Genomic DNA, 144,179 nt, shown 5'->3' with positions numbered 1-144,179 from the left:
GGACACAATGATCTTAAGGGTCTTTTCCAACATAAATGACTCCATGATTCTGTGAATACAAGTACAGATGAGTCTTTGGGACAAATTCTGGTTTTAATTGCAGCTGCTTAAAACTGTTACTTACAGGCTCTGCCTGTAAGCTAACTGTATCAGAAGGTCATGTTTGGCCTGTGGGAACAGAAATTTAGAGCCATTATTGTTCCCCCTGGAATATTACTGTGAAGACTGCTACAAATTCTGTTGGTGCTTTTGCAGTCCCAAAGGGATTGCATTTTTTCTGGATTCTGGTAGACACTTGTCTCCCATCACCATTTTAATGAGCAGTCCTTTCCCATACATAGTGAGTGTCGGAGCAGCTAGAATAGAAACTTTTGTTTGTTAACTGCACTAAATAGCTTTATGAATGAACACAGTGAAAAGGATCTGTGGTACCATTTCTGTTCTGCAGTTTCTCAGAACAGTATTGCCCTTTACAAAAGGGGAAGGTTGGAGACAAAATGCAAGGTACAGATCAGGTTTGCAAGTTGTCACAGTATCTGGGATTGTTCAAAGATGAGGTTTTCTTTCAGGCGTCTCTAGATAAGGAATTATCTTGTTTACTTTCATCATGCCAGATGTCACCAAAGTAATTTTGATGTTCAGTGGCTAACATGAAAGATTTACAGTGTAAAGCTGTTCCAACAAAACATTTGAAGAGCACAAGGACTGCTTCAAAAATAGACATGGATCAGTAGCAGCAGAGTTCATTAAGACAACAATTTCTTTATTATGTTAGGAAAAGGCATGATAGTTTCATTAGTTATAAAAGGAAGACTCCCTAAGAGTTTAAAGCTTAGTGTATTAGTGTTTATATTACTCGTAAGGAATTGATATTTAGGCCTTTTTCTTGGCTTTATTCTAGTTGCTAGGTAACAGAGATGCCTGTGACATGCTAATCTTTAAGGATCGAGATGTAAGAAAATCATATCCAGCAAAGCTATGTGTGAATAATTGCTCTTTTTTCAATCCTACTCTAGGAAAAATAGGAGCTGGGAGAACACGCTTTTCACAGTTCTTGGAAGAATTCTGTCAAGGTTACGGAGACCTCTGCCTGCTCCCCCTGATGAAGTTTTATCATCACGTGACTGGAAGAATAAAGTTCTTTTCTCACATTCCCTGAAAGCAACTGAAACCAGCACAAAGGCAAATGCACACCCCATCTGCTCCTCCACGGTGGGCACGGAGCTTCTGGTGCCCTGCCGTTCTCTCAGCTGCCTTTCCAACCCCAAGCACCTTGTCCCACCTGCCCACAGCCGTTCCACAGGCTTGGTCCCTCCACCCCCTTGAGCATGGAGTAGAAGGGAGCACGAAAGTTAGGCGGCATGGCTGTAGTTTTGCTCCCTGGTATCTGGCTGCCAGAGTTCAGCTTTGAGATTTATGGGTGAGGCAGGCTGCAGTGGGTTTTTCTTTTCCCCCCATGCTCTGGTGGGCTGTCAGTCACTCATCAAAACAGACAAAACAGTGGCAGAAGCAAGTTTTAATGTCATCAAGCACAAGTCATTAGCCTTAACTAGACAAGAGGATCAGCCTTCAGGGATCCATTGTTATCTCTAAAGGAGACAGAGGAAATGAAAATGTGACATGTCTCTGTGGGGTCTGCAGAGCTCCAAGTTAATTTCTTTTAGTGCTTTAGGAAAGGAAAACAAAGATGGATTTCAACTTTTAGCACTTTGCTACTAAGATTAATGGTTTGTAGCACTCATAACAAGTATATTATTCTTGTAACAATAAGAACTATTATCTAATGGTTTTCTCATTGTGTTCCCCTTGTGCTTGCAGCTTTGGTGTATCTGTCACACACCTGCTTGGTTGGAACAAGGATAATGAATGGTTTACTTGACAGATTCCAACTTTCTGCTGGCAAAGAGCAAATGCCTTTCTCAGGGAAAGGGATCAGCACAGTATTTGAGGGCTAGCTCTTCTGTTGATTACTGGGACCTGATTCTGCCCCTTGTTCACGCTGTTTACAAAGGTTTCCACAAAGAAAGGCAAGCTGATTTCAGCAGAAATTTCACCACTTAACTTGCAAAGAGACATCAGTGAAGACACCAGAGTAAGGCCATCTCTGAACAGTTTCCTGAAAATACTGAAATGTGAACTCTGTTGTGTCCTTGTAATTGGTTACATAAGTCACGTATATATTTTTTTTTCCACAGAGCTTGCAGTGTAACCCTAAGAATTACACTACAGTTACAAAGATTTTTCTAATTCAGATAAAAATAATTTGAGCATTATTTTTTAGAACATCCTGTATGTGAGGATTCATGCCCATTTAGAAGTAAACAAAAGAATTTGAGCAGGGGGGACTGAAGCCAGATATTTTATATTTGTATTTATATATTTGCAGAGAACCTTAGCTAAATACCTAGAGGTTGTAACTCACAAAGTGCCAAGCACATTAAGTCAGGTATTGCAATTCTTGTTCTGTGTTTTACATGCCTAGTTCCCAGAGGGAAATCCCAAACCCAGTTAGGCATTTACCTCTCCTAAGCAGCTGACATTCATCAAGATAAATCCCATCTCTGATTAGGCAGTGACATAAATACAACCAATTAGAAATTGCACAGGGTCTCAACTCATTCCCTTTTCAGAAGTGGAGTTCCTATTTCAGAGGAAGCACCTCCAGCCCCTTGGGTTCTGGAGCCCACATCTTTTCTCCTACAGCTCTCTTAAAGAGGTGGGGAAAAAAAAATGTTCTTTTTATCTGTCTCCCTGAAGGAGTGTGAGGTCAAGAAAAAGGAAATTACTCTCTTTGTCTGTCTCCCTGAAGGAGCGTGATGTCAATATCCCTCATCCCACAAACTGTCGCCTAGGAAGTGGGAAGCTGGGACATTGGTCTCTTCTACTCTGCCACAGACAAATCCTTAACACTCTCCTCAGCTCCTTTTTCTCCTCTAGCCCCTCAAAGGTTCCCTGAAAATATGAAAACAGCTGTGCCACTTGTGCTCTCAGGGAGGTGTGATCAGTGCATTGCTGGGGCTGTATCTCCAAGGCTGGATGGTCCAGGTGCCTGGAGAAGAAAGTGGGAGTAGGGCTTCTCCTGCCAAGGCTGCTGGATACAGCCCCGTGGGGACCAAAAGACCTTTGAAGTCACAAAATCCAAGGGTTTTGCCCTATATCTTTAAGTGTTAACCCAGGTCACTTGACTTCCTGACAGCAGGATGACAATCTAGGTATTTTAATTAACATTCTCCTATACTCCAACTGGTCAGAGGGTAACCACTGAATTTGGCTCTTTGTTTTGCATCTAATAGGTACTACTGGCAGATTTGGGAGGATTTATTTGGGTTGTCATAAAATCTAAGTACTGCAAGAAATTAGGAATACATCTTTATTGCTTCCAGATCAGGCTAAAAATACATAAAATCTTCCCAGAAATAAAAAATTATTTCAGATTTTTCATTTCTTCCTAGCTTAACATAAAAGGAAACTCAGTATAAAAAATCTTATGTGCATCATTTTATACTGCATCATTTAAAAAAGACTGAGCAGATTCTGTTCTATCTGAATTATACTACATTTTTATGCACATATTGTCCAAGCAGATAGATGAATAAATATACACAGAGTGAATCACACATGCACAAGCTACTACTTTTTTCTAGTCAGAAATATATCTTCCTTCTGCAACTATTATTTTCTTTTATATAAATCTAGTCCCCCAAAATATACAAATTTTCTTTTGGTAATCAGAATGACATGGAGTGAAATCCTGAATGATTTAACAAACTGCATAGAGCCATTCAGTCTGATTCTCCATTGTACACTTCAAATGATGTAAAATGAAGGTAGGTGAAATCATAGCCTGAGTTCTTCACGCTTGACTTACGGAGAATGATTGTTCAAAGTTAAAAGTCAAAGATGTCGGGCTTTTGGCAGAATGAGAAACATGGAAAAGATTTTGCCTATTATGCCCATTATGATATTGGTAAACACACACAGTCTCCATGACTGTAGCTGTTGATTGGACAAGAGTTGCAATGAACAATAAAGATGTCATCTTGCATTATCTGGATGTGCAAGAAGTTGCCCTTTTAAGGGTCTGGGGTTTTTAAGTATACAGTAGGATAAGGTATACTCCTGTAACATGTTTCAAGAGATGACTTATACACTATATTTCTTTTGTTTCAGTGACAATTTCCCATTTAGATCTGCAAAATACTTGAGTAATACCAGCCACTGTAATCCTTCAAATTTATAAATACGTGAATTTATATATGTATCTTCCCAGATATATAAATATACCTGTCTGTCTATCTCACAGTATCTATCTGTGCGCAGATAGATAGACACAGCATTTACAGCATGGCAGGTACACATGTATCTATCACCAGGCAATCTTGAACCACACACACCTCAAACATTCAGAGTAAACATCAGAAAGCTTGTAGCCTGGAATCTATGGGAACACTTATAATTTCAAACTTACCTGTCACCAAAATTTACTTTTCATCTGAATGATGTATTTTCATCACACAATATTTGCCACTTTTTAACAATAGATGTAACACAGTGGCTTTATTGTTATTAATAATTATTCATACTATCTGGTGCAAATACACAACATGATACTAACCACAGACTGGTCTGCTTACATCTTACCTTCATCTTTCTGGAGACTGGGCACTTCTTACCCTAATGAAGCTGTAACACAATGCTGTATTTCTCACAGATTTGTAGAAGCCCGGTAGTACTAACTGATGGCATCATTCTGAGGTCCTGCTCAACCAAGTTATTCAAACTTCCATTCACAGTAGTTACTATCAAAAATGCAGTAACTAAGCTTCTTTTTGTAATAATTAGGAAACTTTCTACACTCTTTTTCCCAGGCCTAAATCTTGTTTTCCAATTTTTCAATTTGATGAGCATTCAACATTTGTCCTCATTTTTCCTCCGGGACAAAGGAAACAACAGTGATAGATTTTGTTCTTAAAATCTTACACCTCCTTTTCCTGGGCCTGGGAGAGTCCCAGTGTAGCTTAGGCTGTCATGGCAGAGTTACAACAGAGACCTGAGGGAAATAAAGTAATTTTATAGAAGGCAGTGTTTTTTGAAGCAGCACAGAATTTGGTTGGTGAGCATCATGCTGACCAACATGCTGAGTGATGTTCATCCCAGATGATGTCCCTTAGGCACAGTTAGTTCCTGCAACGTGGATGAGTGGATCATAGCAGAAATGGTAGGTTCTACACTCTAATCAGTGCCAATAAGTTACCATGAGTTGACAGGACTAGATTCTTTCTTGAATTAATTGGGAAAGGCTTTTGTTGTGACCTGGAATACTTTCATGCAACCATAATCCACCTTCTTCATGACCTGGAAATGGCCTCTATCATAGAGGCTTTTCAGAAGAGAGCATCATTCACAATGCACTCTATTGTCAAAGGCACCAAACGAGTCCTGAGCGCCCAGCTTCATGCCAAAACATGAGCTGCACAGTGCCTTGATTGTTGATCATCATGGAGATTTTTGTAGATTACCACTGAAGAAACTTCAGTCACCTACTCCACCACACTCAGTCAAGCTGCTCTGGCAGCACTCAGCTTGTTAGTTCAAGTGGGAAAGAAAGGAGCGGAAAAGCAGTTAAACTTTATTCATGGGGCTGCAGCCAGGAGGACTGAAAATATTATTATGTTTCAGGCACCACTTGTAAGTGCATGTTTTGGTGGCTCTTTGGTCTCAAAAGACAGGGCTGTAGTGGAGAGACATCAGACGACTGTGTACTGTTGCATTGGGAGCTCAGAGGAAACACACAATTACTATGCACCACCACCACCACCCCAAAAAAAAAAAAAAAATCCTCCCAAAAAGCCCTTTGCAAGCACAGTATTTAGAGCTGCAATAGAGACTGTCACAAGGCAAATCACACCCACCATTCAGTGCCACTAGAGCAAAGCCCGGTCTATCTATTCCTGAGAGACATCAACTTTAGAGATATCCCTTCTCTTTGTACAGCACTTCTATCCATCATGTCCCATCTCTGTACCCTCCAACTTCCCCCTTATCCCAGTCCAATTCTTGAGGGTTTTTCCACCAATCTCCCTCCTCAGTTTCAACTTCAATGCAATTTTCTGTAATACTTCAGGTCCTCTCTTGAGTCACCCGACAATAGCAAACACAGAGATACCAGACTTGTGAATCATTATGGAGACATGCGGAGTGCTATATACTGGCTCTGCTAATCTAGTTCTTTCTAAAAACATAGTGATTCTAATAGGATTTGAATATCTGAATCATTTGAAGATTAGAAGCTGTGCATAATTCAGTGTTCAGCTCTGAAGAAAGACAAAGGGAACTACAGGGTTATGTCCTGACAGGCACATTCACACCCACACATCACACATTTCATCGGTCTAATTTCAGATTTAAGAGATTAAAAGGGCAGTATTTAGCTTGAGAGATGCAAAATTGGCCTCTATTTCTAGTACCTGCATAAGGTATTGCAAAAATGAGTGAATGTAATTGGGATGGATGAGATTTTCCTCTAAAAGAATATGCTTGTGTTATTGTTTTTATATGATTAATGACAAATCTGTCAACGACTTCTTAAGCACCTAGTAAAAACAAGTCAGCATTCATATGTGATACTGGACAAAATAAAATTTAGCAAGGAACCAGAGGGTTTTTCATGTTCCTAAAGGGAAAATTATTTTAAACATTCTGGAAAGTACTTTTACATTTTCCTTTTCATTTGCTTTTACTGATTTTGAGGCTTTCATTCTCCTAATGATGACCAGAGGCAAAAGCAGATGACAGAAGATTCTCATGTCAGGCAGAGCAGGTTCTGCTGATCACAGAAGAAAGACTTAATTAAAGCCCTGTCACTAGAATGGTGCGGTTATTTGTCATACAGGAGAGATTCTTCAACACAGAAATATTTGTACGGTCCGTTGGTGGAACTTCAGGAACAAACACCCAGCTCTGCATCTGCAGGCAGCTTTCACAGTAAGTGTTGATGTCAGTTCATTGTGAAATCTGAATGCACCAGTCAATGAAGGAACAAATTTAAGTCAGACTATTGTTCCCAAAGGAGAGAAATTTCTGGCTTGAAGGAAGATAAATATTATAAATCCAAGATAATCTGACCCTGGAAATATTTTTGTAACGTGCCTGTGAGGCTTTTAACTCAGGTTATTATTTTCTGATGAAGAATGAGATAGTTTCCACTCTCTGAAGTGTGAATTTTAAATTGATTCTTGAACTGAACTAATCCTGCAACTAGTTTTAACTCTTCTTTGAATTTTAAAAGTTTATTCCCAGTAATGTATTTGATATTAAATTTGAATAGCCAGTTCAGAATCTGGAACAGCCAAAATTTCTGTTTTTGGAGCAGTGGAATACTACATTTATAAGAATTGCATATTAAGTCTGTGTAATACATTGTTCTAGTTACCATGACTACCTCAAATAAATGTTTGTATACCTCAGCAGTGTCTACATCCAGTTAAAAACCCTTTATTGACATTCACTTCCTGCTGCATTTGGCACAATAAACCGAAGCCAGGAACAATTATGATTTTAAAGGAAACAGATATCGCATGTTCACACTTTCAAACCTGTTTTTTCAAAATCCCAGGTGGTTAGAGTAACACATACACAATTAGACCATGCACAATGATTTCAGTCATTTATGGAGCAGCTAGTAGGAGGACTGATGCCTGATCTGTGCATACAAAGACATGCTCAGGCAAGCTTTAGTACCCAGCTCAGTAGTGTTAGTTGTCATAAAGTACAGATTCCTATGCAACCTGGAGCAGAAAAGATTTTATAAGTCCTACTTCATGTCTAATTATTTTGCCTGAAAATATCACAGACAATGGATACAAGTTGAGACTGGACTTTAGGAAAAACTTCTTCACTGAAAGAACAGTGCAGCACCGGAGCAAGGCTGCCCAGAGGAACTTGGGATCTTTAACCCTGTAGGTATTCAGGACTTGTCTAGACAAAGTCGTGGCTGACCTGGTCTGGTGGTGGCAACATACAACCATTTTGTATGGGAGGCAGTACACACTGACCACCTAAGTCTCTTCTAAGCAACTATTTTAATGACTTCTGTCTGTTTTTTAAACTTAAGACAGCCTGTTATATGAACTGGATGCTGTAAGATACTGTACATTCACATAGCTGTATACATGCAGACATATGCTTTCACATACAGAAATTGCAAGTAGATATACAATCTGTACTTTTAACAACACTAAATATGCATGTTTTCATTCATACCTCTGCAGACAAGTAAGTTCCAAAACAGGACTTCTAAATATCCACTTGACATATGCGTGTGTATTATTTTTGCTCAAATTGTGGTTGTGGCCTCCGTTGGGGTTTGCAAGATGATTCAGGGAAGGGAGGGTTGCAAAATGTAGAGTGCAGCTGTCAGCAACAGCTCAGGTCCTCCAGGGTGGAGGCATGAGCATAACCAGCTGCTGCAGACATTTTAGCTGGTTCTTACTCTCCTGCCCAGGAGGAACTGAACGTCTGCTGGCTCAGGAGATGGCACAAAGATAAGATAAAAGTATGTCACATTTTCGAGGGGTTGGAGAGGTTGCTGATGTTATCTGTCTTTTGTAGTTCAAAACTTCTGAGTTTTAAGGTTAGATACACTGGATAGGTTTATTAGCATTGGACTCCAAACCTCCATGAGGGTAGGCTGGTTTTGACAACTAGACCGGGCTGTGAGTAAGGCATGTTCAAAGAGGAGCAGCTCTTCTGAGTGACCTCAATAAATCTTTGGGTATGTGGAATGCAATGAGAAGGGGAGTATGCCTCTGTGGAACAAGGCCAATCTTCCATTAAGTGAATTTTGCTGTGCTGGACTGATGCTAATTTGCAGTGTACATTTTGATGGGAAGAAATCATTATTTTAATTGAAGAGTTGGTTTCACTCTAAGTCTCCCAGGCACTGCGATGTCACTTGCAGAGAAATTAAGCTTTGGGCCACAACTTACTGTTCTTTAGTCAGAAAACAATACTTCTAGAAGCTTGATAAAGTCTACTTTAAGAGGCACATAGAACAGGCCTTTTATCTGCTTTCAGAAATGTTTACTAGCCTCAAAGGACACTTAAATTGTAGATTTAATCACCTGTGTATAAAGTTTACAGAAAAAGAAACAAATCCTGCAGATCTGATATGTTTAGCACACTCACTACCCACAAGACTGGTGACCAATGTGTCTCTTTAAGGATCTGGTTTAGGGTTTCCTTATGTAGAAATCTTCCAGCAGCCAAAGTAAGCAGCCGTGTCAATGAAGCATAAAAATTGTTCAAACACTGTCTAGGATTTACTCTTATGACTAAACTGCAGCACTGGATAGAGATATTTTGTTAATATATTTATAAAATTCAAAATTTACTTAATACTAGTGTCACTGTTCTAAATGCTATTTTCTCCTGTCTCTAAATCCTTCCTTACAAGTCCTTCTATTTCCTGTCTTCTATTCTCACCCAAGACACCCCTTGCAAAAGTGAGCTTGGACTCTCTGGTGCACACCAAATCACACACCTTTTCATTCACCTCTCCCTGATCCCTGATATTTCTGTCTCAGTGCAGTTCTTCCTCTTTCCCACACCTCAGTTTTCCAATACATTCTACCTACCTCAGCTGGCTTTTGGCAGAAGAGGGACAGTGGGAACCAGCAGCTGGCAAGCAGCAGCTCCCAGCAGATGCGCAGCGCAGGGAAGGAAGGAAATTCTGCAGCAAATGGTGCAGATGGAGCCTGACCCTATTGTGTTCACTTGGCCCTGCCATTCAATGAACAAATCCTTTTCTTAGCCCTGAGCAGCTCTTTCTGTGGCTGCTGCAAACCCAAGGCTAGTCAACAACTCATTACGCAACTAGACACTGAGTTTGCTTTCTTAAATGTCAGACTTGCCACAGGTTTAGTCTGTCACAATGAACAATAGCTTCTGCACATACGAAGAAGTAACCCTTAGAAACAGTAAAATAATGGGAAATTGCTAAGAGTTACTTTAACAAGGTGTTAGGTAGGAGGCATTACAGATGAAAATGCCTGAACATCATTTTTCTTTTTTTTTTTTTGATAAACACAGTTATTTTATTGCCACAGATTCCTGGCAAGCAAGGCGCACAAGCATATATTACACATAATATGCAACAAGCTGTGCTAGGAAGCAAAAAACAAACCAAAAAGCCTAAAATCTATCTTCAAAAAACATCAGAAGAGAGCTTTTGTATTAAATTGTAGAGTTGCATCCTCATAAAATTCCATCTAATACAATTTATTAAATCATGTTTTCTATTCAGCCTTAATCTATAACTTCCTGTTTACTTGGAATTGTAGTATGTGGTTTATTTTCTCTCTTGTGTTTGCTTTCTTTTCTTTTTTTTTTTTTTTTTTTTTTTTTTTTCCAAATTATTTCAATGACTTGTAAAAGCTGATAGGAAAGTTCATTCCAAGAAAGAAGTTAATGAAGGCAGCAGATCCTGATTCTTTACAGAATTAGAAAACTGTGACCATGGAAACAAAAAGAGAAGTAAAACCTGAGATTCCCCTTTTCTTCTCTGCTGTATGATGTGATGAGAAATAATCAGTGTAGTGATATCTGAGGACAAATATTTTGTTGTAGCAACTCCAAGACATGAGGTTCCAGGAAACTAGAGTCAGACAAGCTCCAAATAATGACACATACTAAAAGGTAACACCTGCCATTTCCCCAACTACTGTGTCTTGGCATGCAGCTTTGCAATGAGTATCCCTAAGCTATTGGTCTGTAGGTTTGTATTGGTTTTGGAGCTGTTGATTCTGTATAAAAACAGAAATTAGTTTTGGTACCAGCTCGTGGAAATTTGTTGTGATAGCACTTTAAACCATGAGTTAACGTATTACCTTAACTTTAATGTTGCTAATGTCCCAAACATGGTTTGGGAGATTATCTCTCTCACACAACTACTTACATTTCATTTGTTGTTGTAATCTCAAAGGTTACAGCACATTTTGTGATGATATGTCATCAAGCAAGATCTGGGGCAGCTTTTTTCTCCAACTGCACTTTTTATCTTCCCAGATTTTTAAATTTTCTATTGAGAACTATGTGCACATACTAGTTCTCTCTCTCCAGAGAACGCTATATTTACAGTACATATTTTTAAAACCTTTGTTTAAAGAAACATCATCTTAAGAGCATAACTCCCCTCTCTTATTTCCCTCTGACATGACTCCCAACAGCCTTGTAACATCTTCCTTACCCTTCATTTAGAAACATTGGCCTCCCATCCTTTTACTTTTTCCAGGGAATACAGACCTGCTTTCCCTACTCTTTTTTAAATGGTTGTTTTTTCTGTATTACTCTTGAAGAAGTCTACTGAATATTCTTTGTTCCCACAGATGTAAGTTAACCACCTCTACTTTAGTAACTTGCGACAGCCCTTTCATTTTAAACCTATGAAGGTTTATATATATTTGGGAAATTTGGAGGAACAATTTAACAAACACAGTTGCAGCTATGAAACATGATTCACAGTGAGGTAAACTACACACACACACATACACACCCTACACACACATACACATGCATACTGGTCATGAACAGAGAAGTCTGATTTAATTTTAGTGACCAGAAGCTAAGCCTCATCACCCATTCCAAGTAGTGTTTTGCTTTCAAAACTTTCAGTTCTTACAAATTGGGACCACAGACACAAAAGGCCCAGGCTTAATTTTGACCAGTAGCAACAAACTAAATGCCAGATTCCCCAAGACAACTACACAGCTACTGGTTTTCTCTATACTTTTTCAGCAAGTCAACCCAGTCTAGCCATTCCCCCTTCCTTCAACTGTCTTGGTACCTCCTATAATAGCAACCTTATTCATTTAAAATGCAGAGCCCATTTAACCAGCTGTACTCCCTGGTTACCATACCAATAGTGATCTGAAGACTGACTCTATCTCAGAATAATCTGAATAACTAGATAAAGCACAAGTCCATCAAACAGTCAGCACAGGAATATAAGCAAGGTCTTCTCTGATTCAAAAATCAGTCTTTTCTTATTCATTTGACCAACTGACTAGAACTGAGTAGGAGATACTGAGCTATAGCAAAAGTTATGGTAAGTTTCCATTAAATTATGCTGTGTAGCTTGAGTTAACTTAATTGTAAAAATGCCCTGTTACTTCGTCCCAGTCTGAAAAAATCCCTAAACCTGAGTCTAGAATTGGCAAGGCTTCAGAAGTAGCTTCTAAGTGCACCAAAACACCCTGTCTACCCTATGGCAATGATTAATTTCCTTTTCATAGACTTCAACATACATCTTCTTCTGAAAGAAACGAGACAGATACTTAGGCTGTAGCAAGAGAATATCTGGCTAAAAATGTTCCATAATCATACCTTTTTCAACTCTGAGCAACTTAATCGTTTAGATATCTTTGAAATATCTTCTACAGGAAGGCTGATATTTGTCCTTTAATGCAGATTATTCAAACGGTTCTTCAAACTACTAGAACATATTTTGTCTCTAACCTCAGAGGTTCATTGACTCCATTGCAGTGTCAGAAGTGTCCAGAATGGAAGCTAAACAACGTATCTTCCAAACTAGAAGCAGCATTATGCTGTTATGCTACTGCAATGTTCCCCTCAGGCTAATTAACCCTGAGTCAGGGGCACAGCCCTGTGCTAACAGCTGTGCTGCTGCCAGGGTCCCCAGGTAACTCACATGCAGAGTTAGCTCATGTACCTGTGCTGTCTAGGCAAATCTGCAGTGTAATTTTTTCACTCATGCTCCACAGAAAACTTTTTAGAAGTCCAGGATTATGAAGTGCTTGGCTTCCCCTTAAAATTCTTTCTGGCAATTTCTCCAATTAGTCATGTGTGACTTCATATTTAATAGCTATAATTAAATCATAATTTATCCTATGAGTTAACTGCGATCTACATGAACAGTTTTGCTTTCACTAGATAGGATAGTTGCTCCAGTCAATAGTTTCCTGGCTATTCCATAGAAGCAACTGACATGGTAAAAACAGGATTAACTTCTAGAGAGTGCTGAAACATCCCTCTTTCCAAAGGATGTTTAAAGTATTTGAACTTTTATTTGCCTGGGGACAACAACAAGAAGTCTTCCTGGCACAAGAGCTTTATTATTTCTCCTAGCTTTTACTTTTTCCAGCTTGCTTCTGGTAACATCTCATTTTATTTGAGTAATTCTGCTTCCTATGGAGAAAAAAAAATAAAATCTTTCTTATATCTACTCCTTCTCTTTACCTTATATGGTGAAAATTACCATAACGTTTTAGCAATGTCTTTACAAACAAATTGCAACCTTTTGGAAGTCTGGTAGCCTCTTTCAGATGTTTCCTGGTTTTCCTATAATAAAAATGACTGATGTGTTACTGATTTCTGTGCAGTCTTGCTTTCTGTTAGTACCACCTGGTTTACAGCTATACCACTATGTCACTGCTAAAGTGACACTCTGCTTAGGCTGAGTGTTGGAAGGAAAGATTGGTCCTGCCCCAGGAAGTGCAAACAGACCACACATGTGTGATACCGAAGGTCAAATACACTACAAACTTGACTGTGGCTACTCAGGAAAGTCCACTCAAAGCATACACAATACCTTAACCCACAGATCATGTTTTCATTGCTCTATTGCTTTTTTTTAAAACATTTTTCTATCTTTAAGGTCATTCCAGACAGGTTCCAATGTTTTCCTCTATCCTTTGACGCTTTGGTCCTGGATCATGGTTACAGCAACCTGAGAAACAACTTTCAAATCTATCATTATTAATAATTTTTAGCAAAGGTACCATGCACATAGGACACAGAGTAAAAACAAGAAAAGATTAGTATTCTTGGGCTTTATTCTTGCATTTTTTTTTAAATCTTGCTACCTTTTTAAAATTAATCTCAAATTACTCATCCTTCTCTCCTCCAGCTGCTGGAAATGGGTCCTCTCCTAATTTTTTTTCCTTCCCTGGCCAGTTCCGGTGCTTTTAGAATTCTCTTTCATCTTTATTTCCCCATCCTTGAACAAAATATTTAACACTATTAAATTAGAGATTGTAATCTTGTTTTACTGGGGTATTCTTGATCAAGGTCCATATTTTAACTTTCTTGCTGACTTCCCTAATGTCCCTTTATCTATCTAACAGTTTAGCAAAAATTCACCATTATATCATTTGAAATTACACTTACTACCTAGTTCATCATAAGTTACTTCTTTATTTTGAGACCGTATATTTCACTTTTCAGTCTGCCATTTTTTCTACATTTTCCTTGCTAGCTGTAAAAACATTATCTGGCTGAAATTGTTTCTTTGGCAGACAAGGCGCGGAACATTACAGTATAAAAACTGATGTACTTTGGTTGATCAAAACTCTATCTAGCCCAATCTACCAATCTTGATAATGGCTAGCAAAAGTTGTTTAAGCAATAGCAGAAGCATATGCAATTAATTTAGTAATCTTTCCCTGAGGTATCCAACCTGCTTCTGACAGTCAGCTTAGACTTCCTGAGCCAGAGGTTCCATCAAAAATAGCTGGCAAGGGCTGATCTTGCAAGAATTTGTCTGATCCCTTTTTGAACACATGTAAACTTTTGGCTTCCAGAATATCCTGTGGCAATGAGTTCTGCTATGTATGTATGTGATGTGTGAAAACAGTTCTTTTTTTGTGTGTGTTTTAAACCCAAGAATTTAACTGAGTATGCTCTCACTTCCAAACTGCTACAAATAGTGATTCATGGTTCCAAATTTTTCTTCCCTTCATCATATATGATATTTGAACTTCCTCCATAGGCCCCAGCTACTTTTTAAACTCAAATCCTCATCTATTTAATCTTCCTTTATCTGGACAGAGGTGAATAATCATTTCCAAAAGGTATCCAGGAACACCTCAAGCAGATCCACAGAGTATTTGATTTGGGGACTGGCTCACTTTTGGACTTAGTACAATGTCTTTAAAGACTGAAAATTGTGGGGTCGCTCTGCAGCTTACCCTGTCAGAGGAGACTTACAACTGCAAGCTGTGCACCAGAATCATTTAGCAAAAATTTGTAAAGTGAGAGCACAGCATGGCAAGATCCTTCACATCCAGCACATCTGGAGCTGAACTGAGCTTTTGGGACACGCAGGTAAGCAGCCACGGAAGCACCTACTTAGTACTCAGCCATCTCTCTGTTACCACATTGCTTAAGAAAAATGTGTAATTACTCCAGCAAGCAGTTTTACATGCTATGTAGGCAGACTGTCTGTGCTACACTTTAACAGCCTCAAGCTATAAATAACGTTATTAGGAAAGCACATTGCCTTAGATGGAGAGAACAGAGATAATCACCTTTCTGACTGTCTAGAAACATATTTAGATTTCATGTTTAAAAATTAAAAATAGATTCAACAAATGCATTCAGTTTTAGACACTGGGTTAAGCTTCTTACCCCAATGATACAATTGACAAAATAATAGCAACAATTTATTAAAAGTTTTATAACTCATTAAAATGCTGGTCAAAAACCTGAAACCTTAAAAGGCTCTCTAATTAAAAGGTGAAACTTAGGGCCGTGACAGAGTTGTTCCAGGGGGTAAAACACACGTGGCTGATACAGCTACTCCCTAGCTGTGTACACATACCACCCTCCCGATGGATGCTACCGCCCTGAACCTGAGGCAGCTGAACAACACAGATTTCAGCCTGTGTTTCCATCCAATATTGGGACTGGTTTATGTAAAATGTCAGACTGCAAATTCTGGCTGATTTTGAGGGGGACATTCTGCATGACTCCCTGGTATGTCATGGATGTTACAGGCTAAAGCCGTGTCTCTGCTGTCCCTGTCCCACGGTCAGATGGTGGGGCTACTTGGCACGTAATAGCCCCACTGCCCTCTTCCTTGAGCAAAATATAAAAGCTGTGGCTGCAGCCTATCACTCACAATCTTTCTTGCTCTCATACCTTCAATTCTTCCTTCTTTACATGGTAGGAAGAAAGATCCTGAGCCTCTGCCTCTGCTTTTGTGCCACTGTGCCTATTCTCCTTTCAAGCATCATTGGCCCATGGACATAGTGGTCTGCTGAAAAGGCCAAATGTCCCACTTGGCAGGGCCTAACCTGGAGAACTTGAGAGCCATTTCCCCAGCAAGCACCACCCTAGGAAGCTGTGTAACCACACAGCATGTAGCTCCCTATGGGTAGCCACTTTAGCATACCTTCTGACCCAAGAAAGTGGATGTAGCTTTGTGGTCAGCTAAAGGAGCAAGTTTTTACTGGTCAGATTAACCCACCCACCTTCTTGCAGCATGTGGATGTTGATGCCACAGCTTTCACAAGCACTCTTAGGATGCACAGAAAGGTCTGCTCTGGGTGTCTGTGGCATATACCACTGGGACCATTACAGCCCTTTGTGCTGCTTCTTTCAGTTTGGTCCACTGAAGGTCCAAGCAGCCTCAGAAACAGCAGCAATGCTTCAAAGCCTGCCAGCCTGACCTGTGACCAGCTGCAACCAGCAGTGGAAGGTCAGGTGGAATTTTGCCAAGAGGATATGCATATCTCTGTGGAAAAAATTAATTGACCAGACTTATTGAACTAGTGAACTAACTATAAAACTAGGCCAACTAGGTTGGACTTCCACTTTCTGTTTGTAGAGATGCAAAACAAATACATGCATACATTGAACCACAGTGCCTTAGCAAACAATGAGCAGAGGACATAACTGGCCTGCAGTCCATACAGTGTATTCATTCATACAGGTTACATGCTATGAACACTCCTTGCTATAAATTTTGTTTTGGTTGTTTTCTTGACAGAAGGGCAATCTCACACCCAGGCACTCCCCATATGTTCTCAGCAAAGTTGTAAAACAAGCTCTCTGAGTCAGGAGTTACACATTGTGAGTAAATACACCTGATAACAAACCCCAGTCCCCCCAGAGGCTTACATTCTACAAGGATATCTGGTGTGGGACTTCATTGGCATGCATGGTCTTGTCTGAGTGCCAAATCCAGATGAGATCTCCCATGTGGGACAAATTATTTCTGTAGTTTATTAAGAGTATAAAGAAGGTTAAAAAAAATCTGTGTTTTTGTCTTCATTTTGCTCATGTGAAATCAAGTATTTGCACTTTCTGGTGATTATCACATACTTGCCTCTGCTCATCATCTGTTCACCTAGCCAGAACAACTGGTCTTTGACCTTCATGCTTTTCTAGACTTCATAGTAGCTGGCTTATTATAGTTGTTCAACTCAATTATTTCTCGAGAAGGAGAGAATGACCACAAATAGAGATGTGCCTAAACATAGAAACACTGAAGACATGAAAAACACCTTTATGTTAACAGTTATATCACATGTATACAATATTAACTGAGTATCTGAGAATACAAGTGACATCCAAGTTAAAAACAAACAGCTTCATTATAATACAGGCAGTAAACAGACAGCTGGTTTCTAAAGGATATTCTACTTCATGCTGGTTTCCACATACGTAATGTTTATTTTAAATTTCAGTGGGCTTATGCAAACTGGACAGCTCTACAAAATTCTGATTAGATTGTTTAGCTTTCTGGTGAATGAATGGTACAAATCTCTCTTTGTGACAAAACTCAGAAGTTAAGTGTATTATAGACTCTTGACATAGAGATTTGGCTTCTTAATTCTACCTGTAGCAGCCGAAGACCCTGGTGTGATGGTGAAGAATCATCATCCTTGCTTTCACATAACATTCAGTCGGTGGATAATATTTGATATGTGCAATATTTGTTTGTTTGATTCTCAAAACATCCACTTTGTGATTGATAAACCGGGAAATTAGAAGCTTCATAATAAGATGTCCTCGGTTTAAGTGAGTGATGAGGTTTCTGCTAGCAGGGGTTACAGACGTGGCCCCCTGTGAGAAGCTCCTTGAAGCTCCCCGGTTCCAAGTCAGACCCACCTCTGGCCAAGGCCAAACCAATCAGCTGTGCCTCTGTGATAACATTTTTAAAAAGGGGACCTAGGAGGAGGAGTTGGAGTTGTGAAGAGGAGTTGCAACATCTAGGTGAACATCGAGGTCAGTGGAAGAATGGAGGAAGAAAGGGGGGGAAATTGTGCCAGAGAAGAGACCCCCCTGTATCCTGTGATGAGACAACAGGGTGCCCCCCACCACCACCACCCATGGAGGTCTACAGTGGAGCAGATATCGACCTGCGGTCTGTGGGGGGACCCATGCTGTTTCAGATGACTGCACCCAAAGTAAGACAGGATCCTGTCAGAAGAAGCAGACCCCCTGATGTAGTTTGGTGCTGGGATGATTGTAACATGTGGGGTTGTCCCAAAATAGAGCAGCTCAGGAATGGCTGCATCCCATGGAGAGACTCCAGTTGGAGAAAGTTTGTGGAGGACTGTTTACTGTGAGAGTGGGACCATGATGGATCAGGGGGAAGAAGTTCCAGAAGTTTCTCCCCTCCCCAAGATGGAAGAAGTGGCAACGCTGACTGCACCCCCCATTCCCTGCCCCCTGCACCACTGGGGGAAGGAGGTAGAGACACTGGGAGCAAAGCTGAGCCCACAAAGAAGGGAAGGTTGGGGGGAAGGTGTTCTCAAGATATGGTAATGCTTCTCATTGACCTATTCTGTGTGTTAAGTGGTGCTCTTGTTAATGTCTGTAATAAATTTATATTCTTTTTTCTTCCCCCAGTGAGTCTGTCTTTTGCCCATGACTGTAATTGGTGATTTATCCCTCCCTGTCCTATCTCAAATCCCAAGCCTTTACTTATTTTCTCCTTCTCAGCACCTGGGAGGAAGGGGGAAGTGAGCAGCTGCATGGTGCTCAGTTGCCCTCTGAGCTCAAACCACTGAGCCTTTTACTTTATTTTCTCCTTCTCAGTGCTGGGGGGAAGAGAAGAGTGATTGACTGTGTGGTGCTTGGTTGCCCTCTGAGCTCAAACCATGACATAAGATCCTTCTTTGGTTAAACCAATCTCCTCCCAGATGATGAGGCTGTTACCACACACTTTGATCAAACACAGTGCCTCTAAAGCAAGGTGAGTTACACAGTCTTTTTGCATGAGAATTTCTTACAGAATTTTTTAGATTAATTTTAGTTGCTATTAATTCCCATGAACATTCTTGATCTAATCTCCCTTCTCACTAGGGGCATGACCCAGCTTTCAGCAAAATAGATGGGTACCTTTCCATTAATTTCAGTGGGACCTAAAGTGATCCCTAAAGATCAATTAGCAGATCATTGTTTAGTTATGTGCAAAGCTCTACTAGGGATGGATTTTACAACTATTATGTAAAGGAGCCATCCAGAAACTGCAAGTTTGTTTCCTGTAATTCATGGCCGCATCGGGTAATGAAGTAGAATGCATTATGAGTGCTAATGTGAGCACCAACATCTAGACAAACATCTCATTTATTCACTGACATCAGGGCTCTTGAAAAGAACACCCCATAAATTCTTAATGATAAGTACCTAAAATAAGTGTCACTGATACACACTGGATCAGAGCAGAAAACAAACAAGTTATCATATTCTGAGATCTTTTTAGTAGTGTTTAATTATTACACCTGAAGAGAGCACTGTCCTTTTCAGAGGTGACATTTTGCAAAGGAGAGGGACACTTTACAAAGGAGAAGTCCCTGGAGAGGGTCTTCTTACAAGGGCATGTTTTGATAGGACAAGGGGTAATGGCTTTAAACTGAAAGAGGGTAGATTTAAGTTGGACATAAGAAACAAATTCTTCACTGTGAGGGTGGTGAGACACTGGCACAGGTTGCCCAGAGAAGCTGTGGCTGCCCCCTCCCTGGCAGGGTTCAAGGCCAGGCTGGACGGGGATGGGAGCAACCTGGGCTGGGGGAAGGTGTCCCTGCTCATGGCAGGGTGATTGGAACTAGATGATCTTTAAGGTCCCTTCCAACCCAAACCATTCTATGATTCTATGACTTTCTAACATTTACATAGATCATAAAATAAAGTCTCCTAATTAGAGTAGATGTCAGGAACCCAATCCAGGAAAAAGATTGTCTCACTGTTTTGTACTACCTCCCATCTTAGAGAGTTAAAAACAGATTCCAATTTTCAGATAATCCACTTTTGTCCAGAACCAAATACCAACACTTCTTGTGTTTTTTTGTTAAATCAGTAATAGTATCTAAATAGCATTTTGAAGAAATATTAGTCAGAGATGTGGAAAAAAAATTAACTTCAAATGAAGTTCAGCACGTGTTTACCATGCTAGGCTATCCAGATATCTTTCCATGATAACTACCTTTCAGGACAGGTGGGTAAATCATTTGAGGACTGTCACTGGGAAATTATTAATTCAACAAAGTAACAATGGGTAGTGTTGAAAGGGGAACTTCTGGCTAGAGGAAGACTAGCAAAGGAGTTTCTAAAAGATCAGTCAGGGCCCATCTTGTTCAATACTGCTATCAGAGAGTTTGGCACAGAAATAGAAATGAGCTAATAAAAGCTGGTAACAATTCTTACTTGAAAGTATTTGTCATCACAGTGAGGGAGCAGGCTATTTTAAAGGAAGAACTGGATAACTTTGAGGTCTAGAGTAATAGAAATGGCATCAAATGCAACATTATGGTTGCAAAGTCTTTCAATTACTAATAAGATTTTTTGTTACAACACACTACTTGGAAATGAATGAGAGGGAAAAATAACTGAGAGCATCGGTTGCTCACAAGATGATTATGATCCATCAATGTGATCTGACTGGGAAGAAGCCAAGTGCAATCCCCATAAATTCTTTTTCCAGGAGAGATAAGAAACTATTAATGTCATTGTACTTGTGAAACTTCCTCTGTATATAGTCCTGATTGCTTGTGTTCAAGAAAGATGAATGCAAGCTGAAAGAAATATAGTGAACAAAGTAATGACAAGCAACTGAAAGCGCCTAACTTGTCTAGCAAAACAAGAACTGTGAGGTGATATGTTTGCTGCACCTCAAGGGTAAAACAGAGGAGAGAGAAAAAAATAGTAAAGCTAGAGGACAATGTCAGGATGATTAAGGCCAAGTATAAAGTGGCCATGGGTGAACATAGACTAGAAATTAGGAAAAAATTTGTAACCGTCAGAATGTTACAACCTGGAGCAGCTTTTCTCCTACAAGTGTGGGGCCATACTTTTGCAGTGCAGCTTCATAAATTTGTAAAGAGAATATAACATGACCACCTGAGATAGCAAAGATTTGAACTTCCATTCTAAAGTTTTATATACACTGACGGATGGTTTTGATGAGTAGATAGGTGAATCTGGGTCATTTAGGGCCCCAGCTGTACTTTTGCCACTAGCCCTTGTGGCTGGTAACTGGTTGCAGCAAGTTCAAGAACAGATTAGCAATCAGGCTGTGAGACAGAGGTAAGATGGATGTAATCTTTGCCAGAATATTTTCCCTTGCTGCGGCACCACACAGTATGAAGCGCATTGAAGAGACAGAAAAATGGTTTTTTCCTTCCTTTCCCCCTTGCCCCATATTTACCTTCATAAATGTAGCCAATTACATTGACTGATGTGTAAGTATTCCCAAAAGAGAGAAGCAGCATACTTTCTTGACTTAATACTGCTGACAGTTCAACCTAAGATTATTTTCTGTGAATGTTAAAAAATATTTCCACATATAGAAACTATAGTGGTAACTGTTTCTTCATACACTTCTTGGTACTGCCCAAGATTTCTGTTCAGATCTGTAGTTCTGCTAGGCATCTGTGTGGCTAATTGTAAAAGCAAGAACTGTTGCAGCTTGTTGGAAGGATTCAGATACCAGCAGTAATTTTTGTATGGTTTACTTTCATTAGCATTCTTCCTTTTTGCTGAAGGAATGTCATGTTCTAACCTTCACAGTGTTGTGTGATGTGCTGTTACCTTTGGTTTACACATGAGGACCTGAGAGACTATGTGACTTACTGAAAGAAAAAGTATAGAAATACTGTGAAGAGATCACAAGCGAGATCTCCCAAGGCCTGGAATAGCATTCCAGCCATTGAATAACCCTTCTCTTTCACCCTAGAAAACTTCAGCTGAGGTTACCAGGGGTTCCTGCATGTGAAAGGCCAATGGGATTCATGCCTGGAATAGAAAGTACACAGTGAAGCCACATATATTTCTAGTCTGTGCAGCTGAAATGACAAACAAAAAGCCATCAATACTTCCTACGACATAGAAGAGATGTGGCTACAGAAGGACTCTTGGCACTCAAGCCCGTTAATTTTGGCTCTCTGAATAAAGGGTTGTGTTGTCCTGGAAAAAAAGGCATTCTGTTTCTGTTGTAAAAGGAGCCATGTAAGAACGGAGACTGGCAAATACACAAGAGAGCTTAAAGAAGGAAACCACTGATGCACTATGTGTTTCAGATCTTTATCATTGATTTAACTTGTCTGTGGCAAGGAGCTGTTGTTTATAGACCTCATGTTCCTCTCTGATGAGTGATTTGGGCTGCGTTGATTTATAGAGTGAATGGTCTGACTATGCTTTTGACTTATCTGCTTTGTCTGCTTGCCCTGTAGAAGACACCAGAAGTTTTTCCAGTGAGGTAGTCTCTATGGCTTCTCAAACTTTGGCTTATGTCCTCTGTTCAGGCTTAAGCACCTATCAGAAACACAAGATAAATTTATATTCACACTGCTTTACTTTTAGGGACGAAAGTCTGTCAGACACCTGAACATCCAGTACCAGCTGCTAGAGTTACACCCCTCAGACAGGTAATCTAAACAGCCCACTTACCAATGAAGTCATTTAAATTTAGTCAATAAGAAGCACCAAGATTAGGGTTGTGTTTGAAATCACTTTTTCTTTGAGAGTTAAGGTCTCTGAGAGACATCTGCAAGGAAAGATCTTGCAATATCCTTGAGGTCCAAACCCCCAGATTCTCACTACTGGACAGTGTGAATTTGTACTTTTTCCTTATATGTTATCCCTAGAGAAGGAGCCAACCCTTTCTATTACAGCCTAGAGGTTGTAGTGTCTTTCTTTTGCCTGCAGAGTATTAGAGCCATATCTTCCCTGTACAGTGGGATCACATGGATAGACAGGTTGTTGATTAGTCTGGAACTGAGGAGACTCTTCTCTCCCTCTGCTAAAGTATGAAGCAAACGACTGGTGAGAAAGAGAAGGAATTACTCCATTGTCCTAGTAGTCAGCCTGTCAGTTATGGGAGAGCTCTGCAAAGAGACTGATACTAAAGAACTGCAATCCTGGCCCCTTGCTGAAGAGCAGCATCACTGACAAAATAGATGGGTCTTCCTGAAAGTTGGGTTTGAAATCTCTCATGCTGAGAAGGGCTCCACATCTTCTAGAGAAGAAATATAAGCCATTACAGAAAAGCTGTACTCCTAAATCTCTACCTTTTCAAAAGGAAGTGACCAGCACTGCTTTTCTGAGAGGCTTTTTGCTACCAGCATGTATTAAGGATACTCTGAGCATGAGGTGTCTCCCGAGGAACTTAGATGATGGAAGGGCTACTGCTGGTCTCAGATGAGACCTGTATGTCTATTTGCTCAAAAGAGATCTCTGTGACAAAGCACAGACATATAACTCTAGGCACAAGGAAAAGTTCAGGTTAAAGAGTTCAGCTCATACTGACGCTAGCAGCTTTCTCTATCAACTGGGTTTTCTATCATGATTTTAGGTTTAGGCACCTCAGATACATTTTGTTCCTGCTTTAGGATTAAAATCATCTAATCTGTGGTATATAGCCCTTGGTCCAGTCACATGCATTGGCTGTAAAATCCAAAATCAAAAATAAGCATGAATTGTCAGCTTTGTCCACACAAAAATACTCATCAAAAGTGCAAACGCAAAAGGTCTCTATAGAGACTCTGAATATGCACTGTTACTCTGGATATGCACTGTTACTCTGGATATGCACTGTGTCAGATTTTGGACCCTGCTGACTTCAGAAACACGTAACTGAGAACAGATCTTTACTGTGTGCATCTAAATGGTTTTGATTTATATGCATTATCAACAGATAACTCACCTTAGGTGACTTAAGTATTGAAGGTCTAAGTGAAGCTGAAGTAGTAAATAATGTGCAACACTGCATTGTTACATATCCAAAAAGCCTCTTGGCTTGATTGTTTGAACTCTGCCTGTTAGTACTGGTGATATGATGGTATCGGTGTCTCCCAAACACTGCAGTGACATTCCTTGTAAATACACCAACCTGGCAAGCAGGCATAAAGAAATCACATTTAGAGGAACTTCCTTTTTACCCCAGTCATACTACATTTTGAGAAAAACTGGCAGAAATCAGCTTTGAGGAACAGCTTTGCCCTGCTCAGCAGCTGTGTTCTCTGTGGCAACTGCCAGGGGAGCTCCAAGGTGAACTCACCATCACCTTCTCTTTAGCCTCATTTTCTAAGGAACTTAAGCTTCTCTATTCGTGCTCTCTTTCCATTTGTATTTCAGTTTGCTTGTCATTCATCTCCTACCCTGGTAGCTTTTAAATATGACAGCTGCTGACAATCACATCAGACAAAAAGGGAGAATTTCCAATGGGAGATGAGTTCCTACAAGCCTTGTAAAAATCAACAGGTGGGCAGAGGTAAATTACTAATGCAAATTAGAGAAAAGAGAAACAGAGAAAACTTTCAATATGAGCTCCACAAGACCTTCTGGCTGGACAATCACCATGCATGTGTCTGCTTTTGGATCAACATGCATACGGGCTACAGCATCTGCAGCACTGTGCTATTTCAGCCTATAGTTAAGGGATATGGGGGTGAAATGAGGTGAAGAAAACATAGAGAAACAGAGGAAATAGGAGTAAATTAGGATTAATGTAAGGATGTGTTGCAGACATGAGGGGACTGGGGAAGTCTTACGGACTTTTTAGAGAAATTCTGATTATCATGGGAAGGTCAGATGAAAATCCATAGGAAGTTGGGCTTCCTTGTTCTCATTCTCATGAAACAGGATATGTGACATATTTAGAACCAAATCAGCTCAAAGTATAGTGGCAAAAATGCAGACCTTTGGAGTACAACCAAACTATAATTTCATTAGATACTATCTTCATTCCAGATTAAGCCAAATTTGACAGCAGATGTAGCTGTGCCTATGCAGTAACCCTGTTCAGAGTGAAAAAGGACTTGCAGCTAAGCTTTCAATAAAGGCCCTTGCAGAGCAGCTCCACTGCTGAAAAATGAGTATCTGAGTTTAAACTAAGGAAACATTGGCTGCATCAAGTACTGAATGTGGGTTATTTTCAAGCATAAACGATACCCTTGCCATGGATGAAACAGGCCCCCATCAAAGATCAACAGACGTCTCCACTCTCACATACTTCAGCTCCCTGTTTGCTGCCAGCATCTGATCCTCTCATCATTCATGCTGCATATATGCTCGCTCACTCCCAGGCTCCCTTCTGAAGCAAAATGACTAGTTTCCTTGGAGAGGAAGCCTGGACTCAGTTGACAGAATAGTTTGCTCCAGGCTCTGCTCCAGACAGACAAAATGGACTTGGACTGAAGCAAGTTTAACTCCCTCAGCCCATGACAGTTGTCTGATGTTATTCCAATAGGCCTTGTGTCCTCAAATCCCCTACGTGCTGTCATGGCACACCACAAGTAGGCAATACATACTTTGAATCAGTAAATCACAAATGCTTCATAATAAGCTCTCAGGGCTATATGGGGCCAGAAGAGAACTGGGCTAAGGACTGTCCCAAATCCGGCCACACTGCCCTAAAGAGAGTAGTTACTCCTGAGTAGTGTGGACAGGAGTCATCTTGTACCAGTTGGCCTGGGGTCAGAGACTACCCTTGGGGCAGCTGCCCTGGTAGCACAGACACAGCCAGGAGAAGCCAGGGCAGACACCAGAGCTCCCAACAGAAGGACTTTGCTTCCAGGCTTATGGCTGGAATTTGAACTATTCACACCAATAGGTGCCACCCCTCAACATCAGTTTTCACTTGGGAGACTCGGGCAGTTCCTCCAGCCCTTCTCCTCAGAGTCCAGTTAAAGTATTCTCTCAAAATAGATAATGAGGTAATAATTTTATTTTCCTAGTTGCTTAAGGAGAGTGTTAGAAGAGTTAATCCAGGGATCAAAGGTCTTTGTTAGCAGAGAGTCTTTTGAATCCCGTGTGTGCTGGTCACAAAAATAACACAGAAAGTGTACAGATCTGAAAATGACATCCAGGATGGAAACCAAATCAGTCACTGACTTCTAATGGCACTTAGTGTCTTTTAAATGTTTGGGTCAAGTTTGATTTTGCTGGTTTATGTAATTTGTTGTGGGATTTAGACAGCTGCTGAATCTTTTCATGCAAGTAAAACTTTCCAAAAGGGTCTTAAACTCCAGTAAAGAGTACAGTTACTTGTATGTCAACTGCAGCTTCTATTTATAGAATTATGAAAATATCCCCCAATCAGTAACTCTAAGAGACAGGCATTTCATAAAAATAGATTATAAAAAACAAAGAAGCAGGCATGTTTCAGGTTAACAAAAATATTGATATTCCAAACTGTCCTTGTAACCCTTATGTTTAAGACATCAGTAAAGTCAGATATTAAACCCATTCAGACACAAACACACCAGCTTTACATAGGATAAGGAATTTGAGTATTCAGGGAAAATGAATATCGATATATCCTATGGTGAATGAACTCAAAAGTAAATGGACGCTTTTAATGACTCACATAAAATGAAATTAACCGTATTCTGTGATATCCAGTAGAGCTTGGATGAAGGCACTTAACAGAGGTGTATGTGCTTTTAAAGGGTGTTGATTTAAGACCTGATTTGTTTGAAGACTGACTTGAAAGAATTTCAAAGGATGTAGCTTAATTAAAAATATTCCAAACTTAGCATTCCTCACAAAACCTTTTGACCTCTCACGACATTTAATGCTTGAAGGTGAAGAGTTGACTGACTGCTTCTCACTTCACCAAAGGCACTCCTCATCCTTCCCCCCATGCAACAACCATCATTAATTGTTGATGGGTGCTCATTACACCAACCTAAACGGAGCGTCTAGAGAAGTGGCAGGTTAGCATGATGCAGGCACCTACTGCACCGGGGATACTTTCTCCAGCTGTACGTCAGGCATGGCTCATCCTTTCAGAGATCCCAGGGACAGAGTGTGCACATGAAGGTCTGCACGTTGCAGCCACCACAAAGTCAGGCATTCCCACCGACGGAGGAATCAGATGGAGCTATCCATTAACAGGCTGGCAAGAAGTCATTAGAGGGACTCCTCCGACCCCTGCTGCCTCCCGTGACGGATGGCCTGCTGTCACCCACTCCGAGGGGGCCTCTCACCATGCAGGCTGTTTGCATTCAGTCAACACTTTGCTTTTATAGGCCTTCGGAGCCAAAGATTGCTAGACTTTTGAACCCCAGGCTAACTTCTGTCTGGCTACAGCCTCATTTTCTGGAGCCAAAATCTTTTTTAACAACTACACAATAACAAGTAATTAGGGTAAAGTCTGCTAATCTTCTCCTTTGGGCCTGGAGGTTGTGTATTCAGAATCGGTTGGAGTGAAGGTAGAATTACTGCCATCAAAGCCTGAGGTTACTTTGTAAAAGAGGTTGAGCTCTAGGTCAAGGAAATGTTAACTGGACAAAGAGAGATCAGAGCAGATAGTGTTAAAATTAAAACTGTCCTACTGAGATAATGCAGAATTGACTGCTTTTGCTCTGGAAACTAGCTGAATGCAAGACATGAAGGGAAAGCTAGAGCATTTCTTTCAAAAGGTGAAAACGTACTTAGCAATAAAAGATCTATTGACTTACTTTCATCTGGGAATTTATTTTTAGTCTCTTTATTCAGTAAGACAAAGTAAAAGATCTTATTTTTTATGTCACCTTGTATTTGGGCCACCACTTTTCCTAAAGCTGTTTGATTTACTAAATTAAATAAGCTATTTCTTAAATATCTTCTCTCTCTCCCAAAAGCCCCAGCACAAAATTCATTAGAAATGGAGAGGTCCCTGCTCTTGTCTTGAGAGTCCTAAGGACAAATGGGACTTGCTGGGTGGCCGGAAGGATAAACAAGCCTAGACTCACACATATGTGGAGGAAATGTGCTCCAGAAGAGAGTGGTGTCTGTGCAGTGTCCTGGGTATAGCACAAGGATAGTTTTTGTGCCTCCACTGCTTGTATTTAGCACAGGTCAAAGAGAGATTCCAGTTTTTCAAGGGATTAGAGCCCAACCACTGAAAATCCTTAAACATTCAAAATAAGATCACAGATTTTGCCTGGAAATCCGTCACAGAGCAAGGCAACCCTCATTCCACAGTGTGGAGTCACTCCAAAATTAATTTCACTTGCTGCCATCAAGGATAACAAATACGCCGCTACCCCCTTGCAGGTATCAAGGCTGACAGACCTGACAGGATCCCCAGCACTTTGTTTTCCCCCATTGCTGCGAGCATGAGCAGGCCTTTGCCTGCTGCTGCCAGTGAATTTTGAGTCCCTATATGGGAGCGGAAGAGCAGAAATGTTGAGGCCATGTATTTCCCATGCCAGGTCCTGCTGGGCTCTGCCATGGCACCCCAGCCACCTCCCTCACTTTCAGGAAATAGACCGAAATGTTTCGGCTGACACAGACAGGAGGTATCTTTGGAAATCCTCGGTATGTGATGGCAATTAGCACTGCAGTGGAATTTACCTCGCAGTTCAATTCTCAGGGCAAAGAAGCATTTAGGGGTGCTGCAATTGACAGCTGGATTAAGCCAAGCACAGTAAAGCAGATACGGCTTCCTGCTTCCAAGCTGAGCTATCAAAAGAATCCTCTTGTGGGTCCTCTGAAAAGTTGAAGGCTCCCAGAGTAGCTGGTGCAGGTACCATCATGGCAGAAAAAGTGTTTTGTACAAGACCAATAGTAGCAAAAACAACTCTCAGCTCTGTGGCAGGACACTTGAGTACACTGGAAAAGATGTCACCAGCCCCACATCTTCCCCCCAAGGAGGTAGCATCCTACAGCTCTCCCCTGGGCTATGGACAGAAGGAGATTTTCCAGTGTCTCCAGAAAATAAAAAGCAACAGCCAGTCTTCTTTAAGTCCCCGTAATTTTGTTGGCATTTCCCAGGGGTTTTAGGAACTGAGGCTGGCATTACCTTCATAAAAATGTAAACTTTCTCCATACATGAGTTAAATGAAACAGGTTTCATCAGGAATAGATTTCTTTTCTGATGGGTCGGTTTTGCATATATTTTCTTCTAATTATATCAGAGTAAAGTAAATTAGTGGTGATGACTAATCATGGAAACAAAGAATTATTTTTCTTTTCTTTTGAAGCATTCTTCTGACATGGAGATAGAAAATGACAAGTGAATTTTTATGTTAATTGTGGCCATGTGAATTACCCCAGATAGATGGCACAACAACAGTGCTAAAATCCACCAAAGTGAAGGGTGGATTTTTTTCCTGAAACCTAGCCCAGGAGCAGTGTCCACGGTACAACAGAGACTGAGATACGTTTCTTCAAGGTTCAGATGAGAAGTAACTGTTCTCTGCTGCACAGAAGCAACACCAAAACTAATTAACTTTTGCCTGGTTCAAATGCCTCACAGATTAAACTAACCAGTACAACTGTACCATGAATCAACTATGGTTTTGTGTGAATATAACAAATTGGTCTGTAGTCAGATACCTCTCAGACTGAAATGCAAACCTGTCTCCTAATTCAAATGTCTCCATCCATACTCTCTTCTGGTTTAACTCTGCAAAATGGCATTTTGTGTCTACCAGCAAAAACTGCCCATCAAAACACCACACAATATTTCTTCAACTAGGACAGCTTTTGGTTTTAGAATACGATTTATAAGCACATTGTGGCTGTTACACAAAGGTCTGTTCAAAATGGGAAGAAAAAGTAGACAGAAAATGATGCTGCAGAATAAAAAACTGGCCACCTTCTGTGAGGAACTTGCAGTTTCACACATGGGTGTTGCCCTGTTGGGCAGCTAGCAAGCTGGTTCGGGGGTCTTGCACGGTTGTTTCCTTTAGGAAAGAAATCAAGTGTGTGAGTCTGGCAACCCCTCCGGTACCATCCCATTTTAATTCCTGAAGATTGTTTCTATGAACCCAACAGAAACAGATATCAAGAAGCAGTTTCCTTGCCCAGAAACCCCCCAGCCTGTCTTTATAATTAATTCTATGCCCAGACACTGGGGACATAGTTGGATTTTTAACTAAGACGATCTCAGCTCAAGCTAATGCCAAAAAATTCAGTTCTGACTGTCCCTCTATTGCCACTAACCGTATCCTCCTATTCCCAGCATTGCATTGTGTCTGATGCTTTTCTAACCTCATGGTGTGCTACATCAGGGATAGATCACCAGAAAAAAATATTGTGTTTTGCAGATAGGCAAGTGCTTATGACAGAAGGAGAAAGGAAATAGACTGCCTTTTCAGAGGCATCTGATCATCTGATTGCCTGGCCTAGCATCAGACAGTACCCTGCACCCCAACTGTCTGCTCCATCTCAATGTGATGACTATGACTTTTCCTTATAGTCTGTGACTTTTTTCTTTTCTGTATAAACAACAGCTTGACCATCATATTCTTGTTCTTGCACTCATAGACTAAGTATTTTAGTACTGCTCAAGCTTTGTCATGTACTCCTTGCCTTGGGCCATAACCCGTGTCTGTTTCCTACCATCTTTGTATAAAAGAGCATTTATTAAACTCTCCAGTACTGAGTCTGAAAGAAGCAAACCCACTGTCTTTAGCCAGGTCTGTGATTACCAACAGATCAAAGACCTGCCTGACAAAAATTGTGACTTCTAGGCAGACATCCAAGATACAAAAACAGCTAGAAACTTCTACAGGGAATTAATCAATCCTCATCATCACCGTAGGTAGAAGGCGCAAGGAACAGAATCATCTGACATTCACTTTGGAATAATACAGGTTCATTTCTATGTTTCCTGAATAACAGTAATTCACATTTACAAGAATACATTAGAAAGTCTATTCTTCCTTTTTTCCCCCAAGTAACAGCACTCACATGCACAGCTCCTGGGCCTGATTCATCACTGTATTACTTCAGGTTTATTTCAGGGACTGCATTTATAGTGCTGCAACAATATGAACTATGAGTCCTGTCTGTGATGCTCTCAAAAGCAAAAGAGTAAGATGGACTTTTAAGTGGCTCATGACTTAGGACTGAGTAGCCCAAGCTCCCTGTTTGATGCTCCTCTGTGGACCAGCTCCCCAGGGTGTGAGGCCTCTGCACCTCCCAAACAAACAGCTTCTTCCTCCCTTATGCTGAACAGCCAAAACACAAGGGCATTTAGCTCATTAGTTGATTCAGAAAATTCTAGTAAAGTAAGAAATTGCCCTGCCCAAGAATTCCTAGCTTCTTCAATCATTAGTCAATATTATCAATTATTATGCAGCTTGTAGTGTGCAGTGTTTTCACAGCCAAAGGAATGCCCCAGTGTCTGATTCTGCCAATAGTTAAGCATGTGAATAACATTACTGATAGGAATAAGCTCTTTGAATGCTGTAATAAGACTCAGCATCTAAGGACGTAGATAAGAACTGTCATTCTGGAATATAGCAACATCAGATCATTTAAGTTGAGCTACATGCCACATCTGGCTGTGCAGGGCTCAGGAAAAGTGGAAATTTTATTCTGACCTCAGATAATTGTTGTATTCATTATTAACATCACAATAATGTCCCATAGCTCTAACCAGCTCTCATTAGCCAAGGTACTGTATAAACATACCAGATGATTACATCCCTGCCAAAGGAAGCTTACATACACTTTGAAGCACAAAAAAATGAGAATCCTGTTAATTTTATTCCACCGTAATTGACAGGGTCTTTTAAAACCTTAATACTGTAATAACAAACTGAGGGCTTGAGTGTGATCTCTGCTACTCTTGTGTAAAGCCATAGGAATGCCATTCATTTAGACCTCAACAGAGAGGCTGAAATATGTATTGCTGGCGTGAAGTAAAAACATCATTAGAAGAATATTATTAAGGTTGCAACGTCAAGCACTTTGAAGCTTACAGAAGAACTTGTGCACCTAGCTGCTACCTGATACTCCTCAAAGCATACAAAGTTTAACTGCTGATGAACCCCAGAAACAGCTACATTTTCTCATCTCTTGCCTTTCCAGCAACATCACCAAGGTACCCTGTGTTCTGTCAGCTGATGTGCATTTTCTCCTCCGCCTAACACCAAAACTGTTCTTAGATGACTGGTCTCATCCATATTTTGCCCGGGGAAGACAGGGATGTAGAGAGTATTTATACTGCATAGTGAAGAGGCACTCGAGACAGCTGCAATTGGTACTGCTCAGGTACAAAAACAGTGTATCTGTGCAATCAAACTTACCAATTTTAGAGCAGTTTTACTACACAATCCTCTACCTCACTGATACAAGGTCACACATCCCCTCCCTCCTCCCAGTGTGCTGTGCTGTCGCTGCTCGGTGGGGCTGGCAGCTCAACGCTAGGAGCCAGCTCAGCTAAATTTTATCGCTGCTAACTTATAAAGAAAGTTCAAGATGCAGTTACTTGGCATATGCAAATCACTATCTTCCAACTGCTCAAATCTTGGGCAAAAGGAGCTTTTCAAGGAAGCAGCGCCAGGCGCATTCCTGACACACCCTGCCAGATTTCGTGTCCCTTCCTCTAGGCACAGAGTGCCGAAGATGTTCGAGGAAACAGTAACAGATTTTGTTACACAGACAAAAAACAAGGCATTTTCTTCAGAAAAAGAGGGCCAAGTCTTCGAGGATGACATTTTCAGAGGGATATTAATTTCTTTTCATCTTTACAGAACAGCCTGAGGCATTTATATTCAAGTCCAAACAAAGTCTAGCAAAACTGTAAACATCTAAAAAGAAAAGTCCTCTTTTAAGAGGAAGCAATGGTCTACCTGAATAATACACGTTGTCTGGTGTCTGCTCTGATGGTAATTTGCAAATATAAAAAAGCTTTTGTTCACATCCAGTAGCCTGCAAAATTTCTCTTAAAACAAAAAACCTGGGTGAGGGATTGTAAAGGTATGTGTGAAAGACTAATTTGTTGTTCTTGTTTTGTATTCACAGAAGTCAGCCACATTTTGTCTTTATTTACAACACAAACATCCTGCACAGAATCTGAGTGTTACTCAATTCCTAACACTTTCATCGAATATCAGCTCAGTGCTGGACTTCAGCAAGAGCTGACTTTCAGCCCAGATGAGAGGTGCTGCACTACACTTCTTCACAGAGATGCTGGGTTGGTCCAGAAACCCCTCAAACAAATAAATGTCACAGAAATACTGACACAGAAGATGCAATTTAGATCATTAATAGCACAGGAAATCCTAATCAATTGAGCAATAGCTGAAGTCTCGCTGATCCTGATTTTTTTTTTTTTTTTTAATGTGTGTGTTATTAGGTCCCCAGGACACTAAAATTACCAATTTTTAAAATAAGGAGAAATGTTCTCTCTCACCTCATTAAGACGTTTTGACTTTCTAGATTTATGTGTTGTTCAGAATGCTATAATATTACCGTATGCAGGGGAAAAGGATCTATAAACAACACTAATGTTCCTAATTGTCTCTACGTAGACGCAGATTATGTCTTCACTGGTTCAAGAGTGTTACGAGCACTGGTCTGTGTCAGAGTCTCCACTGACAGTCTCTGCTGCTATGCTGATTTACATCATTTGAGTATCCAACCTACCAGCTGAACAGCTAATGTGTTCTCAAAAATGCTAAATACTAGTGCTTCCAGTCTGTTTTTGTAAGGACATCATTTCCCAGCAAAGGGGGAAAAAAACTGCCACCTTTAAACTATAAAGAACTTTTGCCCTGAGTAAAGCAAGTGTCAGCCATCAAAATGTTTTTCATATGGCTTCACTTGCGGATGGGAATTTATTTCCTACAGAGTTGAGGTCAGCAGGAAAAAAAGATGAAAAAAGAAACGTCTGTAATGCCCTGAAACATGGCTCTAACAGAAAAACAGAGCAGTTCATTAAAATAAAAGTCCTGGAGTTGAGTAAGGACATTGCCCATTTGGGAAGGTGGAAGATCTCAGTAGCAGGACTTCCCAAAACACTTGTGCCTCTGGCAAAATGAGCAAAGTGCTTCACCATGGTCTCCACATTATGGTAAACAGACCTCCCACATAGTATCATTTTATGTTGCTGGTATCTGCAGTGCTGGAACAGCCTTGGGATGGGAGAGTGCCAGCATTTCTGCGTGCTTCCTGCGTCCTGGGGATCACAGCTGTGAAGTAGAACAGGGCGCACTTTCTGTTGCATCTCTCAAATATAGTCCTGAATGCAACTTCTGTCATTAAGAAATGTTTCCTAAACAGATTCCATACCCCCACTTTCCATCTGATAATCATCTCCTTGTGTTTGTGGTAAGTCAACATCCTTCATCTTTGCCTTATGAGGAAAAGCTATGGCTGTGAGCACTCCAAAATTCCCTCAGCGCTTGCAGATCCCTATGATAACAAACAACAGAAAGCATCTAACGCCCCTTTTTCCTTTCCTTACAGAGACAAGGACTTTACTCAAATGAGAGCAGCTTCCATACCAACTTTCTGCCTGTGTTATCTACTAAGTTACAGCTCATGCTTATCTCTCAAATTCGGCAATGAAAAAAGGAGATACATGATGCAGCACCATCCGTTTTCTGGCTGTCGCGAGCGGGAGGAAGGGTTAGAGTTCCTACACCCCAATGTCACCACACACCATGAGAAAACACGAGTGGGTAATCTTTATTCCCCTTCAGCTATGAGGTGTTTGGAGCAAACTCAGCCCCCTTCTTTGAACGCAGCATCTCACTGGAGTCCCAGGAGTCACCCATATGCGCTGCTGCGTGATGGAGGGCTCTGGCCCCACATTTGTGCTCCTGGAGAAACTGAACAATGCTGAACACGTACACTTCAGGTCTAGGGGTGCACTGAACTGAGCGTAGCAATTTGTTCCACCATCTTCACACAGGCAAAGCTTTTGGTGATTTATAGCAGTGTGGAGAGAAGACCTAAGCTGTAGCCTCGTTTTAATGTTCACATGCAATTGTTTTTCCTGGAGCTCTGAATAGTGTGTCATCATGCTTCTCAACAGGGAAAAATTTTGGGATAAACTTTTCAGAGAAGCTGGAGAAATGCTCTCCAGACACAACTGTTAAGCCCCGATTCAGTTTTGCTAGCAGAGACACCTTTGGCAGCCACGTTTTCAGTCTCTCCCCACTTTCCTCACCACTCCCTGCTCCTCAGAGAGGGGTCAGTGCACTGTTATGCTGGACGGGCCCCGAGGAAAGGCTGCTTCCCCAGGCCTACCTTCCCTGTTAGCAGCGGCAGAGTGCTGGGTGTTACAGAGAGAACACCCAGGGAAGCCATGTGGAGCCAAATCTACACAGCAACCAGGAACTTCTGCTAGGGAGTGGCAAGAGGACAGCAGTGGTATTTTCTTACTTCTTCCTCTCATATACAACCTTTCTTATAGCTCACTACAACTGACCAAGTCCATGAGACTCATCCTGGTTTTCCCTGTGAAAACAAAGATGAGCAGGGAGGCTTAAGGTTGGGAGAAAGTGGAGTTGATTTAGGAAACATGAGACAAACAGCAACAGAGTAACTGAGAAAAGAGAGAGGGTAAGAAAATGAGAGAAGATAGGACCATGGAGTTTAGCAAAAAGGTCTGTGAACAATAGAAGGCATAAAGGGAAGAGCAGCATTACAAAAGGACAAGAAAGGGGATGGGGAAAGAGAAAATTATGGCTACAACAACAACAAAAAAGAGTTGGAAGACAATTTGAAGGTGGCCGTATGGTGGTTTGAAAGGGTGTGAACGGGAAAGAGGAAATGCAAGAAGGGGAACCAGCACAATGAGCTACACGATGTTATTGCATGGAAAATGGAAAACAAAGTGCTAATGTGCACCCAAATCCTGAGGGGAACCTTAGCCTTACCAGAGCAAAGGGACATGGATGCCACGGGACACAGTTTTACTCTTTGTGTTAAAGGTACAGATGGGTCGTGTGAGAAAGCTCTGATCACTCCTGAGAGTACAGTTTTACCTTCCTAATATCTCCATAGCCGCTGGAGGAATTCAGTACTTCACACTCCTGCATTACAATACAAAGTGGGTTGTGATTTTTTTAGCTGCAAAGGGAAGGTATTCCTCCCCTTTCCCCAAACACATCAAGCCTGTCCCTCCAAGCACAAAGGATTTATTCTTCCCTTTACACATTACTTTACCAGCTGAGGAACTATAATAGCTGCCAAAGCCGCCAGAAGCCTGAGACCTCTGCCCCATCCCAGCAAGGAGTGAACGGAGGGAGGGGAAAAGTGGAAGCGAGTTATTTTGAAACAAGTGCTGGGGGCATGGGGGCCAGGACACTTGCAGGAGTAAGCAGAGCTGACAAGTGCTCGTGTAACATAAGCCATTCCCTTCACCGTGCCGGGGCAGAAGTACCCAGGAGCCTGTGTGGGAAGGGTGAACATTGCTGGTGAGAGCCCTCACGACTTTTCCCTCCAAACCATTTGTAATTAAGAGCCAGCACATGAGTAAGCATGAACACCCCCAGCAAAATCAGAGGTTGAACCAGGTTTTGGTTTGGCTCCAGTTCTGGTTTGGGTTTGCCTGTGACCAAAGTTGTTCTCACCCAGTCCTGGTTCAAGTTCAGCCAAGGTTTCTGACTAACAGCCCAGGCTCAGGCCTCGCTCGAGGAAAAATCTGGAACAAGTTTTCTGCCCAACTCTGCTGTGTGTGAGTGTGAGCAAAGCTCTTCTTTGCTTGCTTGTCCTGAAAAATGATGAATTGCAGAAGCACCCATTTGGTGTTAGTCATTCGGTGAAGCAGGAAGGAAGCAGGAAGCCCTTGTGAGCACTAACTTTTCAAAGCAGCTGACAGAGAAAGCCAAGGCCCTCCTCCCCTAGGCTACCTCTCTGCACCCAGCTCTTTACCGCCTCACCTTAATGAGCACCTAGTCACAATTAACATTTGCAACTCATTCAGCCGGAAATATTTGCCCAGTGCAAACAGCTGAGGCATTCTGCTTCAGCCCTCTCCCTGCGCACAAGGCATGTTAAACAGGAGGAGGAGGGAAGAGGAGCCCTACACTTGCTGAACGGGAGAGGCCCAATTGAGCTCAACAGGTTCAGTTCACGCTGTGACCCTGCCCAGCTTCCTGCTATTCAGATGTGTTACTTCCCCTTTGTGGTAATGGCCTGTGGCAGCCGGCCAGAAAACACTATTAATTTCAGAAGTGGCCCAACAACAAACCCACAGCGAAACGAGAGGAAGTGGCGGGGAGGCCATCTGTTGACTTCAGCAGAACAGTAGGGACACAACTATGCAGGTTCTACAAGGAAAGCAGATTAATAATCCACAAAGAGGAAACTGGCTAAAATTATCCACAGACCATATTAAAAAAAAAAAAAAAAAAAAAAGAAGAAAAAAAAAAAAAAAAAAAAAACAACCAAGGGAGTCACTTGAGCTGCAGCTGGACAGGAAATTGCTAGAGCTGCTTGCAAATCTCCACTTTGAACAGAGCAGCATAGGGAATGCCAAGAGCGGAAACCGTTCAAAACTGGATTAGCACAAGCCAAGTTTAACTGCAACCCACTTCTACTTTCACAGTTTATGCACTCAATCTAGGCCACTACTGCATGAGACACTGACTCACTTTTTTCCCATGTTTTGTTTGCTTTTCATTTCACACACTTGCAGTTTCTAAAATTACTTGAAATGTGCGCCGGCTGCCAGGAGTTCTGCAGAACCCCAGCCGACAGCCCCAGCTGCAGCATCAGCCCATCACCGTGGCACCGCACGCGGATTTTGGCACCACCCTACCTTTGGCTACTTCTCATCAGGAAGGATGTTAATGAAAATAAAGTGCAGCAGGAAGTTTTGCAACTGCTATAATCCCTCTTTTTCCTTCTGCAGAGACAGGACTACTTGAAGGGTCCAAAAGAGGAAATGAGGTGACTAAGGGTATACAGAGACTTTTCCTCCTCGCCTTCACCTGCTAAATTGCAACATGGCTGAACAGCAACAGAAAAATCATTTATAGGCTGCAGACTGCTGATAGATCTCTGTGAAATGAGTTCCTGTGAGAGAGATAAGGAGAGCATGAACCCATCCCCTGGCATCTGTAATAGAGTGCCCAAAACTTGTAAACAAACCCAGAAAACAGCAGCTCCTTACTTTAAAAAAAAAAAAAGAAAATAAAAAAATCCTTACAGCCCAGGGTCAGGTGCACCCCTGGGGTAGCGAAGGGATGCCAGAATATTTTGCAATTAACCTAAAGACCTTCAAAAGCATTCCCTTCACCAAAGCAAGACAAGAATCCAGCGCATGCACTGTTTATTCATTTGGGCAAGTGGACCAAAGGGGAAATCAAGGCTTTATTGTCTTAGGGGCTGTACAAAAGCTATTGAAAGCAATCATTACCTTTAAACATAACCATATGTGTATGTGCAATTAACCACACCCACACAGAGGGGAAAGGAGGAGTAAACCAGCCAGATTCTCAATAGCCAAAAATAGTTATTTATTTATTAATAATTTAAGGTTTTACATTCTTATAATAAATTCCATCTTAAAACTTTTACACTGTGAATTAGACTCTCCCTTATTGGCAACCATGTGCAGGTTCACTGTGTGTACACACAGGTACAAATTCTCGCTCATACTTCCAGTTTTATACAAAAAAAAAAAAAAAAAAGAAAAAGACACAAAATATTGCATTTGAGGTGAAGCTCCCTGAAGAATTTGTACAGAGGTAATGCACTGTTTAGCACATCTGAAAGTTTTAAAAAGTGATCAAAAATCTTTCGAATTCAAAGACAAACCTCCTCCCAGATGATCTATTTACAAAAGGTAAGGCAAAAAATTAATTTAATTTTAAAAATATATATATATATATATCATGTGGAAACTACATCAAAAGCGTGAGAAAAAAGAAAATCACCACAAGGAAAAGAAAGATACATGAAAGAAGAGACTGTACTTGTTCACAAAACATGATTTGCAAACTTCTCACCATTGCCATTTCTCCCTCATGGAAAGCTTGCTTCAGCTGAACAGTAGAATTAAGCAGGCTGCAAATATATTCTTTGCAATTAAAAAAACCAAAACAAAACAAATAAAGAAGAATTTATGAAGAGAACAAAAACACAGATGTCCCTTGGATTGATTTCTTGAATACATGTGAATTCAAAAAAAATTGCAAATCGATTTAAGATTAAATATTTACATTGATCAAGTAGGGTACTACCGAGCTCCCGGCAAACAAGTACTCCAAATACACTAAGCTGAAATCTCTTTCTTTGGCTCCTCTAAATTAAAACAAACAAAAATAACCAGTCTTCACTGAAGACAAGAGATGCGTGTCACAGATCCGAAAGCAGGGGGAAGCAGGACCATTCCAGTCTCCAGAGAACACATGTGCCCAGCCTCACCCCCTGCCCCCACGGAGTCCTCGGGCCCAAGCCACCGCGCAGGCCGGGATGGGCGCGCTGCCCACCTCCCGCCTGGTCACCGCGGGCCTCCCCAGAGAGCCCGCCACGTTCCCTCCCTTCGCAATAGCCGATTCCATCCCGCGTAACCTTTCCTAGCCTGCACTGGCGGCCGCCTGTTGATAGCAGAGGCCAGAAAAAAGAGAAAGCTGCGTTTTCCTTATCGCTGCCAAAGAGAAACTGTTGAGGAGTGATCCCATGAAACGGACAGAAGAAGGGAGGTGGTGGGAGCTCACGTGGACTGCAAGGAATCCACCTGGAAGACGTTCTGGTTGGAAGGGGTGGTGAAGTACAGCTGCTGGTTCGGCACTCGATTGTCACAGGGGCTGCTCAGCCCCAGGGTCCGCTCAAAGTCCAGCAGCTGACCCATGAAGTTGAAGTTGGGCGAAATGTTGGACTTCTTCATCTTGACGATATCGTAGGCATCGTTCATGGACAAGTTGAGCTTCTGCATGAGGTAGGCCACCGTCACTGTGACCGAGCGGCTGATCCCTGCTAAGCAATGCACTAGGACGCCGCAGTTCTTCCCCCGTGCTTCATCTGTACAGAGACAAAGAGGCAGAGGAGGACACATAAGACAGGGGGTTGGTAACTGATCTCTCAACACAAGTGAGATTGGTATCAAGTAGGAAGAAAGGACGATTCTGATCCCAGTGGCCAGCGGCGCAGCACAAGAGTTAACTTCACAGGCTTAAAACCAGGACAAGAGGAGAATCCACGCCCCTAGTATATGCACTCGGGTCCAAAAGCTCAGAAAACTAAGAACAAGACAAAGGGAGCAGGATACGCTGCATGACACTGTTTTAAGTCAGTTTTAAAAGACACACTTTCGCCTGGAGATTTGCCTTACATTCTTACAGTCCCTTGCCCTAGCATGGAAATCCTGCAATATGTCACTGAATGCCTTTTATACAGACCAGCAGACTGCAAAGGTCTATTAAATTATTCTCCAACTGTTGTGCAGCTAACAATGGAGGTATTCAGGCATTTTAAAAGAATGAGGGAAGTCACAGGGGACAGCCCATTAGGAGGAACAGGATGTCAACATTGGTTGAAAATGGGTTCCTTTGTAATAGGAAATGCATTACAATGCCTGGAGATTAGTTTCTTTGTGGCTTCCAGCCCACATTTCTTCCTGCTGGGCTCAGATTACCTACATTCTCCACTATTACCGGTATCATTCAACCGGATTACAGCACAGCTTCCCAACAGATAACGCGATGCCCACCCCAGCGCACCCCGATGGGGTGATTTTAGTCCTCCCCGAAACGAAGGGAAGTGCAAATTTTAACTAAAACTCCTTGAGCCCAAGGGGACGTTCTTCCAAAGCTGACGGATAATGTCTAAGGGCTGGCTAACCGAGGCACCGAGCCCGAGAGGTATATCATTATTACCACGAGATTTAATTAAAGCTCTGACTATACATTTGCCATGGATATCGCTTCTGAATAACTTGTATTTCAAAGCTAAACTTAGCTTCCCAGATAGTTTCTTTTTATTATACTGCTCTTCAGGAACCTCAAGAAGGAAAAAAACCAACAAAACAAAACAAAAAAAAATGATGAATAAGCCATCAACCCCGGGCTCATTTACACACACACACCCCCATCAGGAAGAGATTTAAAAATATCCCTCATTCTGCGCATTGCTCAGTCCCCAGCTCTGACACAAGCAGCTCTGGGAGGAATCCCATAGCCAGCCGAACCAAGTATGTGTTTGCAACCTGCAAATGTTGCTTACAGTTCACCGGGGCTCCTCAATAACCCCCTCGAACACTCCCCACCCGCCCCTCAACTTAAACCCGCTTGAAAACCAGAAAGGGGGTAGGCATCCCCCAGAGACTGCCAGAAACGCTGCTACAGCTTGTCACCCGAAATCTCCTGAATTCTGCAAAAGAAACTGAATTCTACCGCTAGACAAATAGCTGTTAGCAAATAACGGGGTCTCACCTATAAAGGAGATGGCCTCAGGAAAGAACTGAGACAGATTTTGGCTCCAGTGGTCAGAGATCGGGATCTGTTTGTACTTGAATTCGCCGGCGTTTTCAAAGAGATTAGGCAGGTTGGGGGTAACATTCAAGATGTATTTAATGCCAAACTCTTCTAAAACGTCCAGGTTTGTGGAGTCCTTGGCACAACCTAAGTAGAGGTAGGGTAAAATCTCCACCGGGAAGGAAGGCTGGTTGTTGGAGAGAGGGCTGCCATCGGAGTCGGTGGCACTATTGGGGTCTCTGTCAATGTCAGATTCAATATCTGATGAGGAATCGGAGCTGATTCGGAGGCCTCCCAAGCCCAGGACTGGCAAAGGAGGAGAGCTGCTGCTACACGAACTGTCTAGGTTAGTTTCGCAGTGCAGGGCGAACTCGGCCTGGAACTTGCTGAAACCACCTGGGGAGAAAAGCAAAGGCGGACGGGTGGGGGGGGTGGAAATGCAACCTGATATACGATGGCAAGCCAGCTTACTTCCCTGGTACAGCCCTGTCTGCAAACGGGGCATCTGTTTCCCACCCTCTCAAGCCCCGGCAAAAAAAAAAAAAAAAAAAAAAGGCAAAACAAAAAGTCACGCTCACGCAGCCGGACTAGCCTAGAAGAAGGTTTAAGAAAATCTCCCGCTGCGGCGGTGGGCTTGGCATATTCGAGATTAAAGCCCTGTGCCGCTTCGCCCTGGGGGGGCCCTCCGGAGAGGTGTCTCGGCGGCAATTCCTTGTGCCCTCCCCGGCTCACGCCGGGAGCCCCGTTAGCCCCATCCTCTCCACGCTGCTACAGCGATTCCAGTCCTCGAGGTCTCTTTAAACAAAGCGAGGACAGAGATGCTTGGGGGGAAAGAAGGCAAAGGGGGAAAGCCCCCTGCCCAGGTTGGTGTCCTCCCGGAGCGCTAGCGTGCGATGCCCTGGAGATGCTGCCCCACCACCACCCCCCCTTTCCCCGGGCACCAAACCGCGGGGCTCGCCTCCCCGTCCCCCCAATCCCCGAGCCCCCCAGGCAGGGGTCCGATCCCGGGCGGCCCTTCTCACCTTCCAGATAAAAAGCCTTGCAGCCTTCGTCTTTGAGGCGCTTGAGGAGCAGCCCCAGCACGGACTCGCCGCCCGTGTTCTCGTTCCAGTCGCGGCTGTGCTCGTCGTAGAGCACCACGGTGTCGGTGCCGCACCGGCGGGCGAAGCGCTCCCGGTCCTCCTCGCTGCTGGCGACGAGGGAGCGCAGGGGCAGGTTGCCCTTCTGCAGCCGCCGCAGCATGATGCCGGGGATGGCCACGTTGATGGCCGACTCGATGTGGGACGACTCGTACAACTCCTGCGGCCGACAGTCCATCAGCAGCAGCCGGTCGTTGCCCATCTCCAGCTGCTCGTTCAGCCACGCCACGGATTTACTAATCGCCATTTCCGACGCGAAAGGGACGGGTCTGAACGTATCTAGCATGAGGAAGGACGGGGGGAGCGCAGCGTGCTCTGGAAGCGCCCCTCTCTCTGTCTCTCACAGGGGCATGCGGCTGGCTCGGCGGGCGGGTTGCACCCCTCCAACTCCGCACAACTTATCTCCCTCCGCCCCAGGAAAATGAATCACGCAGCCCCCCCCCCCCCCCCCCCCCCCGCGCCGCCTCCCCCGCGCCGGGCGGCGGTGGAGTCACGGGGAGGGAGCAGCAGCCCCAGCCCCGGCGTGTAAGTGTGAGCGCGTGTAAGCCCGTGCGTGTAAATGTGTGCGAGAGCGTGTGCGTGCGTGTGTGTGTGTGCCTGCGTGCGCGCAGCCCGCTCTCCTCTTTTCTTTTTTTTTTTTTTTTTTTTTTTTTTTTTGTCAATGAATCCCTGAATGAACCTGCCTAATCGCCGCACCGAAGCCCGAGAGCCCTTGGGCTTTTCCTCCGCCCCGAGTGAATGAAATCCAATTAACGTGCCGCCGCACGAGCGGGGCTCCCCCCGCTCAGCGCGGAAACACTGCGCCGGTGCCGCGGTGCGCCCCCCCTCTCCTCTCCTCTCCTCTCCTCTCCCCTCCCCTGCGCGCCCGCTGCGCGCCTCGGCCGCGGCCCCGCGCAGCCCGACAGCTCCTCAATGGGTACAACCGCGGGACGCCTCAATGGGGACATTCTGCGGCGCAGCCAATGGGGGCGAGCGGAAGGGGCTGTTGCCGCGGCGACGGGCCGGCTGGAACAGGTTGTGTTGATGAATCGTTAATGAGTTTGTCATTCACAAAAAAAAAAAAAAAAAAAAAAAACGGAAAGGAATTTCCGCTCCGGATAAGCCGAGTGCAAACAAGCGGCAGCCGCGGCGCGGCGGGGGCAGGTGAGGGGGCGCGGCCCGGCCCTCCTCTCACCGCCGCCGGAACGAAAGGCACCTTTTCTCACCCTCCATGTTTTCTCTCCCCAAATCTGACCCCGGCGGGCGGCCGGCTGCATGTCCCCTGGACCGCCCCCCCACCCCCCACCCCCCCCGCAATTCTCCCCATTGCTGATCGCGGGGTCCGGTTTTGCCTGAGGGCGTTCCGGGAATCCCGTTTTTAGCGCGGCGGGTAGCCTCTGTCCTCAGCTGATCTCTACACGGGTGAAGGGTAAACCCCGAGCTAATCTCTTCCTACGCCGCCCGGCTTTAGTCGCTCCGCCAAGCGGGGCCGGCGCGGCCCCAGAGCACAGCCTGCGGGCACTGCTAAAACCCGGGCGGGGCACCCCAAAAACGCGACCGGGGAAGCCGGCCCGCTGGCCAATAAACACACCCACCCCACCTCACCCCCCTTCAGGTAGCCGGTGATTAAACCGCGCTCGCCCGCTTGCGGCGTGGGGCCGCCGCCAGCGCGGATCCCTCACCCGCGGCGTGGGGGGGGGGGCGCCCGGCGGGCACTTGGCAGCCCCCGCCCCGGTTCCTCCCGCGGGGCGACGGGCGGGTGGGACCCCCCCCTGCCGCCGCCGCCGCCGCTGCCGCCGCCGTCCAGCGCTTCCCGCCGGCCCCGGGAGGGCGGAAAAGGCGCTGCGGTCCCGCCGCACCGGGAGGCGGGGGGGGGGGGGTGTGTGCGGGGCCCGGCGGAGCGGCGCCGGGGTAGCTGGGGCCGGGGACAGCGGGTGGAGCGGGGCCGGAGGCTGAGCCGGGTGGGGTCGTTCCGAGGGGCGGGTTAGCACATGGGTAAAAAGCGAGGAGCGAAAATAAAACGGGAGAAGCCTGGCCTAAATCCTGCCGCCAACATCTGTTTGGGAGTAAAATTGTTCGGAAGCGGCTAATCTCGTTTACACTGCTGCTGTGCTTCAGGGCTCATTATTTTTAACGCCAGCTGAAGGAGGTTCCTTAGGTCGCGAGTGGCTGGAGAGCGCTGACCCTGGGAACAGTGTGGCAGGGACAGTCTTGCGTGTTCTGCGCAGAAAACATCCGTGATGTTAATTAAAGTTGGCACGTCAGCCGCTGCAGTTTCAAGCAAGGCTGACACCCAGATGGCATTAACGACATCCTCCCCAGCAGGGATTTTGAGGGGATCCTTGCTTTCTTACCTTTTTCAAAGGCTTGCAAGTGGGACGCAGGTGCTACTCAAACCTTGCCCTGCCCCTCAGCAGGGGGAATTGGCCAGGCCGGTGCGCACTGGACACACACCACATACCTTATCCCACCGTTCAAGGGGGGAAAATTGTCCAGCCCACTTTGCCCACCGTGGTCCTGCACTCCCTCGTGAAAGAGTTTCCAGGTTGTTTTTACCCGGTGCTTCACTTGCTCTTCATCTCTGTGTATTCAGGGTATGGTGTTTAAATGTTCAGAGCAGTGGCAGATCAAAGCAGGAGCCTTTGCTTTTTATTTATTTATTTGCTGATATCTTTTGCCCCCTTCTCTGCTATATTTAAGTCTTTTGTTTTCACCCGTGTCACTGCTCAGGCAGGGCAGCAAATTCTTTGGGGCTGGCACTGTTGGTCACTCTGCATTAGTATGACAAATACCACAGTCCTGGTAAAATTAATAATCAGGTCATAATTTAAGCACTGGGGTTTTTTTTTGTTGTTGTTGTTTTTTGTTGTTGTTGGTGGTGGGTTCTTTTCTCCTTAAAATTGCCACCATGTTTATTCTTTATGCTGCTTCTCAAGTGTATCAGATCAACTTTTGTTCACATTTTACAAACTAATATAACCCAAACCTCAACCTTACTAACCATGGATTTCAGGTTTAAAGAAATGAAAGTTCTGGAAGCGGAAGTACTGCAAAGCATGAGCAACTGAAATAGAGATTCTCAAACCACCTCAGCTACAGTTATCTCTTAAGGTACAGTATGATGTGATGCTTGTCTTACAACCATCTCAAACATTTCTTATTACCCATTTATTCTAATAATAAGCTGACTTTTCTCTGTTAACCTTCATCCCAACAGGAGCCATAGCCAGAAGAATTCTCAAATTATTAGTTGTCACATAAGGGGTCAATTTAGAAAACAAGCAGAAGGAGTCATATTAAACTAGAGTAAATGTGACCTGAAAGTTAAAGACAGGGACAATTTCAATACAACACTTTGACAGTTCCCAGCAAGTTTGACACAATGAGAAATAGAATTTGTTCCTTGTAATCCATGTTGTTATTAATTATCATGGTTCTTTGGGGTTACATTGTACTTTGATTACATTTTTTTTTTTTAATGAAGATGCACAGGAAAACATCACATTCCAGAGTTAGGATTCAAAGAAAACAGAACAAGCCCCAAATTACTTCCATCAAACACTTCCATATTCATATAAGGTAAACTTGCCACTCTGATGACTAAAATATTTTAGGAAGAAAATATGTTCTGATTATCATCTTCAGGGCATTTTCAGTGACGTTTTATGGCAGTGGTTTAAAATTAAAATCTTAGTCATTCAACATTTTAACTGAAAGCTACATATTATGCAAGCAGTTTATCAAACCCATTGAGGTACCTGCCTAGTAGTAATGCAACAATAAATAATGATAGCATTTAAAGAGATTTTTATCATTAGTACTGTCAAATCTGATTGAAATGTTATGAGCATTAAGGGTAAGTATATGAAGGCAATAAAATATTAAACAAAGCACACCCAGGAGAGTTGTATTTCCCAGGTGGATCTGGGGGCAGAGACTTGTACTGTTGATGGCTGCAGCCAGCTCATTGCATGGCAGCAGTCTGAGGGTGGCATCTGGCAAGCTGGGAGCCAGGCGGGAGATTTTGCAGTGCAGCAGAGTTAGACAAATGAGTAAAACACAAATGACACCCTTTGAATTTGTAGCGGTACCTCTCTCAGCACACACCAGCTGAAGAACTCGAAAGGAGAATGAGAACTACATGGCACATTATCTTTGTGATCGCATGCATGTGTGCGCTCATTTTTCCTCTCTCTGTTTGAGCCACACTGTCTGTCAGTTGCTGAGGGATGCAGCAGTGGACTCCGTTAAGCACAGTACCATTTGATGCTTTGTCATGTTGTCACTTACCCTTCACCTTCCAGAGGTTTTCATAGTACCTAGGCAGTAAGAAGAGTCTATTCCTGTTAACCATGATCCCCTCATTCATTCAGTCACTGGCAGGGTTAACTTTTGAACCCTGAAACATGTATTTCTGGGTGGGGTTTGTTTTATTTTGCTTTGATTTTATACCTCGCTGGCTGTGAATGAAACCTCTTCAGCCCAGCTCGAAGCTTATTCATCATGAAAGCTGGGTTTAGGACCATAAACCTTTTGTTCATTCTTAGCATGTGTAGAGGCCTGAATAGATCTCCGTGAGTGCTTATAACCTGAGCTTGTCGTGGCCAGAGATGCAGATACAGAGGACAAGAGTCTCGCATGGAGGATGCAGATTAGAGTTCAGTGTTGCTTTGCCCAATTCCTTCATGTATCTCCCTGTAACAGAAGCCCTGGCCCTAAATTAGGCAGCCAGGCTATCTACATAGTGTAATGGGAGAGAGAAGTACCAAAAAGGCAGGGATCTATGACATTTTGAAACCAGGCCAACTAGGCCACCGTGAGACGCTTCACAGCCTGGGATACTGAGGCAGTGATGCAGCAGCATCCTCAGGAGGCTAAGTACTGAAGAAGTTTCTTCTTGCATTAGACATCGGGGATGGGAAAGTTTTTTCCTTATGTAAGTGCTTTCTTTCTCCAAAGATGCAGGTTCATGCCTCTCTTCTACTTGATTTGGAGGACAATTTGATAGGAACCTGTCTTTCTATGAGAAGCTGGGGCCTAAAATAGGAAAGGTCTTACTGCTTCTGTGGTCAGACTTTTCCCGTGTTGCATCAATCAATATTTACGAAAGCAGGGACTCCAGCTTTGGTTTTCTACACCGCGCCGATGACCTGAATCAAAGTGGCAGAGACACCTTCTGTCTCTGCACTATTTAATGTCGGGAGAGAGAAGCACACTCTGGGATTGCCTGCTGAACAAGGCCAAGGAGCATGAAACATGCGGCATCAAGATTTTGGTTGAGATGCCAACTCAACTCAACTCTGGAAGTGCAAGAGCTTGGAAAATGCAGTGGAGACAGGTTTCTCCACTGACAGGTCACACTTAGGCATGATTTTTTATATTCTTGATTGTCAGCTTTGACTGAACCAGCAGATGCCAGTGATTCAGCTAGGTAGTCATTCAGTTTTGCATGTCAGAAGTTAGATGATCACATTTTAGCTAGTTATTTCTCTTAATAATCACTTTCAAGGGGTCTTCAGAGAGGACAAACTGCACTCTGGAGCCGCTCAGTTCCCTTCACTGTCTCTCAGTGGTGCCTAGTGTAACCAGCCCTTACTTTTAGGTGCTTACCTTACAGTCTGTGATTCTCACCTCTAGGTTTATCTGTAAGTCCCTCTCACAGTGCCATTTAATTTCAGTAAAAGTGAGAATTAATGGTGTGTCTGTGTTGGTTTGTGTGTATGATCTATTTGAAAACAGAAATACACAAATCATCCTAGACCGAACAGGCAATCAAGTACAGTGCCTTTGGTGCAGAACTGATTAGCACAGGGTGCCTCAAAGGGAGAACAAAAGTGCCCTATAAAGCATTTTATTTGTTTTATGTAAAGTACAAACAATTTATGGAAATGGCATTTAACTGATTATTCAATGTCCAGTTACTCACATCTAAAATAATTCCTGAAGTTGGAGAAATAAAACACTGAATGACTCCATTTAGGAAATCCTTTTGACTCAAGTGCTTTCCTTGAAACAGCAAATAGCTGGATGACCTCAAGCACATATTTAATTGTGTCTTGTAATAAAGTAATGTAATTAGCAATTACTTAGGAATGACGCTTTAAAATACTTAATAGCTACTACAGGCATGTTTTTATTCAAGAAATTTTGTTTTCTTTTGACTTCTTGTGGTATAAACTAAGTTCCCTTCTGAATGTAGCTCAAACGTGAGTTCTCCAAATGGTTCCTCAGGGTATGCAAAGGTGAATAGTTTTGTCTGATGCTAGATTGCTAATGGCTGTAGGGTTTTGCTTTCTTAGAGGATAAAACTAAGCTTGCAGGAGGGCAGTGCAAGGCACACATTTAGCCAGGCTCACAGTGTATTGGCCAAGCACACAGGCCAGCAGTCTAACCTTTTTTTCCTTCTTTTTTTGTCTTCTCTTTTTTTTTTTTTTCCCTTTTTTTAAAAAAAATAAATTTCTACCAGGTATTGCCATTGGTAGCAGCAGTTTTGCCAGCACTGATCTTTGTATCACATCACAGTGGTTTACATTCTGCTGGCAACAGAAACATAGCACAGGTGGGCAGGTCTTGTCTTAAAAATAATAAACATGAAGAGAACAGAAGGCTATGTGTGTGCATGCTTTTCTTATAATTAATTACATGCTAATTTTTAAGCTTTCAAATAAAAAAACAGACTAAATTTTAAAAGTAGTACTGAGACTGTGATTGCATAGCAATACTGATATACCCTTAAATTTGGTGGCTGTGATTAAATTACTAAATTAGCTTACTAGTTGGAATCCAGAATCATATGGTCCTACTACCTTAGCTGAGGAAAATAGCAACTCCTATTCAAAAGTCCTGATCCATGGTGCAAGAATATCATGCTATTTGTTTAGGTACAACAGTGTGCTTCTTTTATTTCTTTGCCAATACCAAGGAGTTCAGTAGAGCCCAAAGCTTGTTCTCATGTTTTACGTGCTGGTCTCTCTCTGCTGTTGCCTGCTATTCAGGGACAGTCCGTGTCACGCTATACTGGGCACATACATCACACCAGATGAGGCTGCTGAGAAAATGCTATAATCTCTTTAGTGCTGCCTATTTTGATGTGCTTGGAAGGGTTTACTAGGCCCTAACGTGGGCTTACCTGGGGAGGCATTAGTGCCTCCACCAAAGTATGTTCCTTCAGTAGCACTGTTCCATTTTCATCCCATTCACTCATCCTACACGGAAGCAAACCCGACAGCATCAAGCAAGTGTAGAAAGCAGCTCTCTTTAGCCCAATGCTAAAGATTTATCTTCCTCTGCATTTGTGAGGTCCCCTGCTCCAAAATCTCTCTCTTGCCCTGACCATGGGAATAAAGCCTGCCCCTGGAATGACTGAAGGCTTCTTCTAGACCGTGAAAAGAGTAAACAAGGACTGCATTTGCACAGTGCAGGGTAAATCAGCTGTGCAGAGAGCAGAGCAGATACGACAAATTACGTAAGAAAAAGATCTTAATCCTGGGACAGGCATATTCAGGGAAAGAAATGCCGCACAGCTATCTTGTATTCTCGTTCCAAAGAGAGGCAATTAGGAGTCCAACCCAGGCATGAACAATTCAATTTCCGCTGTCTGTTTTTTATATGGCCACTGGAATGTGTCCTGGGGACCCCATGGAGCCAAGCTCACAGTTTGTCTCCAGGATGTCACCGGGGGAGAGACACAGACAGATATATGTCCTGGCACCTGCAACTCCCATTTAGCACATCTGCTTTACTTTTCACAGATGAAAAGTCCCGCATGGAGACCTCTCCTGGGCCAGGCAGGACTTGCACCAAATGGAGTAAATGCAATGACAGAGGCAAATTTCCTTAATCCTGAGTCTGGAGGCTTCCCTGTTGACCTGCTGCTGTCACACACAGTTTGGTACAAGCTTATCGAGGGGGAAGCACCAAATTGATGGCCTGAACTAGGTGCTAAAATGTCCTACTGTGTTAAAAAAAAAAAAAAAAAAGGGCTCAAATCACATGCTGAATTTGAAGCAGCAGCAGAGTTGCTGGCTTCCAGGGGATGTGAAGTGAGTCTTAGTGTCGTGCGGTGCAAGGGCCTACCTTTCTGATTTAGTTTGCTACATTTTGCACACACCCTTCCCCCTGACCCCCCACACCCCCCCTCAAAAAAACCCAAACAAACAGGACATAAAAAGAAAACTGTGAAAGTACAGTGGTCTCAAGGGGTGAGTCACCACAACTCCTAAATCTCACAATTCAACCTAGTAATTTAATTTGGAAGCTTTGAGAGACTTTGGTTCGTAGGAGAGGGAAACCAGTAGGAATAATTTGGTGTAAATAGAACAAATGGGGAAAGTATAATGCCCTAAACATGGAGCAGTATTAAAAATGTCTGAGGCAGTATTGGGTTGTGCACATTACTAGGAAAGTATCTATTTAAGGTGTAGAGTCCTTGTGAAAGGCATGCATCTCAAGGTATAGCCATAAATGGGTATGGTAGTTATTTCTTCGTATTTGATTCAGCATTTAAGAGCTTTGCAGTATAAAACATACCTTGAAGACTAGGTGTGCATAAGTGTAATCTCTGCAAATGTTGACAAAAGAATTACTGCTGTTAAGTTTATCCTGGTTTTAGTATGCTTAGATATTTATGAGGACTTAATGGTAGAACTGTCCCATCCAAATACCAGGTCATCCCTTAGTATGTCAGAGCACAATGGCATGGCACAGTTTATGTTACTCATTTGGTGCATTGGTGCCACCAGCATACTGCAAAGGTAATTTATATTAAAGTATTACTCTCTCTGAGCAGTTTTGTAGTAGAGTATAAAGTATAAATCATTTTCACAAAGTTTCCTATTCTGGCACATAACTGTGTACATAAATCTCTGTTCAGGCGTTTACAAGAGGTTGTTGTAGAGATGCCTTACACCCCTGTGCCTTCCAGGGGTACACTGAAGCCTTCCTGATCTTTCCTAGAGGTTTTCTCTGGTAATTGTTATCAAAGTTGGTTTGGTCTTTTGTTTTTGCTCCTAGTCCCATTTTGCACCAACCTGCTTCCTTTCATGTAGCAGTCCCGTCAGATCAGAGAAGTCAAGCATTTGTGGATCACAACGGACTTTGAGCGGGCACAAGGCAGAAGTGTGCAGGAAGCAAGGGCCAGGATTCATCAGTGCCCTGCTCCCTTTCCCATCTGTGCCTCAGCATAGCGTTGGGATGAGCTGCCTGGAGGGGATCGCCGTCCTGCAGATAAGAAGGCTCGTGGCCAGCTGCAACAACAGGATTCAGAAAGGTGAGCATCACACAGCACAGAGGTCAAAACTGAGTAGGTTGTAGGTACAGTTGCTTCTGTATCTTGTTTCAGCAAGGAGAATTCAGAAGACCATGGCCAGCCACGTCAGATCCCAGACCTGCCCTTGTATGGGGCTCAGGCAGATTTTCGAAGAGCCGATATCCTCTCCAGCATTGCCATTTTTGGCAGCTTCCTCCACGATGGGTGGGCAGGATCCTGAAGATACAGTTTATCCTTTTTTTTTCTTTCTTTCCTGAGTGAAGTGTACCTTTATTGAATCAGGGAAATCACATTAGAATTACGCTGTGGATGATGTATCCTAGATGGTTAGGTCTTCAGATACGTAGAGGAACACTCAGTGAGTCAGCCCTGCAATTTTTGGTGGAGTAGGTCTATTCCGGCGTGTGGGTGTTTGCAGAACAATTACGTAAGTGTCAGGGTAGCGAGGAACTTTTGACATTTCTGGCAGCTTAACTGAGTTCTTTTCAGTCAAAAATACACTAATTGTTGTTCTCTTGCATTAAACACACATCATTGCCTTAACTGGATTTGGGGGGGCATTTTTTTAAGCATCAGTTGTCAGGGCAAGATATTGGAGCAGTTTTATTCTTGAGAAAACAGGAGATTTTTCACAGTTACAGTGAGACGAACATTTGTGAGAACCGTTTTAAATCATAGAAGAGGGTGCGAAAGTTGCTATGCCATATGCCTGGAATTTACTATGGTAAAGCTAATTACTGCCACTGAATGCAAGGGCCCGTCAGCATTTTCATCATCACACCCACCCTCAACACCTTTTCTCTTTTTTTTTTTTTTTTCTTTTTTTTTTTTTTTTTTTAGTTTTAGTTTGCCTGACTTTTTTGACTATATAGTTTTGGGGCTGCAGAATGATAATGCAAACTCCAAACTAATACTTGAAATGCCTTATGGCCTATATTCAAGGTGAATAGGTTCGGTACCCCACTGAAGTATAGTGGATTAAATTACGAGGCAACTGCTTTACTATGTGTATTACGGAGGGAAAGAAGAACTGGTTTGTCTCCAAAGAGCAAGATACCAAAATTAGTCAGACTAGGTCAGTGTCCAAATGGCATTTTCAGAGATTTCTCTCTAAAGATTAAATATGAAAGAAACAAAAACTGGTAACTCTTTTCTTTCTTATTTGATCCAAGTTGTGCCTCTGGTATCAAAACCCTCCAGTCAAACTAGACAGTGGCTTTTTTTTTTTTTTTTTAATCTGGATAAATATGAAATATTTCAAATTATCATGACCTTTATATACTGTCTCTTCTTCTACATGGTACGATTAATGAGCCAGGTCACAACTCTGAATGGTGCTGGGCATCCAGCTGACATGCCTGAGTGATCATCTAGCAAACCAACATTTGTCCACGGCTCTTGGAGAGTCAACAAATGGCTGTAGAATGTTTTTCACTTAAATAAGTATATTTTCTGAAGTCAGTCAGGGAGAAGAGCCCTGTTACATTCTCTGTGGGTTCAGAGGGAGAACTGAACCTAACAGCTGGGTGGGTGCTTTTCCACACACAGCACGTTGGCTGTGTTAGCGAGTCCTTACAAAGACTGGAAGAATGTAAGATGAGGACTCTACCAGTGACAGTATGTGGTGGGGAATCACTGGGATAACCTGTGTTCTTTGGGCTCCAACCAATATATATTTTTGGCCAGGATTTTTCCTAATTAGTGAGGACAACTCCAGCCTGGATGTTCTATCTTAATGATATGTACATTACACCAGCTCAGACTCTTAGCACAAGGGGGTACATTTTATTAATTGTCTCTGAAAATAGCAGACTCAACGTTTGAATCTGAAGTTGCTGCAATCATCCAAGTGCTTCTCCAAAATTTAGAAAATTCTGGAGATCTGCTGTGTGAATCCATGGCCTTATATCACTTGCAGCCTGGTGGACTGAAGGGATTCATTGTTCTGATGTGTACAGGAGGAATTGCTTAAATCCAATGAGCAAAAACAAAGGGACTCTCAATGCTTCATATTTCCTCCCCAGGATTTATGCAAAGTAAATAAAGGTACTAAGTCTTCTGCACTGAGTACTTGGGATGAGAGCACTCTTCACTCTAGCCCAGTGCTTTCAACTGCCACCCGTGTTTGATTCATGTAGTTACTCAACAAAAACTGGAGGCAAATAAGCATGAGTTCTTGCATACCAAGAGCTCTCTATGCTCACTCATAAAATTAATCTCTCTTGGATTCAAGCACAGACTAATTATTTAAAAACAATTGCTCCCGCTCCTTTGAGACTCATTAACAGTACATGTGATGCCTCAACTATGTCAAGTGGACAAGAATTGTTACATACAGGTAGGGAGAGGTCAGCTACCCAGTTATTCAGCTTCATGGTAGCTCAGAAATTTGTAACAGGATATTTCCTTTGAAGGGTTTTGCTAGCTGGACTTTTTTTTTTTTTCTGAAAACTTACAGAAGTAAATGTATGAGTACTGAATTGCAAGTTGGTAAAGCTAAGAGATATATTGCTATTGGAAAATACTGATTACAATCTGCTAATTGTCAGATGCACACCTGTCCCTCTCTATTGAGGAGGTATTGCTTGATTCAATCACTTTGATTCGATTTATCTCATCTGAGTAAGATGATCAGTATTCTCAATCTAGAGACTGGACTGGAAACCAATAGAACAGTAGGTATTCTGGTTCTAGCAGCAAGGCAACTGTAGGTAGATTGACCTAATTCTCTTCATTGATATGTTCCACAACAAATAGCAACTATAACATTAAAAGAGTAGCAAGAAACAATAGGAAATTCATAGCCATTAGAATACCATCAGTCTGTGCAGTGAAAGCCATTTTAGGTGTAGTGCCTCACCTCCCTCTGAGTGGTGGTACAGCAGTTTTTCAAGCTAGGTTAGCTGACATAGTAAGGCAACAGCAAGTGCCTGGAATGGGACCCATGATGTTGATTGTCTTTTTGCTCTTATAACCATAGCCCATATTGATTTTGCAACTGACTCCCTGCAAAAATATATTGCATATTACTTTAGAAGGCAAATGAGGCCAAAAATGCAGAGAGATTAACCAAAGGCTTTTTATTCTCAGGGCTTGGAATTGATCAGTTGCTCTGATCATCCATTAGGCTGGACTCAGTGTGCTGCCGTTAGAAAGAAGGGGGAAATGAACTTCTGACCACAGAGACAGTAGCAATGAGATGGGAAAAACATGCCAGAGGGATCAGGTCCAGCTGTGACAAGGCGAGCTCCATCCAGGGACTACAAGTAAGGTGAAGGTGGCCCCAAAACCTCCCATATGCCAACAGTTGCCCTAGATCTGTGCAGCTCCAACCCTGTGCCTCTTGTTTCCTTTCCTCCCAAATTCACACCTGACCTTCATACTCAGGCCTCCAGAAACATGTGAGCAGCCTCCATTCACTATGGGTTGAAGAGTTGGCCTGCAAGCAATTCCTGGGCATCTGACACGTGTCCTATATGCACTGTTGTGAGGCACACTGATGAAAGGGTTACACAGGCCAGTGAGGAGGGAACTAAACATTTGCTGAGGTTGTTTTTGCCTCAGGCCACCCCTTAGATCAAGGGCTTGTTTAGGAGCAGCCAGGAGACTTTTTGCTCCATGGAGGTGGGGTTATGAACTGTGGCCGAGGTCACGGAGGAAGGAGCAAGGTCTAGACAAAATGGGACTGCTGAACCTGAGATAGGAGCCCCCCCATGAAATGTGGTCTATCTGAGAACAGGCTGCTCACCTAGTCTGGTCTCTCTCTGAACTCTTCTTACCAGCATGGGGAGAAAATGCCTGAGCCAACATATTCTTAGATAGACACTGTTTTCTTTAGCTCTTCATTATCTGCCCAGCAAGAGCATTTGTTGAAACTCAACGTGTCTGTTTTCATTTCTGTTGCTGGATGAGAGGGCACCTCACACTTCTCCATGGGCATGATCTAGTTCACTTTCAGAGGAAGTACAAAATGCTTCTTGAGAAGTGGCAGGGAGGACTTTGTTCTCTGACTCCTTTTCTTCCCTCAGGTCCAAAGAAGGTGTTTCTAGGAAGCAAATTGTTGGGTTTTTTAGAAGACATCGCACTTCTAGGAATCTACAGTCACTGTATACTTGGAAAAGAGAAGATGGGTGTATCATTTCAGAGGAATCAAAATGAATTCCTAAGATCTGTATGTCAAAGATTTCCTCGAAGGGTTTTCTTAGCACAAGGTCCATGTTCTTCTGAAATTTCCAGTATGTTTTCAGGGCTTTCACATGGGCTATACTTGCTATGGAGTGGCCCTTGGATCAGGGTGGATTTTACCTTCTAAGAATCAACTTCATCTGAAGCAACCCAAAGATCACGTCAAATTATTTTTTTTTTTGCCCTGCTGTCAGTGACATTTGTGAATGATGGAAAACCATCCATATGGCTAAACAGACTATCTCCACTCCCCCACAAGTAGGGACTTAGAGGATGAAAGTAATATTCATCCTGATCATCTGTTTTGTAACAGGATATTTATCTCAAGCTTTCAAGAATGTCATTATTATTGGAGGAGGAGGGGAACGGGCAGTAAAACAGGATCTGTAATAAATTATTGATGCTGGGAAGCCAGTAAGCCAGCGGGAAGGAAACTTGCCTAACCGCCCTCCCCAGCCCTTCTATTGCCCAGAAAGAGTGGCTATGGGCCTGTGATAATACAAAGAGGAGGAGGATGTGTTCTTACCGTGGTCAATTAGAAGTCCAAGAAGACTAAGTGGGGTTTGAAAAATGGTAGGACCCTGAAAGGGAGAGGGACAACAACACGTCTAATGCATGTGAAGACAGGACTGGTTAGGAGAGGGACTAGGGAAAAGGCTGTAAAACTGTTTATGTGAGCACATCCTTGAAAGCTAATCCCGTTGTGCTGCAGGGAGACTGGCAGTGCAGGAGGCTGAATCTCAGCTCTGGGACTCTGGTCCAGTTAAGGAAATGGCACAGTTCTGATTGATACTGGTCCAGAGTACAGCTCAGTGGGTGTGGCTGCCTAAAACCAACCTAATTTAAACCCCGTTTCTGAACTAAGGAGCATGAAAATTTCAAAGCTTTTTGCCTCCAGTCAGGACTTCCGGGGTGGTATTAATAGCTTTGGTGAACTGTACTCCATTGATTTAAAGCACCTGTGCTTCTGAAAGTCAGGATTTTATCATTTTTTTATCACTTACACGGGAAGCAGTGCTGGACTTAATGCTATTTATCCAGCTGGACATACTGACTTTGACTTAGGAGATCAAAGCATTTGGGTTAGGGATTGTGTAACATCTTCCTATAAGAACTGTCAGGGGTAAATTTACCAAAGCCTGGAACTTTGATTGATGATCATTTTGCATGAGTGTTCAGCATCAGGAAGTACACAATAGACCCTTTCTCTTAATGGAGCTGCAGGTTGTGGCACCTTTAAACATACATATTTTGAAACATATTTCATCACCTCCTGGAACATAACAGTACACAAAACCCTGGAGGTACACTTGAAAGTGAGCTTTCCCCCAGCTCCAAGGAGGTGACCCAAGATCCTTTAAGATACAGCTTGTTGTAGTACAAATTGGGAGCCAGTAAGGAGAATAAGTTACTTGTCATTTTTTTGTTTTCTTTTGTTTTTCTCTTTTGCTATTGTTATAACAGCATTTCCCAATAGGTAAGAGGCTGGAAAGTGCTAGCTCTGGAGCTCAGAGATTCAGTCCTGTGCTCCCATGAGTCCTCCTCACAGCACTGCAGGCAACAGCACAGCTTGGGAGATAGATCCACCCCTTCCTCTGAGGCTAGAGAAGAGACTTCCCAGCTTAAGGTGGGACATATCACCTTCTGTGAACCAACTTCTCCAACCTATTTATACCTGAAGGGTACTAAATATGCTTATCAAACACTTTGGCATCTTATATCACCAATTACTGAGGGTTTATTCTCATCCTCTAACTTTTAAAAGACAGGATGCTGGCCCCCTTCACTCGGGTAATGAGGAGAGACTGCACAGAGCAGACTTCAGCAGGGGATCCTAATTTAGGTGAGCTAGCTGCGCCCTAACAGAGAATACCTTCTAATGTTGGCTGTAAAGGGAACCGTGGAGAGTAATCTCCTGCCTCTGTCTCAAACAAAGCCGTGCAAAATATCTGTCCCAGTCTCAGCGGAATTAAAACGACAGCGGAATTAAACCTCATCACTGAAGGTGTGTGATAGTTTGGATAGTTGCTCTTGCTGCAGTAGTAGAGGCTATGTACAGAATTAAAATAGATGAAATATGAGACTGTTGTTTGAGTTTCCTCTCAACACAAAATTAAAACCCAGTAAGTTATATAGCGTTATACTGGCCCTATTACTGTACATCTATGGGTTTGAAAGCCATTCAAAGCTTTGATCTGCTCTGAAAATTATTGCTGTTGCACAACACAGTGTTCAAGAAGTGTACAAGAAGTGCTGAGGGTGCAGACGATGCCCAAAAGATGGGGGCCAGCCCTACTCTGGCCTGTCCCATCCTCCGTCCATGCCCTGCGGGCCTGCCGCTGGGCCCGAGCGTGGCTGCGGGGAGCCACACTGGCCGGCCCTTGCCCAGGACTCGGGTGTCTGCAGCCAGCTGGCTTCTACCCTGAGCAGCAAGGGCATTCTGAGTGGTGACAAAAGGGCTCGTCACCGCTACCGACGTTTCGTCTGATAGTTGTAGCCTTCGCCCTGAGCGTGCCACAGCCTGTGCACAGCTGGCTGGTGTTACTGCAGCATGCAGAGATCTCCTGTCCTGCAGAAGGGAGGCAGTTTGAAAATGTTCTGTGGGCTTCTCCTTTCTTTTTCCTTTTTTCTATTTTTTTTTTTTTTTTTTTTTTAGCTACAAACAAACAAACAAAACCTAAATATTTGGAGTGCGGATTGCATGGCTCAAGGACTCAGGATGATTAAAAGCAGGAGCCACACAGAGACATCCAGAAATTATTGTTTTTAAGAAGACAGGAACTTTGTCTGAAAACAGGATGACCTGCTGCAAAAGACGCCAACAAATCCCTGTAGAGCTTTAGAAAAAACAAGCAGGCGCCTGAGTGTGCTTTAAAAAAAAAAAAAAAAAAAACCTTGCCTGGTAATAAAAAGGGATGTAAGGGTAAACAGGAAAAGAGCACTCCACACTGCGACCAGCCGGGAGGAGGAGGGACTGGGAAGAGCGCTGATCTGAAAACCTGATATGGAAACTGAAGGGAAAGATTTCTTAATATTCCCTAGGACAAACTCCCTGTGAAAACACAGCCTCAGTGCAGCTTTGAGTGGCAGTTGCCTACTGGTTCCTGTGTGCCTTTGTACTGGTAGCAAGGAGGCTTTGGGAGGGTAGCACGGGCTCCGCAGGTTTTGTTGACGGGCTTCTGTGGCTGTAAAGAAGTATCGTTTCTGACTTGCATGAGATACAGGATTAAGAGACATTTCTACTGCATAACTGTATTTCCTGAAGATGAAGTTACTGCAGTTCTGCACACCTGTGCTGCAGTTATACTGCAGTACAGCTCACTCTCCCAATTTTAGTGTGAATCTCATGACATATGTTGTTTTCCGCTAAGCCCTAGCTCTTCAAGTCTTGCAATTTCATGACAGTCTTGGTTTTCATGGAGCCGAAGCAAGTCTTTCTAGCCTTCATGCATAAGAAAGAAAATCTTGAAATCATAAAGGCAGTTTACCATAATGCATAGACTGAAACCCCTATTATTGCTGCTTTTTGGATAGTGGATTTTAAAATCAAATACTATTTCAAGTAATTAAGGTATCGATATTTGGGTTTGATCATGTTGACAACATCTGCTTGTTGTCAGAATTCGCAGACTCAAATACGAATCAGGTTTCCCATTTTAACCCATGTACTGTCAGTGAGACAACCGCAGCAATAAATGTGATGGGATATCTATGCAGCATCAGGCCTAGAGACAGCAAAATCCTTTGCAGCAGGTTCCTCCTCAGTGCTGCTTCAAAGTCAAACACTTCCTTGGAACTGAAGTAACAACTTACAGCAGCTTGTGTTCACATGTGGCCAGAAATGGATTCAGCAGGCCATAAAATCCAGACAGTAAAAGATTTATCCTCTCAAATGTAAGGCCTGGCCTGTATCAAAAGGCAGGCAAGTGGTTTGGGTTGGTGTCAGTGGTTTGGCTTTGTGTTGGGGCTTTTGGTACAGAGGTTGGTCCCCCCTGGGCACCAGACAGCTCTGTGCAGCCAGCTCAGCCGCAGCAGCAGTGCTCCTGCCCTCACTGAAAGAGCTCAGCTTTTCTGTTTTGGGGGTGTCCTGTGGAAAACGCTGCAGTTCAGACAAACACCTGTGGCCTTACAGGCACTGATGGGAGTTACAGAGGCTTTTGGGTCGCCTTCCCCAGATGCAGCCCTAAATTCCTGGCGATGCACACCTGGTGTGTCGGGGCTCCTGCGGGTGTTCACCAGCCCTGGACTGGGAGTGCCTCCATGTCCCCTCGTACCAGGCTGCCTCCCAGAGAGGCTCCAGACTTTTTGATTAAGGGGGAGTGGGGAAGGAAAACTTGTTTGTGAGCTCTTTAGATAATGGAAAAGACATTAGTCTCCACCCTCTTCTGGATATTGCTTTAAGGTTGACAAAGAACAGTTTCTCCTCGCCCAGAAGGAGGATGGGTGCTGGGAGTGCTCAGAGAGGGGCTGCCCTGAAACTGGGTACCTCAGGTTGGGAGTCGAGCTCTGTAGCTGGTCACAGGGGCAACAGCTATGCCTGCGTGCCTTTTTGGCCCCTGCATCTGATGAAAAATGCTTCCCGCTCAGGAGCTGTTTGGTTTTGATTTCAATCAGTTCACCTGCACCATTCAGTTTTGCAGCTGCTTTCTCGAGTAGCTCAGGACCTTGGGCACAAATTTTTATTCATTCACTTTTTTATTACATAACAGACATGGAGTTTTTTCTTTGCTTTAGTATAAATGAAAGGTGATTTGCTGCTGTTAATGTATGTGACTGCCCATAGATCATACACTTACCTATGGCCTGCAGCACCCTTCAGCAGTGCACTACTTGAGATTAAGAATTACATAGGAGATTCTATGACCAGAGAAATTTCCAACTTCCAAGATACGAAATTAAAACTGAATTAATTTCAAGGTAGATAGAAGTACCAGCTGCTTAGTCCACTGGTTACCTAATTATCTGATCCTCACACTCAGACTCACAGGGACACAAACAGCTATAGCAGCACACTTTGGTTTGTCTCTACAACTTCCAAACTCACTATGAACACAGAACAAAAAAAACTACTTGCAGCATGTACATAAGTATGGTTGCGGAAGGCTCTTAAGAATTTTATTCTTACAAGGTGTTCTTGCCCTCCTCAGACAAGCAAAGACATGATATTATGTATATTGGTCTAAGAAAAATTAATTCTGTGTAGACATGTCAAGGCGGTGACAGCTTGATTTAGAAAAGATTGTAAAATTAGTGTGCAAGATATTTAAATACATAATTGGGGAAAAAAAAAAAAAGTGAATTCCTTATCCATAAGCAAGAGATGCTTTAAACTCCGCCTTAAAATGAATACAAATTGGGTAAGATGTCCCATATCCCAAATTCATCTCACAAATTGCCAAAGGAGCATGGCAGAAGCAGCATCACTGCAGTTCAGGGCAACTGTTTAGATTTCTGCAATTTTTTTTTTTTTTTTTTTTCCTCATAGCTCTACCTTAAGTAAGAGGTAGTGGCTTCTGTTTGGCACTTTTTATTCAAATGGTGGATGTTATGAGCCTTTTTTTTTCACATTTGCACTTGAGGACATTTTAACTCTTGCGAATGAATTGTTCACCTCAGCCTCTTGGAAGGGAGCCATGGAGGACTGATGCCATTAGTGCAGGATAACTTTTAGGCCATTCACTCTTTAATGGTCTGTGAAGTAATCAGCTATTCTGGTGCTGCCCGGCGGGGTCTCCGGCTTGGCCCAATATTGCTCACTCAGTGGCTGCCATGCCTGTGCCCTGCAAATGCCTGGAAGCACAGAACTTCTTTGCTGACAAAAAAAAAGGCCGTTCAAAACAGCCAATTTGCTGCAAAAAGTTCAGTTTTGGGTGGTGAAAACACAGCCTCTTCACAGCACCACCCTCTCCCCAGGGTCCCTGCCATTAACGGCAAGCCAGGCCGCGCGGAGGTGATGCTGGCCACGGGGGCTAGCGTCCCTGGCAGGGGACAGTCGTGGCCACCACTGTCCCCTGAGCTGTCTGTGGGGACGTGGCTCCTGGAGAGAAGACAGCAGGGAAGAGAGCAAAGGGGAGTCAGGCTGTGACTAATGTTTGGAGAAAAGGGACTATTTAAGAACCAGGCCGAGGCTGGCAGGGACCTCTGGAGACCACCCAGTCTAAGCCCCCTGTTCAGAGCAGGGTCAGCCAGAACAGGTTGCCCAGGGCCAGATTCTGCACCTCTAGCTGTCAGCAGCGCAGAAGCAAGACTGAAGTTTGAAGCCTTGGAGCCTGAGGTTTGGTATAGCCCAGCTTATGCCAAACTTGCACTGAGAGGTTCTGAGCTACGAGGGACGATGCTCTGCAAAGATCATTTCAACTAAGCTCTTTTTCTTTGTATTCCAACTAGTCACAGATTATTTTTTCTTCTCGCTCCAGATACTATTTTGCATCATCCTTGCCATATGGAAGAAAGGAATGATGCTGTTCTGATCTGCTGCCATAAAAATATGAAATGTTGCTTGTGTGATCTTCAGAGTAGATTAGAACTAGGAATTTCCACTTTGGGGGGATTTTTGACATGTTGAAATTTGTTTTTCTTTCAATCTAGACAAGTTACAGTAGTGTTGAGTTTTCCTACAAATAAGAAATCCTGTCACAAATGGATTTGTAAAATATGTAAATGTTTTATTAATCTTTATAAACAGTGCTTCAAAGCAAGATGTTAATTGATAACTTCCTTTTGCCATTTTATAAAATTTGATTTTTTTGGCCATCTAGATTCTCAAAATATTCCATGAGGAAGGACTCTCAGGGGCAGTCAGCACTGGCATCACTGCTCCCTCTGAAGTCATCACTGACTTCTGGGAACAGAACATGACAAAAACACGAGTGCTTTTAGCCCAGCATTGAATGATGCTATTTAGAACAAGGAGTTAAAAAAGAAACACTATGAAGATGGGAGCTGTGGATAAGCATCTCTCCAGTGATACGTGTCATCTATGATCAGTTATACCTGAGTTGAGAGGCATGATGATGGAGCAGCCAGTGCAAGGGTTACTATGGTTAAGTGTCTGTTTTCCTATTGTTATAAAATATATGGATTTTCTTTACATGAGTTGGCTACTCCTGGTAATGGAAATAATACAGACAACACAGGTACAATGGCTCCTGATTCTCACAGAGGGTTACCTGCTGCATTATCTTCCCAGTGCTCTGGTTTCTGAAGAGCTGCTGGGAGCAGAGTGCCGTGCACTGGCACTTCAGTGGCTTGAAGAAGAGCTGGCCTGGGTGTAGGGTTCATGTTCCAAGAGACACGCTGGAGACAGCCTGGGTCTCTCTGCCCCATGCCCCAGCCACTTTTGCATGTCGGGAGGTGGTGTGCTTGCATCTCAGACAGCTCTGCGTAGAGCTGATGGGTTTGGGCTTAGCCCCGCGGGGATGCAGCCATCCTACTTCTTGCCTCCTCTGGCTCTGAAAGCAATATGGGCATGTCTGCATGGTGCTTCCCCCTGTGAGGGGTTTGGGTGAGTGGTGGGGTTTAAGGTAGCAAGGAAGGGGGCCACAGCGGTGGTCCCCTGTGAGAAGCTTCTTGAAGCTCTCCCGGCTCCAAGTCAGACCCACCTCTGGCCAAGGCTGAGCCAATTAGCGATGGTGGCCGTGCCTCTCCAAGAACATATTTAAGAGGGGGATCTGGCAGGAGCAGTTGGAGTTGTGAGGAGGAGTCGTGACATCTATGTGAACATAGAGGTCAGTAGAAGAATGGAGAAGGAAAAGTGGTGGGGGGGAATGCTCCAGAGCAAAACTGCATCCTGTATCCTGTGGTGAGACAGCAGGGAACCCCCACCATGACCACCCATGGAGGGCTACAGTGGAGCAGATGCCAAACTTGTTTCTGTGGGGGACCCCATTCTATCTCAGGAGACTCCACCTGAAGGAGGCTGTGATCCTGTGGGAAGAAGCAGTCCCCACTGTTGTAGTTTGGCCCTGGGACGATTGCAACATGTGGGGGTGTTCCACGCTGGAGCAGCTCAAGAAGGGCTGTAGCCCGTGGGAGGGACTCAAGTTGGAAAAAGGTGGTGTCCCACACCAGAGCAGCTTGGGAAACTCTGTGACCTATGAAGGGAGCTCAAGTTGGAGGAAGTTTGTGGAGGACTGTCTCCTGTGAGAGGGGGACCATGCTGAATCAAGGGGAAGAAGTTATAGAAGTTCTCCCCCTCTTCTTCCAAAGATGGAAGAAGGAGCAGCACTGACTGTGCCCCCCATTATCTGCCCCCTGCGCTGCTGAGGGGAGGAAGTAGAGATATTTGGAGCAAAGCTGATCCTGGGAAGAAGGGAGGGGTGGGGGGAAGGTGTTTTCAGGATGTGGTAGTGCTTCTCACTGTCATACTCTGTTAAGTGTTGTTGTTAGTGTTTGCATTAAATTTCTGGGGCTTTTTTCTTCTAATAAGTCTGTCCTTTGACTGTGACCGTAATGGGTGAGTCATCCCTCTCTGTCCTTACCTCAAATCCTAAGCCTTTGTTTATTTTCTCCTTCTCAGTACTTGGGGGAAAGGTGGAGTGACCAGCTGTGTGGTGCTCAGTTGCCCTCTGAGCTCAAACCATTACACTCCTGAGCCAAAAATCCTAGCTGGTTTGAGACATTGTCCCAATGACACTGTTTGTCCTCCAGTCAGCTCCACAAACCAGACACTGGGATAGAAACCGACTCAAGGATACCAGCTGGCATCTTTATACCTCTGTAAGAATTAGACAAGTTCATTACTCTTACAAGGGCACTTACAGTATGAGGAGATTGGACTTGGCATCACTGAATTTACATGCTGTGGCCTGGACAGTGCCAGCCCAGTCCCACATGGGGATGGCTTCTTATCCCTTCCCATCTTCATTTCTTAATCAGACATAAGCAGTGTAATGCTGAAAGGTGCAAAGCAAAACGTAGAATGATTTATTAAGGTACATTATACCAGTGCTCAAAAACAATGCAGCAAAAAGAAAAAAAAACAAACAACATAGAACTATATCCACATATATTTTGGATAAGAGTTTGCAGTAGCACAGAACCAGTTTCTGAGACATTTGACATACAAAGTGCACCTTATGGCCTTTCCTGGTATGAAATTTAGAACATTTTCAAAGTTTCTTGGCAGTGCAGATGGCAAGTTACTGTTGACTAGATGAAGTGATGCCACAAGTAGGAAGTGATAGATGAGGAGACAACGACAGCTCTCAGGGTGCAGACAGATGCGTCTCCACTGCAGCGCAGGGACAGGCGTATCTTGTTCAGTCCAAAATTGCTTGTAAATTATTATTGTCCAGTGTCACTACTGAGTGAAATAAAGCAAAACTGATTACTAACACAGTCTCCAGTCGTTTCCCTGTAGCCTGAATCTATGCATCATAGCTCCAGGTTAAATCATACATATTAGGAACGGATATAAAATAGCTACAGAGCTCAGAAGTGCAGATGACAGGGGAATCATATGTTAATGAGATAAAAATTGTATTTTTCCTCCCAAATGCAAAAGGACTATTTAAAGAGGAGAATTTTCCTTGGGGGAAAGACCATTTCTGAGGGTTTTTTTTCATAGTTTTTCATCATCATTCCAGCCCAGCCAAATAAGCCAAGCTAGCAGGAGCAGGGCAGTATCACCCATAAGTGATGTGAGAGCAGCTGGGGAAGGGAATAAGATGGTCAGGGATGAGTTGCTGGGGGAGATGCCTGAGGCTTTGATAGGGTGTTGAGCTAACTCCTGAAGAAAACCAAGCATAGTCCAACTGCAGTCAAGAGCTTCTGCATGTGGGGAGGAGACGGGTGGATTCTCTTTCCCCAAAATGATCCTGTACTAAAAGAGGACCAAGAACTGTAAGGAGAAAAGAAATATAAGGGACAAGTGGAGAAAGTACTTTGTAAGGGACAGAAAATGGCAGGCCTTCTCAAGGCCCACTGACTCGCTTGACAAGCAGCTGTGTCCTGCAGCTGAAGGATAATCCTGGGCAGGGAGCTGCCAGACAGGGAAGACATTTCATGAGTGGGTTGTATACAAGGCAGTAGTTTATCTCCAGGTCTCCATGGAGGAAAGGGAGCAGAGATAATGTCCTGATGGGTAGTAGCAGACATAGATGTGATGTTCTTTCATCATGCATGTTTATGGTGGGTGGCATATACGCTCATTTATACTGCATTGCACTATGTGTGAGTGCTCAGCAGAGGCAGGTATCTGAAAACAAGGCATTAATAAAGGCTGCGGATCAAGAGCACAGTGAACTATACCTGACCACTAATAGGCTTTCATATTGCACTGCAGGACACTAACTCCCGCACTGAAGTTAAGAAGGGGTTTGAACGTATGGGCTGCAGGCTTCATGTTGACAATATCACAGGGGCTCAACAAGGTCAGACTAGTTGTCCAACAACACACGGCAGTTGAATTTAGGGGGTGAGATAAAGGAACTGGTCTTAGGCCACCCAGCATAAGTCCAAACCTAGCTGGTCGTGCTGGGCTACAGACCTGTGTAGACCTAGCTTGAGCAAAGTACTCCATTGGGGGCTACCACAGCCTGGGCAGCCTTTTCTGGTGGGACTTTCTGAAGAGAGTGGAAGAAAACCAAGCTGGACAAGCAGGGCAAGCAAGAAGGAGGGATTTCAGACTCTTCTGTAAAGATCCCAAACTATAGCAAAGCATCTGGAAACATCCTTTCTGAGAGCAAACTGTTGCACGTGAAATGCTATGCTATGATAGGGAGTTGAAGAAAAAAAGATCAGTGAGTTAGCAGATGAGTGACCAAAGTGCTGGCATGTGAAAATGAGCTCTTGGTTTGCCGTAGAGGTGTTTGTTAAGCTCTCAAGCGTTGAGCAACAGGAATGCAAAACCTCTTTCAGTTTGGTGGCAAGAGGCAGCTGAGAAGTAGGGGTACTTGTCTGAATTAAAACTCAACTTTTGCTAGACTGGTGTTCCTGGCAGGTTACACCTGCTTCCCACCCCATGCTTTGCTGCCACTCTGTCTGGAGCAATGTGCTCTTAACAATAGCTGGTGGCTGGAAGGTACAGCATGTGCTGCACTGCTCATTTCCCCTTCCTCCCAGCCTGATTGTTATTGCAGCAGTCGGGAGCAAGAAGAGCTCTTTAACACCATTAAGCTGTGAGAAACTGTGGCTGTGACAGTGAGGGTCTGACTTCATGCAGTACGAAGTTGAAGAAAATTATTTAAAGAGAGAAGATGCCTTCCTGTAAGTGCTTTGTACTGTAAAGCATATGTATATACACAAACACCCGCGTGCACATGCATCCGGGAGGAGGTGTGTGTCCATGGGGGGAAATCCTGCCTGCACCAAAGTCAATGACAAAAATTCCCTCTGACCTTGGCAGGGCTGGGATTCAGCAGCCGTCTGTGTGTGCGGTGGGACGTTGTGCAAGCGCTCAGACACTCTGCGAGTGCATTTACTCACTGTAGGGCTGGGGGATGGCAGCTCAAGCCATGCTAGCAAGGCACTGAAATACAGCTGGGGAGCGAGGGCTTGTCCCCGAGCCAAGCCCCACGCGCTGGCAGCCGTCTGTCGCCGCGTTGTCACAGCTTTCTGCGTCACATCAGAGCTCATGAGAGCATTCCCAGGCAGTGACCTTGCCTACCTCAAGGGACTGGCAGGGGTCTTTGGTTGCTTGTTTGGTTTTGGCTTGGGGACTTTCTCATTGTTTGTTTGCTTCCCTTGTTTGTCTTTTTAACATTTGTTTGGATCAGTCTAAAAATTGGTGAACTGCCTTCATTTACTCTTCTCCCAAAATAGGTAGGATAGTTTTCAAGGGTCAATTAGAAGGGCCAGCAGGCCCTTGGATAGCCCTAATACTACATTCAGTGATTTCATCTGGCTTGTTTTGCCCTTGGCTCTGCCTTTGATGAGGCAGAAGTTCAAGAAGCCTATTTCTACAGCTGACTTTAGTGGCTACTGTCTTGAAAACTACTATTTTAAGGTTGATTATAATTCTATTCCAGTGATTTTTTTCAACTGTTTTGAATTTGCGCAGCTCTAAGCATCTTTCAGTGATAATATAGATGGAAATTTAAGATTCCAGGATAATGAATATAAATCTTAATTTCCTTAGGTACCTTTTGGTGATCCGTTAAAAGTCATTTAGGAGCCCAAAGTTTAAAGACCTTCTCTAGTATGTTTAACTGTAACATGCCAACGCTTAAGTGGCTATTTTCACATCAATCCCTGTATGCAGTTGGCCAGCCACCTGATTTTATTAACATAAAATGTGTATTATATTTATAGATTCCTCCTGTTCTTAACTATCATTTTGTAATAGCTGCATTCTCATTTTTTTCTGTCCTTCTCTGGCACCACAAGCGTCACAAAACAGCATCACCACGTGTGACAGACCTGCCACCTTCATCCTGACTGCACACCTCCCATCCGGGACTCCTCTGTGGAGCACAGAATTAGGTGACTCCCAAAATCTAGGCTGTGATTCCTGCAGGAAAGTGCCATGTATCCATGCCTGGGACCAGATTTGGGGCAGTATGCCAAGTTCTTTTGAGAATTTGGCCCTAACTGTAATTATCATAGCTGATGGCTGCCTGCTTCTGAAAATCTGCTGCATTGTTATGGGTGCTGAGCGTTCGGAAAATCTGGTGATAAAGACCAGTCAATCAGTGGAGTGCTGCCTCAGCTCGAGGGTGACATGAAGGACAGCAGAACAGGGGCCAGAGCTGCTAGTAAAGGAAAGCAGAAATGTGTTCAGAGTAACAGACAGTGTCTGTTCAAGATTCCAAATACCTGGTGAAACCAAACCAAAGCAGGAGTATTGCTAACAAAAGTCAATCACACCTATTTCTGCCTAACAAGTATAAAATGCTAAATCACTTTCAGAGCAAACAGTTTGAATTACCTTTGCAGAAGACTAGCATGTCCTCAGCTCCTGCAGAAGAACTCTGAATTGAGATCCTGAATCCAGAGCCTTCCAGTTGCTCTGGGTAAATGCATCAAATGCATCCTCACGTACATGCAGAGCCGTGGCCCCTTGGCCATGCTCTGTGTTTCACTGGAAAGACTGGTAATGTTGCAAGCTTCTGAAGAAGAAAAACCGCTGAACTGCTTTGGGGCTCTGAGGTCTGGGTGGGTGAAATTCATTGCAACCTAATGAATTTTTTTTTATTTTTCATTAATTTTAACCATGTGTATGAACTACTTTCAGAATGTCATTATCATCTTTTTTTTTTTTTTTTTTTTTAAGTGAACTTTTGCACTGACTCTTTACATATCCTTTACGCTCTCCCTTTGGCACAGCCTGTATATGGAAACCAGTACAGGATAACACATAAAGGATTGTGGTAACCACTCTATAAAGATGTAAAGTGCAGTCATTGCCACAGTACCTACAAACCAGATTCTATCAAATTTACCTTCAAACAGGGATCTCAGCTGCCCCCAAACGTATCTGGATGACCCCCACATGTGTTAGCAATATGCTGCAATGACATACATGTGTTCCCACGCTGCCTATCCCCACACTGATGGCACAGGTTTCTTTGTTCAGAATCACATTATGCATGTGTTTGTTATTCATGATTCTGCTTCCCCAACTTTCCTTTGATGTAAATTTAATACAACTTTTTTCATCATTATTTGAAACAGAAACCCTGGGACAAAAGGAGCATCAAATACAGGATATACTGAATAACATTAGGCAGTGTTTTATACTTTTTCTGCAAGTCTAAGCCATAATAAAATATATTTATTTCTCAGAAGGAAAATAAAATTCTCGACTTTTCTTTAGGACCTACAGACTTAGAGTTAGGGTCAGGCTGGGATGCCATGACGCTGAGCCATCTGAAGTCTACCACAGAGGGTTTGTGTCATGGGAGGCAGGAGGATATTCAGACTGGCTTCAAGTGTGCTAAAGACATTTTATTTTAAGTGGGCATTAGCTTCTAAGTCCCCTGCAAGTCCTATACCGTGTCATATACAGTTTTGGAAAATGAATGGAAAGGTGCTTATGTGAAGGCTGAGAAAGATGCTCAATCTTAAGATTTACATTCCTCTTCAGATGTTTCTGAGCGACACCTTCACCTGCTATTAGCTTGCACACTGTGTGAACATAGCCCTACCCTGTGCTTAACCTTTAAACAAAACTTCTGTGATTACTGGCCCTGGTTCCCAAAGTCACTGTGAGAAATGAACAGGGCAGATGGGAGTAGGCTTTCCCAGTGGATGCTACAGAACATTTCTGTAATGATTTAAAGCCATGTTAAACAATAGCTTGTTCACATTCAAAAGCAGAGCATCCCAAGGTGCTGCATGAGGCAGGGGAGAGAACTGAAATTGCTTTTGTGGAGATGCTAGGCATAATTAAAGGCTTATGTCTGAATCTTACAGCTAACAAACTGCTGTACAACAAGGGAAACAGCTCCCTAAGTAGCTTTTTACAAAACACTAAATATACTATCATAACAATAAAACCTAACTATCCAGCTGCTGGTGAATTATGTGCATGTGGTACTGTGGACATCACATGCCCTGTCTTTCACTTGCATCTATCCCTTTCTGCTGCTAGAAAATAGCAAAGGTCCTCCAAGGAGCAGCTGAAAAGTTTAATAAAAATAAGTCAGAGATGCTTAATCTGCTTTTGCAATCTGGATGCATTTTTTTTCCGAAAATCATGATTGTTCCTTTGGCAAAGTTCAGGGCGAAGTGAGAGCTGTTAGCATGACCCCAAAGAGCGGGGGAAAAAAAGCCGCTTGCTGTCTCCCCTTTTGACATGACAAATAAAGGCAAATGTGTGAAGGTATTAGAGCCCCACTGCAGAGCAGGAAGAGGAAAACAAATGGCACCACACCATATGCCCGTAATCCCAATTAAAATGCATTCAAATTCAGTTCTCTTCTCCTCAGCTTCCCTTTTCCACACCAGTGAACAAGCATGTTTGACAACAGAGTGTGGGAATTTCTAGTTCACTGAGCAGGTTTCCTTTCTGTTTGCCCCTGCATCTACCTGAGGCTGGGGCTCCAGTCCCTCGCCGCACACTCTAAAGCAAGCCCCATCTCCCCTCGCTGTGCAGCCAGGCGCTGCACACCATGCCAGGGACTCCTGGAGAAAGCAAACTGGGAAGCAGCAGGCACGGCTCGAGGTAAAGCGTTCTCAGTGGCAGCGCCGGGCTTTGTAGGAAATCAAGCCTTTTAGGCTCCATGATGATGCTGTGCTTAGCTTGCCACCTTTCCCAGGCACCGAGCTTCCCGTGCTCAGGGGACACACACGGGGAAGCATCTAGCAGGCAAGTGGGACCTCCTGCCTTCAAGAGGCACGGAGCAGCAGAAATGGCAGCCAAAGGGACACCTACTCAGTGCCACCGGCAAGAAAGGGGCAGGGGAAAAATGCAGCAGGGTATTTAGGAGACAGGAAAATGCCTTGGAGTCAGCGGGGTCATGAACACGAGAGGAAGGCAGCATGGGCTGTTCATTAGAGGCTGAACGGATTGAGAGGGAGAGGATGTTAGTGTGGCAAATCAATCTGCAAGCATCAAATTGATTTTAAAAAATGCAAAAGGATGCACTCACCATTATAAAATCGAATAGGAAGAGCAACAAATAAACATGGTCTATGGTTCATCAAACCATGGTTAGATAGATAGCAGAACCCTTTTCTCAGGCAGCATAGCAGGCAACCTCATCTGCAGTTTTTCATATTTCTACTTTTTATAGTTATAATGCAAAACTAATTAATTCCCTCTAAAGGTTCCTCTTCATCTTCATATTGACATTAAAGCTATTAACTGGACCTATAATCACAGCATAGCTTTTCAGCCTCTTGCTTCAAACTCTGTTGCTTTCTCCCTTGTAGCATCTCTCAGATCTCAACCAAGAATTCAAAACACTTGCTTATAACTTCACAGTCTCCAGGTTTTGGGTTTTACATCCCCCTCTTTGCCAGCCTTTTCACATCTCCATCCCACTGCTTCCTACACAGAGTACAGCTGCCAGGTTGATGATACAGATGCAAAGATAAAATTCAATTCTCAAGAGCTACCTTAGTGAAATGATTTTAACATACAGTTCCAGATAGTTTTCTCTGTATGCATTTTCTTTATGCTTTTAGGTTCACCACATCGACCTTTGCCTCTTCAGCAGGTGGAGCAATACCAACAGCAGTAGCAGGGTGTTATCCTCCATGCTCACTCGTGCCATGGGGAAAGTGCACAGCTGGGGAAGATACAAGCAAGTGGCTCAATAGATCTTTAGTCAAGCAAGAGACTGCTCTGCAAACTGGTAGGAAACAGGGTCTAATGGACCAGGGTCATTTCTTCCTGTTGCACCAAGCTTGACTTCTCCCAGCACTACAAATCTCGGTCCTGCGTCAAACTCCACAGTGTCTCACACCATCCTCATCCACTCTGCGGTTCTCAGATCCTCTCTTCCATCTCCTTCCATGAGTCTCAGTCTCTGTGATGATCTAGTCTTGGTTCCACTGTATCCACATTCCATCTGGCCTGGGTCATTCTCCATTATAGCTTTCAGTGAGCTGCATGCCTGGGTCCTCAGGAGAAATGTCTCCTACACCAGTTTGCTCCCATCATCTGTCCATATTCTTTCTGATGCCAGGTCTTCAGGAAAGTTCCACAGGCAGGGTCACATATTATCTTGTTCTTCAAAAAGGCTGAAAATTTCTAGAATTTCATCCTGAAAGGGATACCTAGCATGGAAAATTTCATTCAAACATTAGGAAATTTGTGGGAATAGCCTCTTCCAAAAAGAAATTCGGGAAATGAGGGCTATTTGTGGTATTCCTAGTCTGTGGTTGAAATTATTATAGGAGCTCTTGGCCACTGCTTTCCTAACCAGGAGTAAGGGCTCCCAAATGAGCTAAGTGATTCTGTATGTCAAGCCATACTAGTGCTGTATGAACTGTAATATTTACTTAAAATCCTCATGCAGACAATGTACTGATTCAAACTCGATCCCGTAGCTGCTGCAAACAATGTCATTATTATACAGCTCGTTATCCCACGACAGCTGGCAGAAATGAGCTTGGTAATTCACACAACTTTGAAAATGTGCCTGTACTTCTAACTGTGTTACCAACTGGAACTTCTCAACAGTCACTTGGACAGGCATCTACCGAACAGTATTGGCACCAATGCTTCGGGCCGATCAAAAGAAACAAGTGGACACAAGGCAGATTCCTCCCAGCGTATGCTGAGGTTATGCCCATGGTCAATTTTTTGCTGAGTTACTGTGGAGGCCATGGTGTTTCTGTTGTGTGAGGTAACCCATGAGAGAAATCAGCAAGGAGGGACAACGTTTTGAGGTTGCCTCATACTATTCAGGGTTTGGCAGGCCCATTGTTTATACAACATTAATACCAAACTGATGCTTTTGGGAAACTCCACCCATGAGTGATCCCGAAAACTTCCTGATATGCCCAACAAGACTTCAGCCAAGTGCACTAATTGTAGACTGCAAAATATTTTTTCAGAGGAAAAGGATGGGAGAGAAGTGAAGGTGAAAACACATAGAGGAAGAGATAAGCAAAGAATTGATGGGCTACAGTGGGACTGACAATACAGGCAGGATAAAGTATTAGTGCAGAAGGAGGCAGAGATTGTGGGTACGTTTGGGAAGACTGTTCAACCTAATTATCAGAGGCTGTACTTAAGCAGAATGGGGTTCATGTTTGTCCCCTCCCACTCTCTCTCTCTGCCTAAACTCAGCTTCTGCTGGTGTTGCCTCTTCCACTCACACCCCTAAAACTTAAAGCCTCTTCTCCTTGGAGGTTTCAGGGTCTACTAGGGCTTTCAGCATCGCCTAGAAAATTACACTGGGGCACATCTCTTTCTTTCCCCATTGTTTCTATAGCTCTTGACCTTGCTGTGACAGCAACACAGTCTGATTCTGTTGGCTGTGCTAGTCTCTTGGACAATCCCCTTTCAGATGTACTGGGTTTCCTGATTCAGAAAATATCATTAAAATGAGAGATCTGGAAAAAATTAGATACTCTAATGCTTAAAGAGAATATTAAACTGGTGCTTACATCTGGATTCTGTTGTTTGGTAACACCAAGACCAAATCAACTCCAGAGTTTAAATCACCAGATCTTCTCTATCAGAAGATCTGAGAATCTGAGAGTTTTCTCAGTCAGATGCTTTTCAAAGCCAAGTTAACCCAAGTACAGAGACACAACAAACTCATGGACTGAAAAAAAAAAAACAAAAACAACCCAAACATGTAAGAGGTTGTTAGAGGTTGAGAGTCTGGCATACAAAGGCAGATAAAGTTGACTGCCTACAGCGTGAGCCCTGGGGTGAAAGAGAACTTACCTGCCTTTTCCAGCTTGCTTCACCTATTGAGCCCCCGGGGTTCTGGGCACACGCCTGCACACGGTCCTGCCCTCAGATAACCCCACATTAAAGAGAAAAAATGAAACAACCGGCACCTCCCAGGTGATTCAGACTGAAGTGCAGAGAAGTATTTCTGGCTCCAAGGGAAGATGGAGCAGATAAACTGGGGAGCAGCAGCCAAAGCACAAGCAGCCGGCCACTGAGGTAGCTTTCTAGAGTGTATCTCTGTGCCTAAGGTCCCAAGAAACCACCTCACATCCACAATTCCAGCAGCCAGGAGTGCCCAGAACACTCTAGAAAGGTTGATGCAGCCTCTATACCAGACACTGGCCTGGGAGAAGTGAGTGAAGGAGACAGTACTGAAGGGCACTGCTAGTACAGAGGAAATGCAGTGCAATTAGGCATTTTAGAAAATACAGAAGGGGAGACAATATTGGCACCAGAAGGCCTCCTGAAAATGCTCAGAAAATAAGCTCAATGCAGTATAAAAAATATTTCACTTCCAGGGCAGTTTAACCTGAGCAGATTCTCTGGAAGGGAGGAAAGCTGCTCTGGGTCTCTGAACCCTACCTAATTCTGAACAATCAAAAAAAGCCAGGCAGAGCCAATGTGTATTTCTCCCAAGACCTTTTCCCTCTAATTTAAAAAAAAAAAAAAAAAACAAAACAAAAACCAAAAACCAAACCAAAACAAAACAAAGCAAAACAAAAAAATCAAAAAAAGAAGTCAGGAAGAATTACAGGTTCAGTCCAGAGCCGTGCCGGAGCCATGGAGCCTGGAGAGCCGCCAGGCAAGCTGGCAGGAAATCAGGCGGGCTTGTGGTGGAAACCTGCCTGTGTTTCATCGGAAGTTCATCCAAACAGAGACGCTTTTGCAAAACATTTTGCTTACGACAAATCGGCATTCTCTGACAAAAACCTGTGCTGTTGGAAACCTCCCAGCCAGTGTTTCTTACGGCATAATCGTTCCTTAAATAACTAAAAAAAGAAAAAAGAAGAAAGAAACTGGGTCTGTCATAGCTAACATTAATGGACTACATTATATATAGTTTTGTAAGTGGCACAAATCTTAAAAATGAGGCCTCGGGCATTTCAGTCTGTTTTTTCACAATGAGTGCTGAAGGCTTAGCTCTGTTACCCTACAAAGTACACAAATGTAAAAGTAATGGTGAGGTGCTGGGTGAGGATGGAGTGTTTTTATTGTGTCCACCATTTTTTCATTCTGAATAGCATTTTTCAGATATTACAGATTCTTAGTTTTGTATTCCTCCATGTTCCTCCCAAATTCATTAGACAGAAAGATACAGATAATTTCCTCCCAATACTCAGATTATGTAACAAGGGCATAACTCTCTCACTTTGAAATGACCAACTTGAGCATTTAGAGAAAAGAGAGAAATGTGGAAACCACATAGGCAGCTTGAAATAGCTGAAAAATTTCCTCTTTCATGGTTTTGAATGATGCTGGAAACCTCTTTCTAGCATCTCTTCCAAAGGAGTACCCAAAAGGCTGTAGGATAAAATCTGCATATAAATTGAGAACTGACTTAGTCCTGTGTACTCTTCATTTACTTGAGCGCCAGAGACAGAAGTAGGAGGCTCTAATTCAGATAGCTGTGAAATAAATAGCAAAGTACCCATTTAAAGTACCTAGAAGCTCAAGTTATAATGGCTATTTTTGTTTTCCATACCTTTAAAAGAAAACAGCTACCAGCTGCTATTCAAATTTTCTTTCTTTGCCCCCCAGTTATGTGAATACAGTGCACAAGATTAAGACATTTTCAGCATGTAGCTTCAATCATGTGAGAAGTCCCACTGATTTCAGCCAGCGACTTCCTATTGAGTCAGCAAAGTACTTATGCCTGCGTGTGATTTTAAGATGACTAATGTCCCTCCCTGTGTCTGCCCTGGCGGGTAGGTACATTGGGCAGGATGTCCTGCGGCCCCGGCCCCCAGCATACGCCCTGGCTGCATCCTGGCTCTGGGCTGGGAGGAGATCGGCGTGACCACGAGCCCCCGCACACTGTGCTTTCGTTTGGAAAGAAATCCCTGTGCCCAGAGCCAGCATCCAGAACCAGTGTGAGCGTCCGCAGCCAGGGGGATTGAGGGGATGACTGGAGGGGCATCTACTTCACGGCATGGCCAGAAGCCCAGATTTGCGCTTAGTGTTACCCACATGCTGAAACTCTTTGGTAACCTGGAGTGGTACTATATCAGCCCTGGCTCGAATGAGGCTGTCACAACTTCTCTAATGAACCTCTCACAGTCTTTCAGTAATGCAGCTATTTATAGGCTAGGTCTACACTGAATAGATTGCAGAAGCTGCACAAAAGCTCACAATGTTTCAGCAATGAAGCCGTATAGAGACATCAGCGCAGACCAAAACCACTCAGTAGAGTTACATACAATTAAATATTATAATCTACTGTGCTTGTCCTGATTACACTAAGTGCTTAACGGAAAAGTTAATGGCATCTTAGTACATTTATAAAATTGTCTTAGAACTGAAAGCTGGTCTTGTGAAGTACAAGAATTTTCAAGTCTTGCAGATTAAGAGGTGAACCTTGCTTTTGCTCACAACATCAATTTTTAGGTGTAGCATCACTTAGTTTTAACAGAATACCTCCAGTAATCAGTGCAGAACTTGGACATAGTCAGAAACCATCACCAACCATCTTATCTTTCTCTTTCAAGTTGCTCTCTTTAGGCTCTAGCAAACATCCTGGGTCTTGTACTCCCAGCATGTATCATAGGGTGAAAATATTAATAAAAGGAATGATTAAAAAGTGTTTGACAAGTGCTCTCATGAGGAAGAATTGCTGCTGGGAGTGTTCTGTCCTTTTCACCACCCAAGCCCATTGCATCTTAAATGCTTCTTTCTGAGATGTGCAAGATGAAAGTAGCATGAAGCAGCAGGACCCTTTGCACGTGGCTCACTTGAATCTTCCTTAGAAGAAATTGGATTTTACTGCTTTGACCTTCCCAGATTTCTCTCTGTATGACACTTGTTCATAAAGTCCCAATAATAGCAGACTGCTGCAAACATGCTTTGCATATGGATCTTAGAAATCTTCTTATGAATCTTAGAAATCTTCTCCTGAAGGATGGAATTGACATTCAATATAGGTGTCGGAATAAGTGTTGTAAGCCTTTGGCTTCCACCATTGTGGCCAGAAAGGGCTTCAGTGACACCCTCTAACACAGAGTTCCTGCTACTTTCTCTTTGTCATAAGGTTTTAGTTCTCTAAAAGGAGCAGGGATTTCCTCTGGGGATTAGGAGGAAAACACTTGAGACAGAGGTACTATTTCATTACAGTACAAAGCACAAGCTGATGAAAAAGATAGTTAATGGTCATCTTTTCTTCTCTTTTGGCAATTGCTTCCTCTTCTTCTTTGAAGAAAAATTGGGTCCTTCTGTTTTATCCAGGTCTGTAGGGGCACAGGCCATAAAGGGACTTACAAACCTAACTACTACTCTGAGTTGCAGAACCCTGTATTTAGATGGCTTTGAGATGCTCAGTATTTATTCTCAGCCCACTCCCGCCTCTGCAAGTGCGCTGAGCCCTCTGATGCCCAGGCCCCTGCATGGGGAAATGGTGTGACCCTCGTCACCAGCAGACTCAGTAGCCCCGTTAATGCCAGAGCTCCCAGGTGACTCCTGAACCAGATGTTCCTGCACTGCTCTAGACCATCGCTGCTTCCCAGGCAGCCAAATTTTACATTCAGCCCTCCTCAGGCAAGAGAGAGTGACTTCTGAAGGACAAGGTTAGGTTTGGCACATGGATCCAAACCGAAGTCCTTGCTCCACTGGACTCAGATAAGTAGCCTAGAAATTCCGCACGATCCTTGGAAACAAACTATTAAACCGTCAAACAGCAGCTCTTCTGATCCTGACACATCCAGGTGCTTTTTTTTCAACTTGTTTTATTAATTTTTGCTTCTGAAGACAGGAAAAAAGAAGCGAGGCAGGGTGAAGATCTTAAGCTGATTGTGTAGCTTTGTGGCAGGAACTGTGTTAATGAAAATAAGCAATTTTTCTGCTTTAAGTTGCTTTTGCAAATACACTGGTGGTACCTTGCCTAGAACCGCTGACTCTTACAAAAGAAATATTTTGGAAGGGATGACAGAATTTGTCTTGTATAAGGTTCCTTGGTGCTCACCAGCAAAATTCAATACCAATAAATAATCAAAGACCTTATTTTCTTCTTATTAAGACACTTACGTGTAAGTACAATACTAAGTTATAGATATGTTCTGTAGCAGGTAATAAATGCAGTTTATCGCTCACTGACTCATTTTTTTCTGCTAGATTTAAAATTTCTGGTGAAATTGGTGAGGAGTGTACTCAGCACATCCTGTTAGCTGAGTCAATTGAAACTGCACCTGTTCTTGGATGCAAGTTATAACAAATGCAACCCATATACATTGTAAAGAAAAGGACTTGTATGCACTTTTTCCAATTAACATCTGCCTTTTGGCAAGTCATTAACCTATTTTCTCACAAAAAAACGGCTTCAATTGTATTACGCATCCGAAGCGTGCAGAAGTCCCTCAGGGGGCACTCTGACAAAAACATACTGTTCCTGGATCCACTGTGAACATACATATTCATTAATTGTTTGGGGCAAAGAGTACAGAATTTCTGATTTTTACAAGTCTTACAAGGTAAACAGGTTACATAAAGCTATGTCCCTGGAAATACATTCACATCCCAGCTACTGTTACTTAGTAAAAAACTCAAGAGTGGTTTTGTGCTGTGATATAGCAATGAAAATAATTCAGCAACACCATAATAAGACTTCTAGGAAGAAAAAAACCCACACCTGTTTACCCTAAAAATAGTACAGCATATTTATTTAACATTTAAATAAATAATTTAAATAAATACAAATAAATAAAGGTGGGAAGTTGCATTTCTTGAGTCCCTCATGCTACAGGGATCTTAAAATGGCAAGGATAACCTATTCTACCACAATTTCCCCAGCCAGAGGATTAATCAAAATTTAAAACTGCAGTTTAAGTTTCTCACCATAAGGGTAATGATAATGAAACAATGTATTATTATCTTACACATGTAAAAGCAAGAAACAAAAATTCCCCAAAGACTAGGGAGTTGTTCAGATACATTCGCCTCCAGGATCTGGTATTCCAAAACAGTAAGTTTATGAAAAATTTGTTAGCAGTAGTAAAAAGTAAATACTGATGATTTTTGGAGAATGTAGTAGTGTCTTTTAAAAAACAAAACAAAACAAAACACCAAACAAAAAATGAAACAACCTCCAAAAAATAAAAGAGAAAATCCAGAATACAGTTTGAGTTGTCAGGTTGATCCATAAAGCACAATGGGTTATTGGCATAAACTGATGTCTCAGTCTGATTTTGCCCTGGTATTTGAAAACCTCTATGTTCAGATCAAAAGAAAAAGTGAAGGGCCTTAAGGTCCAATGCTGCAACATTCAGACATTGGTGTCTGCCCCCCTGGTGATAATTAGGAACCTCTAAATATGCTCCCAAATGAAGTGGACAATGACATCCAAATGAAACACTGAAAAAAGAAACCTTTATTGCCTCAACATCATGCTTTATGTAATGCCCAAGACAAAAATATCATTAAAATTCCATTAAAATTAGATAGGAATTACACATAAAATTTAAGACGCAGTAGTAACTGACATAATTTCTTTCGATTTGGAAGAGTGTTTTTCTTTCAAAATGTCTGCAGAAGCACATACACAAGTTGCTGAGCTACAGCATAACGCTGTGACACTTTAGGAATTTGAAATTGGGTTCCTCCAGAAAGTCCCCAAGTGACGCTTGCAGGAGAGGTTATTCCTGCTGCTACCTTCTTTCTCTCCCCCCTACAAACTTTGGGGATCTACTGTATGGCGTTCAGACATTGGGCATTTTTTAATAAGTAATTGAAGCCATTTTTGCAGTATCTGGCCTGGATGCTGGAAGAAGTCTTTCTCCAACAGAATGAGGCCCATTTACATTTACTATCAGAGGGATAACTTAGCTTGAGAAAAGCTGGACGGCATCAGGTACATACTTCAGCTTGTTTAGAACAAGTATGGATTTTTAGTACTTCACTGCAGTCTGCAATACAGACATACTTTTCATAATCATTTAAAGACCTGTGCAATTATTTTTTTACATGGTGCAGAAGCACAACTAAGGCTAAACAGCAGCCATTTTCCTCTAGCTCTGTAAGATACCTTCAAATAGTCAAGTCAGCAGTTATTTGCCAGAGCACAGACCCTAGAGTAAGTGCTTCTGAGAGTTTAACCGGCCTCTTCAGGTGCTTTTAAAGGAAATTCTTCTGTTCCATAGCTTTAGTTGAAATTATATGGATCAAGAGAATGAGATAACTAGCCCGCATCAATGTTCCTTTAAAAGAAACATCACGTTAGCTGTTTGTGGTTGTGTTTGGAGAGCCATCACAGCTTGAGGAAAGTATCTCCATCCTGTTCTCAACCAACCATCTCTAGTTGTACAGACATGCCAACTATCATACATGTTGACTTTCAATATCAACAGCCCACCTGACAGAATGACAAGGACATATCTTAATTTGGAAATGTTATGTTAGTTCACCAAATTCACAAACAGCAGAGCTATAAACTGGATTAGGTAGCAAATGCTCCAGCTAGTAGGTACTGAAAAGGAAGAAGGAATATGACCTAAGGCAGAAAGGAAAATTTCAGCAGAGATTTTATTAAAAAATATAGAAGTAAAATAAAGTTCCAAATCTTGTTGACAAATAATCTTGAAAAACTTAACCAAAGAAATAATCTACAGATTTAAAACATATATATATATATGTCTAGTCCACTTGGAGAAAAGAAGAAACAAGCAAAGGATTTTAATAGCTACACGGTTTTGTGTCTTCTAATGGAGCCAAGGCAAAGACCACAAGAGTATTTGCAAATATAGAAAGCAAAGTACATCTGACCTAAAAGACAGTATTTACATAACTGTGTGGTTATATAGCATTATAAACAATTGTATAATCAAAGGTCAGGCTGTTTACATTGGAATACATAAGACCATCCTTTCACAAAAAAATATGTGTCTAGGATGTTGCATAGAAATAGCTGTATCTAAATTTTTTGTAAGAGACTGCTTCTTTGTGATAAACAGCACTATTTAACACTGAGCTGAAAATATGAAGTACTTGTCAGTAAAATTCAGACTTTACCAAGCAGGTGAGGTGATGTCTGGCTATCTGAAGGTGATTGCTATGAGAGAAAATGAGAAGTTAGAAAAGAAAAATTGACTGTTCATTGCTTTGGCTGAAACCACAATAGTATTTGCACACTGAGCTTCTGTACTTAAGCTGAACTCTATTGATGTTAATGAGGTTCAGCCTGGGAAATGGGCTTTATCTATATACAGTCAGTTGCAGAATTGGATTAAAATGCTCCCCCCATTTCAAGTGTCCTATTTTTCAACATACAAAATGTGAAGTTGCAGAAATGGATGACTACCTAGTTTTGATTGTGGATTTACAACAGGTGTTCAGCAACTGCCATTTAAAAAAATAACAGTTAGACATAAAGAAGCATAGATGTTTTCTTTTATGAAACAAGACCTACAATCATCTTTCCAAAAATTGCATTTTTATTAAAAATAAAACCAAAATCATCATACATTGCAAATTCTTTCCTGATTTATGGCTTCATTCATAATGCATTAACTGATGGGGGACATTCATAGCATGAAAAGCTTGAGCACCTGTGGAAGTCCTTGAAGGATGAGAATCTTTTCTATTTATGATACAGATTTCACATCATTTTGTGTTTGGTTCAAATACTTCATAGTTTATACTTCAGAAGTATGAAGCTGATTTTTACTTTTCTAAATATGAAAAATTAATTTTGATGGGGATGAGATAAGCAGAAGTGCCCAACTGCATTAGTCTTGCAGCAGAATTCACAGAGATGCAATTATAGTTTCAAAGTTTAAGTAACTTCATTTTCATATTTGTAACTAGAACTTTTTACATTACATCTTCTTGCAATCATCACTACAATGTTTAGAAGATATAGAATAACTGTCACTACTTTTTGGTAAAATATTTGAGAATATGTAAAGGACAAAGAAAACCTCTGGCATTTTTGGAGTTAGGGCTAATTAGGTCTTATTTAATTTAGGTGCTCGAGTACTGTTGCGTTACCAGAAAGAGCATTATTTTCACAATCCTTACCCGAGTTAAAAAAACTGCATAGTGTACTTCCATAATAATTGCTATTCATCTAAAAATATGTAGTTTGTTGCTTATTCAAAGATCTTATTAGGTTGAAATAAGAGCCCTGTAATGTTCAATGGGAATGATTTTAGAAAATATTAGTTTTCGCTGGGCTATACTGTGTTAAATAAATAATCAGAAAATCTGCTTGCCTGCTTTCTACCGATGTTTAAAATGTGTTATATATTTTTTCTACAGTTTTTATTAGATTGACTTGTAAGAAAAGGAGGATTTTTTTCTTGTTATAGCAAAATCCAGCGAAGTAACATTTATTATTTCCTCGAATATAAGAAATATATTCATCAGTACAGTTAGTTTTCATCTTTTATTCTTGTCTTCCCTGAGGTAACATTTTTTGCTGATTTTCTAAGCATTCTTTCAATTTATCTTCAGTCAAAGTCAGACGCTGTTCCAGGATTGAAATAGTCTGAATGAAGAGGACAGTAATTTCAATTTGTTTTTATATTACTCAAACAGTATTATAAAAGTGTGCAACACAGTAATATAAGAAAAATCATTTTAATTCAACTGGAAAAAATATCTTATGATGGCTTTTCCTTACTTGTTCCACTATTTACAACTGTATTTAAAAATAATGGCTTTGTATCTATGGAGACTGTCCAAAGGTTTAAAATTGTTTTCACAAAATATTTTCTCTGAGAAAAAAAAAATATATATGCATATATAAATTACTCTGAAATACTATGTGAAAGTTGCATCCATATTTCAACAGAAAACCAGCCATCACTGGTAACCCCAAATGATGTCTTCCGAAAGCCTAAAAGAAACTTCTAAGGCATCCCCAAAAAAAGAGAAGTGAGAAAAAATATACTATTAAAAGGCATTCTCCAAGATTTTACCTTCATCAGAAAGGTAGGTTTCTGGACACAGACTGGCAGTTTCTTTTTAATCCAGTTTAGTACACATATAATTTTCAACTGATGACTTGACTCAATACTTCTCAAAACTTACTTCTTGAGTTAACATATATATTGCAAATGAATGCAGAAACAAAGCCTTAGCTTTTGATTTGGATTAATGTTAATATATTACAGACTACAGAGTAGTATTTTAAAACAGACTGGCTAAATCCGATTACTAAAAAGAAGTACTGAGCATTTGTAAACGAGTGACTCAGAGTCACCAACTTAGACTAGTATTTCTGCAGTTTCACTGACACTATGAATTATTTCACTGCTTAGGTTCCCACCTAAGCCAACATCTTAAACACTAAGTTTGAAAAGGGATTTAATGGTACATTGCCAATTTACTTTGTTCATCCACTGCTAATAACTGTTCAAGCTGGAATCTGACAATATCTGCTAAACAACTGCCTTCTGGCAAATCTATGCTGGATCTCACTACTGAAAAATAGTGACTCTTTTCCTCCAGAGTTAAACACACGACAATAATATCTGATTATGCAGCAGGAAGCTTTCACTTTAGCAAACACAATACACATGATCAATATTTGCTGAAAGGAAAAAAAAAAACAAAACAGTCACTTGACTATAAAACTATTCAAAATAACCCTGTAGACTTTAATATTCTGATTTCTGAACACGGTTCCTGGTGGTGCTTTTTTTTGCTTATTGAAAGCATTATCATTTTCCACTGCAAGTGTTATCTGTTATTGCATACTTACCAGAGTTAAAACATCCAGCTGCTCCACAATGTGCTCCAAAGCATTACCCAAGGAGGGGGAGATGCCTGTTTGCTTGTCCACATTATGTACAGCTGATTCGCTCTCATTCTCTGACTTTCTTTTTGAACTTGTTGCCAAGACTGAAGCAGAAGGATACTGCAGATCTTCGCTGCTGACATCATCCTTGAATACAGAAACACCATGTGAAGATTCAGTTGCTTTGTCCTCATTTAATTGGAACCATACAAGAAGATAGGCTGAGAAGTCTGGCTTCTAATTTTTTAAAAAAATCTATTTACACATATATGCACACACAGAGGGGCTTTCTGATTTTCTTCTTGTAACAGGTCCAAATCATAACACTTCAATTGGTTCTGAGCTAAGAGAAAATTTCAGCTGTGATGGATGAGGCAATAAAAGAAATCTCAGCAGTCTTTAGGTACATGTTTCAGGTACATATGATTGAGGAACTACATGCTGTACTGCTAGAACTTGAATTAAAGCTCAAATAAATACTATTGCTGTCTTGAGTTTTCTTCAAAAAGATAGCTTTAGTTCACAAAGGAATTCATCCACAGCATTCATATGGATGAAAAATCCATATGTGACTAGATGACCACAAGGGCTCCTTCCAACTTCATAGATACAAAACTTTGTTTAGTATGAATTAACCTCTTCTTTCAAAATAATACTTATAAAAGAAAGTAGTTTTTAGTTGTTTATTCAGTGGCATTACTTTTTAAGAAACTGATTCCTTCAGAATATAGGAGGAGGAAACAACAGAAAAGACCCACACAATGCAAAGTTAAGAGAAATATGTATAAATATTGCTCCAGGGTAAGTGAGACATCTTCCCAATCACTTCTGGTTTTGTTTGTGCCCTGAAGTTTTTAATGGTACTTTTGAGTCACAAAAGGTTAAATCATCACTAATTCATTAGAAGGTTCTTCATAAAAAGTCATTAATAAATCAGGTAACTTTGCTGAGATTTCTTTGAAAACTTCTTATACCTTCCAATCATTTTAGTTTATTTTTACACTAAAAGAAACAGAGGTAATCAAGTTTTAATTATCTCTATTTATATTTCCAATATCCACATTTACAAAATAAAACTTTTAAATGGCTACAATTTAACTGTTTCTCTGAAATTTATTGACAACTGATGAAAATATCAATTAGCTTCGCAAAGGGAAAATTTTAATCTTACCTGATGTATTTAAAATACACAATATTTACAATGTACCTAAGATATATTTATGTTGTAAAGCTGAACAGATTTTCAAAAGTCTTAAAATCATTGTCAGACATTAAAATAAAATTTTCTGTGTCTACAAAATGGTCTTGTAGAATGCAAATTACTAGGCAGAATTAGTGGCAAACCTTTACAATATCACTTAGGCATGTTGATGAGTTTCTGTCAAGAATGATTTATGTGTCATTGACCCTGCCTTTGAATTGGGTAGGATCAGAGTGATGGATGAAATACTACTACTATGATAAATGTCATGATTTTAAATGTAAGTAATACTAAATCATATCAATATTATCAGGAACTTACACTGCTGCATTATCCATAATAGTGTTCCTGTGTCTTCAGTGCCATCCTGTACAGTCCCGACCAACTAACATGCTCTGCTTTCTGGACTCACTGTTGCCAGTTCTCCAAAATCTTTTCTTCCCTAAGTGCTGGAGTTGTGCTATCTACATCAACGACAGAGAACCCAGCAAGAGACAAGCTGTGTTCACCATCTCTCTGGAAGGGCTTTTCTTTTTACTAGCAAAGCACAAGAGCAAACCAAAAATGCCACCCACAGAGTCAGTAGAAGACCGTATGTCTAAGGAGGGGAATGGCTGAAAGCAGAGACTGTGGTGGAGAAAGAGAGCTTTGTATCTTAATAAGTGGAGGGCAAAGAAGAAAGTCTCACCACCCTCTCAGGGTTAAAAGCTCCATTGGGCAGTTAAGTTCTGCAAGGACAGGTCTCAGCCCCCTGCAGCATTTACCCGTGAAGTGCAGAGCATGGGGTTGACAGGGATAGGAGGACATACCCATGCGTATACTTCAGATCTTAACTTACAAATGCTACAAAACCACATGGAACCCTCCACCAGGTTTGTTAGGGCCACGGTATTCGATGATATGTCACTTTCATTAATTTCATTATGATGAAAGAAACAGATAAATGAACTAGAAAATACCTCCAGTTCCGCTTCAGCCCTCTTTTCTGTGTTTGGTGACAGATTTATGCATATGAACTAAGCATGCCAAGTAATAAAGGTCTGATGCAACTAATACTGAAATCCATCAGTGATTTGTATTGATAGTGAGCTGTGTCAAAAAAAAAAAAAAAAGCATGCTATACATCAAAATACAGATTTCAAACATTAAACATCCAAGGCTGTTCAACAGCATGTCCCAGTGGTTACAACATCTGCATTGGTCTACAGAGAACTGGCTTTCTCAGCCTAAGGCTATTTAAAGTCATGGCTCACAGCACAGTGCTTTGTCAGCCAGGCTGTTGCCTTTGAAAGGCATGAAGCTGGAAGACAGGGTATTCTCTCCAGCCATGATGTTCAAGTTTTGCCACTGGTCAACAGAAAGCAGCTTTAGTTCAGTGGTTAGGATGCTCAGTCAGGAGCAGGTAAGTCCCATTCCATGAGAGGCTTAATATTTTATAAATAAGGGGATAAAATGAATAGAACCTTCATAGGAGAAAGGATTTGAACCCAGAACCAGTTCCTAACTAGATGGTTTAATTACATCTTTCTCTCTAGTACCATGAATTTTAATTTCTTCTCAAAATTAAGAATCGTGTGATGTCAACTTCAAGTTATTCCAAAGAGTTGTACATTGTGAAGGAGTCACTTGTTAGCACGAAATGAAATAGAATACAAATGGTTCAATTTTTGGACAAGGTAGGCAGAAAACTAATTTCCCATTTAATTTTACTTTGCCTTAGCTCCTTGCTTCAAAGTGTTAGAAGTCCTCAAAAGAAAGTGTTCCAAATATCTCACAATATTCTGGCTCACAATGTATCCCATGTACTTTTAGATGAGCACGAAGTACACAGGACTATGGCATCTTAAGACTGTCCATATCTTCAGATTTCGGTATATGAGATACCATTAATTCAATCATAGAAGAGCTCAGATTCACTGTGTTATTTCTGACTTACCAAGTTATATCTGAGGGCCTTGGGAAACAGTATTAATGGAAGTATTTTGGCACACTTATTAAATCACAAGATGGAGATAGTCTCAAGTGCTGATTAACACGGAAAAGATTAAGCTCAATTTGGCATTAAAATGTTAAAGAAAAAAATATTTCCATACATTAAAGAATTCCTGCCTTACAACCAGTCATATGGTGAAGAACATCCTTGTATTTAACTACAGGAATAGTTAACTCTAAACAGTTAGTAGTTAACTGAAGTAGTTAAAGTAGTTAACTGAAAACAGGAGAGTCTGTTACAGCAGACTTCTTAGTGAGATTTCTATAGAAAGATAGTGAGATTTCTATAGAAAGATAGTGAGAATACAGAAGCCTTGTTTCTGTCTGTAAATCTTGACTGCTTGCCTGGAAGCTTTCAACCCTCAACCAGGATTAGCTAAATTTGACAGAGAGGTAGAGGGCTCACTGATTCGGTTGAAACAAATTTCAGGAAAATTGGAGGCGGGGCAGATGGGACACGTTGCAGAAAAGACAGGTAGAACTCAAGCACTGTGTACTCTGCATGGAAGCAGCAAACCTGCCTGGTCATCACATGCCTTATGAAAAACAGGCAGTTGATGAGGGAAGTTAAAAATGTCATTGAAAAATGGCCAGTAGGTGCAGGAACAATCTATAAAGCTTATGTGATTATTCTTTGTAGACACCTGTATGTGTCCTCTGAAAATTTTGGCACCTTTTGCTGATTTTAATATAATATAATGAAGAAGTAGGGGTCTCAGGAGTAGTTAAGTTCCCGAAAGCTTCAGGAAACTATTTGCCAGTTTCCTACCTGAGGTCAATGCAGCTTTACAAGTTCACACTCCTTAGCTCCAAAGAGGAATAAGGATGCGAGTTCTGGAAGACACCGATATCAATAAACTCATTGGAAATAAACCTGGCATAGTTTGTCTGATGTTAACAAAGTTACTTGCACTAATGTTTAGAGAAGTACATTCATTTTCTTGCAGCTTGAATGATACAAGTAATTAAACAAATAGCCAAAACAGATGTAACTGTGAACTTCAACTGATACTCTCGGACTTTGCTTAAAGGCATACTGCTTTGCAAGTTCAGTGTCCTACAAATAATCTATTAATTCTCAAGTACTTAAAAATAATAAAAAAGAGGTTTAACATTCCATGGGACTCAAATCAAAAATTTGTTGTCTGTGATTTGAAGTATCAGGATTTAAAATTAATTTAAATTATTGGAGCAGGAGAAGAAAACAATCTGAGGTTATTAGATATTGACAAGTTCTTCTAAAAAGATATTTACTCTGAGGTTGGTGTTTCTCAGTTTCTTTTTGAACAAGCCTGCTGTACTTCAGACTGAAAACAGAGATTTCAGTTCAAGCTCCCACAAAGAGATTACAAATTTTGCCATTAAAGCTAACCTGAATAGATTCTTCCAACCCAAGGAGGAAAGATGTTAATTCAGGTAAACAGAGCAAATGCTAAGCTATTAAAAATCTCACCAAACATTTTTTTTCTTGCAGTAAAACTGATCCAAAATTCAATGTATCATATAAATAGGCTGTGAAAAATGCTTTGTAGCTCAGTACATTGCTACCAACATTGCCATGTCTGAGTACTGAAAATGTCTTCTTGTAGCTGAATGGGTTAAGCAGGAAATCGAGATTCTTCTGTTACATGCTCAAAGACGTGTAGGGAAAATGTGACATGAAAGTGCGTGTATAAATAAGGCAAAGGCATCAATGTTTGTCAAATCTGAATGGATCAAATACAGATAAGAAAATAATTGAACTTTCAAAATTAGTAAGAGAAATTAAATGAGACAGTTTTAAATTTTCAACTTATCTAAGTTGTGCCAAAATAGTAGTTATTTTTATCACATACTAGAAATTTGTAGAGATTTTTAAATGTTGTCAGACATCAAGTATGCTGCTACAGACTTGAGGTGCCTCCTTTATATTTTAATCTTTCCTAGTATCTAGATTTACAATCTTCTTCATATTAACGAAGGGTCCAAAACTGCTGAAATCTAATGCAACACTAAATGCCAAAACCTTGTTAAAGGAGTGATGCTAGTCTCAGTAGATTTCCTTTACTTTTGGATACCGATCAATTCATGTCCAACACTTTAATTCAGCATAATCTTTTATAAAAAAGTTTTTTGAAGAAACTCTTTCTACTCAACAGCCTGTTTTACATAAAGTGTTTCAAGAACTATATGTTCCCTTTCCTTCAAATTAGCCCATTTCTGAAGTACTTTGAACTTTACTAATTCATAAGCAGTTCTATAAATTGCCAGCAATGTAGTAAAAATGCCTCATAATTCAAAAAACCCAAACTATTCTGAAAGACTTCAGAGCTATAACTTATTTTGAGAGAATAAATTTGAATCAGGCAATCAATTTTAAATTGTTACTTCTGAGCAAAGCTAAAAAGAAAATTAAAATGTCTACAGTGTTTCCATTCACAGCCCCTCAGTAATAAAATGGAGTCACATTTGGGCAACTTCATGCAAGTTACCAATAAGGAGGAGAAGGAACAGATTTAATTAATCAATAAGAGGTTATTACCATGAAATTACCAAGCGGATGTTCAGTAGAAAATTAAATTTAGCTTATAAATGATGTCACAAACAGCAAACCATAATTGCTCATCTTTGTTTTCTGTCAAGCAAAATAGCCAAAACTCTGTGGGTGGTACTTAATCAATTTGTGAAGAATCCTTACACATAACCTTATCAACTCTGCCTATTCCCAAATGTTTTCCCACAAAACATTCACAGATCAGATAGAAACAAACACTGTATCCCAGTCTCCCTTTGGTTCATGATGTATAAGAATAGAATGTGAGTAAAATGTGCCCATATATAAAAAAATGCCTGAGCAGTTTTATTTACACAGGAAAAAAAAAATTCCCTCAAGGAAAAAAAATATGAAAAAATACAAGTCTCTCTCACTCAGTTGAAAAACATTAGTCTTCAATCTTCTAAGAGCTTCGAATTCAGAAAATACAGACAACAGCTTCCAAATGAATATCTTCATCATCTTATAATTAAGATGGGCTTATATGAAGAAGTGACATTGGTAAGCTTCCTAATGAATCACAAAAATTGGCATGGTCTGCTTTTTAAAAATAATCCTTTAAATTTTGAACACATGGTACATTTGCCTACTAATACTAAAACATTTCTGATACTGTGATTAAAACAACTACAAACAATTAGTCATAAGTAGGGCATTAAACTCAAACAGACCAAAGAGCAAAGGCGTAACAGAGTTATCTCCCACCTTACCAGACCGTGATTTCCTGTGTTGTTTGGTTATTTGAAATCATAGGAAGTTCCTCAGAAGTAACAATACTATCATTATCACTGCTTTTTCTTCCCATCTTGTGAACCTACCCTTGAAAGAAAATAGTTCACTGTGGATATGCTAAATTGAACCGTTAGGGAGATGGGTTTTTCTCCATTTTTTTGGTAGGCCATAATTATTCACAGATTGTTGTCTATTGCTTTGAAATTATTTTTTTCAGTCAATAAGTGATCCACATAAAACAGAGCTCTCTGATCTATTAGGCTGAGTATGTTAAAACACATTCTGCTTTATCAGTTTCTACTGCAGAAAACTTCCCTGTAGTTTCAGCTGATGACAGCACTCTTCATTTCCTTTCCTCTAGCACGCACATGAATCAGCAGAGCAAAAATCTGCCATGTGCCAAACTGCAGCTTTCTACCCCTTGTTATCTGATGAGGTAGTTCTGCTATAATTTATTTGCAAACTTTAACTGAAGTTTTGTGTTCAAGCAGTAAAATACAGATAAACTATGCAGCTCATCTAAAACAAAGTTCTACCAAGCGCTTTTAGCTTGAGCAGATCTCTTTCAGAACAACTCATAACACAGAATTTCACACTTAAGTCAAAGTCTTTCATGGCTTCTGACACATCTCAGGCTTCTCTAGTTCTTAAAAGAATGTCCAAGCTAAAACAAAAAACTGAAAGCACTTAATGTAAGTGCACCTCATTCAATCTGACAAAGAAATATTCGGTCTCCTCTCTCACACAGGTACCATCACTGAAGGTAGCACATCCTTAAGTTTAGAACCTGACCACGAGGGCTGATATCAGGATGCGAACTCACAGCCAACAAACCAAGCCAGACTGTCAGATTGTATTCCTAAGCAAAACGGGAGTTTTCACCTAAAATGGAATAGCACTTTAACTCTTGAAAACAACAAATTCAGCCTGAAGCTAACTGAGTTTGTATAGGTCATGAGGACAGTACAGTTCAATGAAAACTAGTTGCTAACTTGTTTGTTTTTTAAATATCAGTACAAAATTAAGTGAAATCCTGATGCCCTTATGGCTATGGTCTAACTAATCAGATTTATTTACTTCTATCAGGATTACAGCTATGGTAAATTCAGCATTGCTGTGATGGCATGAAATAATAAACTTCTGTTCACAGGCACATCTCAAGATATCCTGAATAGACAGTTTTATGTAAAGAAATTATATCGTACTTTACAAGTGTTCTTTCACACACATAATGAAAAACTGGCTACGTTGTTTTGTTATGTCAGCTTTTTCCCGGATTGCTGCTGATGGTCTGAGGAACCACTGTAAAACAGTGCACATTCAACGCACTGAGTATTTTGCAGTTCCAAATGTACAGCATCTAGTAGAGAACAAAAGATTTTCTCCATATTCCATTCATGTCAAGAGAACAGAAAAAGAGCCAAAAATAAGCCCTGCTTTCTCCAAGAAATATAAAAAATTAATTCTATTTCCCCAATAAAAAAAAAAATCATAGAAGTCCACAAATATTTGAGTTCTTCCAGTTAGAAAAAAAAAAAAATATCTCTGAAATGTTTTTCTAAACTCTTAGATCATCAGTAATACCATAGCTTTACTTAAAAACAGATTTTTTTTTTTTTTGAGTGTGCTCATTGATGTTAATTTCTAACATCAATAGTTCCCTGCACAGTCAGAGCCTGATTCAGTAAAGGGATCCATAAACACTGAATAGCTATGCTCTGTTTCCACTGGATTTAGATAAACCTAACCCTTAAAATGAAATACCGTACCTAAATACAGTAGCTATACAGCTTGCAAAGGAAGAAAAAAACCCACAACCCCCTCAAACATGTTCTAATCAAACCACTACATTTTAAGCATTTAGAGAAAACTGAGATATCCCTCCACAAAACAAGCAGTACTGCTGAAAACTTAACGAATAAAAAAAATAAATGTCATGAACATCCCATACAAACTAGACAGAAATCATTAGAGAGGCTCAATTTCCAAAGGTGAGAATTTCCCTTTCAGGAAGTAAATTCTAAATATAACAGCTCAGGAAGACCATATTCAAACACTTTCATAAACTATAAAAATACTTGCACCACAGGCACTAAAAATAACAATTTTTAAAGGAAGGTAGTAAATGATCTTCAATATATCTTCAGCAAGAAGCTTTGTAAAACTGAGGACAGATAACGAAACCATAGAATTCCCACTACTCACAATTACAAAATAAAGTAGCCAATTTTAATTTATACATATTACTTCAGACTGCATGTGTGTACATCCCAGGGAACATCTTATAGCTAAAAATCAATGCTAAAGTTTTAAGTGATGACTTCTTTTTACCCATATAGGGTCCCAATAAAAATTATATTACATACTCTGCTTGAACTTCTTATCCATACTAGGGCAGAGAAAAGCTGAAGGAGGGCAGGAGGAATACTTGCAACAGAAACTGGAAACATAATGAAATAGATACTAGAGATGAAATAATGACAGCAAATTAATAACCCTATATGGACAAGGCCTCTTTTCTAATACTATAAATAGTATATTCTGCTATATTTGATACTACAAATGCTGATGAATAAAAACAGACATAAAAACCCCTAGGACTTTCTTAGCACGTGGGCAAACTCCCTATACTCCCAAGGAGCAGACTGTGGAGGTTCAGAGAGGGCACCAAATACATGGCGGGAGGGAGTTGGGGCTACCTCGGCGTGTGAGCGAGAGCACAGCAGCCTCACCAGGAACACATCCACTCTGAGAAATGACAGACGTTCTTCTGGATTGCCTGCTCACGACTTCATTCTGTCCTCTTCCCCCTGCTTAAGAAACTGACTGAAAGCCTCTGCTTTAGACCAGTAGCTATCTAAGTAAGTTTAACTGAACTTCACAAAGAAACACTAGCTGGTAACAGTATGATTTATTGTGCAGTCTTAAAATACATATAAAGGCTAGCACTTCATCTATCTCATTCACATGGCTGGCAAAGTGATATTCATTGGTATTGTTCAAAATGAATTTACAGTTAAAAGAATCATTCAACAAACCCAAAGGAATTTCTCATTCTTGAAGGCATGTTTACTCCTAGAAAAACCAAAGCAAAGTTTTTTTTCTTAAGTTTATTTAAATCATATACTTTACAATATGCAATTGATTTCTCTTAGATAAATGCCTCTTATACTTAACCTGCTGGGGCAAAACTAATCTTGATCAAGTTACACTGTATGTAAATGCAAAGAGCTAAAGCAACTCACTTCTGTCTTAAACCCTACCTCTCAATAGGAATGAACAAAATCCTGAAAAGACAGATTCTGCCAGGGCAAGGAGAAGGGTTGAAGGATGTGAGTAACCTCCTCCTAAACCCTGTGGAAACTGAGAAGAGGTGCAGTCCCTGTGCTCCAGTCTTCAGAGAGCAGGGGTCTGGTGCTTCACAAGGGTGGGAGGCTGCTGCACAGGAGAACCAGCGCAGAGCTGCAGAGCCTCCCTCCACACCCCCCACATTAGCAGAGCTCTCTGCTGTAGAAGGAGCGCATAAGATCTTTTTGCCAGGCCATACCTAAGTATATACTCACACACGTCTACACACAACCTTCCTTCAAAGTTACAGGCAACACAGCTACATCTGTATCAATGGCTTTTGTCAAGATTACTGTACCAGTGTTATAGTATGAATTTACTTTTTTTTTTTTTTTTTTTTCTTTTGGTACTTCATACCAACGTAACTCGTGCCAACAAAACTTTGTTGCATAGACAAACCTAGCTTGCCCCTCTTTAGGGTATGCTAGGACATGCAGGGTGTCCACACAAAGATTTCACAAATAAATCTTCTCTTGTTAGCTGAGATCTGGCAGCTTTGACTTCCCTTCAGAGCAGGGGTAACAACAGGAGGGTGTACCACTTGACCAGGTGACTATCGACAGTACCATTGGATTTCTACTCCTACTTCTGTGGAGCAATCAATCTCCTCCAATTCAAATTATTAATGAGAAAATATTGAGTAAAAAGGATTAGAAACTAAGTTAGCAATCCAGCATAGCAGAGTCCAAAGTTAAATCCAAAAGACCCAGCAGAATTGCTTGAAGACTTTGCCAAAGAGCCAGATGCTACTATTAGGGGAAAAAAAAAAATAAACAACCAAAGATGCCCAATATTTCACAGCTTGGAACTGAAATCCCCTGACTATAGCCAGGAAAAAAAAAATCTCTTACTATGTAATACAGGAACACTGTTTCTCAGCATTTGACCAAGGCTTATTGTTAGTAAAATGTTACACCTATAATGGATGATGAAGAAAGGTTTGACAAGGACATCAAATACTTTAACAGTAGTGTCACAGAAAACTCCCACAAGAACGAAATGACGCTTCAAAATTTTCCTTGAAAAGTCAAATTTATGTGCTTTTGTTGGGTTTCATTTAATACCTGGAGAAAGAAGGAAAAGTCTAAACTGAGCTACTTCAGTGCTCAGCATTATTAATAGGCTAAAGGTTTGGACAAGCTGTCCAATTTGTGCAGGTGAAAACAACGCTCGGTGCTGCTAAGCTTAGTTCAAGGTGGGATTTTCAAAAATGGCTTTAGCAGCACTAGCATAGCTTTGTACTTAAAGTTGAGTTTTACAATTTACCGGGATAGGAATCAAATTGTGAAAGTGCAAAAACTGAGAAATTCGAGAATTGCATACAAATATCCAAGAAATTATAACTTTCAAGTGGTCTGACATGCCTGTTACACTCTTGAAAAATCATTTATTTTAATTAGTTTTCTATTACAAACTTCTGTCAAAATACACACACTGTTCAGCACCAATTAAAATGCTAAATGTGTTGGCACATAAGATTGGTAGGTAGATAGGTTCTGCTTGGCTGTATTAAAAAAGGAATTCAACAATAATAAAAATTAGAGTTAAAGCATTAAGGTTGCCAATAATAGCTTTACTTTGAAATGCTTCATAATTTTCTCCCACTGTTGGGCTGTGACAGTTGGAACTTTGAGGAAACTAAAATAAACACCTTCCTGATTTAAGAATATGTTCTACAGTTCTGCCAGTTCCTTAAAATCAGAATTCAATTAAAAAATATAAAAAAAAAAAATCTCTGTGATAAGCCGAGAGAGTGGGTTTCATTACTCAAGCAATTTGTTAGCTACCAGGCTCTAAAGATTTATATTCTCCCTACTGGACACTTGGTATTTGTATTTTAGCCAATTTCTTCCTACCTAAAGTGACAAAAATTAACAAACCATTGGAGGTGACTAACTATCAGCATGGCATAAATAGCAACACCACTCTGACTGAATTTGGGTGGTCAGGGCAGGATGGAGGGTTGTAACGGTGGCCGACTCAGTGAGTTACAATACCAAGAACATCCGTTGTTCTTAAATTTCACATGAACTTACTACTAAAAGAGGTCTCGATCACTGAATCTGGTCAGGTGCAAGAAGGGGTTTGCGTCCATACCATTGGCGTTGAGCAATCTCTTATTTTGGAACTGACAATATCTCCCATGGTGAATGTCTTTTATGACTATTTATTTATTTTAATTTGAAAAAGCATAAATATGGGCAAAATTTAGTTTATACAGATTATGTTCTGGCCAAGTAAAAGTGTAAAACCTTCCCACTTCTGCCTCAACAGATGCTTTTAAAATCACAACGGTCACATCCACAATCCTGTTGACTTTTGTTAAAATAAATACAGATAAATAAATAACAAAAGTAGTCAAGTAAAATTTAGGGGTTTGTTCTCCACTTCTGCAAATGATGCTGGGACAAAGCACCCTTTTTGCTTAGTTCTTTGTGTGAGAATGTCTTATGGATTAAGATCCTGATTCATATTATTAGCAACGTGACACGGCTGGCTACTTTGCAGTCAGCTTTTTCTCCCTGCCAACACAAAAGAAGAGGGGAAAAAAAAATATCTAGTACAAACTCCTGCCTCTCTCAGCAGCAAAATGCTACAAGGCCAATAACTTGATGAAGCTCTGCCTCACAATTCTTATAAGGTTCCTTTGCCACTGAGCTCCAGAGGGGCTGCTGGTGAGCACAGCAGAAGTGAAGCAACCTGGTCTAGTGTCCACAACAATTCACAACTTTGTGTTCCAGACCCGATCACTGTCACACCTTACTATTCTTTCCTGGTACAAGAGAAAACTCCACATACAGTGTCCATTCTCTGTAGTGATGCTTATGTGACCAGAAAAGCTGAGGTACTACAAGCAGATACACAACTCAGAAGAAACAAGACCAATGCTTACTCCTTCATTCAGCAGAGTCTTTTGTGCAGAAGAGGTTCTGAAGAACAGGCTCACTGTGGATTGGCATATCTCTCCATTTAATATATATATTAGTAGAAAATAATAATGTAATTTATGATTTTTCAGAAAAGAGTGTAATGTCACATAGGGCAGTAAAAAGTACATACACAAAGAAATATCTCTTTAGAATATAAGGATATATAAAAAAGGCTATATATATACACACATCACTTTTCTATATGTATTTTATATATATAACATTTTTCTATGTGTGTATATATATACACAGATATATTCCATATATATATGCATTCACACATATAAAGCACCTTACAATAGCATAAACTACAGCTCTGTCCCCCTATAACATGTGAAACTTTAAAACTATGTATATATGTATTAGGAAAACAAATGGAAGACACTAAATAAAGGCTTTACCATTTGAAGAGAAATATTAAATTCCACTGGTCACAGTGTATTATTTTATTCATACATCCACCCAGGTTTAAATTAATCTGTTAAACACCCAGGCAATTCTTCTGCACACATTCCATATTTGATTATGTGTCCTGCTACATTAGTAACACTTATGGTGTGTTTGGGGTTTTTTGTTTGTTTTGAATGGCCAAACTTAAAACATTGATTAACATTAGTATGTGTTCAAAATGGGAAAAAATATAACACAATTATATATACTAAGTCATTGTTTAACTTGCTCAACAGCCTATTGCTCTAGCATACAAGTGTATATATTTGTATTATTATGTTTGTATTAGTGACATCCAGATCAGATCCATCACAGTCTAAAACAGTATTCAGTATCAACTGTCTTTATGTAGGTCTACACAATGAAGTACGTTCTTGTATGAATGCTGTATGAAAGTTCTGACCAAAAAAAATTAATCTACATCATCAGCTGTTTCTTTTTGGTGTAAAGGAACATCCTTTTAACATGACTAATCACACTGGCAGCCAAAACAGGAGCGTCAGTATGTTTCACAAGTAGGACTGGAAGCCACAGCACATGTACAGCTTGGAGCTGAAGCACAAGGATAGAACTTGCTCGTGTCACTATATCTCAGTAAACTACTACACATCTGTTCTGGAAATCTGGTCCTCTGGTTAGACCAGGACAAAGAGAAACTGGAAACTTCTACTCTATTCCTGCTTGCCATTTCTTTGGCACTGAGGTCTGTTGCTTTACCGAGCAACAGAATAGAAATTTTCGTAAGAATCACCGTGGGTTCAGATTAAAGCTGTCTTGCTTTGTAATGATGACTAAGTTGCCATCTCTTTACAACTTTTCTGGCTTTAGAAAAACTCCCTTATTTGTACTAATCCTATGATCTTTTAAAACTTCTGAAAGGAAGATTACTTTGGTATTTTATTATCACCAGCAGCAGCCTGATGATAGCAAGAATTTATGGAATTGTATGTCCATGCAAGGTACAAGAGAATGTATCATCTCCCAAACTCTAATGAAAACACAGCATCACTGGCTCTCCCTGTCATCTATGTCCCTGCATCTTAAGGAAAATAATTTATAACAATAATGGACAACATTAACACAAATCTTTTCTATAGATCAATCAAGTTAAACATCTAACACATATAGGATACTCCTGCTAAGGACAGGAACTCAGATTCTGAAATATGCTCATGCTCCCTTGTGCTCATAGCCAAGTGGTAGTTTCTTTGAAAGTAAAGCACATTTCTCGAAACAGTTTGGCTGTATGGGTCAGAGTCGGATTACGGCTATAACTGAATTGAAATATATATAAAGAAAAAAATAATATTTAAATACTTCATTAAATTAGCATTAATGAAGAACTGCATTAAATACTATCCACTGGGGTATACATAAGAAATAAACCCAACTGTGCTAAAAGGCATGTAAAGCAGAATATCATACTCTTATGTCCCCTTTATTATTTCATTTGATTCAGGCTGACTGTGTGCTTGAAACTGAACAACTAAAGAAGAACTACTAAACAACTGTAATCAATTGTACAGTATCAGTTATGACAGGTAATGGTCTAGTCAAAATGTAGAGTAGCTACACTCAGTGGGATATGGCAGAAGGCATATCCCTGTTGTGTGCTGCACTCCATACTTAATGTTAAAATGACAATAAAACAAAAGCAGTTGGCACTATAATCCAAGATCGACAGCTGGCATTCCAGTCCTAAATACCAATTTCTGTTGGGGATTTAGAGCCTTCACAGATAAAATATACTGCTGCTTTGTACAACTGTAAAAGGCAGAATAATACAAGTGACCATAAATTAGAAGCGATGAAACACAGCTGATCAGGATAACTGAAGGCCTCAGCAAAAACTCCATAGTTATTAGAATTAGGAGCAATAAAAAGGACATTTTAGCCCATTTTCCTAAGGAAACAATTCTGAGACTATCATTTCCATCTGCTTGACCCCACACCTCACTTCTAACTTTTGAACTTGTTGCAGATTTAAGAAGGTCTGATGGAGGAAGAGATATCTGAGAGAGAGATGATTTCATATAAATTTCCTGAGAATAGACTGCCAGCTAAAGGAGAGAAATCAGTAAGTATTCCCACTGGGAGAAAGTCTCTGGCATAAGTCTACACATTATTGGAGACCATGTATATGAGAGAAACAGAACTTATAATTACCTCAAAGCAAGGGAAAAGCTTCAAATAAAACCTTACAGTCAGCTATGAAACACAGATTTGTAGGAAGCTAGGCTACATAATCCTTGAGTGACAGAAATTATATGTACTTTACAATTATCAGGAGCAAAAGATGTCCTAGGAATGGCATACTTATTAGAGGTGTTAGAGTGATGCAGAAATTTTTTTAAGTGGTTAATTAAGTATTTCTATCTTCTATTTGGAAGGTAATTAGTGCTGTAATTGTATTTCTGGCAAAATACTTTCTATTCCAACTGTAGCAAAAAAGACTGTTAAACAATTTACACTGTATGTAAATATTTTTAAATTCTCAGTTACATAGTTTGTACTCAATGGTTTTGAAATAACTTAACAAGTAAGGTAACGATGTTGATTTTTAATATATCCTGGAATAACAGAGAAATACCAGGGGAGTTAGGAAGCTGACATTCCATCAGAAGTTTGAAAAGATAAACAGGATAACTCTGTGGTCACAGGTCACAGACAGCTTGAGAATTGTGGCAGGGAAAAACACTGAAAAGTTGATTTCAGACATATGTAGCAAATATTTAAGGCATAACGTCAAGCACATCAATATGTTTTGAGAAATAAAACGGTCTGTCAAACTGAATACCTCTCTAGTGAAATATTTAGTCAAAGTGTTTCTGATAAAAGTACTTTTTTTTTTTTTTTTAATCTATAATATGCACACTACAATTTTAATTAATACATTTTAGGTTGCAATGCAGTATGAAGTAAATTATCTAGCTAGTGTTTCTTCAAAACCAGTTACATCAGAAGGTTACTACAGAATTAGGCTGGTTTTAGTGATTCCACTGAAATCTGTTCTTGTTTCAGTCCCATGTAAAATGTACCAGCAATATGGACAATCAAGTTTATAGATGACACAAAAAGGCATACTGGAAACCTACTAAAATAATCAGGGTTATCCAGCAATCTGACTTCAGTCAGCTGTCCAAATGCAGCCTTATGTATACATGTAAGATCTCCGAGATGAAGACACTCCAGAGCAATACACTTTAGAGAACAGAGGCAGTAAAAAGACGTACAGTGACATAATAGATGAGTGAAATGATAAAACTTGGATGTGATAACATTACTGAGTGAAGAATTACAGTAACTTCCTACATGTAGTTATAATGAGCTGAAAGTACTGATCAAGAGGTAGTATTGTACTGTTACACTACGCTGGCAAAAATTGGAACCATGGACACAGAATCCCTGTCCTAGATGTGTAAGAAAGGAGAAAACACGTATAAGAATGAATCACAGCTTGAAAAAGTAATCTTTTCAGTGAGGAATGTTTGATACTGGTTTATCTAAGAATAGGTTAAGGATAAAGGAGTTAATTTTCTTAAATCTCTATGTCAAGAAAGGGGTTTTCCTTTGCAATATAACTATTGTAATAGTCAACTCAGAGTTGCACTGCAATGCCTGTGCTTCAGGTATCTGATTGTGCAGTGTGGAACTGACACCTTGGCATTCAGAAAGTACAACCTCCACACAGTTAGAATGTGTCAGAGGACAGCATTTGTCTATCTCTGCCTCCCTCCCTCACACCAACCCATGCTGGTACAACTAGAGTACCATTCTGTGAGGGGACTCAAAAAAAAAAAGGTACAGCTTTTCAGAACAGTAATGCCATGTATCTCCACTTATGGTGTAAAGTCACACAGCTCCTGCTTCTCCCCCCACTCCCTCCAAATACTATTTATTGCAAAATGCATAATAGCAATGGAATCCAGTGTTTCTTTTCCAGAAGAACACCCTAATCACTAACCATGGACACATTGGCACTTGTTTTCCCCTGATGCCATATACTTTCAGCTTTTACTTTACAGTGCTTCAGATTCAAGCATGAAGGATGGAGCTTCCTCCATTCAGCCTCTTTCTTGGTTACTTGCTGTTTAGGTTACAGCCATGAAGATGGAAGAAAGCCACTTGAATTCTCTTATGCTGAAAAAATAACTGAATCCAAAGTATTTATGGCCTGAACAAAAGGAAATCATTACTACCACCTCCTTTGCTCATATTTTTCTATTGCATCTTAAGATAGATGATGTTCGGATGTGTCATGCATGTAACACACATGTATATGTTATAGCACAGTCACACTGGATACATGGCTCCATGGACATTGGCCAACCTCAGTTAGGTTACAGCCAGCACTAATCTTCTGCTTAATCTCTAAACAATTTTTTTCTCATTATTTTCTTTGTGCTGGTATTAGTGTTTGTATAGCTGAGCAGATCAGGGAATTGACTTAGATGGAATTAACCAGACAAAAACAGTCGTTAAGTTAAAATGACTGTGAAATCATCCTTTAGCATTGTCCTACCTAATTTCTAACCACAAAACTATTTTGGTGGAAGATATAATCTAAGATGCTTTCAGAGTTTTTCTATATCAAACACCCACCTGATGAAGGAATATTTTTGCCCTTGGTGCTGATTTTTATTTGAAAAGTCTGTCTCTCGGTCTCATTTCAAGCAACCTATGTAATTTTTGGATCTGAATCAGTGTTTCCATTATCTCACATGAAGCAAGTAACTACTCTCTTACAGCAAACTAAGACAGTAATGCAGCAAGGTTTGCAAGGAGAGATGTGTTGTATTAGACCAGTTGATATATTTGGAAAACACTCAAACAAGCTTTTAGGCGGAAAGCACCCTCTGGGTTTAGATATCACTGTAATCTAAATGATAAATAGAATTTGCTAGCACTTGTTCAAGCCCTATCATTTAGAAAAAATAAGAGATTTCAACAGGAAAGTGTTTGCTTTTGTAACAACCTGCATTAACCATTTCAAATAGCATATTGATTTTATATATATACATATATATATATATATTTCGGTTTATATTCAAGGTTCTACCACACCGTTGCAAGCATGCTATGCTAAACTTAGACTCTCTTAGTATTTAAGAGCAAAGGGTAATTCAAGGGCAGTATTTTAGCTTTAGCATCTTGTTTTCTGACATGCTTGATCTGTAGCTCAGCTTTATTACCCAACTTAAACATAAATAAAACCATAAAACCTCGCAACCTTCTCTAAGAGTCACACACAATGAATTAATCTAAACATTCCCTTGTTTCTCAGTCCCACAAAATGTGTGATCTCAGTTAAAGCTCCATGAATACTAAGAAGTTCAAAACTTAACTTGTGCTACTGCATGAAAAAAAATAAAACAGGTGTTTACAGAGTAACAGAGCTACTGAATGCTAACTTCATTAACTTCCATTAAGCTAAATGACTCACAAATGGCATTTAGATCAGTAGTAAATCATCATCTAGGTCAGCAGGAAGCTCATTACAGACTGACAATCCAAGTGACAGAAACACTTTTCTACAAGTGCTATAGTAATAATTTCCTGTGTGAAAGGCTTGCTGCTGTTCCTGCATTCCTCAGGGGACATTTCTTCTCAGAGGATGTTACTCTTCCCCAGGAAGAGGAAGGAACCAGTTGTTATTAGATGTGTGGGCTGATAGCTGTTGGGCATTTTCTGCATGCCGCAGAATCAGCTGTGAGAACTGTGACTAGAGCTTAGGTTCCCAGCTGAAGCAGGGGAAAACACTGCTTGGGCAGACAAGGTCAGAGCATGAACATACAGTATCTCAGGAAGTTGAAACAGAAATAATACCTGGAACTTCCATACCTCTAGTTCCCAGAAATGTGCTGATTTGCTAAATGAACAATATACAGACACAGATCAACTTAAAAAGCATTCTTGTGGCCTCACACTGTTGCCATGAGAAAGACCCTAAACAAAGTAAAATATTGCCAGATCTAAGTCATCTACTGCAAGCCTGTTATCTTACAAAACAGTACCAACAGTCCAGCAATAGCCATGGTTACTAGTGTCACTAAGAACAAAGGCAACATAATTAAACAAACTTCCTTGCGAGAAAAATAAATATTGAAGCTTGATCTTTTATATGCGTGCAGATTTTTTTTCTGTTAGGTCCCTCTCCTGACCTTCCTGTCCTGCAGCAACTCGAGCTCCTTCCCTATGTGCTGTTACACTCATACAGAGCAGGGCACCAGTAGATAATCTGTGCCTAGTCCAGTACTACTGAGTGTCACCTCCCACTGGCTTTTTCTTTAGTGGTAGCACTACTATGTTTCCTTAATTCTACTAACTGCTTATTTCTGAACTTGGTTTAAAATAAAAAAAAAAAAATCAACTATTTGATTCAAAATTTATTAGGGAGATAGAACAGAGACAGACAAATAAACAGTACCATCTCATACGGTACATTTCCTCAGGAAAGCAGGCTAAAAATAGTATAGAAAATATTATATTCTTGCACTCTCTAGTGCCCAACTTCAGAATTCTGTCTCCAGTGAAAACTTGACTTTCTCTCAAGCTCCAGTTCACTCAAAGAATATAATGAAGCCTATTAAGGAACATCAAGACGTGTATTATTACCTAATTACGTAGCGGCACAACACATTTCCTGTTCTCTCCTTGTAAACCAGCAGTTACACGCTGTGTTAGAATAGCATCACTGCAAAATGCAAGGGCCATTTGGATCATATTCTTCTTTTATTACAAATGTTGAGTTCACCTTCATGTATCTGATCTTTAAGTGTTATTTGATGCTAGTGGTATCAAAGCATATTGCTTTTAAGATTAACTACACAAATCTTTTTAAACATGCCTGTGCCTCTACAGAGGCTTAAAATGCAAGTTTAGAAATTCACTGTTCAATATGCCAAATGCTTCATCCGCTTGGCGCTTGTGACAGGAGATGAGCAATTTAGTTCATATACACCATACCTTCTTTGTAAAGCCCCTAGGTGGGCAACAGAAAAAGCTGTTTTAGTGCCTCGTGGTTATTCCAGATGGACTAGGTGCAGCCTTTTGGAAGGATGGGAGGCTTTCCTTCCCCAAGAACAGCTGAACACATTTAGCTGCAGAGCTGTGGGGAGAAGGCAGCCTATCCTCGTCCCCAAGCCCAACACACTGTACCTGCATAGCATGCAAAGAGTAGAAAGGTCTGTATGGAGTGTCCTATGAACCAAGATGACACTAAAAACTGCTTGTCTAAGAGCAAGATTGGACAGAGAGAAAGATTCATTAGCAAAGACACAAGAGCGGAGTTTACAAATTCTTATTTTTATTCTGCCACACTGAACACTGAGTTCCTCTACAGCATTTATTCTATTTTATTATAAGACTTGGCATCAGAGATTCAGAGCCTGTTTGAAAGGTTTTGGTATGCTCATCTATGGAAAACGTGCAGTTTTACCTCAAAACTTCGGAGAAACAGGAACTCTTCACATTATTCCTTACTTGCATTCCATGTTTGTGATTTGGAGTTCAGATCATGGAGTTGGAAGTTTGTTCAAATAGGCATTTACTGGTAAACAGAAGAATGGCAGCATATGAAAAAAATCTACGTATTCAGAGAATGGCCTTTCTTATTTCTCTGTCTGAGAGCAAGGAAGGTCAGGTGATAGGAGAGGCTGGGAAATGTCAACTTTTATCAAAGCCCTTCTATTGGTGGGATCACACCTCAGTACAGAGCTCAGTCTAGTTGGCAACTGAGTTTTGGACAAGGAACACAAGGAGGACCTTTTTCCCTTTTTCTTAGAGAACAATGATTCCAGTCTTCCTTTTAAAGGTATACTGCCAGAACTTTAATTTGGTAGAGAAACACATATGAGTATCATGCAACGATCAGAGTTTAAGTGGAAGGCTAAATGTCCAAGGTCCCCAGAAAACTTGATATTCGTGAAGTACCAAAAGCTGTTGTGCTTCTGGTTGAACCATAACAAGCAGTAAGGATAACCACTGTGCACAGGGAAGTGCTACATGAGTTTTGGTCTAGTGGCTGTTCCCTTTTGAATTGGACTCAGGCCCCAGAGGAGATGATTGACATATAAAATTCCTATTCTTTCATTGCTTCCCTTTCCCCTCAACCTCACTGAAGACAGTCAGTGTAAGGCTGGAGCCAGGAAAGGATGTAAATCAGAATAAAGTTGAAGTTGCATGGTAAGGAAAATATGCAGTGTTTTTCAGCTTTTCAAGATAAAATTTCTTTTGTCATCCTCTTCTACAGGATTCTGGAGTTGTATTATGCCATGCCAGGAAGAGACATTACCCCAAGATCTTTTCAAAATAAGATCCTGTGAGGAAGAATAGTTGTGTAAGCTTTCATGTACACAGAAATTGAAGAACAGATGCAAATTTTGCATTCATAATTGCTGTCTTTGCAAATTATAGAGGATGTTTTTTAGGTTGGGGTGTTTTGTTTTTTGTTTTTTTTTTTTTTGTTTGTTTGTTTTTGTTGTACTCAAAGGCAGGAAAAAAATGTGTCAAAAATACCTAAACCCTGAAATGCATAGTGGGGAAGCAATGTATATAGGATAAATTGAGACTACAGATACTTCTACTTTTTGCATCAAGACACCTACTACAGATGCAGCACAGATAAACTAACAGTGTCTTACCTTGAGGAATAGAAGTTGCACATGCTCTTATTTGCTTTCACATATTTTACAAGTTGGGGGGTTTGAGTGGGGGGTATAGGGTGTAGAATTTATTTGGTCACTTTCTATTTTAAAACATAATATGTTCCTTTTGATCCAAACAGAAACAATCTTTATCTTTCCCTTTTTAATAATTAATCCAGTCTTAATTTTGTAGAAATCATACTGTAAATGAACAATAAACATGTCTTGTTTTTGGTGTTAACTAGCACTGGAAGAAAAAGAACAACAAACAACTCCTAGCCAGCACAGACATTCTGACTTCCAGATTACAGTACATTGCTTTGCTTCCTCCAAATCCTGTTTACATGAGCAAGGTCAGGAGATGGAACAGCAGAGAGCCTCCACAGTGATTTCCTGATGCTGTCAGTAAAAACTACCAAGACATCATCAACTTTCCCTTGTTCCCAACAGCTTATCAGGGACCGGAGGTTACCAACATATTGCCTTACAGACTTGAAAAAAACCTACCTCAAAACTAAAAGTAAAATCAGAGAATGAAATAGGAGGAAATAGTCACAAAGGGAAACAAGACTTCCAATTTTTCCTTTTCAATAGTTCATAAAACAAAGGCGATATTAAGCTGCTTGACACATGGAGGAGGAGAAAGGCAGTAATGCTTTCAGAGCCTTCAGTGAAATAGAAAGGAGAAAGAAACACCACCCCCAGCCCCCAAACCTTGACCCCAATTCAGTGAACATTTTCAGAGTTAGAAAGCTAGAACACATAATTTTTAATAACTGCAACATATGATGGCTCGTACCATTGGAAAAGTCAGGGCATTATGCCAATACCAGCTAGTTAAGCATATAAAGTTTGTTTTTATACTGGTTTCAGTAACACACAGAACTGAATAGATGAATCATCACATTCAAAGTTATTTTCCTGACAATAATCATACACAGAGAGGCATTCTTAATGTTTTTGTAATTATAAGTCCAAAAGAAAGCAGCTCCATACAGAAGATTACACACTGAAGTTTTTCCACTGACACAATGACCACATTCCCTTTACTAAGTTTACAAAGGAAGTTGTATCAGTGTGAATCTTAGATGAAAACAGGTTTTTCACAAGGTTCAAAAAGAACTGGCCTTACAGTTTTAAGTTAGGACACAAGGTGAAAAGACAATGTGTGTAGAGTTCAGAGTTTAATAATTTGTGTTTTCTAGCAAAATGCCTACAAGAGAATTTGTACCTGTCTATCTTGGCTTAATATTTGAAGCAAGAAAATACAAGTAAATTTAAAAAACCCACATAAGCAAGCATTTTAAGTGTGGAAGTTGTTATGGATTGTTGGCTTTGATAAATCAACAAATTAAAATTCCTTGAAAAGAAGAAGAGGAGTAGGAGGAAGAGATAATACCAGTATTTCCTCATACAGATAAAGCTCAAAATATAAATGAATTGCTATGAGAATATCTAAACATATATTTTAAATTCACAATAAAGAATCAAGAGTGTTCAATTTTTAAATATCTGTTTTTTAAATCTGTTCCAGGCAGACTGTTGTCAAGAATAGATGACAGTGATACTTAGCTGCACCTTAATTATCTGGAGTTGTGTGTCCTGTTTTGGGCTTCTCAATACAAGACATTGACAACCTGGAGCAAGTCCAGCAGAGGGAGAGCAAGATGGTGAGGGGGCTGGAACACATGATATACAAGAAAAGGCAGAGAACCAGGTTCTTTCAGCCTTAAGAAGGAAGCATACAGGGAGATCTTACTGCCATCTCAAATATCTAATGGGTGGATAGAAGGAAGACAGAGCCAGACACTTATTAGAGGACTAATGTGATAGAATTAGAGGCAACAGACAGGTGGAACACAGGAAATTCTAGCTACATATTACGAAAAAAAAATATTTTCACCAGTCAAACACTAGAGCAAGCTGCCCAGAGAGGTGGTAGAATCTTCATCCTTGCACATATTAACAAATGAACCGGACAAGGCCTTTAGGAACCTGATTCAAGTTGGCTTTGCTTTAAGCTGGAAGTTAGATGAAATGACTCCAGACATCCCTCTCAACCTATACTGCTCTGTCATTTTTATTAACAAATCTTTACAGAAGGGAAGAAGAGGAATATCTTTTTGCTCTGCCATAAATCATCTTAGGGACAGTAATAGCATATTTGCTATGACCAGTAGGACAGGACACAGTTCCAACAGCTGAAGAAAGGATTCTTAATGGGAAGAACACTTTCCTATTTCCTGAAGTAGCCTGAGATCTGTGGGAGTTTGGTCACTTACCATTAGGAATTTTGATAGCCATTCAACAAAACATTACGAGGTTTTGTATAGACTTCCAATCTCTCTGAAGATATTTCAGGGAGCTTTAGGAAACTCATCACAGATCCTACAAAAGCTTCCATGTTGTTACTTGTCCCAAAGAAGCTGGTCTTTAAATACTTGAGACAGTGATCCAAGAAAGGCTGTATCTTTCTTCTTCAGTAATAAAATTAAAGTAAATATGTTCATAAGCTTCTTCCAGTAGGGTCCAGGGACTTGCCAAGGTGCTTTGTAAATAACCCTTAGGGCACTGCTCTGTTACATGTGTGATAAAGACACTGAACAAAAACCCGTAAAGATATATAAGCACAGACTGCATTTTTCTCTCCACATCTATCAGAAGTGCAGAATAACTGCTTAAGCTAAACACTTCAAAAAAAGTAGGTATAGACAGGACATTTGTAAATTAACCTGGAAACCTGATCAAAGATTTTTAGTCATTTGAACAATGTTCTTCCAGTGCAAGTAGGACCAAAAAGCCATAAGCAATTTTAAGATGGGTCTTGACAAGTTTGCAGGAATTAAAATAAAAATAAAGTGTACAGTGATATTGTCTTTGATAAACAGTAGAAAAAGAGCAACCCAGGGGGGTTGGAATCAGGGAGAAGAATGGGGGAAGAGGGTGAATTAAACTAGAAACTGGTAACCTCAAGTTAGAGAAGGATTAAATAAAAAAAAAAATACACAAAAAAATGCACAAACACAGTATCATTCAAGTGAGGACAAGCAGTATATCAAGAGAAAAATCTGGCAATGAAGATGGGATGGAAAGAAATGCAGCATCGGCCCTTCCTCCTTTGATTTTTATGAAGAACACATGAAGCCTCTCTGTAGACAGGGCCTCTATACAGTAGGGAAACAGAGCCAGGTTTAGATTAAAAGGTCCAAGTCACTGAGATCCAGAACCCTTTGGAAACAAGACTTAGATGGCTGGCCTGATTAAAAAATAGATAATTCCACAAACAACAGAAGCTGGTAATGCAGCAGACAGACTCTGGACAGGATGATGACACTAAAAGGAGTTGACATTAGAAAGTAGGACCAGATAGATTGGCAAAATTGGGGAAAGTGTTACTTACTGTGGGGGAGGAAGGATGCTAGCAGCAGAGAAAACATGCAAATGGTTTCTGGATTCGTGTCAATAATGGTGTGTTGGACAGAGCAGTTGTTACTAGGACTACAGCCTTAAGGACAAGGATACAGAAATATTGCTAGATAGAAAAAATATGCAGATGGTGAATGTTGAGATGCAGAAAAGTGAGAATCAGTGGTGAACAGGAGATTTAAATAGTAGAAAAAAAAGTAGTGATTACTGACACAGTCAAAAGGCATGGATTTTGAAGCAACATTTTTGTAATTAAGACAACTGGTAAAGCCAGCCAGCCAGCAATCAAAAAAAAGGATGCTGTCTCTACTGGGTCAACTTATTCCTACTATGAGTTCTAGGTATAAAGTTTTATAAACTTTATAATCAAAAGAATTAATGAAGGAGATTAAATGATTGGCAGACTTATAGGTATGTAACAAAGAATTACAGTGTAACCACACATTTGAATTCTGTGATCAGCATTAAGATCAGGAAGTAATGAACACAGTATTTTAAAGTGATAAGTAGCCAATAAATTATATCCATCACAATCCACTGTCAAACCTATTAAAGAGATTTCTATAAATCTGCAAATTACTTTTGATGGAAATTATCTTAAAGGACCATATTTCCATTGTGAAAACACAACACCACAACTGCTAAACCTTAAAATATATTAAAATACCATCTCTCAGACAAAAGTTATTACATTATTATTTATTTTGAAGAAAAGGTTAGACATCAGCCTCTGTATCATGATCACCAACAAATGATCTTAAAGAATTTTAGAAAGCACCTTCACAATAGACCTTTTCATAAAGCATTCATGACAAAATAGAACAGCAGAAGCCACACCCGCTGTCTATTCATATCTATTAACTCTTCAGCCACACAAATTCTTGTTATGGTAACTAAAACTGCTCAAGATACAATTTATGCCTTCACAGGAACAGATTCAGAGCTAAAAGAGAAATTCTCATTTTAACCTAATTCTAGAACAGTACGTCTTTTAGATTTCATACCAGGAGAGCATATTTCTCCTCCTACGAAACTACCGTTAAAACATTGCTTTCCTTTCCTCCCACATGCCATACCAATGTCATATGAAAAGCTAACACTAGAAGGATCTAATCCTATGAATCTGTCTTAAAACGTGTTACTTTATTCTTTTCTCCTAGAGAGCTACTAGATGCCTCAGAAGGAGAAAAATTAAAACATCATTTTTGGAATTTTATAGATGAGACAACCATTCTTTAGGTTTCCAATTATGTGCAGATAAAGACAGAGTTACAAAAAGTGTTTGAGAATAAGCCACAGATTTTAACAGTAATATTTAGGTATAATTATCATGGGCTTATAATTAGAATTTCTGCTTAGTATATGGGTAAAATGGCTAGTATAATGTGAAAGCTTTGCTATTACACCATCTTCTGGTTAGCCTTGGGAACTGTGAAAGCAAGCTTAAATTGAGAAGTTAGGATATTGAGCTCTGAGCAGCTGACAATTGTTAAAAAATATATTTAATTTATACAGACAGAAAGAGCACATTTCTGATGACATGTTAGTGTACGCTATACCCTATCTTTTCACCCCTGCCCAGGAGGCAACTTACCGGAGTACTAAAAGATGAAGAGGAACTAATCTCTGTGACAGGTGGGTCAAATGCTTGTGTATTAGTCACACCAAAGGTAGGGTTGACCTGTTGAAAATGAATTATAATATTATTATTTCAGTACCAGTAGAGAAAAGAAATAAGACTGAAATAAAGAGGCCCATTTGCTACATTAAGGTATTGCTATTCACTAAGGACTGGAAACGGGCTTTAAAATTTGTAAAAATAAAGGTAGGATGTTACCCCTCCAACCATATAAAATGTAACCATATAATACAGAGAGAAAATCCAGATATGCATTTATTACAGAAATATAATTTATACTTCATAAATATCCATCACCCAAAACTAACTCAGGGGATTCCTACCACAAAAAGTGCAAGTATTAAGTTCATTTTGTATGACAAATCAACAAAAATTAAGTTACAAATACTAGTTTGAAATGGATTTACCAAGACACCTAACTCAAAACCAAGTCTGAAGCCATGCAATTAACAGAGTGGTCAATGATGCTGCTGAAGTATTCAGACAACTTCCCAACTTTTTAACTGTCACTTGCAGGTGCTTTTGAAAGTTTTTGCATGTGCACAACAACTATAAGGGCTCCTAAAAGTCACCTTTAAATTTTACTTTCCAGCATCAATCATTTGTGGGTGTAGTTATAGGCAGTCTTTCTTATTCTTCCACCGGGAAAACTGTCCTTGGCAGAAGTGGTGTACTGCTCTGGATAACTCTGGACTTGAGAGCAGCTTCCTAGCAATGACGCTTAATTAGCATGTTACAGCCCAAGGACAGCAGTAGCCCTCCCCTTGTGGAGGTTTCCATATATAACCTTGCAGCACTACATTTTTTGTTACACTGGTCCCCTGCCTGCTGTAGTTCACTTAGCACACATCCCTGCTCACAACCTCATTCTGCAGCTTGTAAGTCCCACCGTTCAGCCTGAGCTAGGATCAACGTGGTTGCAGCCACTTTGGCTCCTCAGTGCACGGGGGTGAGTGCGCCAAGCCAGTCCCTGAGCCCCAGCTGCCTTACTGATGTGGGTGCAACATTAGCACCCAAGCTGAAAGTGAGCACACACTTAGAAGCCCAGATTGACCACATCAACTCACACAAGTTCCTCAAGCCATCTATCGCAACCAAGCAGACTGTCAGCATACTTGCTTCTTACACTCCAACTCCAATTGTCAAAATAACTTGAAAAACAGGTAGGAGGTAACACTGAAATCTGTGATAAGTTAACCAAACACAAACCACGCCATTCCTTAAAACCACAGGAAAAACTGCTTTATATTGTGATAATGTCAGAGGCTGATTGATCGGGTATGACATCACAACATCTGCAATTTTGACATCTTAATATCTCGGTCGGACTAGTTATAGTTGGTTATAGGAGTTAATCTATAACTTTAGCAATATTTTGCTAGTGTCCTTTCCTGAAAGGAAAGCATTAACAAAAACATTAGAGAACATAAAGTTTGAGAAAGCTGCTGCTTTTACTGATCTTATGGTTTCACATAAGGATCAGAATATCCTCCCTATAAAAAGATCTGTGTTTTTTTTTTCCCTGCCATTGTATTATCTCGGTGTATCACAGCCTAATATGTTTGCCCTCTCAGCATAATGCATGGAAATTATTTTATAAACTGACAAAATTCACAGAAAAACCAGAGGACTTTCAAATCACCAAGAAATCTGGTGTAGTAAAGAGAAATTCATTTTCCTCTTTTAGACTTTTTATCAGTAATCCAACAGCGGCCTTATCAAGGACAGCATTAATTCCAACCATCTTAATTGAAAATGGAAGAAACTTGCCTAGTGACAGGGTTATATTTTAGTTGCTGAAAGTTTATTAGATAGAAGGGCCATTTTATTTTGCCTTTTCAAGGAGAAAAAGCCTACCATATCAGCTGAAGATTGTCAAAACTCTGGCTGAGCCAGAGCTGCTCACTCAGTAACAGCTTCAGTGCTATTTCCACAAGCAAATATCCTTAATGCTAGGGTCCATACTCAGTATATGGATTTTTAGTTCAGAGATCTGTTTGCTAAGTAGATAGAATGAGATCTTAAAACTGAAATTAGTAGCCAGGGCAGGCAGGTAATGGCATCTTGTGCTGTGTGAAGCCTTTTCATTTAGTTCACTTGGATTTACATAACTTAAATGCAGAAATTTAGGTTAAAACTAATAGAAGCAAGATCTTCCTTGGTAAATGTGGGTGGAAGCAAGAAGATGAACAAAGTTTACTATCAAGTTAGAAGGTAAAAAGACATTTAAATACAGATGTCACCCGATTATTCAAGCTGAAAGTGATCCTCACGCTTTGCAGCACTTAATCAGAGACGACAAGCCTTCCAACAGGGGAGATCTTAATTCTGTTTTTAAGCTAGTTAACCTCGCTGACTAGCAGTGCTTAGCTCTTTCTTGCATTCAGTTTCAACAAGCCATTCTCCCCCTAACGAGTCTGTCTTGGCCGTGACTGTAAGGGTGAGCCACCCTTCCATGTCCTTATCTCAATTCCTGAGCCCTTGCTTCATTTTCTACTTCCCAATGCTGGGGAGTGGGGAGGGCATGAGTAAAAGGCTGTGTGGTGCTCAGTTGCCCTCTGAGCTCAAACCACGACTATCAGAGATAAGGGAAGGATGAGGGGCATTGCGAACACTGACTAGGGGTGCAGGAACTGTCATAGGCAATATTAAAAGATATTATCTATCTATATATAGATAGATAAAATTGTTAAGCAACAAGTCAGAAATAGCAAAGTGTCTAAATAAAAGAGCACAAAAACATGAAGGCTGTAACTAAACTCTTATTGCAAATATTTGTGTTTAATGTTGCACTAAAAATTAATAAGGTAATAGAATGAAGCTAGAGTGAGTAAGTTTCAAATGACTTGAAATTTCCTGACAAGGTGATGTAGTTAGCGGACAAATAATCTAACCAAACATATTTGGAAAAACGTAACTCTAAAAAAAATAACAGTGAAAACATAGAACAAGCAAGGTAGAAAGAACTGTCATGTGTTAAAGGCTTTCAAAAACAGTCTACCAAATCTTTCCTTTAATTACATGGTAAACTGATATATGAGTATTTTCATTATCTTCTTCCAATATGATGATACAATTAGCACATTTTGATCTACAACACAAGAAAATATCTTTGAAGGAAGGTTTCTACAGAACATTTCATGTAAGGGACTACAGATTTCTGACGACTGAAGTGGAGCAAACCCAAAATATATTATTGAAAGTGCGAGGCAGGAATTAGGATCACCGCCTAGGAGAGAGAACTAGAGGAATAACAAAAGAAGCAAGCTCAACTAGGTATGATTTTCAGCCATATGCTTCAAGTAAATGATCATGCCCCTATAGATATCCCTCTCTTGTTTTTAATACAGTATATCCAATCTCGAAGAAAATTCTCCACCTTTCACTTCATTTTTAGAATGCACTTCATAAGGCACTGGTATTATATCAAAAACCTATAAAATTAATAAAAAAGAAGAAGTTTTAAATGACTCGGTGTATTTCCTAGGAAAGTGATGTAGCTAACTGTGAAACAGTCTTGCCAAACATTCCAAGAGAAATTTAGCTTTTAATCGGATTAAACACTGTTCTTGGTTTGAGGGCTCCAGTCTAGCACAAAGCCATATATTCTTATTTCTACTGCCACCTAGCGTATATTTGGATTTCCTTCATCTAAGAAAATATCTACAACTGGAATTACATTGAAAATTTTAACTAAATCTATAGTAGCTTTTCAAGCTCAATATACAAACTAAATACATCTTAATATGTTCAAATCTCAATGGTATGTTTTTAAAGGAAACTGTTATTTCTATCTTCCATCTGCTTTAAAGAGATCTCTAGCTTACAAAAGATTAATTATGTACAAACACAGGAAATATAAATGTCACCAAGTAGAATGCATTGCTTTTAGTATATTGCACTAAAACTGCATTAATGATTAAACATACTATTTAAAAATATCTCCAAAAGCTCCTTATTTCATAAAAAGACAATACTGGGATTTTTCTCAGCTAAATTTAGACATACTGTTAGACACCTATATTTGAGCTGGTCACCCAAGATTACCGCTATGGTCAATGGAAAAAAGTAGGTGCCTTCAGAGAAAAAAATCATTAGTTCCAAATTTTCTGAACAATTGTAACGATTATAAGATCTAAACTTCTACTTAATTGAATATTCAAGAATCACATTGATTGGTGCAGTTGGAGTAGAGTTGTAAAGACTGGTAAGTCAAGAAAATGAAATTCAATACTGCATTAAAATTCAGGCTACAGCTGGTCTGAAGAAGTGATACAAGTAAGGAATTTCTTGTAAAAGTTAGTTATGCTTCAAAATGCAGGCAGGGAGAAAGAAAAAGCTAGAGAAAGCATCTTAAATATTACTGGCTCTGTGTATAGCTTTGAAGAGTGAATAAGGAAAAGTTCTGAGAAAAGGTTAAAGCACGCTAGTTCCACGTTTCAGTCACTATCCTAAAGGCAAAATACTTGCAATTCTTAATGCCCTCGTGCAAGCTGTTTTGTTCAAAACAGCATTTGTTGTTGTGTAAAACACAGAGTTTACACAGTTGTGTAAAAATACAACTGCCTCTGAACCCAACTGAATAAATTCTGAGCAAAGCCAGCTCCATTTTGTGTGTACTATTTTCCCAGAATCAAGTTCTGGAATAGCAGGGACCCTGCCACATTGAGGCATGGAGGGAAAGAGAAGCAACAATTATCCAAAAGCAGTAAGAAACCTGGATAGGCATGAAACATTAGGAATTTAAAAAGCATGGACAGAATTATTTTCCTCTTGAGTTCTACCTGTACACCTGTTGAACTTCAAATTTTATCCTAAGGCAATCCATCTTCATTCCTGCTACAGAGGTGACTAAACTTAAACAGCTCACCGTAACTCAGGGCAGTGTATTATAACACAGCTCAAGTGTCTAGATGACATTGTAATGACTTGTAGAAAACCTTAAAAGGTCATCTACACTTTTATATATCCTGTATTTGAACTGCCTCCTCTGCCTGCCTTTTACTCCTGCATATGTTACCAAGTCTCTTAAAATACTGTTACTTCAGTTCAGTTAAGATAAATCACCTTCCCCTGTTCCTCATGAAAATGAAAATAAGCAGAAAGCAAGCAGTTCTGCATTTTATCTGAAGTGCAGATGAGATACTAGCAGAAATTGTGTCATTACAATTGCTGTGTTGTAGTGGAATAGATCACCCGGAAACTGGGGAATCTCCATCCCTCTTCAAGGCCCCCTAACTAGACACAGCCATGGCTGACATGTACCACCAGCAACAGGACTAGATGACCTCCAAAAGCTCCCTCTAACATATCTGTGATTCAATTCCTTCTTACCCTCACATATTAGAAATATGATGAGCCATAGAAAGATGAGGGTAGTGTTGCAGTGGAACTGCATAGTGCTAAAATTCTCCCTATGGCCTGCTGCTTAGAAAGAAGATGGGGTGTTTTAAAAAAAGTAGTATATTTGTTTTAATTGAAGAGGGAGAAAAATATTTTTCTTTTTTTCTTCTTCACTGTACAGCATAGCACAGTGAGGCTAGAAATGCTGCTTTTCTTCACTTACAGGAAGAAATATTTAAGAAGATGAAACCACTGAAAAATTTTAAGCATAGTTAGTGCCGTTAAAGCATGCTACTGCTGGTAGTAGTTTGGATAAATTTTTGTCTGGATAAATTATGTCTCTGTCCAGATGATGAGGTCCTCATCACAACAGAAACACCATAATTTTTGTCAAGACAGGGGGACAGTAAAAGAAAGGAATAGTTCAGATGGTGTTAATTCTGAAAATAAGCTGAAGAAGAGATCATTATTATTATATTATTTAATTCAGAAATATAAAAATACAGTACATTATAGTAAAATCATTTTTGTTGAAATTATCAAACGCTCTTCTGTCTCAAAGAATATAATATACTTCATGTTTATTTAAGAGCATTATATTCTACAGATGTGATGTTAATAGAAAACTAAACACAGCAACCTTACTCTGAAAATCCTGAAATCAGGCTAGAAAATATACCACAAGAGTCCAAAGCTTTGCTACGACTAATGACAGCTAATAGAGCCCTTTCACTACTAGAGAGCACCTAATGCAGAAGCCTGTAAACTGCTACAAATGGTACAGCCACGAAGAAATGCAGGCATTAGAATAAGTGAAATTTGTCAAAGCTAACTGATAAATAATTTCTTGACACTCAACTATCAAATTTCCTTTATGTGCCCTTTCAGTATTGGTAATGAGGTGCTTTCTAGCTGTAGTTTAACCTTAGCCTGAACTCATTAATGTTTTTTCAGAGCTTCTCAATTACCTGGGATCACTGACAAAATAAAATAAAAAAAAAAAAATCTGGAAAATTGCTTTAGAGAATATTCATATATTTGCCAGGCATCTGAATATCAGAGGTCTGGAAAAGTTGACCTGAAAGAAAGTAATGGAGCCCTGCAGCTATCAGTTACTGTGTTTGGTTAGCACATTATAACTGGGTGCATTTCGAATGGGTCTAGAAGCAAACTATTGATATAGCAAGAGTGGTTTAAATCTGCTGGGAAATGCTGTGACTGAGTTTGTTCCAGCACTGACCACCTGTACTGAAGGCTGCTACCAGTAAGCTTAACTTCATTCACTGAGTTTACAATGAGTATGACAGCCTAGCACAAAAGTTTATTCATGAATCTTGGCATACATGCAGTCGCCCCACTCTTGTTCTGACTAAAACGTTAAGGATCAGAAAGCTTCACACCCCACTTGACAATAGAACCAGACACATCAGAATACTTAGTGATGGATTCTATCAGGGTTCCCCTCCTCCACCAAAATATTTTCAGTCTTTCTGCTACTCATATTGCATATATTCATATTGCATACATACACACACACAAAAAACTTAATATCCTCAAATCTCAATGTTTTAAAAGTCTGAGCAGGAAACAAATGCCATGGTAGCAGTATCTGCATTTTATATGAATAAAAGCAGGTAATGGTAGATTTCTATCTACCCAGAAAGTTCCTAGATTTATATCAGATACAGCTCTTGGACACTAGAGGCACCTGGAGAATAACAAAGAAGAGAAAAAAATATAGGTAATCACCATGCAGAAGCTAGCCAGATCTACCAAGGACAGTCACAAACATCTCTGGGGTTTTAGCATAAACAGTGGTCTTGTCTAAGGCATAGATGGTACTGTTTACCTATTTAGCATAGTTTTCAGACAACCTGACAAACACAGAATTTTCCAAATACTGACATAGAGTATTTGACATTTCACTTTGGTTCCTCTAATTCCCAATACTTCCAAGGGTTGCTGGTAGAAGGTTTAACAGTAAAGTAGCTGAAGAATTAAATTATCAGGATATCAGACTACATAGTGACATAAAACACATTACTAGCCTAGAAAGTCTTTCTAAACTTTTAGATAGATAGCAAGATCTTCTCACAATACCCAACGGTCTTGGAAAGATGGACAATTTGTAACAATCAAGTATTTGACTTTCAGTAATAATACCACCTTGTTCTGCTTATAATGCTATATTTTGAGTAGTGTCCTAAAGCTCACAGAAGATTCAGGTATCTTCTGAAACAGTTGCCATGTTACTTCAGAAACCAGACTATCACCTATGTTTTGATTAAGTCAGGCGTAAAGGACAGACTTACACAAAAAGCATGAAAAAAATTCACCAAGTTAAATCTGACAGCATCAGCTAGCCTAGTAACCTTAGAGTGGATTCATAAGTTATGGTTGCTTCCAAAGTAGTATACATAACAAAAAGTTCTCTGGTATACCTATAGCACATTTAACTATAAATGATACACAGACAGTGTTTACAAAAGCTTCTGTTTTTATATATTAGTGTACTTATTGCACTCACCTCAACTGACTGAAATTTTTCATTGTGGAGATGAGGTGACCTTGGGTAAATATCAAGAAGATGAGGAGGATCATCAATATGTGTTCTTCTAATATGGTGTTTAAGAACTTCTTTGTAATCAAATGAATCGAAGTTAGTTTTCCATAGTAATACCTGTAAGAAGCCATCATATCAGTACCTACTTGAAGCCTATTCGGTGCCCAAAACATAACTATGCAGTGAAGCTTGTTATTACTAATAGATCATGATGTCAGAATGAGCCCACTGTCATCACTTAGTCCGATCTCTACTACAACACAAGCACTTCCCCAGAGTATCTTGTACTTCAAGTGTAATAGATGTGGTTCGATCTATTAAAAGAAAACAAAAAAAAGAAGGAGATCTCTAAAAGATGTCTCATAAAACAATGCAAACTTCTCTCCCACTGGATTGTACTACGTTATTCTTCTGCCAAGTCAAGGGGTCATTTACTATAAAATTTCTGTCCCCTACAAAGGCTTGAAGGTCAAACAAGAAAGTTTGACCTGAGAAGAGAAATGACAGAGTTCCGCAGAACTCTAAAGCACTCAGTTCCAGTGTTTTAACAACAAGAATCTGTTTTCTGAACCACATCCAATTACGTTCAAGCTAGAAATGAGATACAACAGTCACACCGTGGCCAAAGGAAGAAGTAAGGTAGTAGAATGCAGAGGTAAGATTGCAGAAGGTAGTCTATCCAGCCTTATGGATAGACCAGAAAACCAAATCGTAGTGCACAATATTGCGCTCTCATGTCACAGAACAATTGTAAATGTAAGGGATTTAAGTTTACCAAAGTTTTCATTATCTGTGTCAGCTCTGTTACTTTAAGTGCTCAGGGAAAAAAGAAAATAAAAAAAGGAAGTTCTTAACACTTAGAAGATGGCAGTTTCCAAAAGTCCAATGTTGAATTTTATAACTGCTCCCTAAATTAGAGGAAACAAAGATGAGACCATGATCTGACTTGCCTGTCCAGTCAAAAATATTTTTGAACAACCATTAAAAGTATTTTTCAGAAATTAATAAACTATACGTAAGTAGCACAAATCAGATTTGTTCACAGAAATTCTAAGCAGACTAAACAATATTTTTAACATATTTGCATTGTTACAAGTTAATTTCAGGTTCAACATCTTCCATGACCCTTGAGCAGAAGACCCTAAATATGCACTGGGAGACAGTGCACCACTAAAGATGAACCCGGACTAACTCAGACATTAGTAACAGTGACAGTGAGATTCTTGGTAGAAACTATATAAGCCTGCCTCAGAACCTGGCACTTGCAGGACAGTTAAGTGTTAGACTAGTTGATTCACAGCAGCTGACTGTGCTGTAAGAGTCTCTCCCTCCTCAGCCATGTAGCTCCACTACCTCCATCACCCAATACAGCATAAATTTATTCTAATTTTTTATGTGGTTTTCTCCATTTTTTTCAATATAATTTTCTGCTGGTTTAGCAATTTGAGCTGGCTTAGCCCTGAGTGTAAACCAGGGTATAGGCAGGAGGCAGCAGAAGTAGGGCCTTGAGCTGCTCAAGCTCTAAATATGTTTCATTTTGGTCTAAAGTGGAAGGTCATACTGGTGCAGTTTCATCATTACAAATAACAAAATTAGTAAAACTAGCATGGAAGCATCCATATATGCCTTTAATATCTCAACTGCAATGCAAACAGTGTAAAAGCAACTATGCACAACCCTAGAGAAAATTACTCCATAGGGAAGTATTTCCCTTTTTGTCAAGGCAGTCAGACACAATGAGTCATCTCTTCTGTGTGGTAAGAACCAAATTAACAGCACAGGCTACTACCTTCCAAAGGAGTAAGTATATGTTTGCTCTTTCACTTAAAAGCAAGAGTAAAAGGTCATATGTTTTCCATGGAAGCAGGTAAATTAAATAATTTGAAATGTGCACATACAGCCAAGAAGTGTGAAGAACATGAACTTCAAAACTGTACATGTTCAAGGTTTTTTTGATTGGGAAGAAGCAAAACAGGAAGAAACAGAGTAAGTATCCAGTGCCTGTTTCAAATACCTAATATGCTTCTGAACAAAGCTTTCAGCTGGCTCTGCACCAACCAGAAACTTGTAACTAGAAGCAGAGATACTGGTTTTCCTTCTTTGATGCAGGAGAAACAGATTATATCTGTTGTTTGAAAATGTAATAATCTTGAAATAATATGTCTAGTGAGCAAGTAATCTTTGGTAAACATAAAATGAATCAGTTGCCTCCGACTCCTGCTGTGGACAGACAGTATCTTTTGGATACTGCATGAGAGACAGAAGATGATACTTTTATGGCCAGCTCCTGCTCATTCACTTGAGATTGCTGATCTGCCAGCAGAACTTTTCAAATTAATTCAGCCTACCTTTACAGTAAACCAACTTAACTCTATCACAGTGAGTTGCGAAGAGGTCCCACAACTATTCTCAGTTGTGACAGATGTGGAAGAGGGCTGCGGATAAATCGGCCAAAAGAGATGTTTGTGGAATACATGTATGTACACACCAACAGAAAACAGACACTGAGGAATAAAGTTATTATGCTTAATACAGATAAAGAGATATGCACGGGCAGTTACCACGATCGTTAGCACTGCACATTTTAAAACTTACAATACAAAAGTGAAAGTTACAGAAAGGTAAGTAGCCCTCTCCTACCCGAATGTTCACAAGAAAAAGCAAAAAACTTCAGATTAAAACATGCCTTTCTGTAAGGTAAATAAAATCAGGATTCCTTACTAGTCCCATCATGACTACTTTTTTCACTCAACATTTACCTAAGAAAGCGCTTCCTGAAGAAACAGCATTTTCCCTCTCATGAATTCAGCACAAAACCACTATACCAAACTGTTGAGAGACGCGAGTCATCTTACAGATTTTATACTATAATACCTACTCACTCCATGATCCCACATGCCACCAGTTCTACAGCATGGAGTCAGAGCAAGAGAAAGGCAAGGGCATGACTGCACTGAGCATGCATGTCAATCAGGGGATCCCAAATTCAAGGGAATTCTGCAATAAGATAGGCGTTTCCCAGGGTATATTGGCATTTATTTGGGATGTTGAGTTAGGCTCAATACTGTAGGTCCTTTCATCATCCTCATAGCTTCTCAGATGAATCTTCTGTCACGTGACCCAGTTTAATACATGTTCTTCACTTCCACTCAAATTAAGTTTAATATATCAATTGTTATAAAACTCAAAAGAAAGTACTCATTAAAAGTAAGGTCAACAATTCAGGCTTACTTAGGAATCAAAGTTTCATTTTGGAACTGAAAAATTCTCATTAAAAAAACCTTTCAGTATGGAAAAGAGATTAGACTAGTGACACAAGGAATAAGTATCTTTTCTTCTTTTTTTTTTATCCCCCCCTTATAAAATTAATATTGAAAGTTTGCTAACATTCTGATTTCTCCAATAGCTGCAAGTCTTGGCACTGCTTTTTACTAACACCTTGTGATAGAAAGCAATTTTAATTTCTGAGTGCTCTTAAGTCATTCTAGAAAGTGTGCTATCTGAAGGATCAAGTAAAAAACAGAAGCAAACTGTGTTCTAATGATACTGAAGTTTTTAATTGTAAAATATTTATTATTTTCCAAGACTGTCTATTACTAGCTTAAACATATTTCAAAATCCACAAAACAGAATATAAATATGATTTATAGTAAATCCAAAAGATCTTCATTTCTACATCATGGCTTTCTGTGTCTACATTGACTTTTTAGCTTTTTATAACAGGAAACAATGAAAAAGACAATATTAAGGAACATTTCAGACTATGAAACTCTAAGACTTGGGCTACAAAAGTTCTTTCTTTTTGGAGAATGTGAAAACCTGATAGAGATGATTCCAAGCTTGATAGTATTTTTGTAATTGTGAGATTCATCACAGCAGATGAAGATTAATTGTATGATTTGCTGTTTTTTTGTTTTGTTTTGTTTTTGTTTTTAATGCTCAAAAACTCTTCCCTGGATGAAATCCAGTACTTTGCTGTTTCAGCAATTAAATTAGCAAAGCTAACACCACATTTTTTTTCTCCAATTCTAGCCAAAGTTTTCCCAGTAGTCCAACTTGTCACAATTACAGAAGAGAGACTTTAAAAGTGAAAACCTAACAGAGTATGCAGGTGTTAATACTGGTTGCAAAACAACCACATTATTGACACTGAATTGCAACATTTAAAGTATTTCTATTTAAAAGTCATTATTTTAATATGTTAAACAGAAGTGGCTAGTACTGTGGTCTCCTCATCATAACATCCAATTGCAAGTAGTTAAGATCAAGTTTTTAAATGATAGAATTTTTCTCCTCAAATTTAACTGTAGGCTAAACAAAGTCTACATAACACACTACTATCCTAGACAGAATGCATGTCAGCAGTTACTGCAACATACTATATTTAACTCCCATCCACTGTAACAAGCATTAATACATTTAATTTAAAGAGACACTACCACAAACCTGAGCATCTGCTCCACCTGAGGCAAATTTTTCACCACCTTTTGAAAAAGCCACAGAAAGTACAGGTCCCTGAAAGAAAAAAAAAGCATACAGTAAAATTACACTATTACTGTAATCATGGTATTTTAATGCAAAGGGAAAAGCGCTTATTCAGTTATAAAATATAAAAAGATTCTTCAAATTTAATAAAATAAGGAACAATTTAGCTGTAATGAAATTTTTGCAAAACAACTTGATTGAGTAGTTAATATTACACATCTCTAAGATGCTGCATTACAATTACCACAATCAATACTAGGAAAACAGTGGCATTTTCCTTAGATTTTATGCTTTAACTCTGCAATGAAAAATTATCAAATATATATACATTAACCAAAACATTGTGTTTGAGTGATTCATTATCAAAGGTAGGGGTTTTTTTGGCATTAAGAGGAAAGGGAGAAAATGCCTGCCATTCTTCACAAAAGTTATCTTCCATAAGCTTCCCCTTCCTTAGAAATAAGTGTTTTTCAATAGACAAAGAGGCTAACGTGCCAAGTAATTGATTTTGACAATCAAGGGAGTGAATTATTAATTCAGAACATGATCTATTACTTTACATTAAGCATGCATACAGTATTGACAGATTAACTGCACAGTCATAGGTAAAACTGATGCATTTCATTACGCACTTGTGACAAAGTATATTAATACAACACTTTGCTGTCCACTAAAGTGTATCTTGCAACATGCAGATAACACAATGGCATGTTATTTTCCCTTTGAAAAGATACTGAATAGTCTATTTATATCTCCATTTAAATAAGATTATTGTACAAACCTTGTGTCCATGAAGAGTGTAAATAAGTCTTCCTTCTAAGAGGTCCAAAATCTTAAGGGTCCCATCAGCAGAAGCAGTGATGAGATAGTTACCAGAAGGATGGAATGATACACAATTAACCCCTGCTCTGTGAACTAATTTACAGAAGACAATATTCAAAGACTGTAGATATCTACTAACAGGAAATGTAACTTTATTTCTTTGCTCTTTTCTACTTCCCAAAGAACAACCTACTTCTTTTAAGAAAAAAACAACTGAGTGCTGGGACATAGCTGACTCTCCAAAGTAATTTTTAGAACAGAACTAAGCAAATAAGAGAAGCATTGCAAAGGAAAAATCAGGATTCAGATTGTATCTTTAGGGTTGACAGACTACAAAAAGATGACTTACAAAATGCCAATATGACCTGTTTGTCTACTTTCCCCAGGAAAGAATGTAATTATATAATCTAAATAAATCGCATTTCATTGCAAAGAGCTCCATTCTAAAGAAAATACAAACTACATTGCTTTTACCTTTGTAATGCTGCAATAGCTTGTTCATTCGAATATCCCATAGTTTCACTGTATGATTGGAACCTGCGGAGGCTATGCATGTACCACTTGGGTTGAAATCCACAAAATTTGCAAATCTAAATATAATTCATGAAAATAGATTGATTACTTGTTTCCATAGAATTGTTTGGGGTGTGTACATATATTTATGTATCTAAATGCAATATCAACACTGAGTTGCCACAAACTTGTGAGGAATCCACACGTATGTAAACTCAAATAAGATATTTCAAGCTACTGAAATAAGCATAAGAAAACTAGATGTGCATGATAAATCAGACTGTATAATCTGACTTTTGTTAAAAAGATATTATAATTATCCTGACTTAAACCTTCAGTTTGTGTTGGATTTCAAAGTTCCTCGAAGAAAGTGCTGCAAAGAGTTTGTAAGCAGCAAGTAATTCTGTCCAAGAAGAGAATATGTAGCTATCACAACCTTTTAGCTTGGAAAAAGGACAGAGAAGGCAGCCATGAAATTAGCAAAGCACATATACAAGATTAGTATTCCATTGCATTTGTTAATTGAAACTCTGGTCTCGAGATGTTTAAGAAAACTGCAGATGAGCAAAAGCAAGTATTTTCTGAACATAAATGAGGCTGATCACTGAAGCTAGCAGAATACTGCTTTAATCAACAAGTGGAGAATTCTTAAACTGCTCTCCTTGTTGAAACATCCCATGTCAGACAGCATTACCAAAACAGAGGAAAAACATGAAAACAGTCAAAACTCCAAGAACAATATGACTTTTCTTTAGCTTATTTCTCAACTGTTGGAAAACAGCTAGATAAATGCAATCAGTTAATCTCTTTTGAAAAATGTGAAATTAATTAGTTTACATACATGGTAGAAGCTTGATCTACTTTCAGATATAACATATATAGACATTAATACCACAAAACATTAATCTAATTAAAATTACACATTTACAGTTTTCTGGGTTTTTTAGTAACACTTACCCTCCATAATCTAAGAAGCTATCAATACAAGTTCTATTTCTCGTATCCCAAATCTTAACAGATTTATCCTCACTGCAAGATGCTATTAGTCTTCCATCAGGTGAAAATCTGGAATATGCAAGTATATACACTGCTAAACAAATTATACTACCTAGATTAGCAGAGAGACACAAATAGCAAAACACCAGAACCAAGCAAGCCTGTTTGGAATTAAAATAAATAACATTCAAAGAACATCTGAATTTCTCGTATTTCTCATGGAGTAATAAAACTGAAAAGGTTCTCAACCCCGCTCCTTCCCCTTCCATTTCACAATCAACTACAATTAAAAACAGAGCCATAAGCAAAAGAAAGGGGGGTGGTAGGGGAAGGTAACAGCAGTGTAAGGTTGTCACTTCAGATGCTGAAGAAATTATTATAGAAAGCTATAGGCAAAAAGACAAAGAGGACACAGTAGAACTTTGTGTTCAATTTTAACCTACATATATATTCTCCTGTGAGTTCTCTCTAGACTTACAGACTGTCAGCAAAACATTCATGATTATTCCTAGCCTTGCAGACTAGACTTTTAAACAGGAAAACTGATTTGCCTGTAATTTCACCAATCATTATTTCTCATATTGAGCAACTGCACAAGGACATTAGAACACTGTTCAAGAACTTTCATACGTGATTTCTGAGAGCTTTTACTTTTCAGTGATCAGATACTTTGGAACTTTGTAGGGCTCTGCACTTCACTGTGAAACTTCCTTCTCAAGAGGTTTAAATCAGGCCTTTCAACTGCAGATTTTCCATTAATATATAGAAAAAAAAAAATCAGCAAAAGAACAATCTTTTCTTGTCTTTGAAGAGACATCCTGTCTTTAAATAGAGCATGAATCTTAACTTGCAGCACAAAGGCTATTTCTTTTACCTTTTCCAATTACGTAAGCTTAACTCATTTTGACTCATGGCCATTTTTTTATGCCACTACTGTTCCAAAAATAGTTGGTAAAACCCCTACTGTGTACAGTAAATCCTTAAACAAGTGAATGCTGTGAAATAAGTTCATACAGCACAAAAACATACTAGACTGGGGAAAGACAGAATACTGACTGAAAATAAATACAGAAGACCCTATTTGTACTTTAAAGTAGAAGATAACACCCAGCATCAGATTTAATATGTACACATATCAACACAGAGCAAGTTTTCAGACTTCAACTAGGAGATAGGTGTGTGCATAAGATTGATTTATTAAAATTTAATTATTAGTGATAGATCATCATTTATCATTCACAGATTCTTCTTCTCTTAGTTCTGCTCTGGGAAATAAAACCCCTTTGTTAAGAGCTCTGTTTCTTTACAAAGAGAATGAAAACAATGCTTACTTGGCACAGAGAACCCAATGAGTATGTTGGAATAGGGAAAACAAAAGGCGCTGATGGTGGACACTCCATATTTTTATTGATTTATCATTGGATGCTGAAACTAGAAAGTGGCTATCATGCGAGAAGCTCACGCTACGAACAGATGCTGTATGACATTTCAGTACCGATGATTCTCCATGACTGGGGTGGGGGAGGGAAAAACAAAACAAACAAAAACATAAAAAAACAACCAAGACATAAACCACAATTATATTACACTGAAAGAGTTTAAAACCCCGTAACTCAAAGTTAAAATATTTGGAATCTTACACAAATGAAAAAGCAATTTATATAAGCTAAATCTTAGTGTTGCCAATTATTTGAATATTAATTATTAGAATAACAGACTTTAAAGTAATTGTATTTAATATGACCAATTTTAGAGAACAGTGCAATCAACTAGCAGCATTAGCCTCCATACAGAATTTGAAAGAATTTATTATATTTTGATAAAGTAACCTACAAAATGCTTAAAAATTAAAGTAGCACCAGTCTTTCTAAGATCATTCTGAATAGTTTGTAATCACTGCTACTTGATAACAATCTAAAAAGACAAGTCAATCAAAAATATCTTTTTCCACAAATGCTATTTTTTGTTTTCTTCATCACTTGTCTCCCCAAAATGAAGTGCAGCCATGCAATCCTTACTAAAAGAAATACAACCTTTAAGCCAGAGAAATACTACCAAGCATAATCCTACACACATGAAATCATGATTGCTATATTTTTCTTTTGAAACTATAGAATATTCAGTAAGGAGCAATGTTGCTTATGCTCCCCAATCTCTATTTCTGTCAAAGCCCAGGGATGTGGGAAGGAAACAGAAGCTCTTCTTGGGTAAAGACTCCAGTATTCACACTGTACGTTAAAGAAACACATAGCCAGCATAACCCAGTTATACCCACATGCAAGGAATCCATAGTCTGACAGTGCGATCTTGAGAAGCTGAAGCAAGTAGCTGCCCATCTGGTGAGAACTGTACGCTGGTCACTGCTTCTGCATGGCCTCCAAATCGGTAAGCTCTGCATTGTGTCTTCAGCTTCCACACCATAAGAAACCTATCCAAAGAAGAGGTAGCTGGCAAGAAATAAAAGATATCGTGAATCCACTCACTGTTATTAAAAAAAAAAAAACAAAAAAAAACAAAACAAAACAACAAAACAGAGCTAATGACTATGTATTTGGATTCACCAGTGAACTTACTGGTTCTTAGGGAGAGGGAGCAGTTACTGGGTTTTAATGGATACTTGGCTGGAGCAGAAGCCTGGCAGCAATGCCAACACCAGGCTTTTGGAAGGACAGAAGACTAGGAGGAATAAAGGATAATTCTTCACAGGTATTTAAGTAGCATTTTTTTTTAATACTAACATTTGTCTAGTTCAAAATACAATGTTAAGTTTTCTGTCTGATAACAGAAAGACCATGAACAATTTTGGTTTTTGCAGTCACTTTATGGTGGCCCATACTACCTACATTTGAGAAGGCAGACAGCTTTTACCAGAGCTTGATCATTTTGAGGAAACTACAAGTAGCAAAAGCAACAAGCAGTTGAATTAAACTGACAAGTGTGATATTGCTATACCCCTATTATCTTAATCTCTAATAAGTGCTAGCATGCAGGACAAATAAAACCAAATGATTCACACTCCCACCTCTCAGTTATAAAATTCCTACCCATGATACAGAAAGGGAAGGAGAGGAAGAAGAGGGACTTCCTAGAAGTTGAAGAGGGCATGAAAAGGATGGCTCTTCCCTTCCCAACAGGCATCAACATAGCACAAAGGAATGGAGTCTGTTTATTAGCACATGTGTCAAGGCAAGCCTTGAACAAAATATTAGATATTGAACTCTCCTTAGGGATTTGGTACAGAAATATTATTTTACTCCCAAAAGACTAGCTTCTGGTAAAAGACATGGGATCAGACTAGCCCTACACCCATACCAGTAGGCCTAAATTTGGCACAGAAGTACAGGATATTCCCCCCCCCTTCAACTTTTCAGAACTCTATTTTACAGTAGGCTCTTTCTAATTGTACTTCAATGACTATTTTTTTCCCCCCTTTGATTCAGAAAAAACATGACCTAGAGCAGTATAAAACAGAAAGGAATAAGTGAAATGTAAGCTAAAATAGAATTTGAACGTATCATGTTAGATATGTGGAACAGACAAGATTGATGGTTACTAAAAGAAATAATGCACGAAGTACCAAGTACCCATGGTATCTTATGAACTGCACGAAGGCTGTGTAAAAACGGCACTCTTTGCTTCCAGTTCTAAAAACTGAAGGAAGTATTTTAAAAGATGACAGTACAATAAATTCAGAGCCTGTTTTTTTGTAGCTTGCTCTCTTACAGATGGATTATTCCAAGGTTGATGAGACACAAGCAGTGATCTGAAGTTCTCCTTTCCCTGGGCCATCCACAAGTGTGTGTCTTGCTTTCCCTCTGACTCTGTTGCCTACTCTCATACAGCATCCTCTCTCCATCCTTAGGTAGGGTTTTCTCTTGAAGCCACCCGCTCGTTACCATGACACTCAAAGGCTACTGTTGTCTCTGACACAGCAGCTCCAGCCCAGCTGACACTACCACAGGTGTGACAGAGGGAAGAAGTTCAGGACCTGCACAGGAAAGGGTAACTGACAGATCCACTGCAGAATTATTTTCCTGAGGCACACAGGCTGATGTGACTCTTTATCTGGACAGCATAGGAGAGGCGTAAACCCAAACAAAAAAATTCTAAGCCAAAACTCTGAATCTATATTCAACTTTAGCCCCTATCTTGCCAAGGAAACCGGGTCCATTTACTATTAACAAGCCTCAGCCAAGACAAGCTACTCCCTGTTCAAGCAAGCTGAAATCAATTTTGGAGCATATGACCAATGCCTATGCACTCTGCTATAACAATAAACATTTTATCTTAGCTAACCACAGGCACTGAATACAAGAGTCTATAGGGTAACAATGTTGCCACCAAAAATTTACATTATCAATACTAATCTTAAAAACAGTTTTATACATCAAAAATTGCTATTATCAAATAAACTTCTCTAATCTTCTTTTTATGCTGTTTTTAGGGGATTTTTGCTTACTTCATAACAATGCTCCTCCAATTTACGCAAGCACAGGATCTTAAGGATTGCTTCTTAATCCTTTACTCATTTTTCTCCCCTCAAGTTCATGCTGTTCACATATTTAAGTGAAAAAGGAGGGGAGCAAGAACCTTCCAGGACAGGAATGCAGGAATTCCTACCGCAATGCAGACCAGACCCAGCTGATGTGTTCTGTCAGCGCTTGCTAAGTATGCCAGCACCCTACAGTCTGACTTTCAATTACCAGACCACCAGTCCACAATGGATCTCCAAGGCTAAATTTAAAGTATTGGAACTGAGACAAAAGAAACACAGAAGGTAGAGAAGTTTTTAGGATGGGCTGTACCACAAACAGGTCTGTTGCACATGTGTCTTGGAGAAAACACGACATAACCAGAACCGTGTTTAGAGGCAAAAGACAACATTTGTTGTTGCTGTAGTAATGAAAATATTTGATCAACTGCAAAATATAACTAAAAAGAAAACTGAAAATTCCTACCGAGCCAGCTCTAATATGCAACTTAGTCCAGTTTATAGCCTCAGTGCCTTTTTTTTTTGTAGTTGATATAAGTGCTTTCTGTACACGCCCAAGTATAGCTGACGCATCTCTAGGTAATTTGCTTTTCTGGTGATGAGTCATAACAGAATTGAACACCAAAGAGTTAAGACTTGGACTGATGCAAAGGCCAAGTTTACATACCGCTTTGCTGCAGTTCTCTAAACAAATATCTGGGCTTCACATATGCCATGACAAGTTTTTTATAGTATTTGCAATGAAACCAAGTTCAATTTATAAGTTGTAAATATCGATGGTATACATTTTCATATATACACACGTATAGTTGCCACAATATGGAATTACCATTACACTCCCGTTTCCAAGAATATCACAGTAGCAATTACAAGTTGTGCAAAAGATCAGAAGAGACATACTTGGCCAGGCTTTAACAGTTAGATGTACCCCTTGGTCATCCTTCCACCAAAACACTGAACCATCTCCAACATAATTAATTCACGCAGTGCAAGAATTACAGGTCAGATGCAGTAGAGGGCTGTGCACATGATGTGTGTGTAAATACTCAAGCACTACCACCACCAAAAACCCCACATACTTTACAGGAACCTTGCAAATCTCAGTGCGATAAGGTGCAACGTCACTATGCAAACACATTTAACGGTGATTCACAAGATTTCCTACTTGGAGGAAAACAATTATTAATTGAACCTCTGTCAAGGGAACCAATTTGGAATTCTAAGTGCAGTGGATACATTACAATGAATTGTTAATAAGTTCCCTAAGTTTTAGTTCATGGCGGTTTTTAGTGTACATTGTTTGTGCTTACATGAGTGGAAGAGAATTGAAAAGAGTCAGCACACTAGCCAACATTTATCATTCTGGATTTTATTTTTTCAAAAGAAACCCCAAAGCCCTCCCACATTTATTCAGTGTTAAGTCTACATTCAATTTCTTTTAAGTCACTTAAAATCAGTAGTTTAAAATATATACAAGTGTTCCCCAAATTTGCAAAGTCTAACAGCATTGAAAATATTTCAGATTCAGAATTTCTAGAAATCTGTATACACTGAAAAACAACTGGATTGGAGTATGTCTGTAGAATTGCTGCAACTCAGTTCAAAATTAGTGGAACTTGAAATGGCAAGGTCTTTTTTAATTCTGTCTTTCTCTAGTACCTCCGCCACCCCTGGTTTTCTTTATTCCCATTGGGAACAAATTTTTTTTATTTATTTATTTTTAGGTCCAGGTTACTTACTTTTGCCTTTTTTTTTTTTTTTTTTCCCTTTTAGTTTTTAAATAACCATGAAAATAGTGTGGGAGGTGGTGGGGGAAAGGAGGAAGAGTTCACATTCATACAGAAAGAATAACTTCTCAAACTTTAAGAGGCAGGTTCACTTAGACTTATTGCTTAAATTGATAAGGAACACTTTGGATGTCAGTTTTAACATGAAGGTAGTTCTTTATATGAAATATAGCTTTTGCCAAGTCCTACAAAAGTTAATTGTATAAAAGTTGCATAGTCTATATTCATACCATTTAATTACTTTCCTCTGAGAAAACATGCATTGCACATACAACTTATGCTCTGCCATGTAGGAGAACCCAGGCCTTTTTCCTGACAATTCTATTGAATGTAACAGTCTACAGCAAGCTTTTCACAAAAGCACATACTTTATATAATTTATTGCCCCAGTACATAATGACTGGCTGTCTTTTAAAATTTAATAAATGGTTCATAACTTGTCCACAAAGGAATTCCTTGCTGCAGAGTAGAATGGAATTTTTCAGGAATGTCTCCCTTATATAGTAAAGAAGTTCCCTTTTTCCAAAAAAAAAAAAAAAAAAAAAAAAATTAGCTTAGGGTTTAAAAAAAAAAAAAAATCTTATTGCAAGTAACCTCCAAAAAATAAGTCAAAGACTTAAAACCACCCATGCCACACAGTGGCAAGCATTTTTAGCATGATTCAACGCTACATCCCCAACTTCAAATTTTCTTCTTCTGTTCCCCTTCTATCTTAGCCTGCTCCCACCCAAACCTCTCAACTCTTTAAAACCACTAAGATTCAACAGTATGTCTTAATTTATTCTTGCTTTATTTTTTGCAAGTCTTGACTTATTTCAGGTCTCACTTGCTCCCTTTTAACCCTTCTACCTACTAACACCTGCAGCAAACACACACCTACTACATTCCTCAAATATCCAGATTCCTATTGCTCACTAGCTCAAGTTCCTACCTACCAACCCCGTGTCAAGAATTACTACACTGTGGCTACTGAAGAACATTTATCACTTCAGTGAAAATAATCAAAAAAGCTGAAATGCCTGAAACATTATATGTTCAGTTTAAATCATATAAAGCTAAAAAAGATTTTTTTTTTAAGTATACATTGTATCTATCACATCTACTGTCTATAATCACACTCAAAACAGATTAGTGACATGATTCAAGAATCAACGTTCTTTAAAACTCAACATAACAGGATATAGAAAACATTCCAAATAAGTTGTTCTGTTAACCATCTAACCAATAAATCTTGGTTTCCTCCAAGCTGCTTTTTGCCTTTTCAACTCCCCTCACTCCAGGAACTTCAGCTTCCCAACCTTACCTGAAGTCTCCCGTGGTACTGTTGTGACTAGAAAACATACACTGCATGATTTCAAAACTCTACCTAGGGCTGATGCATGCCAGCTGTTGCCAACATACATAACGCAAAATAAACCAGCCCAAGTTTTCTTCTGTGTCTCCTTCTACCCTGGTGACAGACGAAAAAATAAAATGGATACATGGTGTAGTCACATAAGCTACATGTCCCTAGGATGCCAGGATTAAGGTGGAAAAGCTTACACAGAGGCAACATAAATATTAAACATATAGCTAAGAAACAGCAGTAGCCAATACAACTCTGCGCTTTCTTTCCTTCTCCTTTACATTTAAACAATATTCTTGTAGCCAACTATTTCTCCCCATTTGTGGTACCGCTGGCATGTCCTTGGTTCCACTCCTACCACACTCTAAATGCATGAGAGCTCCTGACTCACACTCATGAGGTAAGTTTTCCAAAATAGGCACAAGACTGCAAAGCAGTGCCAAAGCCAATCTACTAAAAAAAAAACAAAACAATTTTCTTCAATGTAATACAGCTAGTTGTCACCTTGAAACCCCTAAGAGCATGTAAATTCCCCAGAAAACTGCAAACATTAGAAGGCTTAAGAATCAACTTTACACATCAATGCTGATTCAATCACATGCTACTGTAGCATTACTTAGGGTGTTAGATACATATCTCATAATGTATCTGCAACATAGGTCAGTTAATTCCACTGCAAGAACCTTCACTTTTACTTCAGTGAGTAAAGATTCTTTACTTTCATGTAACATTGTCTTGCAGGTTTAATGTACATAATTTTTTTTCTGAACCAAAAAAAAAAAAAAATCCCTCCTCAGTTGACTCAAAAGCCTTTGTTTAACTATAATCAAGATGGACCAAAGTAAGAAAATAAGGGATGAAAATTTTACAAAAATAAAAGGCATTAGATCTGTATTCAATGTTCTAGAAACTAAACCCCAGTATTTACTTTTGCTTTCCATACAGTCCACCACAGCAAATATAGTTTCTACATCACTACAGACACATCTGAAGACATTCCAAGGTCTGCAATTAAACATCACTATCTGCTCATGCATGTAAAAACCTTGGAGATCACAGTCACTTCGATTCTTACTACCAGCAGTGATTATTTCTCAAATTTCCAAATCTGATTTTTATCTGCAGCATTACAAGCTCCCATTTGCACATCAGCACGCCCCTCAGTCGTACGATAAGCAGTAAGGCACTTTCCCGAATGAGGATGATAAATAGTCCCATCTTCTTTGAAATGCCATATAATAATTTCTGGGATAGGAGATCCATCTTTTGGGCAGCTCCTCATACCTATGAAGTCTTCATGCTCAGGGACTTCAGCACATAGCTCAGTTACAGAGTTAAATCTAATCTCCTTATTTGACGTGTATTCAAAAAATTGATTGCCTCCCTGACCATGACATCCGAAGAGAGAAAGGTGAGCCCCAGTAGGATGATGTTCTGGTAAGACATAGTCGAGGCATTCTGAAGCTATTCCCGTGCTGCGGATAGCACCATGCCAGCCAGGACGATCTTCTGGTACGTGCAACTCGGCAAATATGTTTTTTAAATACCAGTTAAAACTCTTGCATTTCAAACGCTCTCTTAGTATCTTTCTTTCAGAAATATCTCCATAGTTTTCTTTTCTCGCTGAAGGATTTCTGTTGTAAAAGTGCTCTTTGTACTCATCCATCCACACCTCAGCAGCACGTGCCGTGTTCTGAAGGAAATTTGGTCTAGCATAGGGCGCACGCTTTGGAAACACATGGCCTACATGGGAGCACGGGTGAATTTCCAACATGCCTCCACACTGCCAAACCCTAAATGATAATTCTAAGTTCTCGCCTCCCCAAACATCCATTCCTGTATCGTAGGTACCCAGGTACTCAAAATACTTCTTGCTGACCGCAAACAAGCCACCAGCCATAGTTGGGGATCTGATTGGGTCAGTTTCAGATTTGCGCCTGAGACGTTCATGTTTAGGCACTGAGTGCCACTGGAATGTCAGCCGCCAGTCAAACCCCCCAATCATCGGCTCTGCCGTTTGCATGTAGTATTCAAATGTTTTCCAGTCAATGGTGTCAATGACAGGACAGATAATAACAGTCTCATTCTCAGCAATCCTCTCGAGCAGTGGTTCCAGCCAGCCAGAGACACATTCACAGTGACAGTCTAGAAACGTGAGGACATCACCAGTAGCAAAGGTAGCACCAATTAAGCGTGCACGAACCAATCCTTCTCGTTTGTTGGTTCTTATCAGACGAACTCTTTTCAGACTGCTTATGTATTTTTCAAGTTCAGTCTTCAGATACACTTTATCACTCAAGTCATCCACCAGTATAATTTCTTTTAGAAGCACTGAAGGTGACGTTTCAAGAACACTATGTATCGTCCGCAGCAAGGTTGACCAGGCTTCATTGTAAAAAGCAATTATAACCGATGTTGTGGGCAGTCTTCTGTAGTCATAGGATTTAGCTTTACAGCCACTCAGTCGATTATCTTCAATGTGCCGGTGGAGAGAGATTTTATCACTCAGATAAATATTAATTGCATACTTCTCAATCAGCTCTTCTTCCTGTTTCTTTTCCTCAGGACTCAGCTGCAGGCGAGAGGGCTTACCCCATTCTCCTGGGGCATAAGGATCAGGCGGGGATTTGTCATAAACTGGACGAGCCAAATCTACAGCCTCTTCTACTCTGTCAGAAAAGCGCCTCTCCCATTTCCCTCTGGTGATGCTCTCACTGGCGAGGGAGGCACCGAAGGAAGAAACCGACAGTTCGACCACGAAGTAAGCGATCATCAAGAAGCCGAGAAACACGCAGCTTTTGCGGACCCACGTCCATCTTCTCGCCAGACGGATCCTCATCGTCGGCGACTAAAAGCAGCTCCTAACAGAGAGGAGCTCCGTGAACTACTGCCGGCTGCCCCCCGCGCCCCCAGGACGGAGGGGGCTGCAGGCGCTCCCAGCTTCGGGCTCGGGCCGCCGGCCGCGGCGGCAGCCAGTCCCTCCGCGGCGGGCCCTGAGCTTGCCGGGGGACGGCGGGGGGAGCGGGGCAGCGGAGAAGGCACGGAGCAGCCCCCCGCCCCTCCGGCCTCGGCGCTCCCCTCGCTTACTTCCTCCTCCTCCTCCTCCTCCTCCTCCCCGCTCGCCGCGGGACAAACCCCTCCCCCCGCCTTGTGGTTTGCTCGAAAAGTTGTCGCTTTAAGAAAGGGGCAGAGACTCCTCGGCCCGCCCGGCCGGCGCGGGAACCCGCCCCGCCTCCGCGCCCGGACCTGCGCCCGGAACCGCCCGGCGGCTCCGCCGGCTGCCGGGGGGAGAGACGGAGGGAGAGGAGGGGAGGAGGGAAGGAGACGCCCCGCCCGGGAAGCCAAACGGCGCCCGGCCCCGCCGCCGGTCCCCCGCACTCACCCAGCCCCGCGGCGTCCGCGTTGAAGGCCACGCCCGTCACCGCCGCTCGGTGGCCTCGGAAAGGCCGGATCAGGACGGGGTCCTCCTGCGGGAGAAGGTGCGCACCGTCAGGCACCGGCCACGGGCCCCCTCCCACACCCACCTCCCTCGGGAACCGTTAACGTCCCGCACGCGGCGGCGAGTGGCCCCGGCAGCCTGAGAGCTCCCGCCGGGCGCGACGCTCGCCGGCCGCAGCTCGCCCGCCCTCCGGGGCGCCGCCGGGGCCGGGCCCTTACCAGCGCGGAGGCCATGGGCGGAGCGGGGCGTCGCGGCAACGGCAGCTGCCGGCGCGGCGGGGAGCGGAGAGGAGCGGCGGCCCGTCAAACGCCCCGCGCTCCAGGCGCAGCCGGCCGAGCCCCGAATTCATCCGCGTCTCTAGCAGCGCGTCTTCCGAGCCGCCCATTGGCCGGCCGCCCGGCGGGGGGGGCGGGGCCGCAGAGCCGCCGATCGGTCATGTAGGTGCTTGACTCCCTCTTAAAGGCACAGAGCCGCAGCGCCCCGCGTCTCTTCTCTACGAGTTCGCTCGTTGGTAACACTTTTTTTTTTTTTTTTTTTTTTTCCTAATCTTCTTCCCTACCAGGCTGTGAGGGACTCCGCAGTGCTGGGCCGGCTCTCTGCCTTGGCTTGCTTGTGCTCGACGGCCTTTTCTTTCAGCTTAGCCGAAAGCAAACCTGGAGAAGCAAATCTCTTCAAACCTAGTGGAGAGATCTGGCCCAGGTTACCCCGATTTCGCGACTTATCAATGGATACGGGATAGCTCTGTTTTACATGTCAGACTGATTTTGTATTGTCACCTGAGGTAGTTTAGCCAGCTTTCCAGTTACTTCTTAGTACTTTCTAGGTTTCCAAGTCAGCGTTTGTGCTTGTATCATAGTAGTCTTTAAACGGTCCTTCAATGCTTTAAAAAAAGTACAAATACAGAAATGTTGGTGTTAGTGCTGTGAATGTTTATGCAGCTTCATGGTAAGGTAGATAAGGGAACCAGCCTCACTGAATAAGTACTGCTCCAATAGTTACATTAGTAAAAAGAGGGTTGACATCAGTGAGCAAAAGGGAGGGCCATGAATAGCAAAACTGTCATTCGATATGCAAGGGTTTGTGAAGAAGTAAATTATATTGCAATTACCCTTTTTTAAAAAAAAATCCAGTCTGCATTTTACAGAGTTTCATCTGACATTAAACTTACATCTGCAGAATCAGGTCAGTAATTAGGCCAACATGTAAGATTTGTCAGTTATAAAACAGTTCCAAATCAATAGCGTTTAACCATGAAATGCACATTTTAAATAATTTTGAAAGTGCTGAAAAAGCAGGATTATCACAAGTATATAAGAAGATTTCCATTAAAATCTGCTAGCCACTCCTTATATTGATGTTCTGCAGACTGATGGTTGCACTTACAGTTTAAGAACATAAAAGAAGTTTTTTAAAGAAGTAGTGGGACAGGACACATTGACTTTAACTTGGACCTAACTAAAGCTACAGTTTTATGTCATTACTTGTTCTTGGTTTGGTTGTTGGTTTGTTTGTTTGTTTTCTACACAGCTCACTCACCCATCCCTTTGCATTACCTCCCATGGTTTAGTTATGATGTAAAATGTAGCATTTAAAAAAGTTGGTAATGATAAAACTTAAATGTCCCACATTCAACCACATTGCAGGAATAATGAGTTAACTAGTTAAATTCACTTGACCTCTTCACCACTATTGAAGTCTTCCAGCCTTTTCTCAACTGCTTTTCCAACTATCATCTTTCTCCTAGAGTTTATCAGCTGTGAATGATACCTCTCAGTAGGGAGAGAGCCAAGCTACATTTCGGTCCTGTCCCTCTGGGAAGGATGTTTAGTACCAAACTTTGAGTGATCTTATGTTGTGTTCCCCTTTTCTTTTATCTTGAATGAGAGAAACTACCCTCTTTGCTGCTGCAATTACGTGTTATGGTGTCTCAGTATTACTGGTACCTTATGTTCTCAGGTTCGGATGTGTTCTGGAAGCTCATTAAAACCCACTGGAGAGAAGCACACATTATTTTATTTACAAGCTGAGCTAAATGACAGTTTCCAGTCACACTGAATCTTTTTCTTTTTGGCTTCTTCACAGCTGCTACACTTCTAGTAGCTTAGTGTCTTTTATTCATTTTGGGGTACTAGCAATAAACTGGAATCTGTATGTGCCCACAAAATTCCTGAATTATGAAGTGCCAGGTGATAGTCATAAAGCAAAGGAAGGGCTGCAATTACTGAGAAAAAGAAGGTGGCATCCCTCTTTCCACAAATCGCTGAAAGAGTGTTTGTTTCTCAAAATGTAGGGCTTACAAATTTAATCTGTTCCTTGCTGTTTCTTCTAACCTGCGAGTGTGTTGAAGACTCCCAGATGCTTGTAGGAAGCAAAGTATTCCCTTGCCACAGACATATAATTAGCTATAATGACTGTAGTTATAGAGCTGGCAGGTAATAGTTTTTATGCTGATTATTTTTTCTTATTAGCATGCATAGATTTTATTTTTAGAATGATTTTAAGATTACTATAACTCCTAATAATACAGTTATGAGTTGGCATTGTCTTTTTGAGGTTGAGAATAACTGTTCTGCAATATACAAGTGCACTCTACTGTATTAAGTTGTTGTGCACTGTGGTGACAATGATAAATGGCGCATCAGAAAATATCTTCCACGTGTCATGCCTCAGTAAGCTGTGGTTTCAGCAGCTGTGAAGTTTTTTTCTCAGGCAGTGAGTTAAGGTATTATATGTCCAAAGAGAAATTGTATATACGGAGGAAAACTTTAAGATTGTAACTCAAGGTTCATGCAGACCTAGTAAAAGTATGTGTAGAATTCAAGGCCACAGAGGCAAACTTGGTACCATTTGGACATGAATGTTGCAATGCACACATAAATTCCACTGATCACATGTGATTTCATAGTGATTGAGGTAATACATTGCATGTGGACAAGGGGCAAAAATGTAATATACTAACCCACCTAAAACTCTGTCGCATCTAAACTGAGAATTTTTAATTTAATGTTAATGCTACTTTTTTTTAAAAAAGGTGAAAACCCTAACTTTAATTATGTAGGATCCTACCGGGAGCAGCTGTATTAGCACCAGAGCTGTCCAGACCCCTGGCGAGGCCTTTGGCCCTCAGGCTGTTGATAGGCGGGGGACACAAGCAGGCGGTGGTGTGCCGTGGGCGCTAGAGGGGAGTGTGAGATACGCTTTGCTAGCGTGGTGTCAGTTATTCATCCACCTACATGCAGCAGAAGAATGTAGTCTCAGGGCACAAAGATTTAATTATAGGCTGTCTTGCAGTTGTAGAACCATTATACCTTATGCCCCCTGTGTCTTTCCAACCTCTGATCCTACCTTTTTTTCTCTTACATCAAAATGGTTATGAAAATAAATATTAAGACTGTAAAGTAACTTGTGGAGTACTGTTGGGTTTTTTTGTTTTGTTTAAATTTTCGTACCAAAATCCCATTAAATTCTATTTGCCAATGGCAGATAGAAAACAGAAAAGAAAAGGATATCAAAGAGGTACATATATATTTGAAATGCAAGGATGATTTGGAATATATATGACATTACTTTTAGTCTGAAAAACATCCCAGGGTTCTGAGGGAGTTGGCAGGTGTAGTTTCTAATCTATTCTCCGTCATATTTGAAGAGTCATGGCAGTCAGGTGAAGTTGACCTGGACAGGCTTGAGAGGTGGCCCCGTGCAAACCTCATCAAGTTCAACAAGGCCAAGTGCAAGGTCCTGAACATGGGTCGAGGCAATCCCCAGTACCAGTATTGGTTGGGGATGAATGAATTGAGAACAGCCCTGTGGAGAAGGACTTGGGAATACTGGTAGATTAAAAATTGGACATGAGGCAGCAATGTGTGCTTTCAGCCCAGAAAGCTGACCGTGTCCAGGGCTGCATCAGAAGTAAAGTGGCCATCAGGTCAAGGGAGGTGATTCTGCACCTCTACTCTGCTCTCATGAGACCCTACCTGGAGGGCTGCGTTCAGCTCCGGGGCCCCCACTACAAGGAAGACACGGACCTGTTCGAGCAGGTCCAGAGGAGGCCAGGAAGATGATCAGAGGGCTGTTGTAGCTGACAGATATTTGAGATTTTCCCTTATTCAGTGCATAGATTGTATTTGTACTGAAGGATAAATAAGAAAACTTAAAATGACTGAAGGGAAACATGTGAAAGAAAACTGCATAATTTAAAACCAGCACTTTAAACCAAATAACCATCTGGATTAGAAGCTGAGAGTGACAATTGTTCTGCCAAAGAACTTGTCTTAAAGTCATTAGAATTTGTATAAAAGTGGGTGTGTTATCCAAAGGCGTTTTCTGGTTTGTTCCATATAATTAGATGCTTTTGTATAAAAGATGCATACCTTTCTAATGACTACATGAATTAAATTCCTTAACGTTTCTCCCTAAGTACCTAAACAGCACAGTAAAAATACTGACATAGTAATATGCAGTTGAAGCACACACTGAGTTGCATGTCAACCTCTCTTAGTGTTACCTTCAATGCCAGATTATAAGTCATACTCCCTATAATGTATGTGCATTATTTGAATCTGAGGATGTTTGCAGCCACTGATTGTTTTTTGATAACAGGACTGGTTTGACTATGAAATTTTCTGGAATAATGCTATCATGGTGTTTTATAGCAGTGGTATCACTACCTGGCTGGATACCCACATGCAATTCTAAACTTAAAGAACATCTTTCTCTCCTTTTTTTTTTTTGATAATGTTTTAATGGATGATCAATACCAGTAGAGTTTCCTGTGTTGCCAGTAACATGGATATGTTGGTAAATGTATCTTTATTTCAATGTGCTTGCATCTAGCTTTTCTAAAAATAAATAAAGCAGTTGTTTTCTAAATAGATACCAGGTATGATGGCTCTTTGCCATTGTATACAATACCTGAGAAACTGTCGCGTTGCAAAATTCAATGTGTGGAATCAAATTGCCTTAGCAAATTGTTTGGTAATGTGTGTTTAAAATCAAGAACTATTCATGTGTTTTACCAGGTTCATGAGGGTTAGAACAGGTTTGGAAGAATTTAGTACAATATAGCAAAGGTTAGAACAAATTTATTAATGCTTAAGCAGATGTGATATAGAATGCTGTTTATAGAATATCTTCAATTTAGTACTGCTTAACAACAGCATCATCTAGTATAATGTGGATATTAACTGCAAGAGTGAGTTGATGAAAATTGATGAACGGTGAACTGTTGTATGGAGAAACCAAGCTTGGTGAAGTATCTGTTTAGGTGTGTATCACAAGGCAACACTTCACCTAAAGAATCTGGTAAGGAGAATAAAAGAGAAAATGGAATAAACAAGACCAAGAGAAACTAAAATAAGAAATTTAACTTGAAAAATGAGCTTCTGATATTCTGATATTGGAGCTCACTTAATTTTGGAAAAAAAAAAAAAGTAGCTTTTATTAAAATCCAAACTGTGAAACCAAATTCTGGCTTAGCTGACAAATTTATGAATAAAAAAGTGGCATTAAATCTGTATGCTGGGTGTTAATGAGGATTTTGGTATTTGCACATAGCAGAATTTGTATTAGTAGGTATTTTATAAGTTCATGTGTTTTGTTTTAAACCAGACTACATTAAAACATTATGGGTGAGGTTTTCAACCATTAAGCTGAAGATACAGAGGATATAAGGCATGATAAAACCTTAATACATCATGCTTGACTCAGCTGTTCAAAAGGCAATTTACTATGTGCATTAAACAGAAAATATAGAGAAGCACCTGTTTTTACCACTTTCAATTACATTGATCAGTATATTTCTGAAACCCCCAAAACTGTTAGAAATACTTAGAAAAAAACATAAATTTTCCTTTGTGTAGGTAGATAGACAAACAGAGTATGAGATAGAAACATGAACTGAAGACTGTGTAATAATCCAGAGTCTGTCAGTGAGGTTGGATATTGATGATACACCAGTGAAGACCGAAGACAAGAACATGTTTTTTTCTGTGCTTGAAGGAACAAAAGAGAAATGGATGCACAGGTGTTACTGTGAGGATTTGGGAACTAGTGGGATTGAATGAAAAATTGCAAGCTGTGCATATCATAGCAAAAAAAGTCAGATACATTAATATGGTGCTTTTTATTCAGAGATTGTGAAGTATTTTTTTAGATCTATTAGTTGTTCTACAAGTAGGAAGTTTCTTGCATTCACATTTCTGTAGAAGCACGCATGGTGGTGAAGGCTATTGGAAGACTGCTGTTGAAAATGTGCACTCCAAAGAAACTAAATCTATGGAGGATTATAGCAAAATCAGAAACAAAATTAATGTCTGACTCCCTATTCTGATTTCAATGCTCCAAGAAATTACTACTATGCCTCCAGGGAATACTTGCCTCCCCTAAAATTATGTAGAAATAAAATTCAGAGTTGTAAGGGTTGTTTTTTAAGGAAGGCCACTTGCTAAAATTACCTATGAATGAGCATAACACAGTCCCACTTGGATAATGACATTTTCTGTCCAATAATTCTGATAATATTCCAGGTTCAACCAATGTTTGGTGTCAAACCTTGTTCAGATCTCATTTTATATTGTACTTTATGTTATGTTAAGACAGAAGTAGTCACTTCTGTCATCTTAGCTGGTTAAATTCACACTAGTAGTATTGTATTTGAGTATGTCTGTAGCTATTGTTTTCCACTAGCTATTTGTTAGGGACTTTTTTGGTGCTATCAGAATCATATGGAAGAACAAGGGAATGGCTATTTCTGTGTTTCTTGCATTGTCTTGGATATGGTGGTTTATAGCAAGAGGTGTATAGGTATATGAGCAGTACCTGGATTCACAGCGTGGTTTAGGCCTGAGTCAGAACTCAAGCGGTTTTTTAAATACTTCTTGCTTATTTTGATAAATTCTAAATTTGATTTAAGTGTCTCCTAGCTGAGGCTGAAGCTTAATGGGCAGTCTAGTATCAGCGAGGTCTGTCGAGGTTTGTGGATTGACAGTATGTGTCAATATGCTAGTTTAAGTCTAGCTCATTTCAGGTGCTTTTAAAATCAAGTTGCTGTGTTAATTTTGAATTTTCTTGCATGCCTGTACCATATTTATACTTAGTTGTAGTACCAAAACAGACATAAATAAATGTAGTGGTTAGCTGCTGCCAAAAGAGGCATCATCACTCCTCCTTTTCATGTTGACATTAGTGGTCATCTGAATTAGGAGTAAAGTGGTTTAGAAAGCTAAACCAACATTAATAGTTGTGTGGTGGTTGCTTATTTATTGTTAGTTTAGTGTTCTGCCAGTTTAGTATATT

At 40.5% G+C, this 144,179-nt stretch overlaps 3 protein-coding genes across 3 annotated transcripts; all 3 read right to left on the bottom strand.

The window, feature by feature from the left end:
• Positions 1 to 38,417: 38,417 nt before the first annotated feature.
• DUSP6 (dual specificity phosphatase 6) lies at positions 38,418 to 43,445 on the bottom strand. The gene is made up of 3 exons (XM_033010260.2): positions 42,419 to 43,445; positions 41,355 to 41,792; positions 38,418 to 39,945 (listed from the first exon to the last, which is right to left on the bottom strand). Exons 1-3 carry the CDS (start codon positions 42,819 to 42,821, stop codon positions 39,638 to 39,640), a joined length of 1,149 nt encoding a protein of 382 aa, XP_032866151.2. The 5' UTR covers positions 42,822 to 43,445; the 3' UTR covers positions 38,418 to 39,637.
• A 38,433-nt stretch (positions 43,446 to 81,878) lies between these two features.
• Positions 81,879 to 137,355, bottom strand: POC1B (POC1 centriolar protein B). The gene is made up of 12 exons (XM_042792586.1): positions 137,105 to 137,355; positions 136,830 to 136,914; positions 128,099 to 128,270; positions 127,155 to 127,334; positions 125,785 to 125,892; positions 124,789 to 124,904; positions 124,274 to 124,407; positions 123,454 to 123,522; positions 118,972 to 119,124; positions 111,057 to 111,143; positions 84,170 to 84,352; positions 81,879 to 82,951 (listed from the first exon to the last, which is right to left on the bottom strand). The coding sequence occupies exons 1-12, from the start codon at positions 137,117 to 137,119 to the stop codon at positions 82,850 to 82,852; spliced, it is 1,404 nt and encodes a 467-aa protein (XP_042648520.1). The 5' UTR covers positions 137,120 to 137,355; the 3' UTR covers positions 81,879 to 82,849.
• GALNT4 (polypeptide N-acetylgalactosaminyltransferase 4) lies at positions 131,665 to 136,885 on the bottom strand. Its single transcript, XM_042792585.1, has 2 exons — positions 136,830 to 136,885; positions 131,665 to 136,308 (listed from the first exon to the last, which is right to left on the bottom strand). Exon 2 carries the CDS (start codon positions 136,284 to 136,286, stop codon positions 134,535 to 134,537), a length of 1,752 nt encoding a protein of 583 aa, XP_042648519.1. The 5' UTR covers positions 136,287 to 136,308; positions 136,830 to 136,885; the 3' UTR covers positions 131,665 to 134,534.
• Positions 137,356 to 144,179: the final 6,824 nt, after the last annotated feature.

The sequence above is a fragment of the Tyto alba genome, unplaced genomic scaffold, assembly GCF_018691265.1.
Source record: "Tyto alba isolate M040663 unplaced genomic scaffold, T.alba_DEE_v4.0 Super-Scaffold_2, whole genome shotgun sequence".
Lineage (NCBI taxonomy): Eukaryota > Metazoa > Chordata > Aves > Strigiformes > Tytonidae > Tyto > Tyto alba.
This window is presented reverse-complemented; position numbering and strand designations above follow the sequence as displayed.

What these genes read in the sequence shown, in the direction of transcription:
- DUSP6 (XM_033010260.2), bottom strand. Translation starts at nt 42,821, where the DNA reads ATGCTAGATACGTTCAGACCCGTCCCTTTCGCGTCGGAAATGGCGATT. An exon ending in CAAGGCTTTTTATCTGGAAG is followed by an intron (nt 41,793 to 42,418) that starts GTGAGAAGGGCC and finishes TTTTCTCCCCAG; the next exon opens with GTGGTTTCAGCAAGTTCCAG. An exon ending in TGAGGCCATCTCCTTTATAG is followed by an intron (nt 39,946 to 41,354) that starts GTGAGACCCCGT and finishes GTCTCTGTACAG; the next exon opens with ATGAAGCACGGGGGAAGAAC.
- GALNT4 (XM_042792585.1), bottom strand. Translation starts at nt 136,286, where the DNA reads ATGAGGATCCGTCTGGCGAGAAGATGGACGTGGGTCCGCAAAAGCTGC.
- POC1B (XM_042792586.1), bottom strand. An exon ending in AGCTTCTTAGATTATGGAGG is followed by an intron (nt 124,905 to 125,784) that starts GTAAGTGTTACT and finishes AATTATATTTAG; the next exon opens with ATTTGCAAATTTTGTGGATT. An exon ending in AAAAATTTCAGTCAGTTGAG is followed by an intron (nt 111,144 to 118,971) that starts GTGAGTGCAATA and finishes CATTTTCAACAG; the next exon opens with GTCAACCCTACCTTTGGTGT.